Consider the following 106,630-nt stretch of genomic DNA (forward strand, 5'->3'; position numbering starts at 1 on the left):
CAGACTTATCTCCATAGTCTCCAGATATTAATTTATTAATAGGGATTTGAGATTCATGATTCAGCAGTATTTTTTTACCTACGCAGTTTACAAAGAACTGCAGGTTATAAAACTGCAACAATGTGTGAAATCTTCTAGAAAGCCCCAAAACCAGGGATGAGAAGTGTAGTAACAACTGGCAATAGCAACTTCTGTACTATTTTGGACCACTTTGGAAATTTTAAGAAGTATATCCCAAGTAACTGGTCTATAAGGACTAATGTTGAAATGTAAGAAAAGAACACTGAGTAAAGGAAAAGCATTCTGGTGTAATGCTCACATAATTTAAGACTTATTTTAATTACCAATTCAAATATGAATGAAGTGACAATTTAACAAAGAGCTGGCTTCAGAGACAGGAACAACCTAAGAAAGAACTGGCTTCAGAAGAAAGTCAACTTGTATGCCAGCTGAGGAAGAAATCAGCTCTGTTAAAAGCCAACTTCAGGTGATGTTTAAATAAATACCAGACTTCTGCAAATTCCGAGTATGACAACAAGACAATATTACCCTCTTTTTAAAATTTTTTGTTGAGTTTGCAGGAGAGTTTTCATTTGCAATTTATACTTTCTGGTACCACTTTAAAATGCTATTGAATTTCTGAACAAATTCCTTAATTTGCATTTCTCTAGTGTATTATGACCAAAATATTTTTATTAGAAAAAGAGCTATGTAGCTAACTAGCCCATCTACAATACAAAGGTGAGCTGATTATTTTTACTTAAATTTAACGTATGAAAAGCAGCCAGAGACTGGTTGCTTCATGCAAAAATAAAACTCTAGATCAGCTGTAGACCCAGAACCTGCCTATATCTTCTGTTTCAATACTTCAGAGTGAAACATGTTCTTTCTCCCATAGAAGCTTTTCATGGTGCCAGATCACATCCAGTAATGAAATACTTTTAGCGTTGCAACCAAAACCAGTACCTACCCACGACAGTCACAAAATAAATCACCCCCTTCTACTAAGCAAACTACCAATATAAGTGACAACAAAAGCCCCTGAAGATAAAAACAAAACGGTACATGAACAAGTTACTACCAGGTAAGATAAGGATGATCTTGCCATGGAACAAATGTGAGCACAGGACAGCTCACTACACAGTAGCCTACGTGCACCTCTCTTACTCGACAGGTCACCTTGCACTTCTCGTCCACCAAGTTGTTTTATGACACTGGAAAAAAACCCACACTTAATCCCTCCATGATTGCTTTCTCTCTCACTTCCTTATTCCATTTTATTTCACTAGTCTGAGAACAGCTTGAGACAACAATCTGTCCTGGATTTGAAGCAAAATGGAGTCCCTGGATCAAGGCATCTAGACAGCACTGTAATAATAAGTAAAAGAAATCTTATGACCTACAGACAATCTAAATTGATCTTTGTCATTACACTGGAACAGTGAAACTCCCTATGACAACAGCTTCAAAAGGAAGCAGGCTTAAGTCCTTTATCTGTTCCTGTAGAAAGATAGATTGTATTCCTTGAAATCTAGTGTACAAGAGGAAAATTTGTTCTTTAGAATCAACCTTTGAAAAGGAAGTTGTTAATGTTTATAGATATATTGGAAGGCACAGCTGACCTTTTTCAATAACAGATACATAGAGAACAACTCCCATCTAAGGACGGGCATCACGTCCTTATTTCAAAGAGTAGCAGTCATTACACAGTGAAGTCCAAACAGAGCTTTGGGCTTCTTTGGGTTTAAAAAGTGATATTAAGTGTTAATTTGGATGCACACACTATTTTTCAAACCTTTTCAATATACAGTTCCTAAATTGCTTACACCTACCCCTGCACAGCAACACAGGAAACGCTGCTTCAGGCCCAAGCTTAGTTTTCTTGGTTATATCTTGTACCCTTTCATAGGTAACTTCAAATCTCGAGGGGCCCCTAGGTCACATGATCCATACCTGAAATCTTTGATGAGAGAGACACACAGATAGACAGCAACTGCGACTGTAACAATACTGAAAATAAAACAGGAAAATCTAAAGAAACCATATTCTAAAACCTCATTTATACCAACAGCACGGTTTCCATCTCTCAGGGAAGGAACCTCGTCACTCCTGACATGCTCACTGTAGAATCACAGAATGGTTTAGGAGGGAAGGGACCTTAAAGATCATCCAGTTCCAACGCCCCTCCCAGTAGATCATGCTGCTCAAGGCCCCATCCAACCTGGCCTTGAACACTTCCAAGGAGGGGGCAGTGGCCTTCTTGGCCACCTGGGCACACTGCTGGCTCATGTTCAGTTACTGTCAACCAACACCCCCAGGTCTTTCTCCTCCAGGCAGCTTTCTAGACAGACTTCTCCTAGTCTGTAGCACTGCACAGGGTTGTTGTGCTCCAAATGTAGCTCCCGGCATTTGGCCTTGTTAAACCTCATGCCGTTGGTCTCAGCCCAGTGGTCCAGCCTGTTCAGATCCCTTTGCAGAGCCTCCCTACCCTCCAGCAGATCCACACTTCCACCCAGCTTAGTGTCATCCGCAAACTTACTAAGGGTGCACTCAGTGCCTTCATCCAGGTCATTGATAAAGACATTGAACAGGGCTGGACCCAGCACTGAGCCCTAGGGGACACCAGTTGTAACTGACCTCCAGCTGGAGTTAACTCCATTTACTACTATTGTGAGTGTGCACAACAAACAAGAAACTTCAGCAAAATGTGGTAGCATCACTATTGCTGCACTAAAGTAATAATATAACAAACCATATTTACTACATATATTTATTTGTGGCCCATACTGAGAATACAATTACAAATTATGCAGATAATATATACTTAAAGAGAAGATTGTGATTCAAGATACAGAGTATTATTAACAGAAATTTACTTATTTAGAGAAGCAAATGTCATTTAGGCATACTATGAGTTTCTGTTTCTCTGTTCATGAACAGATGTACAATAATTGAAATATTCAGAAGAGGAGTATGCTCTGTTTTTTTGTTTTGTTTTGTTTATTTAAGGGGCTTTCCTTTATGCAGCGTTACACCTGCTAGAAAAGTATTCTTTCATTAGCCTCTAACTTAAGAAATAAGAATAAGAATTATTCAGATGCAGTTCAGAATGGGGCCCAGCTCAGTGAAGCCCCTGCCACACATCAAAACAAAGACAACCTTGTCATCAGTCAAACACATAAACAAACAAAAAGTAGACATGGTGGCAGAACAGAAAGATGAAGGTTACCTCTATCACTACTTATTGCAATTTATAATTTTATAAATGTTTGATGTTATTTAGCAACAATTTAGGAGCGGCTAAGTAAAGAAACATTTGATTCATTTTGTTTGGGATTTTCAAGGCAATGGCAACAAAGGGAGTCAGATGTCTAATAATGGGAAGAGAGAATCTGCTTTCTTTGAAAACCTCCGATTTACCGTGTAGTGCTTTTCTAGCCTTCATAAGAAGAGTATTTTAACTGATTCATATCCCCAGGTTATCTACAAACAAAGGATTTCACAGCTAAGTACAGAATGGGTCAAGATTTCATTTCATACAATGTTCCTAAATATTAACATTTAAATAGTTTTATTCTGCATGCTCAGAAAATAATTCATATAAACATGAAAATGGTGCAATGCTATGGTACAGTCAGGTCCTGGGAGAAGGAAGAAAAAGTTATCCTTCATGACACACTTCACAAAGACAATGGCTTTACAGAACTGTTATTTATGGAGCAGAACACCTAAATCGCTTCCTAACCACCCTTACAGAGGAAGGCTTACTTAGTAACATTTCAATAAAAAGGCAAAAATTTCAGCCTAGGGCTGAAACAACTTTGCTTCCAATGCACAACAGTTTCATTTTACAAAATTTACTACAGGCAGGTATTAACAACATCAAATTCATCTGGGGAATAAGCACCACATTAACCTAATAAATGAAGGAGTGATTTATATGTTAAAGATATAAAAAACCTTGAACTATTTCTCATTGCATTTATAAACAAGCGGTTATGAAACTATGGAGAGGCACTAAAAGAACTACTAAATTTCAGCTTATTACTGTCTATATCTCAGAATGATTATTATATTATTCAGATTTCTTGAAGAGAACATTTAGAAGAATAATATTCTTTCAACTGAAGCACAAACAAAAACTGCAACCTCTCTTCATAGGGGAAAAAAATCAAATTTGGTTCTGTACTGGGATACATTTTTCATGCTTGTGAATTTAATATTCATTATGAAAGGCTTCTTATAATCATAATATTTTATCGACAGTGAGGACTATCTTCACATCTTGCTTGCAAGTCAAGTCAGCGGTAGCTTAGGAATGCTTTAGAATTTAGTGTTTTACTCGAAATTAATTATTCCTTCTTTCAAAGGGGTTAATAATAAGTACAAAAGGCAAACAGTATATACAGCTGCCACTGCCTGCACAGAGACAATAATTCCAACAAGCTCAAAATGAGATTAGAACAGGGAAAAGCATAGTGCACACCTTCGCATTTGTTTCAGTGCACCAATTCAGGCTGGTTTTCTACAAAAGGCAGCACCCCGCTAACATAATATGCTATTCCAAGCGACAGAAGAGCAATGACAATGATGAGGAGCAGCACCCTCCAGAAGCCCAGGTCTTCCACAAACTCTTGCCATGTCGTCCGGAAACTGGAAAGAACTCCTTCACCTTGCTGTAGGTTTGGATTAAGGAGGGAATGGCTTTCCATTGCACTACGAAGGATTAAAGTTAAAAATACATCAGAGCAAAAGAATGCACCTTTAAGTACAACAGTAATCCTGCTAAGAGCAACCAAAACGTTCTAAATTAAAAACTAAGCCCACCTGCAGATTTATAGCATTGCCTCCACTAAATCAAGACAAAGCAGATCAGGAAAAGACTCCTAACTCTAAATGTAACTTAGCTGAAATGATGCTTCATCGACCTGTGTAAAGAGACTGATATTTGTACCCGTACAACTGCACTGAGTTTGCAGGCTTGCTACCTAGGAGCCTTCAAAAGTCAGTGCCTGTAACTCCTCCTAAACAGGGCTTAGTAAAATTGAATGAAGCATAAGCTAAAACCTCAAGGGGCACAGCTCTTGCAAATAAAACAATGAATTATGATTTAAAATTGAACTCTGATGAATGAAATGGAAACTTTAACCAATATCATTTAGACTCTGAACTCTGCAGTCATGTTTACTATTCTCCCTGACATCTTTGTTACAGAGGCCTCTTCTCCAGCGTAAAAACATCACAGAAAACAACAAATTTGGGTAACATGGAGTTCAGAAACTTCCTGATCTTCAAGACAAGTTGGCATTGCTGTGTTTTCTGCCATATGGCACTCAGCAATTGCTGTAATGTTTTAACGTTTCACTGCCGAGCCATCAGGCCCCCTTAGATTGTCAGCCTATAAATTAGGGACTAGAACTCTCACTTTTAAATGGGAAACTAATATAAAACTAGAAGGACACTGGCATCTTGACAATGAATCACCTTTAGAAAAAAGCTAAGCTGTTTCAAATACTGCGTGGCTTCTCATATCATTCTTCCAATTTTGCTCATTTTACTATCGGTTTATAAAAGGAAACTTTATCTGTTGCTGCACGAAAAACCTCACGAATAAGAAAACTTTCTCATAATTCGATTTCACTTCTTTAAAGTTTTAGCCATCTGCACAGTCATATGGCCTCTCACTTGAGTGAAATTACACACAGAGGTTCTTATAGGATAAGACTCTGACAAGCACAGAAGGAAATGGTGAAATCAACTACATACATGATGATGTCAATAGCAGAAGGTAAGTAAAGAAAAAAACAATATTTTCCCTCCCTTCTAATTGCTTTCAGTTACCATATTCCTAGATATCTCTTATAGCAATAATAAAAGAAAACATTTCAGGGAAAACTAATTTCTAAGTCAAAGCTAACTGTAGAAATACTATTGTTCTTGGTGACAATAATAAATTGACAAATGATTGCTATCAGAAGAAGGTCATTCATGAATCCCGCTTCTAAGATTACATGATGGAAAAACTTCACACTATTCACATGGTATTTTTTCTTAGGAAGTACAGCCACTTAAGAACAATTAGCCTAAATTCCCACAGCTTGCTTAAGCATTGCAGCATCATGGGCAGAAGATGCCTATTAAACAGCATGTCTTTTTTTTGTTTTTTAAATATTTATCTTGCTGTAAAGCCATTTTTGCTTGTCCACAGCTGCAGGATTTACTCATCTTCCCTACTTACTATGGTTTCTCAAGCAAAAGAAAGGGTTTAATACAGCCACTGCTGTAGAACAGAACTACTCACTCAGTAAGTACTAACTAGTTAATGCATAACCACAGAGAGGCTAAATAAAAGTGCAATGCAATTTAAGTGAAAAGATCACATGCTTGCTCATTAAATAGAGTACATAGAAAACATTTTTGCTATTTTATATTACAAACCAATTAAAATCTATGTTATTCAAGACGTTTTTTTCTTATTATAAATTAAAGCTGGTTAGGAAAAGGCAAGGCATCCTACAGAAGAGTTTGTGCCACACTGCCCAGACAGATGTTCTCCTCTGTTTCCCACGCAACGTGGAAGTTCACATTTGGACACACTTGTGGGCACAGTCCCAGGTCATGCTGGGTTGTGCAGACAGACAGATCGTCAGTGCTGAGAGATGGACAGAGTGAGCTCTACCTCCTGCCAGCACGGTGCCGCTCCTTACTGGGAGGAGGGCAAAGCAGGAGAAATTTGCCTTGGAAACCTAGTTTTGGCCTCTGCTTCCAGAGCAGCAGCAACTGTATGTAGTAAGAAGCAGAAAAGTTAGAAACTGTTTTTAGAAAGAACAACCATTATTTCTTTGTAGGGTCATCCATAATGTAAGACAGCAAGGCAGGGAGAGGACAAAAGGCATTAATCTAAGTGTCTCTAAAATGTGAAAATAATACTAAGAGGGAGGAGTGAAACTGTGGAGGTCTAAAAAGTCAGCTGCTACAGAGACATTATTTATTTACAAAGCAAACAGCACACAAGCTCACTTTATTTTTGCTGCTGCGGGCATCTGTTATTTGTTGTTTTAAAAATTGTGTATTTCGGACATTTTAAACACGTTCACAAACAAGCTGGGTAGCGCACTGTTTGTGTCTCTGTGCCTCTCCCCAAGGAGAGCTGCGGACTTCCTTGCCAAAGCAAACAATATAACATTTATGAAGGTCAAATAACAGAAAGGAAGCTATGTTCATTAAAGAAACACTGTCAAATAATACAATCCAAATTTAAATGAGACTGAGTTGTTGGTCCATACATTCAAACAAAACCAGCATAAATGTATTTCTGTGGGATAAGCAACTTTCAATAAAATGCAGTTAAGTCAGAAAGGTAATACGTGCAAACCCTTATAATTTTTAACCAAGTAATTTTGAGAATAATATTAAACTGTCTCTTTCAGGGTTTAAACAAGTCTCTCTGATGAGTAGGATCATCTGATGTCTGAGAAAGATCTTCCAATCTGCTCATTGGGATTATTTTGCATGATTTCTGTAGTTTTCTTTGTTTCACCTTTCCTGTTTACTCAATTTAGATAAAAAATTAATCTACAGGGCCTAATCTTCATTTACAGTACAGGCTGTGTACATTCTGACACAAACTGAACAACAACTGTATGACAAAACTCCCTGTCCTTTGTGATATGATGTTCCAGCTGTTACAGTTCATGATCATTATCAGACAATATCAAAAATTACAAATTCGAATACATTCAGTCTATGAGCAAGTATTCCAAACAACACTGACAACCCGATTCCAATATAAATTAAAAGCAAAACAAAACAGCCCTGGAAAGATGTCTTGCATTATTAATCTCAGTCCTATGTTCTGCCATGTTTACTGGCAATACAATGACTTCTGCAAGAGAATCAGCCTCCTTTGAACCTGCAAGGCTTCCTGCCTCTTCTAAATCCTAAGAGATGGCAGTCTTAGAAGCTCGTTGTAAAAACCTACCAATTTTCAATCTAAAATGTATTTGTGGTTTATCTGTATCCTTTGGCTCTTGCACTATGATCACCTTTTTTTCTTAAGTAGTTATTTGATGTCGTTTAAAACCAGTATTTCTTGTCAGCAGCCACATACTTCTCAGCTTTCACTCTGCCAGGCTAAAACAAGCTTTAGCTGCCTCCTTTCGCAAGGAGATGCTTGGTTCCCTTGGGCACTGAAGTAATGCTTCTCCACGCTTCTTAAAGGGTAAATGAAAAATTTTGAATGGGGTTAAAGAGCATTATAAAATGTACTACACAGAGGAAGTTACCGCTGCTTTTGACAATAGCACTGATAATTTTCTGTAAGTGGTGGAAATACCTCATTTTGCATGTTGCAGGACTTCACTCCTTTTTTCAGGACTTCACTGCCTTTCACTCCTGGAACTAATACACCAAGCCTTTTCTCCTATTCTCCTCATTTTCCGCTCATATATATACTTGTTCTCCTGTATATTTTCTCCTTTTCTCCTTGTTTTCCACTTAGGAAAGCTTTAGGTGAATAAAGCTGCTCCTGTGCTACTGAATCACAATTTATTCCTACTTATTTCTTCCCCTTTGTCACCCCAGGTTTTTTGCCTCTGCCACCCCACTCTGGGTTGCCTATATCTCACTTCTTAATATCACTAACATGCTACTGCTTTCTATGCCCATATCATTTATGCAAATTATAAATAAGCACAGTCCCAGAATCAGACCTTTAGGAATTCATTAGTAACTTCCCTCTAATGCAATACTTCCCCTGAAATTGTCAGCAAATTTCCTGAAATCTTCAGTACTCCTTTAATGATTTCTTTAGCCACCATGGAATTCTTATTTTCTCCCTCATCTTTTCCAGGGCCACTAATGACAGAAATGTGATATATGGCACCGTATAAAATCCTTTATTCACGTTCAGATAGATGAGAAGTCTGCTATCCCTTCTTTGGACAGACAATTCATATTATCAAAAGGTTAACCTGTGATACAGACATTTTGCGCTTCACCCCATTTTCCCTTTGGCTTGTGGTAAGTGGTAGGATATTTATTTTGGGGAGTCTATAATGGAAAATGAGTAATTATTTTTAAAAATTTCCACCATAAAATGAAAATGTCAACAGAAAAAGATCTTTTTATCTTATATTTGATTTGTTTAAAGAGATTGTTTTCAAAATTTAAAATTTTATTTTATTTTGGTCTGATGATACCAGGCCAAATTTTACACTATCTGTTTTGAGGAATAAACAATCAAGTCAATCACAAAAATCTAAAAGCCATAAACATTATTTCTTCTAGTAATTATCTTTGTTTTGTAAATACCTTTCGCTTTCAGCAGTTTGCATGGTTTCCAGCTTTGAGTGAGCTCCTCTGTTAAATCCTTTCACCTCTTGTTCCTCTAGAGATTCCAGCAGTCTGATCACATCTTTATTCACACCCCTTCGTTTTGCAAGAATAAGCGGTGTTGCACCTTGGTGATTGCTAAAATAACCCCACAAAAGGACATGAGAAAACAAGAAACTTCTAATACAGAAATTCTCTAACAAGACAAGTCAGCATAAGCTATTATAATTCAGTCAGTCCTCTGAACAATTTCCTGTCAAATCAGACAGTAAGAAATTCCTATCTATACCAGTTACAGCAGGATTGGCTATAGAAGAAAATCAATATACTTAGGTTTGAAATTGTGCAACTATTTTTCCTTTAAATAAAGTAAGAATTCCTAATATTCTAACCTAATTGGAATCTCTGGGTGTTATAACAAAACCCAAAAACCCAGTAGATTTATGTCAATGTTCAAGATTATGTTTAACTTCAAGAATGAATTGCGCAATCTGCTTCCTCATAGTTCCTTCTCCATGAGGGTATTAGGACATCAGGCAAAAATGAAATAAAATACAGATGGTCTCTCTGCTCCTATTAAAATAATACTAAATAGGACCAGAGCTGCCTTCAGACAAGGGATTTTCACCAGAGCTGTTTGAAATGAGGAAAATAACCCCCAATCCACAACCCATAAAGAATCTGGTCTGCCAATAATTAGTTTTGCTGAGTTGAAAACATTAATGAGGGACAGATGAAAAAGAGGCAGGTTAAAAAATTTGAAGGTTTTAAGTTAGTACTGTTGTGAATATGCAGGAAGTTGCACAAACAAAATAATTCAGTTACTGCAATGAAACAGTCAGTTATTTTGCAGCTTGAGAGCTTACATCTGAGCACTGGTATCTGACAGCTGCTGGAAGCCAGAAGGAAAGAATATACAATATTTAAAAGAAGGACTGAGTCACAGACTTTGAGAGAGGGGGAAAACATTGAAAAGAAGCATTGTTAGCAAAGGAGTATGGGAATGAACCAACACACACATATACTGTGTTTTCTTTGTCTTATACAGTGCAACAATTAAAACAATAGAACTGTGGTGCAGAAAATTCTTTTAAAGTAGTCAATGGGATTTTTTCTTTGGTGCCAACCACCCACACCTGGCTGTCTGGACAAACCAGTACAGCAATGTCATCAGAAAGGCAGAATTAGATACAGCAACCCACACCAGCAGCTGCTATTTTTATTTGCTTTGCTTGTTGCACAGAGTAGCAGAAGTGGCCTCTTATTGTTCTCCCGCCTTCTTATTTTGGTTTTTATTAAGTGATATCTTAAAAGAGTTGAATTGCAACAATTACAGCATTTCAGCAAAAGCAGATTTATATACAAGGCTCCGACGACAGAAGACTAATCTATGATAAACCATGTGCAGCAAAGAAGGAAAAAATTTGACTTACCAAATATCAATTTTAAGTCCGTTAGAAACTAGGAACTGGATGGTATCCACATGCCCACACAAGTGAAGGGCTGTGTTACCTTGGTAATCAGTGGCGAGTAGGTCAGCACCAAATTTATGCAAGAGTTGACAGATGTCTACATTTCCTCTGGCTGCAGCAAGGTGAAGGCCAGTTCGGCCTCTGCTGTCACGAATATTTGGGTCAAAACCACTCTCTAACAGTCGTTTGGAATAGTTAAAATCTCCATCAATGCAAGCCTGCAGCAGCGGCACATTTGTCTGGGAAGAGTCATTTACAAAAACGTAGGACATTGTTCTGATTCCCTCGGCAGCAGAGGACAAACCTGCAAGTAAAGAAATGATAGTGAAACCAGGCAAAGTAAACACGACACAGATATTCTGTAGATTGCTCAGGTTCCCAGACAAAAATGCAGACCAGCTTATAAACCAACTCTGAAATCCTCCTGTCGCACATACTAACTTGGCGTGCTGCATTCCCTTCTGGTAATATGGAAAGAGTTGCTTTTAGCCTTCCTTGCACCTCTGGAAACAGCAGCAAAGCTCTGTTATTACAGAAAACTGGTAAGATCAGTGCCACAAATGCAAGACAAGTGATTACCTTTCACCTGGCAAGAGATTACGTGTAGTAGTATTGCAATTAAAAAGCAAAACGCTGTAGATCAGAACTGAAAGGGAAAAGAACCAGCTTTCATAAATTGGGAAACTATAAACAATTCAGTTAACAGATAGAGTGATGCTAACTGCAACTCTTACTTGCTACAAACCAAGCTACTCCAGTGGTATTTCCACCATCTGAATTTGAACTTTGATGCACAAAGTCACTGAAAACTCTTGATGACTATAAATCCGAATTCCTTCATTCTGCAAGAAACATATTTTTCAATACTCTTTGTAGAACATTATTTTTATAGTGCCACAGTTACACAGACTATTGAACAAACAAGTGCAATACAGACCATGGAAAATGGAGTGTATTACGTGGAATTACCCACCTGAAAGTGAAAACTGGAAGCAGGTACAAGGGAGAAAACGGTAAAATCAAGTGCAGAGCTACTGTGGGTTCAACTAGGACCTGATATGGAGAAGCACAAATGTCCTTTCAGTGGCTTAATATTATATAAAGGATTTAGTTCTTTTCTGTATCAGGACCTAAAAGAGAAAAATAAGTGTTGTTGCACCACAGGTTTCCTGATATGGATGATTTCATGAACTATGATTTCAGTTTTGCAGAAGAGTATTTTAAGGACAAGTCAAATGAGGGTATGATGACACTGTGTGTTTACGGGACACAGAAAAGACTGCTCGAAAACAATAAGGAAAAAAAAGAGAAGAAGTATGCAAGAGGATGGTAAAATGTGCATGAGGCAATAGTAAGAGAAATGAAAATATCTAGAGGCCTGGACAGCAAAGCTCTGCCCTGCCTCAGAGAAGAGGCAAAACCAAAAAGAAATCATATAAACCAATAAAAAACCTTAGAAGAAACCTCAAAACAGGCATGACATAGTTCGGTGACAGGAAGGAAAAGCAATTTTCCTAGGTAAGTTTTGAATGGAAACTGAACTGAAACTTCACTTGAAACAGTATATTTCACTTGCCCAGGGTTTGCATTTTGGGCCCAGGGCGTAGCCCAGTTCTGATCAACTGTCTGAACCTTTTATTAAGACTGCTACACGCAGATTTAAATGTTCTCATCTATATAAGGTATCCTGCCACACCAGTGCACTCATGCAGCCGGGAGAATGGAAACATGGCCAGTAGCCAAAGAATTCAATTTAAAACCTCTCCTTTTTTTGAGAGTTTATGGTATCTATTTTTTACAGCTCTTCCTCCATATTTTAGATCAAATTCAAGATCAAAGCATCTACAGAAGTAATTTCAAAATGTTTACACACTGGTCTGATTAACAGCTGCAGCATCTGGGGCTGTTGAGGTTAATAAATCATATTTAAACTTCATCAAACTGTGTTTCCTATCTGGACAAATTCTTCTACATGTATCCGCACTGTAGATTGTACCAGTGCAGGAATGCACAACTCTTTTTTTTCCTTTTTTTCCTTTCTTCCTTGGACGCAGAAGAGAAAGAGTAGGAATAACTTCTGTGTCCTGGTATCTGTATAAGGAATGATTTTAAGCAGAGTACATTCCCCTAGGCTGCAAGTATGTTTTTAAGCACATGATGGTCTATCACTGGCTCAAGCGTCCTTTTCCACAGCCATCTCCAATATCAAAAGGCCAATTCACTGATGTACAGTAAAATACTTCATGCACAACCGGTGTCATTTAGGGGACTAACAGCTTTCCTATAGCCCTATACTAAAAGAAAGGACAATGTACTTACTCCTATTTCCAAAAACTAAGTTACAAAACCTGTTGCAAAGCTAGGATTCCCAGCTGACAGCAATTTCACTTTTCTTGCCCATTTCCCACCCAAATCAGAAATGATGTGAAAATTCTTTTTCAACTCTGCTAGTCCAGTATTTGCTGAGAAAAATTTTGGGTCCCATTTCTGTACAACGTGATTGTGACCTTTACTTTCCTCACTAAATCTTCCCTAAAGCAAGATCATTAATCATTTTAAAACCTCCAATTATCAGCCATAGTAACGTCATATCAACAGCACAAACCCCTACTTGTATTTGATTAAAAGATCATGAATATTTGAGCCTTTAAACCTGTCTAATAAAATGAGACCTAACATGAATCAACAGCAGAACATTATACTGGATGAGATACATACTGTTTGAGAAATAGTATGGCACATTCTGCTATGGCACTGTAAGCTAACGTTTATATTTTCATAGCAGACATGGATGCCTGGTAAAAGGCTTACAGAATTCCCCTGTCACGTCACATACAACTCTGATGAAACATTAGCTAATAATACCAGGAAAAAAACCATCCCTGCCTTATCTTCTCAGGAAAATAAGCACAAACATTCACAATTATAAGAAAGCACAACTGAAAGTAATTCTGATTCAGAATTTATTATCGGTAGAATATTTTAGAATTGATCACTGAAGTGCAGAGGAATGAAGTGAAACCTTAATATTTCACAGTTAGACAGACAAAAACCCCAACAAATCCTTCTTCATGATGCTTGAAGATTGTGGACTAAGCAAATGCATTCACACACACACACAAAAATCTGGACCATCTGGTTTGATTTATCTTTGTGATTAAGAATTCTATTTCACATATGGCTCCCTAACCTATTCTGGAGACAAGCCACACACAAAACTGAACCATACACCAGCTTTATAATGACAGTCCCCGAATTATAAGGTCTTGCCTTAAATTTAACCCAATTCAGCAAAATTTCCTGTCTTAACAAAATGAAGAAGAGAATTACAATGGTTAGCCTAATCAGATACTTTTGAACAGTCTGTGATTACATTTCTGTCCACAATATGTATCAAAAAGCTTATGGCTGTAATGGATATTTAAGGCAGCGGGTTTAGAAACAGAATTTAGAAACAGAATTTTTAGAAACAGAATTAGCCACTCTCCCTAAACCATTTCTGAAAGGTAAATCTGGGAACAACTCTGAGCCTGCCGAAAAGCTGGTACACCTACCAGTAATCACTGAATGTCACAAACACAAACTAGGACAAATGGACCTGCACCAGTAACCAGACACAAAAGTATTGCAAAACGGACATTCTGAACATCTCCATAAATTACTACTACTGCTGGAGTTAAATAAATCTAATTTGGTTCAGTAAATGACTGTTTCTAAAAATGCATCGCTATCTACTGAGAATTTATCTTTTAAATGATACTTTTGTTAAAGGGATAAAAGAAAGCTTTGCTGTTAATAACTTGGTACTTTGATAGAAAATTAGTTTTGTGAAAAAAAGTAAATTCAAAGATGTCCTCCCAAGCAAGAAAGATTCCCATTAGAAAGGCATAATATAGGAATACATCTTCCTTAAATTTATACCACAAGTATATATGGCCTGAGCACAGTGTAGTTTTATTAATAATTTTAGAAATTATGCTGTAAGCCATTTCTTCAATGACACGTGTGCTAGTACAGGGGAAGAAAATTTAAGCAAACTGTTCTGTTTTCAAAATTAATGCTTATATTAAGCGATTCTGTAAGAATAATTTACTTTCATGTACTAGAAGTCATTTGTCTCTCCCTTTACTGCGTACAACGGTAACTCAGTGTCATATGCTGCATAACATGCATACACCTTCAGAACACAGGAGTGATTGTGAATAATTCAAACCATAGAGACAGATGTAAGTTCTGTCACTTCTTAAACTAGTCCTAAACTCGCACTAACTGTGGACAGTTTTATTTTACATTAAATGTATGCCGCTGTCTCTTCTTTCTCAGTAAGTTCAATGGCTAACAAATAGCTTCAGGAGAACAGCTTGATTGTGAGACAGGCTCTCTAATGAGACCTGCCTGTCTTCTATAAATAAAAACACTAATGAGCATGACAAGTTGTAATTATTCACCCAGTCACTGACACATAGGATATAACAGTTCTGCAAAACTACAGTACTTCCAAGAACACCCAGAAAAACTGAAGTAATTGTCCCTTTTTTAAAACAATACATCAGGACAATGGAGCAATATCGGATTGCTCAATACCTGAGGCTTCTCAGTACTAAAACACACTTTGTCATCTAGAAACCAAGCATCAATCAAGCTTCCACTAGAGAAACCACCACCAGCAAGGAATGGAAACTAAAACAAAGCCAAGGAAAAGTAACATCCCCCACCTCTGCCAGCAAAACACACCACCTGTGTTACTTGTAAAATCTACATTGCCAACTCCCTCCTGGCAAACAGCTTCCTCTTTCTGTGACGCGTTTGAGAGTTCTTCAGTGACAGCAGCTCACAGAGCTCTTCCTCTTGTCTTTAAATGAATGAAAAACAGTCCAGTACTTTGCTTAAACTTTAAGTCCATGATCACTGAAGGCAAAGTTTTCTAGTCAAATGGGATCGTTCCCTTAAAAACACTATGTGAACACAAGCTCTCTTTGGAAAGACAAGGTAACATTTTTTTTAAAGGTTTAATTTAATAATTATAAAAACAAAACCAAACCACTTTACTCTGCTTGTGTATCCTGTGAACACTGATCAGATGCTGAAATGTAAACCCAAATACATTATTCCCTTCCCCTTTCTAGGTAGGCTGAGGGAGAAATTCCTTGGTATGTTTTCATGCATACTTGTATTACATGTAAGTTACTGAGAAGTCACTTAAATGAATTAATGTTACATTTAGTAGAAAATCGGCTGCCATTTATGTTTAGGAGAGAACCCCATTATCTACATAAGTTTCACCGACAGCTCTGTATCTTCTATCAAAAAACTTTATCTATGCAGTCCAACCGGAACAGAGTTTTATTGCTCCCCTAATATGGATCTGCTGCTAAAGCAGCATCTCAAATTCAATACAGCAAGATGTCTGGTTTACACATAGCTGCACTTTGCAGCACTTTCCCTGCCTATAGTTATTTTTTCAACAATTCCTGGATTCAAGGTATTCCATCAGACCTACCTCTTCTTTCCTGTTTCTAGCCAGATCCACGGGTAAGTGCTAACTCAAGAACATTATTTCTGTCACTTGTTTTCAGTCATTCCCATTCCCTTTTGCAGAGATGAGACACATAGGTATAGTCTCTTGATGTCAGGACCATGCTGTAAGCAGACACTTCGGGGCACTGCACAGACACAGTGCTCTGCATGTAGAGGCTACAAAGTGCTTTATGAAAAAATCAAAACTACTACCGATCTTTTACGAATCAGCACACAACAGCACTGGGAAAGAGAGAGCTTTGCTCGTCATTGTACAGTATGTCAACATTATGAGATAAAAAATAAAGTTCTCAAATGTCAATCAAGGGTTGCAGAATGCTTCCCCAGATAATACAGTGCATGTATTGTGTATTTATTTACATAAAACAAGGGAACAACGGGAAAGAGACCATTCTTGTAAAGTACTTCTATTGACAAGCTGGTTTACAAAATGTTATCCTTACTAGGCTTAATTTGTAGTTCAGTTACAATACCTGTTTCAGTGCCCTTAACTTCTATCAAATATGCCTTTGAGTATTTTTGAGCCTTGCTTATTTTTCATCTCCTGCAAAATAACCACTTAGGAAGAAAGGCAATTCACAGGTTCCTTCAAATCACCTGTAACTTTACCTCCCCATACCTGGCTCAGGTGAATCACTAAATAACTGCAGCCCTATGCTGGTCATTGTGATTGGTTTGAACACATCTGCTTTTATAGAAAGTTACTAAATCACTTACATAGGTCATAATCACCAACCTCTTCACAAACCTTTATGCAAATTCCTTCTTAGTTTCTGCTGGGAAGATGCAGGGTGCTAACGCATGTTGGTCAAGAAAATACAGAAGGTCATCACATACTGTTTTGTCGTTGGTTTATTTGTTTGTTTTTCAACAGACTAGAGAAAATTCGTTCCACTCCTAATGAAATGTTTGTGTTTAAACGGACTGCAGACCTTGAAGCGGTCATCTGGAAAAGCAGGCAACAGCGATGGAGCAAAGGGAGTGCTCAGCGGCTGTGGCTGGTCCTGCAGCGGTACCTGGAGGAACAGTGCCACCAGCTGGGCTGACAAACCCGGCTGGAAAGGGACTCGGACAGCTTGGTCTAGGTTTTGTTGTGTTCTCAATTTTCCTGAGAAAAAAATAATGGAAGGCCTGAAAGTAAGATTTTATAAAACCTGATAAAAGAGAACTCTGAAATCCAAACTGCTGTTCCCGTGTGGCCCCCTTTAAACACTGGAAGGCTGCTGCAAGATATCCCTAGATCTTGCTCTTCTCTAAGCAAAACAAGCCTAACTATCAGCCCGTCAATTAAATACTTAATCGTATCATACTGGACCACACTGTGACATGGTAAAATGAAATGGTAAAACTACTAAGGTTTTATTTCTAATTTTTATATTAAAAAATATACGTCATTTTTCATGAATAATTACCTCACCATGCTTAGGGTCAAGAAATTTCTCCATGTAGGCAAAGCTGTAGTATTAGAGCCTGCCCAGCCCTGTGTGTTACGGGGCAGAAAGGGTAAATCAGCAGTCTACAGGTTCCTAGGACAACTGGAAAGTCTGAGGAGAACCAGGGAGATCAGCCTTAAGCTTCTGAACTGCAGAGGCTGGAATTGATAAAAAATGTAATGGAAGATGACTGGAAAAACATGAGATGAATTTGAAACTGTATTTAGGGAACCTGAGCGTCAGGTAGCTCAACTGATGTTTACCAATCGCATGAATGGATCCTGCTCAGCCTAGAAACAAAAGACATCATGTGTACAAGGAAAACTTTTGCCTTTAGATAACATATTAACTGCTAAGAGACTTGATAGTGAAAACGAAAGCCGGTGTCCAGGCAATGAACAGCAACACCACACAAGGTGTTTGAAATGAACCACAGATTAACACAGTAGAGTAGCAAGGCCCTTTGGTTTGTTCTTTACCTGTTTCCCAATGATATTTACTATCTAATTGACCTTTCTGACTGCTGCTGAGCATTGTGGTTACATTTTCATGGAACTTTTCATAACTACAACATACCGCTCATTAACGAGAGCCCAGTGTTTCATAAGGGAAGTTAGGATGCTTTCTATGCTATGTGAATCACTCCACCAACACTGAATTCATGTGCCATTACGTTATGTTATATTATCTAGTTGCTCAGTCTTACAGGGCCCTTTTCATAGTTGCAACTCTTCATAGTTGACCTTATCTTTACTACCCGTGCCATTGGCAAACACTTCAGTCACTCATTGCCTTTTCTAGGCTGTTCATGGAAATGCTAACAGTTTAGAATCGAGAACTGAACCCTGCAGAACTAAAATTCTTCCACTGAAGAGGTCAATTATAAGTTCACAGTGACTGCTGTCCTGGATCTGATTGATACAGCTCGCTCAGCGCTCTGCTTTCAACACTGGCAGTCAGAGATCCTTCTTCGGGAGAGCACGTGAGCTTTGCTGTTTTCTGCAGCCCGTCCCTCAAATGCCTCCTAGCAGCCTCTATGGTGACACCGGGGACCTCCCTGACTTCTCCTTTTACCAGCCCCTCAATGGACTTCTTATCCATGAGTTTTATTCCTGAACCTGCTCACACTCTCTGCCTCCACAGCTTCCCATGACCCCTGCTGAAGTCCTTCCCTGTATCCACTTGAAACCACCCTCCCAACAGCCCAGCATTCAACCCATTCTAGTGCTGCAAGAGTGGACAAGCAACTCACACCTCATCCACTGCCTTAATCTCACAGAATCACAGAATCACAGAACAACCAGGTTGGAAGAGACCCACCGGATCATCGAGTCCAACCGTTCTTGATCATGCCCCTGCCATCTCCTCTCTAATGTAAGCAATCCTGGCTTTCCAATCTTTCCTCCTAAGGAAGCTGACCTCCTAGGCCCTTCTGGTAGCCCTTCTCTAACCCACCATGTCTTTCTTCAGATGCAGAGACCAGAACCACAAACATTACCCAGAAGTGGGTGCATCAAGCTGGAGCAGCAATATGGTGCTGTCTTCTCTGCAGCGTTCCTGCAGACAAGTCACCACACTTCCTTGGCTTTCTGGCTGCCACCAGCTTTTTTCTGGCTGAGTTTTTCAGGGAACTTCTTGAGTGGTGTCTGCCAGTTAGAAGTTCAACACCACGTAAACATGATTTAGGATTATTCTACCTGATATCTTGTTACCTTTATGTACACTGAAGCTCTTGTGCCACTTTTCTGACCCCTTCCTTTTTTTGGCAATTTATATTCACCCTCCTTTTAATTTTTCAACTCAACTATTTCTGCATGTAAGAAATCTCCTTTATGCTATAAACACCCAGTCTCCTCAAAAGCCTCCAGTGGTACTTTTTTTTTTTTAATGCTTCAGACAGTATGAATCACATTGCCTGCATCTACCATCCTACTCAGTAAACTTCAGTAAAAGCTGAGAAGGCTTAGACATAGCAAACCTCTAAAAATGTACCAGGCAGAACCAGTCCCTAACACCCTAATTTATAGCAAGAACAGCTTTTGTTCCTCTCTACACATAGAATGTTGAGGTGAAGAACACAGACAAGTGTTCAACACCATCCATGGGAAACCTATACACCACAAGCCTCCTCTGAAACATGCTGCTGCCCTTTCTCTGTCTCCATCCATTATGCTGATCGGACACTGTAAGAGGCCATAGGCATTCTGGGAAACATAACCCCATCAGTTAACAAAAGAAGATTTATTCCTTTAAGTTTATGTTATAAAATTCAGCTGATGTAGCTGCATTACGTGGATGTGAGAAATTTGCTGAGTGACAAAAGTGGTGTGTAAGCAGCTCTCGTCCACTTAGCCAACTGAAATTTTATTGATAGAGTAAAACAAAGCAATACCACTTGGAAAAATGGTGGTGTGGATATATGAACTAAAGACAGAATCTAAGTTCTCTAAACATAGACATGGCTCCAGTAAAGTACTGCACAAGATAAACTCTTCTCCCCATATTTAGTAAGTATTATCTTTAAATAGTAAAGCAAACCACAACAAACCTGAATATTTCTGTATCCGTGCTTTTGACTTAGGGGATGACAGAATCTCAGCAAACACTAACGACTGAAATTTGGTGGAACAGACCCACTCAAAGCACTCAAGACAGGCCTGCCAGAGCCAGCTGCACTAACAGCATGCTATGAATAGTCTGTACAGAAAGTCAAACGCATCCAGGATCACATATTTCACTTAATGTATATAAATCAATGCTCTATGAAGCATTTTATGTGCTTATTAACTGACCCATCTGGAAGCAGAGCATCCACAACTGAGATTATGTAGGAAGCAACCAAGTGACAGCCTGTTCTAAAGAAAAGAGAAACAGCCCTCAAAATTCCAGCAGACCCCAAACCACAGAAGAGCCACTACTATTCACGCCCTGGACAACCAGGTGTCTCAGGTCCTGGGGTGCAGATGAGGCCTTCAAGGCTGCATGTATTCAGAAATTAACTGCACAAAAATATGAGGTAGGGTAATACAGTCACCTTAAGGCACCACTTGGAATCCCTCACTCTCTTGCCGATGAGGCAACTCTAAATGAAGGATGCCAAAACGTGCTGAGAGGAAACCTATCGCTGCATGCAGATCAGAACTGTTTGTACAGTCCCCTCTTGCAGAGGCAAACTAACATGCCTCTGAAGAAGTCAGCAGATGGTCGTACTACACTTCAGTCTTTGACTCATCTCAGCTTACTCTTTAATGCCTTCTCTTCGACTCAAAAAGAGAGCAATTAACTGGTGCTGTTGTTTTCTGATTGTTGCAAATCCTGCTATTCAGACTGCAAACATTACTAAAAATATTTTTTCTAAAAAACATTTAACAAGTTATTATTAATAATCTATTTTATAAACAGACAAAATAAAAACAGGTCTAGATAACACTACGTTAGCCCCCTGCTCCGGCAAGCAAAAGCATTACTTCTACAAACCAGTCACTTATCATTTAAAATGTTTTGGGCTTTTGCTCCTCCTTGACCTTTCAAAGGCTGCTCCTGAACATCAGTGCTCTCTGGTGGCTAGAAATTTTCAAACATCATTAATCTTAAAATCTACGTTAAATTATCCATCACTCTTTAGCTCCATTTATTCCCTTCACAGTGTTTACCTTAATGGTTCAATAGAAAGGCCTTTATACTGCAAAATTAAAAAAGCTGAATAATTACTTCAACACACTCTTAATTTTCCTACCTGTTCTAGGCACATGTTCCTGCATCTGTTCCACTTTATTTTTTCCTGAGAATGATTAACATTATATTAAGTATTCTAGAGTCTTGTTTAGGGATAACAGTAACTTCTTTTTCTGGATCATCATAGGTTGGTACTTGCTTTTTCCACAATTGCGTATCTTGTAACTACCTAACTCGTACTTTGTTTTTCTGTTGCTTTCAACTTACAATAATTTCTTCTGTAAATTGTGTGCTTGCAAATCTGTGACTGCAAGCCCTTGTTCTTTAAATTGTTATTGTACTCATTTCACTCCTGAGTTCTCAGGATCAAACAGTATCCCTCTTCTACAGTGCCAATGCCTCCCAGCTCTTCAACACTACCAAACTGAAACAGTAAAGTTTTCATAGAACCATAGAATAGTCTCAGTTCGTAGGGACTTTAAAGATCATCCAGTTCCAACCCCCCTGCCATGGGGAGGGACGCCTCCCACTACACCCAGTGGATACTGCTCAAGGCCCCATCCAACCTGGCCTTGAACATCTTCAGGGATGGGGCAGCCACAACTTCCCCGGACAACCTGTGCCAGTATCTCAACACTCTGATCATGAAGAAATTCTTCCTTATGTCTAGCCTAAATCTGCCCCTCTCCAGTTTATACCCATTCCCCCCTGTCCTATCACTACAAGCCTTTGTAACAAGCCACCTCACCAGCTTTCTTGTAGCCCCTTCAGGTACTGGAAGTTCACTATAAGGTCTTCTCGGAGCCTTCTCTTCTCCAGGCTGAACAACCCCAACTCTCTCAGCCTGTCTCCATATAGGAGGTGCTCCAGCCCTCTGATCATCCTTGTAGCCCTCCTCTGGACCTGTTCCAACAGCTTCATATCCTTCTTATGTTGAGGATTCCAAAACTGGATACAATACTCAGGTGGGGTTTCACAAGAGAGCAATAGAGGGGCAGACTTCCCTCGCCCTGCTGGCCACGCTTCTTTTGATGCAGCCCAGGATACGGTTAGCCTTCTGGGCTGTGAGTGTGGACTGCCTGCTCATATTGAGCTTCTCGTCAATGAGTACCCCCAAGTCCTTCTGCGCAGGGCTGCTCTCAATCACATCATCCCCCACCCTGTATTGAAACCATGGATTGCCCTGACCTGGGTGCAGGACCTTGCACATGGCCTTGTTGAACCTCATGAGGTTCCCACAGACCCGCTTCTCCAGCCACTCCAGGTCCCTCTGCATGACATCCTGTCCTTCTGGTGTGACAGCTGCACCACTAGATTTGGTGTGATCTGCAAACTTGCTGAGGGTGCACTCGATCTTGCTGCCTATAATGACGGATAAAGATACTAAACAGCACAGGTCCCAGTTTTAATTGTTACTTCAAGATTGCTGGGTTTAATTGTTCTTTAGTCATTATTTATTGAGACTGTTCTCAAGATGCATCTTGAAAGAATCATAGAACAAATTCTTGTGAGAATCGTAGACTGAAAGCACTGCAGATTCTTAGAATTGTAGGATCTTGAAAGACTCATACAACCATAGGATGGTTTGGGACCTTAATTTAATCACCCAGTTCCAGCCCCTCAAGAAGTAACTTTATAACTTTTCATGCTCAGATTTGATGGATCTATAACTACCTGAAAGGAGGTTGTGGAGAGGAGGGTGCTGGCCTCTTCTCCCAAGTGACAGGGGACAGGACGAGAGGGAACGGCCTGAAGCTGTGCCAGGGGAGGGTCAGACTAGATATCAGGAAAAAAAATTTCACAGAAAGGGTCATTGGGCACTGGAACAGGCTGCCCAGGGAAGTGGTGGAGTCACCATCCCTGGGGGTGTTTAAGGGACGGGTGGACGAGGTGCTCTGGGACACGCTTTAGTAGCAGATCGGAACGGTTGCACCCGATGATCCAAGAGGCCTTTTCCAACCTGGAAACCTTATTTCCTTTCCACTATCACTCACCGCGCTCCTCCCTGGTTCCTGCCCCCCCCCCCCCCCCCCCCCCAGCTCGGGGTTGTCCCTATCTATCCTCTCAGCGTAAGCACAACCTCCTACAAAGCAGCGATGGGGGGGGGGGGGTGTCTCTGCCTCTCGCCCCCATCGCCCCCCAAACCCACCCCGCTCCCGCTGCTCCCCCCCCGCCCCGCGGGCAGCGCCTTACACCGCCCCATCCCCCCCGCCCCAAAACCTGCGCCCCGTACCTGGCGCTCGGCGGCGGGCGGCGCGCGGCAGGGCCGGCCGGGAAGGAGCCGGGACGGGGCGGGGAGGCGCGCGCGCCCCCTGCTGGGCGGAGGCTGCACGGCGGGGCGGGGGCGGCGGGAGGAAGGACCCGGGGGGGGAGACACATACACACAGCCCCTGCCCGTAGGGAATGAGTCCAGAGGAGAGCCACGAAGGTGATCAGAGGGCTGCAGCACCTCCCGTGCGAGGCCAGGCTGAGAGAGTCGGTCTTGTTCAGCCTGGAGAAGAAAAGTCTCCAGGGAGAACCTTCCAGTACCTGAAGGGGCTACAGGAGAGCTGGGGAGGGCCTGTGGGCAATGAGTATAAACTGGAGAGGGGCAGATTTAGACTAGACAGAAGGAGGAATTTCTTCACCATGAGGGTGGTGGGCAACCTGTACCAGCGCCTCGCCACTCTCATGGCGAAGAAATTCCTCCTTCTGTCTAGTCTAAATCTGCTCCTCTGCAGTTTATACCCACTCCCCCTAGTCTGTAACTGCAAGCCTTAGTGAACAGGCCCTCCCCAGCTTTCTTGTAGCCCCTTAAAGTATTGGAAGGTCACTATAAGGTCTCCTCGGAGCCTCCTGCACTCACAGCGTTTAGAAAGGAGCTAAGAATGGTTTAAGATTTTATATTAATTGTCTGATAGCCCAGCTTGGTCCATGAGGACCTAAACCACTTTAAACTTGTTGTGTGAAATGAGGCAAAGCAACAGTATGCCTTGACTTGCTTTAATAAACAACTCCATTCTAATTATCAACTGCAGTTTTCTTAGTTCAATTTCATATCAGCAGCAGACAGGGCACCAGCAAGACACAGCTGATGAGCTCAGTGGTTTTATGTTACACTGTCCAAGGCTGCGTTCCTCACAAAAATACATAGGGAGCACTCTCAGTCCATCCTGTTCTGAAGGCAAACAATCGAGGGGGTATTTTACAATATGTTCCAGTCAGAATAACCGCATCAAGTGCAGAGTGCCATGCAACTTAGTCCTTGTTAAAGTGATACCCCAGCGAACCCACTGAACTGCATCCTTCAGTCTCCATCACGGATACAAGTCTGTTCAGAAAGTGTTGACTCCCTTATTATAATTGCAGGTTATTTGTGAATACTGAAGGTCGTGCCTAACCAAAATCTGGTCTCCAGCAGCGACAAGTACAGAGCACATCAAAGAAAGGGGCAGGAAAACCCACCCACCACATCAGTTGATAGATTTGCTTGTAAAGAACAGTTAGTGATTGGTTTTATGCTCTTTCTGAATATATGGCAGCATTACTTTTTCCTGAATTCAGATTCAATTTTGGTTTCCTCTTTCAGAAGTATTTCCTGTGGCCAATCATGCACTGTAATGTATTCATTTTAATTCACTTTACATTATTCTCTTACCATTTATTTATTATCTCATATTCAACAAATTACTTGGAAAAGCAACGTCTGTTAGCCAGTTAGCTCTTCAGGAATTATTAGCTATGAATACTGATTCCGGTATGTGAACTTGGAATTACCTCTTTTATATTAGAGGAATGTATATGTATAGATATATAACATGTCAGATTCTGCAAATGGGTACAACTCTGAACTACATGGAAAAATGAGTGCATAAACATCAGCTACATCAGCAGCTGCAAGTAAATATACAACCTTGGTCTGGCTTTCTGTAAACTTCAAATGTTTCATTCAGAAACATGTGCAATAAGCAAATAAAATTAAACGAGTTGTCATTAAATCCATCAAACTAAAATAAAATTTTTATTCAGACATGTCTCGCCCTCTTCTTCCTCCCCAAATACAAGTTTAGATCCTGTTTCTACGCAAAAAAATTCCCATTATATTTATTAGGAGTCTCCCTAGAGGAGGGAAAGCTCCAGACAGTCCTTTTAGCAGCCTTCCAATAATTGAAGGGGGATACAGGAAAGTTGGAGAGTTTTTTTATCAGGGAGTGCAGTGACAGGACAAGGGGGAATGGTTTTGAGATGAAAGAGGGGAGATTTAGATTAGATATTAGGATGACATTTTTTAGTGTGAAGGTGATGAGGCACTGGCACCGATTGCCTGGAGAAGTCGTGGCTGCCCCGTCCCTGGAGCTGTTCAAGGCCAGGTTGGATGGGGCTTTAAGCAACCTGATCCAGTGGAAGGTGTCCCTCCCTGTGGCAGGGGGGTTGGGACTCGATGACCTTTAAGGTCCCTTCCAACCCAAACCATTCTATGATTCACTGACCAGAAAAACAGAGGCTGAGCTGAACACTACTAGCAAGTAAGACACACCATATTTACATTTTGGAGACAATTTCTCCCTCACTAACCTGCTTTTGTTGGGTGCTGGATTTCTTACTATTTTTCGTGGATTCGGGCATCTTGTTCTTGTAAACAGACTGAAAAATTTGAACTTAGAATAAGCTTAAATGCTTCCCCAAATACTGTAACAAAAGATGCTGAGCAAATCAGCATTCAGATAAACCCAACAGAAAGTGTAGGAAATGAACTGGCCTATTTACCCTTCTATCATAATTCTGTTTTAGTCCAGGCTACCTGAGTTCTGTCAACAGGTGAATATTTAAGTAATGAATGCTCATCTTCAAATTAAAGGTTTACTGTACTTCCATTGTAAATAAACTTAGAATGAAAGAGATCAAATCTTTTCCAAAATTAAAATTGGTCTTCTGTTTTGCATTACTTGCAGTTTAAAGCTATGAAAGAGCCTCACTGCTCACAGTAATCAGCACGGGTCTAGTAGATCACACGTGTTCCTTTCCTTTTTCTCTTCAGAAGTTTTCAGTTAGCAGATATTAGAAGTCTTTAGATATCACAAGGTTAAACAAAGGCATTACTAATGCTGGAAATTATGTTTAAAAATAACAAGTCTCAAAACATATTTTCATCCTTAAAGGCCTACACAAAATAAGCATTATAGCTACAAATCAGATTTTTATTTTATTAATGCTTCTGTTTAAAACCAGAAATTTTCTCGGTGTGAATGTCACAGATCTCAAATTGGCCTAACATTGCAGCAGATGGAGCGAGCAAGTGAAGTGGTGAAAAAATAAAAGCCAGAAATGGATACAACAGGGTAGAGCAGAACACTGAAAGATTATGCCACAGATAACCTTTGTTATATGCTGCAAAATTAGAGGAGAATCAAGGAGAGAGAATGTAAACCAGATTGTTAAAACTATGATGATTAAACCATCTCTAATATTCAGAATATTATTTCAGTAAAACTAAGCAAAGATGTACTTTTTAACCAATTAATTCTGTTCTGAAATGCTGGAGCATGCAAAATCCTTTCCCTCAATGGGACTTCTCTCAGCCCATTTGAAAGAATGATAGAGTAGGGTCTGCCAGGCTTTTAAGTACAAATTCAGATACCAGCATACACACACACACTCACCAGCTCCTGGCCTTCTTTGGCTGCCTTCATCATCTGTTCTGATATCATTTTCTTCAAGCAGCTACTGAGCAAAAAGGCCTGAAGAGGATAAACGAGAGAACATTCTGATTTCTTCTATTAAAAGATGTACTTGACTCTTCCATTCCTCCTCCACTAGAAAATTACACTCCCTAACTACTGAACTGTTACTTCTGTAATTCAGTTTATTTTATTCTGTCCTTTACACCCTTACAGTGCACAAAACTACCTGCAGTTGCTTAAAGCCCAGCCTCAGCAGGACTAACTCTCACAGCACTGTTCAGAGTGAAGAACAAGGATTTTATGGCTGCTTTTTTTGAGGCAAGTTATTCTCTGTTGTTGTCTGTGGCTTCTACCTTAAAGGCTGCTGAATTACACCAAAGGCTAAATAAGGTTAACCAAATGTGGCACTATAAGCATCAAAACCACTTCAACCAATGAAGCAAGCTGGAGTTCGCATGCACTCAGCACTGCTGAAAATCAAAGCCCTGGTGGTTACAAAAATGACCACAGCTCTTTGTAGACCAGCTCACGGTCGTATTCTGCACAGCTAACATGAACACAGTGGTACGCATTCATCCCACCTGTTAGGTATCTGGCAGAGGCACCTCAAAGAGTAGTGGAGTTGTTCTTAGTTCTTTATGCAGTACAATGAGTATATACAACTCCTTGGAATGATACAGCCCAAGGTGAGGTCTGAATTGCACCCTGGAGATGCATCTCACTGCTTACTCTCCAAAAGGAATCATCTCACATAGGGTGCCAAGCACTGAGAGATTGAATCGAAGATAAAATATCCTACAGGATTGGTGATAGAATAGAGAGATATCTCTGACTAAGCTCTAGAACACCTAATCTTTACATTTTCCACAGTGGACTCCTGGATTAAATCCTTGTTTATTCCACAGAGCAGCACATTTCTGGCATTTCTTGGAAGTGTTCAAGGCCAGATTGGATGTGGCCTTGGGCAGCCTGATCTAGTGGGAGGTGTCCCTGCCCATGGCAGAGGGGTTGGAACTGGAAGACCTTTAAGGTCCTTTCCAACTCAAACCATTCTATGATTTAGCTCTTCCTCACACTTCTGAAGAAAGTGGGACACAGATTTTCCAACCAACAAAGCACTACATCAAGTGTAATTCTAATAGATTTTACAACATAATTATTACTGATGTAATTCTAGGGTTTTTTTTGTTCTGCAACAGCAAAGAAACTAGAAATCTTAATCGTTACAGCTTATGAAAGTTGAACGTGACAGAAAATTAACACTTACTAAATAGCTGTGTGAACTGCATCATCACCCCAGATTTCAGAAGTCATGTGTTAGCTATTAGGCATTTAGACTGTACTAATCCTGCCTGCTGCTGGGGAGGGGCTAGGTCTCAGAAGCAAGAGAAGCAGTTTACTTGAATAGCAGGCTTGATAGCTTTTATAGAAGCTTTGTACCTAAACTGAGACTGGTGCCATCATTGGTGCTGCAGTGCCTAGATTATTTTCTAGGTATAACCACAGATGGATGACTTGAATTCCTGGATACCTTTCTCTTTAAAGAGCTGCCCTGAAATAATGGGAGTAATGACACCCTATAAAATCTTATTTAATAATGATTTATAGGTAAAAAAATACTTATTATGTCACGTGATGACACCACATCCCCCATTAACTTGTGTTAAAGTGGTGTGTATTTATATTTGAACAATAGGATTTATTGTGGAAAATGGGAGTTGTTGACCTTCTGTTGGTCTGACCAAATAATGATTTTGGATACTTACTGAGTCCAGTAAATAAATGGCACCTTTCCACACTCCATTCCAGAATTTGTGCTGAGTGCCAGACATTTCTCTGTAACAGAAAATAAAAAAAATAATCCCCTTCCTCTTATACTAGAAACTCAAATGCTTTCCCCCAGATAACTCTATCCCTAGGCTACCCTGCTTGAAAGCGCAGCTGCTGCACTCTGGTAGAGATGGACTCACTGCTTTTGAAGATCCCCCATGGCTGTAAGATTACACTTTACTCTGATCCTTTCCTAAAAGGATGAAGAACTGACCTGTTTTGTGGACAACATTATCCACTGCCAAGTGCCTGAATCATTGTATTCAAATCTGAGTTCCAGAGTGTTGCCTTCACCATCCTTTATAACATCCCAAAAAAACCCCAAAACCAACAAACCCAAACAAGAAATGAACAGAAGAAACAGCTAAAAGCAGCATTCAGGTGTTCAGCCTTAAATCAGAATTAGTCAATCAGGTTAATTTTAGATAGTATATAAACAAAACAGCTGAGGATCTGTACCAGAACACTTCACTTGAGGGAGGGAGCAAGTGGGAGGTAGGAAGGGGGAGTCATTACAAGCATAAAGCTGGCTAAAGCAGTTCTTTAACTCCCACACAGAACTCTCTGCTAACTCTATCTCCAAAAAGAAAGGAAGGGGGCAGGTAAAGTATGATATGGAATACCAGGGAAGGGAGAAAACAGCAGAGAAAGGCTAAGAAGTTTTATTGCTGTAAAGGCTGCCAAGAGAATACATTTGTGGAGAGGTTTGGAGCAGAATGTGGGCAGACGGATGGGATTTAAAACAGACCTCCTCTCCCCCAACAGCCTTACTTCTCATGAAGAGAAAGTGAGTTTGGATACAAAGTCAGTGAAATACTTATAAGAAAAGTAACATGACAACTTCTTAACCTGTTGATTTTAAGGCTCGTCTCTTTGGTTAGGTTAGTAGATAATTTTATGCAGCAGTTAATCTCATCATTACTGACATAGATATCAACTGAGCAGCCTTCTTCTGGATAGGCACAAAAGCAACGATCAAGCTGTACATATCCATAGAACTTTGTTGCTTGAATCAGTTCCAAGAACTGTACCAAAAAGACAGAACTCAAGTGAATTACTGTAAACATGAGTGAAATCTAGTCATCTGGAAAAAAACTCTAAAGGGCTACAAGGGAAATCTTTTGCATTCATAATACTCTTTCTCCTGGGAGGACACAGATTCACCATAATGTCAGTGCTTCATTCGGAGAATAACACTCACAGTCCAGCTTAAATACTTGATTTCTTTTTCTCCACTGGATATGATGGGCTGGATCTTTTGGATACTACCAGAAATGATGATGGGAAGAGATAAAACTAAACAGTAAGAAATACTGAGAACAGCAGTCCCAGCAGTCTGAATTTCAATCCAGTTTCCTAAACTTTTGCAAACATTTGCACCTGAGTTTAGCAAACAGAGAAGAGTAGAATTCACAGTCAAAAATTCCTTGCCAGCCCTTACGATTCAAGTAATCCCATTGGGATATTTTAAAATGCTAGCAGAGATAGGAACCGTCTTTTCTATTAAGTGGCTCAGTATCTGACCAGGAGGTAGGAGACCTGGCTCTCTAGCTCAAACTACTCCACAAAACCATGCTCTGTTTTTAAAGTGGCAAATCCTAGTATCATTGCTTCAAAACCCACTCCTTTGATCTGTTCATATTGTTTTAAAATACTATTTTACCTTCGCTTTGTTGACTTTTTTTTTTGCAGAAATTCAAGTTCCTGCATCTGCCTTTCTGTTGGTTTAATCAAATTCCTCCTAACTTCTTGGATTGCCTTAAAAGAATTTTTAAAAATAGCAAAAAGGCCAGCAAAAATCTATTTGCTTTCACACAAACACTCAGAAGGTTTGTTTTTTTTAAACAAGGCCTTTGATTTTAGGACAACTTCACTCTACACTGTTCTTTCCTCCTGAATTAACAGTTTCCAAAGCTAGTACAACTCGACACACCTAGAGCTCAGAATTCAAATGCTCTTATGTCAGAATGACTACATATAGAGACATACAAATACATACATAGACTTGAAAACAGAATGGATGGATGACTAAATATGTTTTTTGTGCAACACTTTTCCCATGCACAAAACAGCTGAGTTAGAACCTCTAGTACTTGAGTTTGAAGGAAAAAACCCATGATCAACAATAAGTAAAACCAGGAATTAGAAAAGCACAAAAGAAGTGGTGTTAAACAAGAACAATTTACAAATGTTTCAAGAATTTGTATAACAGATTAAATTAACGTGGGAAAGTTAAATTTTAAAATTAAAAAGACTTTTCCGTTTTACCTGCCAAGACCTTTCAATTTTGCCTGCATATAGAGTGAATCTACAAAGCTCTACAGTCCATCAGCAGTGTATCTAGAGAAGGATCCATATACCTTTTCCATGCCAAGGGAAAAAATGACTCAATATGAAGATATGTTTCTAAATGTAGTGGTTTGATTTTTCAGCTAAATATGAAGGGAGCACAACCCAGAAAAATCCCAGTACTTGCCAGATTAAAAAAACCCCCAAAGCCAAACAATTGTGACCTCAGAGCATGTACTTATTCTTTATACATTGCAATGGAAGGGAAATAAACTAAAGTGAAGTTGATCCACTTGGATTTGGGTGGCACCAAACACAGCAATTATGATTTAGGGCTAAAGCTTTCCTCCTCATTTTCTCAAACAGCTCAGGGTTTGTCTCCATAACAGCTGGTAAGACTGGGAGCACCCACTGCCGTGCTGCAGTGCGGGGCTACAAGAGCTAGTCTTGTGCTAGCTAGCTGCGGTGCCAGCTACTGTGGAACTGCAGCAGGATTAGATCAGCACAGCAGCAAAACAAGTTAAATATTCAGTTATCCAAGTGCCATGCTGCAATGTCTATCTTGAGCCATTTTATTGAAGAGCATCTTGGGCCAGTCTGCATGATGGTAAGATAAGAGTGGTGCAGGTTCTGTGGCTGGTACAGCTGTGCTGGTACTCACACTACACCGGTGATACACCTCCTGCAGCAAACAACTCCAGGACTGCCGTTTCTGTGCTTTGAAGCAGTGCTAGATGGAGCAGTATCTACTCTGACAGTCATGGCTTAGAACCATGCGGTGCTTCCATTAGGCTCCTAGGTTCTCCGGTTCGTAAGGGCACATACAGGGAAACCTAGAAAGGTTTGTAGAAGCCAAGCTCTAGCCTACTAGATTTAAACAAGACCAGTTAGAAGCAAACAACAGGCTTCTGTGTACCTTCAAGCCAAGCAAACTTGCTCGCTGCCACCCAAAAGCATGGTCTGTTCTTCCTCTTCTGCTCCCAGCCACATGCTGGGAATGGAATCTGATGCTCGGCTGATGCAGCCAGTTCAGCCCACTAACCCCACAGAAATCTATTCCTTTTTTTTTCTTTTTGAGTGTAGGGAGAAGTAGACCAGGCCACAACCAGAGCAGTGAGGCATTAGACCCGTTCAGCTCCGCTGCCCAACTGCCCCATCAGGGCACTGTTTGACAAGCCAGACTTCTGTCCCTGGGGCTTATCCTTACCCACAAGTCAGTACAACTCTTTGCTGCACAGCAAACAAGACTTGGGGACTGACCCAGGCCAAAAATAGGCCAGCAAAACCAAATGAAAAACAAACAGCAACTTATTTCTAGGCCAGGTTAGCTCGTCAGTCCAGTTCACCATGTCTGCCCACGCAGCTCGACCAGCATAACTGAGGGGGAGCCTGAGGTCTGAGCAAACGAAAGGGGGAGAATGCTCTGCTGCGTAAGACACATCACTTACCAGAAGAAATGTTCAAGCCATGGCCCCAGGTATTTGTTTTATTAATATATAGAAATGAGCACTTTTGATAAAAAGTAACCCATCTCTGCCCCGAGTTGCAGCTCGCAACTCAGAACTCAAACTTTTCTTCTGTATTGTTTGAAGGTAAATTCCCTATTGTGGTCACTGCATTATGCAGGTATAAAAATTAGGAGGCAGGCAGCCACAAAGTACCTCTCTACAGATTCTGAAAGAGAGAGAATAAATAGCAGTAAAGGACACTTCAGAAATACCACAGTGATAAAACTGAAAACAGCAGGGCCACAGAAACCAGTCAATTCCAGTAACAAATTGGCATGGCAGAAAAACAGTTGAGCTGCTGAGGCTTAGAGACTTTGTAACTAAGTTACTCAAGGGATTTCTTTCTCTGTTTATGGAAGTTGTCATGCACCTTGGTAGTTCCTTTTAAGCTCCTTGCTCACCACTTTCTGATCCCAAGCTTACAGTGCAACTCTTTCATGCTCTGAAGACTCATATAAGGAAGTTCAAAGTCTGCCACTTTTTTCACCGCTGGGAAAAGTAAAACCACAGAGACATTTGGTGAAGTCTAGTGAAACAGCCCCGCTACTTTCATCGGTTAGTGGTGGTTAGCAACATGCTTTTAGAGAAGAGAAAGAACTTAATACAAATTCTGGAGTAAAGTGACAGGTTAATTATCTTCCTCACTTCTCTGAGTCTAAATTTACATAGTGCTATCACTTATAGCTTATCTCTTAGACTATGTTCTTATAGAATAGCCTTCTCTCAGCACACGGTTAAGCAGCGTAGATGTTTCTGCTTGTGGATACAAGCTCCCAGGACTGGTGCTTTTCTTGAGTAGAACACCAGACAAAAGCACTGTAATGTACAGCAAGAAAACCCCATCACTCTTCAGAGGTTGCTGCTCTCCTGCACACTTTTAAAAAGTTATGTCTAAAAGCCCAAACCTGGAAATGTTTCATTCTAAGCCAATACCACAATTCAGCAGAACACTTAAGCATGATTTTAAGCATGTGAGTATCTAAATATTTTTTGGCAGTAAATTGTGGGTCACATTTGTACTTGATGTATTTGTGAGGTGTTCTGGTTTCAGCTGCAATTTTCTTCCTAGCAGCTGGTATAGTGCTGTGTTTTGGATTTATGGTGAGAATAATGTTGATAACACACTGATGTTTTAGTTTTTGCTGAGCAGTGCTTGCACTACGTCAAGGCCTTTTCAGCTTCTCATACTGCCCTGACAGTGAGGAAGCTGGGAATGCACAAGAAACCAGGAGGGGGCACAGCCAGGACAGGTGACCCCAAGTGGCAAAAGGGAGACTCCATCCCAATGACATCATGTCAGCATCAAAACTGGGGGAGCCAAGAGTGGCAGGGGGTAGGATCATTGCTCAGGGACAGGCTGGGCATCAGTCGTTTGGTGGTGAGCAATAGTTTTTCGTTTGCATCACTTGTCTTTCTTGGGTTTGAATTATCTCTTTTTGTTATTTTCCTTTTCTTTACAATTTATTATTGTTGATGTTGTTGTTATTATTATATTTCAATTGTTAGACAGTTCTTATCTCAACCCATGAATTTTCTCACTTTTTTCTCTTCTGCTTCTCTCCCCCTTCATGCTCCCTGAGCGAGCGGCTGTGTGGTGCTCAATTGCCAGCTGGGGTTAAATCAGGCAAATATCAAAGGTACGTAATTGATTGAAAAACTTTTCACTTCATTGGTAGTAAAAGAGCATATAAAATGTGTTACATCCAGATACATTTGAGACGTATGAACAGTCAGGGATTCTGTGTACTCTGACAAACCTTTCACAGCCAGAGAGTCTAGCGTAGGGGAATGATAAATGAAAAAGAGACAGACAGTAAAGTTCCTGCCCCACTGAGTAAGCCCGGGTTTACTACCAGACCTTCATCTTGAAAAGGTTCAGGAGAGCAAGAACTTCTTCACGGGAATGAGAGAACTAAGAAGCTAAATGACTAGCCAAGGCCACACAGAGGCTGAAATGCCGAGCTTTACTCCAACCAACAGCAAAGAATATATTCAGTTCTCTGATGCGTCCTGAGTCTGTCCCCATCCAGGCCTGGGTCCTGCCTCATCCACACACCCTTTCGCATGGGAAACAGGACATCAGCAGATCGATGAGGACAGAAGTGCCCCTTAAAATCTTATGACCATAAAGAGACTCACAACCCTGATTTACAGCTTGTTCAGTACCATCATGGTTAAACTTAGGTTTCTATCCACTAAGGAAACTTGTCATGAACTAAAGGAAAGTGAGCCACAGGCGTTGTTTATGAATGTAACAAAAGAGTTTCCTGTCCCATTGCTGAACTCAGCGTGTGATCTGCAAATCCAGAATTGTTTCAGGCAGGTATGGCTGCCTGACTAAATGTCTACCCAGAAGAGTGGGGTTGCTCAGCCTGGAAAAGAGAAGGCTCCGAGGAGACCTTATAGTGACCTTCCAGTACCTGAAGGGGCTACAAGGAATCGGGGGATACTTTTTAAAAAGGCTTGTAGTGATAGGACAAGGGGCAATGGGTATAAACTGGAGAGGGGCAGATTGAGACTAGACATAAGAAAAGAATTTCTTCACCATGAGAGTGGTGAGACACTGGCACAGGTTGCCCAGGGAAGCTGTGGCTGCCCCATCCCTGGAGGGGTTCAAGGCCAGGTTGGATGGGGCCTTGGGCAGCCTGATCTAGTGGGAGGTGTCCCTGCCTATGGCAGGGGAGTTGGAAATTTGAGGTCCCTTCCAACCCAAACCATTCTATGATTCTGCGATTCTAAGATGTACCCAACTGTTCCCATGTGCTAAAGTTGTTGCACGTCTGGTAAACTGGAATGAACTCGAAATTTATATGTGAGAGGCTCACCCCTGCACCACACGATCTGTTGCCATACTTTGTCCTCACTACTGCTATTTCAAGCTGTGTGGGGAGAGGGCTTGGCGGGGGGTTGTAAGACAGGATGGGTCTGTCAGCCTGAGCAGGCTCGTGCAAGCTCTGTTCAAACTCCAGGTTTGGTCACTGCAGCCAACAAAACAATTCCAAGGGAGGGCTAGGTTAAGCACATTGTAAAACTTACCAGAGAGTACACCAGCATCATGATCTTGAAAGAAAAGTAAGCCAAAATGATTTATTAATTCTCTTGACAGCTCCATCTTGCTTGATGTAACCTTTAAAAACAAAGGTCAGAAATTTAGCTGTCCATTAGCACAAATAAGGAAGAAATGTTCAATACCTATTAAATGTCACTTAATTGTTTAAAATTTTCCCTTACATCCCATTTAACTGCCCATTTAAAAGCATTCCCATATTGCAGCATTTGAGTTTGTGGGGAATTTCATAAATCTCAAAGGAACACAAAACTGTAATAAAATAGAGAATGTTGAGTACTCTCCATGCATTTAAGTGTCCTCTAAGACAAGGCATCTTACATGTTATTCCAGATCTTTACTACTAAATCCTCAAATCCTGTTGCACAGCAAGTACTGTGTGCTCTAAGCTAACAACATTACTCAGGAGCAACACAAATATGCATTTTTACAGGATTTGTGTAATTTCCAAGCTGATAGAGTCCTCTTCTTTTTCTAGGAACTACCTACAAGTCCTGCTCCTTCACTGCATGTGCCAGTCTTACTTAGAGGGTTCTACAATTCTGTGTGAAGGACAGACTTGAGCTCTGTTGAGCTTTCATTCTTGACAGTGCATGAAGAGGAAAAATCCTATCCAGCTTGTCATTTGGATTGTTTTTATCTTGCTGGGGCCCCTCTACATCTTTTCTGGAAAAGGGCAGAAGTAGACCCAACAGAAAATACAGAAATTATTTGCAGGACCAGCTGCAACATGGCATAGTTTGATAGGAGTGGTTGGACTCAATGACCCTGTGGGTCTTTTCCAACCTAGTGATTCTGTGATAGTGGGGACAGAAAAATCAGGCAGAGGTAAGCACAGAAACCAGTGAATCAGACTGGGGCAATTGTCTTGTTTGGGTTTATTTCCCGAAAAGTCAAAGCATAAGCTAAAGCAGCCATAACCTAGAAGAGCACAGTGCCATCAGAGCATTCCTAAATTCTGCAGTGACCATCATCTCCTGAGTTTGCTCAGGAATATGGTGTAACAACCATAAGGAAGCTCTCCACCCCTGAGAACACTCCTATCATAGCTCATCTGGCAGATTGTGCAACCTGACAGAGGAGTCACACTTGGGTTAGAGAAGCTGGACTTTCTTTGTCTGAGCATAATGTGGAAGTACCAGTTTTCAGTCTTCTTCCAAATGGTGCCAATCCCGAAACCCCTCCAGCTCTGTGTTACAGCGACAGCATTGTGAATTCACTCTTCTTTACAGGTCAGAAGGATTTTCTCCAGCTATGTCAGCTGGTTTTAAAAACAGACATATTTTTGTGCATGGGAAAAAGTAGACATTAAGCTAAATATAGGTTAGGAAGTTAAAATAAACATTCATGAGATTTCCCTTATACTTGTTAATATCAGAGCTGCTACCGGAGAGGGTGGCAGAGATAAAATCACTTGTCTCACACTGTGTTCAGACCCCAGGTATAATGGGAAGACAGTTGCCAAAGTACAAACACGGAACAGTGAATATTAGCAGCATTCTGTCTGCCTCTGTGCTAGGAAATGCCCATAAATTATTTCAGGAAATTGGCCACAGAGCTTCAACTTGTTATCCTTTAGTAGCATAATACTAAGCATACCAGATGGCATTTTCCAGGAATGTCAACCACAGATCTCTGATTCAGTAGGATTTTGACTTACTTTATTTCTTGGATCAAAGTACAAGCCAGTCTATGTGGCCTGAGCACCGGGATTTTAGGGACTGATGGTGGCCAAGTCTACCTCCACTGCAAAACAACAGTGAAGGTGGTAGCATTCTTACAATGACAAAAGCTTAATAATTCCTAAAAGCCCTATCTCACCTTTAGGACCAGGAAAGAAGAAATGGCATCTGCAGTGTTTCAATTGTCATTGTTTTTTTCAAGTGCCACATGAACATTAAACATCTATAAATGCAATGTACAGAGCAACACACAACACCACTTTCTGGCTTGGAAATTACCTTGACCTACTGCAAACCAAACACTTTTACCAAGCCTAAATTATTAGTACTTTGTAAAGTATATTAGCAAATCCTTTCCTTACTTAAGGTCCCTATGGAAGACTCTTACCTAAAAGTATCTCCTTACTTCTTCCACCCTGTTAGCACATGCTTCCTTCTCCACAAATCAAAATTTCTGTCTCCTCCCTACTCCCAACAATGCCTTCAGCATTTCCCACTCTACTCAAGGCCTCCACAAGTCTCCTGTTGCAGGGTCTAAGGCCAGCTCAGACATACACCTTCCTCTGGAAGAACTGGTCCCAGCATTGCCTCAGGTGGTGTGAACCCCATGGGAGAACAAAGCCAGCAAGCGTTTACCCTGTGTTACCCAAATCATGGTAACTGCACACAGACATTGTGTTCTGCAGCCAGACTAACACACTATTCAGCTTGACAGAGGACACCAATGGTCTATGGCCAGCTGAGAACTACCTGCACAAACTCCGATTGCAAAGGCACAACAGAAATTAAGTTCAGTGTGATAAGAGGAAATTTCAGATTCCCATGACAAAGAAGAGTACCCATCTGGTAGGTGCAGTCTTTGTTATTACTGTTAAGATTAGGAAATGGGAGCAACTGGGGAATAGGCTTCAGCCTTGCTCATAGAATCATAGAATCATGGAATCATAGAATCATAGAATGGTTTGGGTTGGAAAGGACCTTAAAGACCATCCAGTCCCAACCCCTCTGCCATGAGCAGGGACACCTCCTACTAGATCAGGCTGCCCAAGGCCCCATCCAACCTGGCCTTGAACACCTCCAGGGATGGGGCAGCCACAGCTTCCCTGGGCAACCTGTGCCAGTGTCTCACCACTCTCATGGTGAAGAAATTCCTCCTCATGTCTAGTCTAAATCTGCTCCTCTCCAGTTTATAGCCATTGCTCCTTGTCCTATCACTACAAGCTTTTGTAAACAGTCCCTCCTCAGCTTTCTTGTAGCCCCTTCAGGTACTGGAAGGTCACTATAAGGTCTCCTCAGAGCCTTCTCTTTTCCAGGCTGAACAACCCCGACTCTCTCAGACTGTCCTTATATGGGAGGTGCTCCAGCCTCATCTCTGTAGCCCTCCTCTGGACCTGTTCCAACAGTTCCATATCCTTCCTATGCTGAGGATTCCAAAACAGGACACAATACTCCAGATGAGGTCTCACAAGAGAGGAATAGAGGGGCAGAATCACCTCCCTCACCCTGCTGGCCATGTGTCTTCTGATGCAGCCCAGGATATGGTTGGCTTTCCTGGCTGTGAGCACACATTGCTGGCTCATGTTGAGCTTCTTATCAAACAGTACCACGAAGTCCTTCTCTACAGGGCTGCTCTCAATCACATCATCCCTCATCCTGTACTGCAATTGGTGCACATGCACACAGATGAAAATACACAAAATATGCAGAGTGCTGTGCCCCTCCTCTCCTGGATTAAGAAGGGAACCCCAGCTGAAAGTTTCAAACACAAGCCAGCCAGTTATGTAAACAACATTTGGTTGCTACTGGTTTCAAAATGTAACTAGCAGTTGTTTACTGTATGTACTACACCAGCTGTTCCCCACATCCCCGAACCACAGTGCCAGAGCCGTGCCAGCACCACAAAGGCAGCCCCACAACTTCATGGCAAGCATCGGGGCACACAAAAAAAGTGAGGGAGAAGTATGCAGACAAACCACACATACCAGCTGCACGCTCTGTTTTTACAAAAGTACTCTGCCTAAGGCATATGCCAAGACTAGAATGTCATTTCTGACTCCAACGTTCAAGTACTTTCACCCACACTATGATAAACCAAAGGGGGAGTGAACAAAAAATACATCCCGAAAAGGAATAGTGTCTATTTACTGATTCTATCATATATGAAGGAAACTTGACCTTGACAGACAAATGCCATAGAAGCAGAGGGCGTGTAACAATAAGGAGAGACAAATTGTGGACAAATCTAAGAACCAAAAAAGCTCATCTGCGAAATCAGCAATGTCCCCCCTTGCTCCTGGCACAATAATCTCCTCAAAAAACGCATATATTCTTATATGTCTCCAAACAGAGAGTTTTGTCCTTTCCTAACAGAAATTATCTTCATTTTTGCCTACTTCTCACAAATGGAAAATTTCAACACAATTCTAGAAGCCCATTACCTCTAAAATTCTTTCTGCAGTGTCTGATGTCTGGATATCAAGTCTAATATTGCTGCCATCAGCAAGGTAAACATCCAAAATGGCTCTCTGGGTTTGGGTCTGAAATGTATCCTGTTAGGTAGAAACAGAACACTGTTTTATCACTTTCCATACTGCTGGAGCACTTTTGAAGATGCTGTGCTCCATTTCCATATTTACTCCAGTAAAATAAACAATTGAGATTACTGTTTAATAAGCAATAAGTTACTAAAATTACTGTTAAAGCTTGCAGATGGCAAACAAACATATGCAGAAGAGCAAGTGGGAAGATACTGCAGAATTAGAGGAAGATCACTTTGATGTTAAGCTGAGCACAGGTCACTTAGTGTCTCCATGTCTGTAGGAACGAGGCATTCACTGTCCCAGGAAGCAGAAACTCCAAAAAGAGGAGGCAGGTAAACAGCTGCGTGTGAAGTCAAAGCCACAGTCTTGCCAAAAGGAAAAAAATGTACCCCTGTACCTATAAATAAGAAAATCTCTAGTCAGAATAATGAGGATATGGTATCTTAATACACCAGAGCCCCTGCTACTGGAATGCTGCACACAGCGCCAGTGCCCACTGTTCAAAAACATTGTAGAGAGGAGACACATGCAAAGAAGAAACCTGAAAGCATTTAGGTCATTAAAACAGGCCTCACAGCAAGTGACCTCAGAAAACTTTCTGATGTCTAGACATAATAAAAGGGTTATATTGCAGTGAGGAATACTAAAGCACAGAAGCCAGATCCATTGGTGGTGAGAACCACAGTCAGGCTAGAAGTAAAGCACACATTTCTAACAGGGAGGTGGCACAAAGAAACGGTGCATTCTTCACTGTTTTTTTTTTTTTTCGAAGAATGGAGGGGCAGGAAGGTTACAGGTTAGGTTGTTCAATTCTGCTTTCTGAAAGTGTTGGTAAATATTTTATCAATATTTGTTTTGAGCAACTTTTTGTGCCGAGCTGCTTCCCCATGAGCCAGGAGCCCTGCTGTCCTCTAACAACTTCTCCAATGAAATTAGGTTGCTGGGGGAGCAGCCAGAGCACACCTGCTACAAGGACCAACTGATAAAAACTTACAGAGCAGGTCAAGGTGATGCTAAGTGAAAACAGGGGCCTGGAAAGCAGGGTTAACCTACACAAGCTTGTCCCCACTTGGAACGTTTGCCCTGTTAGATATGGCCAGGGTAATATACATGGTTGGTGTGGGGCTGAGTGCAGATATGAATCAGTCATGTTCAACAATGTCAGGCAGCGCCAGTAAAGCCGTGGGCCTTGCACAGCATTCCCACTCCAGGATTTCTGGTCTCTGCACACCCTTCACTCCCCATTTGGCAGCAAAACACAGGAAAAGTACCAAAAAGATCTGAAATTCAGTTTGATTTTTCCTTTGCATCTCCTATTTTAGTCAGTGACACATGCACATCTTTAGCTAGGAGCTTAATACTGCTCTTTTTAAGACAAGCCAAGAAAATGCAGGAAACACTAGCAGACTACCTGGGAGAACAGGTCTATTCTCTTTCTTGATAGAAGATAGATGAGAAGGTGAAAAAAGCTGAAGAGTTTTCAGGAAAAAAATAACAAACTAGTCTAGCAATCTCATTCACCTCTGGTTTCATCTCTTCTCATTCTATTAAAACCAAAAATTTCTATCATAAAACGTGCTCTGGTTTTACCTGCTCAGTAAGTAGCTGTGGTGGCAGCAAAGTGGCTGACTGCTCCCCGGTCATCGCCACCTGCAGCGTGTCCCTCTGCCACCGCTCCCGCATTCACTGGCAGGTCGCTTGTACAGGTGCACGCTAACTTGTTTCAGGTAGCCAAGACGGACAAGTCAAAGCCAGCCCACGCCACTGACAGAAAAGGAGCATGCTAGTTCATCATTGAAATCATGTTTTATTCTTGAGTCATTCATTAATCATCCCTCTTGCAATGTAACACAAATCAGAGCAAGTTTGGGTTAATGTCTGGTTTTAACACTGCACAGCAGTAACGCTGAAACCCCAACTATGTTTTCACTCCTAAGCAATGTGTAGGATGCTAATTGCTGCCTACACATCTTCAACAATGGAGAAGGAAAGAACGGCACAGAGGTGCTTTATAGACAAACTTCGTATCTTTCAATGCTGTTACAGAATTTTTGTGACTCTGACAGGAAACATCTCCTAAGTCATGGTGCACTAAGAAATACTGGCACATGCACAACAAAGCCTGTTTGTGGAGTGAGGTTCTTTAATAGCCAAAATGAATACTTACTTACCTGTCAGTTACACCAATTAAAGGCGCTGTGCACAGCTAATGACAGTGGATGCACTCCTGTCTTTCAGAGTTATTTGATCTCTCTTAGGAGTTTGTTCTCTACCATAATGAAAGAACACATCAAGCGCTATTGCTATTTGTATTATGAAGTAGTGATTCGTGTAAGCACAACTATTATAAGTTTAATTTGTAAACAAAACAAGAAAAAAAGCTGGAGAATTACTGTCTTTGCAAGCAGGGAGCCTAAATATCGTGTATGAAAATCCACTGTACTGTGGAAGAGAAATTTGGGATAATTTTATGCCTTTGGATTGTACTGACATTGCACTAACGTTGAAGGTATAATTCGATGCCTACCTTGAACTCTACAAAACAGCTGACTGCTCTTGGCAGCACAGTCACCACATCCCTTAAAAAGCATACACAGATGTATGTAACTGTAAATCAAGTGAATCTTGCACACACGCCTATCAAGTTACCCTTCTTCATCAAAAATAAAGAAAAACCTAAATATGCAACGTCATTTCTGACAGTACATTAAAAGAAACCCCCAAGATGGGGATACCAAAAGACATCTTTAAACATTGCAAACACACATTTTGATGATTTATTTCCTGATAGAACTTTGTTGGAAAGTCAGTTGGCAGTGTTTGAGGACAAATTGCAGGCATTCCTGATGGATTTAACTTTCCTGAGCAGACCTATTATCGGTCTAATTACGATTCAGAAGTGATTGACTCTTTAGGGGTGTAACAGGCATTGGATTGGAACTAAAGAGAGACTGCTTCTCATAAAAGAAATCTCTAACCAGAAAGGGACTTTTGATTCACTGTTTTCAGCACTCTGAATTTAAGAAAATGTAAATAAACTGTATCCTTTTATTTACAAAGTATATAGGAAAAACCTTCCTAGAATTTGTTAGGAACACTTCTTACTCTGTTTTGTACAACCTTTCTGAACTCCCTTTACAAGCCTCAGTCAAATAGAGTAAATGAAGAGCTCTCAAGTTGCAAAACTGGATTCTTCAAAACCTCCCCTCCCTGCAAGCAAAGTTCCAGCAGCACCAGTAACATCCTGGAAAAATAAAGCAGCAGCATCTCCTTGCAAATGCTGTTGAGTCACACCGCGCCCACTGGCTCCAGCACATTACTGTCTTCATGAGAACCACAGCAGCTCGAGAGGAGTGAAGTGAAGTGAAAGAAAGGGACATATGGCACCTTGTAGTAGTCAGACACAAGCAAGAACTATCCAGGCTCCAAGCAAACAGAGCTACAGTAGGCCAGGACTGAGTAGAAGACAAATATCCTGTTTCTCAGTAGGGCTCATTACTTTTACCTCTACGCCATGCTAACTGAACTCATCATCTGTCTGGCTGAAGTCAGTCTGCATCCAGGTAGCACAGGCAGAGATTCCAAACGTTCAAAAAACTGGGTAAACACACCTAAGAGTCCTTCAGGAATCATGACTGCCTTCTGATTTTACATTTATGACAAAGTGAGCATTATAGCATGTAGTGTATATGCTCATAGAAACTGATGATTATTCTCTTTTCTCCCATCCTCCTACTCCCTCCACTGCCCATCCCAGCCAAAGAAAGATTATGTATATCATGGAACATATTAAAATAGGTTTCAAACTCATCTAGGCTGCAACAACCCAAATAGAAGCCAGATTCTGCCCATCACTACAGCTGCAAAATAAGAGAACGTGACATTTTCACAGCAGTCATCAATACACTTACCAGTCCAAAGCACTGACACTACCAAAAAGCATTTACAGTTGTGAAATCCAGGAATGTGTGTAATCCTTCTATTGAGCTCTCACAAAGAGTCTTCTGGGAACTGTTTAGAGGCAAAAGATTCATCAGATATGCCACAGGATATAAAAACAAAGCAAATAGTTCTTTCAATGAGAGAAACAAGTTTGTACATGGACAAAACAATAGCAATACTATTCCTATTGCCACCCAGGCTTCACAGAGAACACTCTGTCATTGGAACTTACTGCTTTACAAGACAGACCAATATGCTAAGAAAACAAGGAAAAGAAGACAGCAAAGGAAGCCTTGAACTCAGGAGGTAGGAAAACATTTCAACTCTTTCATATAGCAAAGTATTTGGCTGAAAAATTAAAAACTTACCTGCTGTAGCTTTTGGAAAAAAAATATGAAGACATCAGTATCGGCAATATTTGAATTCAAAGTAACTGAAAAACAAGAGGAAGAGGGGCAGAGAGGAAACCAAACTTAGCCAAAAGATGAAAAACAGGGATAGTGTCTAAAAAAAGATGAGTACAACATGACTGTTGGTTTAACAATTAGTGCTACTTTACTCATCCTTTGGTTTCTGCACAGTTGCCTTTACTAGCCTGTTGTTAAATCATTGAAGCCACGAACAGTGCGGGACACGCAGTGTTGCTGTTCTCCCAAAGCAAGGCTACAGTAAGGTTCTTGGCCACATCACTCAAGGCCAGTAACTCTAAAAGGAACCCTTGAATACTAAAGTAAAAAAGAAAATCATTAAGTAACATTTTAAAGACTAATCTTGTGTTTCTGTTTTGTAAGTCTCAGCACAAAGTATCTGAGGCCAGAGGCTACAAAACTCTTAAAGCTCAACCCCTCACACCCTCTCTTTGTGCAGTTGAACTGGCTTTTTTTTTTTTTTCATTCCTTGGCTCATGTGAAAAGTATGAGAGGCATTCTGGGGATCCTGCAGACTGGGTTCATAACACAACACGTTGCACCTGAGATTTAATTTTTCTACAAACCCTTATCTTGGTATAATTCTCACGAGTCTGCTTGGAAACTCTTGAGGGGAAGAGGTTTACACACAGCCTAATCCCATATTACATACCTATCAGCAGTTCCAGGTTACACTTCTACCAATCCAAGTGCCTGTCTTTTCTGCCTCCCTTTTTGCCCACCAGCTAAGGGTTCCTGCACCTGGCCCCGTATCAGCTCTGGCCGTGGTGAAGCAGCGGGGATGTGTGGCTCAGCAAATCGCTCCAGAAGAAGAGAGAACAGCCAGACTCACCAGAAGGACAAGTTGGGTTAGGTTTAGTGTGAAACTGCACCTCTACATTTTATGAAAGCTGCAGAAAGGCGTCTGCTTCAGAAATAAGGAGACATGACACGTTGCTGTTCTAGAGCCAGTATATCAACAGAGAGGACAGGGTTGCAGCCTTAGTCCCAGCATTTCAGGTGCACCCTTGCTCAGCAAAGTGTAGGAGGTAAAGCACCTGGCAGGCACAACTGTAGACACATCCTCAAAGCCCTGTGTACAGAAGCTGATCAGGTCGTTGCAGCCAAGCTTACCATTCGGAAGGTACTGCGCCATCTGAGATCGTATTTCATCTGCCATTGACTTGGCCATTGCCAGGTAAAACTTTAGAGGAAAGCAGGCACAGCACTCTCAAAAAGCTGCCTCAGCTTCGAAACAGCGAAAAGAAAGCTCCGCATCATGAAGAATTATTCATTGTTTCCAAGGAGCTTTCAATGCTCCCTTGTTTTGAAAGCAAGACATGATGCCCTGCGAAGGGCACAGCGATATCCACCCAGCCCCTCCCTGATGGCCCTCAGGGACCACAGTGAAGGGAAAGCCTTTTCCCTGGCAACCACCAGAGGACAGCCCAAGAGAGCAACCTCTTTTGATGGATTTCTCATTTTTCAGAGTTTTACCACTTCTGAATTCCTGCACTGAATCAGAAAAGTAGCACAGTATTAACCTTATCAGCTAGGTCTTACACACCTTGCAGACAAACAAGTTATGATTACAGGTGTCTTCTCTGCCTAATACATTCATACAGTATTTGATCTATATCCATAGAAGGACTTTTTAAAAGCTGATGACTTCTGCCCTTGATTTATGTGACCTCAGAGGCTTTTACTGTTTTGCCCATGAGAGGCAGCATCTTTTATCAGATCATCTAATATTGCCCAAGAAAAAAAAAATGACGAAAACCCCAGAGACTCTCTCAGGAATACACAACCCCTGAAAGTTCAATTTTTCCTCCAGCTATATCAGCTGGCTAGTAAGAGCAAACAAGTCTGGAAGGACTAGAGAACCACAATTACATTATCTTATGATACATGAGATAGTTCCGCTATAGGTTTGAGCAGTATTTTGTCACTTGGAAGTGCAATAATTCTCGGCCACGGGCAAATTATCTCAAAAGCAGGATAAGCTGTTTGCCTTCACAATGTGCACATTACCAAGCACAGCAAAACACAGCGAGTTTGCCTGGAAACATTCCTTCACCTAAATCAAAACAATATGGCATCTGACCGGTAAAATGAGACTCCTGTAGTATGTTGAGACATTGCTACTAATTAGATTTTTCAACTCAGTAATTAGTGCCACCCAATCCCATGAAATATGACATTTTCTCTCTGGCCTCAGCTGCCCAAGTCTTTCACATAACTCGAACAGCTGAAGCTTGAAGAAAAAAAAATGTTTACTACTGCAAGAATCAGCAATACTTTTTTTCCTGCTTGTTGGCTAAAACCAGGAATGAAGCATATTCTCGCAGCTCCACTTTCTCTACATCGGCAAAATACTGCTGGTTTTGAGTTCTTGATTATTAGATATGTGTGAATCACTCTGAGATAGCATAAAAGAGTCAGATCGCACTACACGTTTTGGTTTTATGTAAAGCTCACAGTAACAGAGTGCTTTTTATCTTCTAAGTCCTTCACATACGTGATCTTCCCCCAGGGACTGAAAAATATTATCTCTGCTCTACAGGCAAGCAAACTGAGGAGATACAGTAAAAAAATTGCCAGAAGTCAGAAAGCCGGAGCCACTTTGACAACAAGGAGGTCCTCTCTGCTCCCTCTGCGTTCCGGCCATGCCTCACCTACACAAAGCTGTGCTGCCCATTATCACTGGTTTGCATAAACCAGAACTCTGGCTTACTTAAAAAAATAACAAATTAAAATAACTAATTCACCTCAGTGCCAGCTGCTTGGTAAGCTTCTTGAAATGCAATTGTGTGTCCTCAGGATTTGGGCTACACAGAAAACAAACTTCTCCTGGCTGATAAGACTTCTTCACATCTCAAAGAATTGAAGAAAAATGCCCATGAACTGCATGTGTTTATTTGTGCACAGTGTTGAAACTCCACCAGAATATCAGCCACCGGCATGAAATTTCATGCTAGTAGAACAAAACTAGCCAATCTTTGTTTTCACAAAGCAAACAGTCTAGGCTGCACTTTAAATGCAAATCAACAACAACACTGCAGCTGGTGGTGCCGGGGCCAGCTACCTACTGCTGGGCCAGGCCAATGCTGCCATGAGAGATGGGTCCCCCACCCAAAACCTGGTCTGACTATTTTGGGTTTATCCTGAGGCTTTGGGTTTGCTTCTGCAACCTAAAGCCGCTCCATGGAAGACACACATGAGCCCCAAGCCAGGGTGCCCTGTGCACTGCTGGACCTGCTTCTTGACTGGACCTGCTTGGCCAAACAGGTACTTCCCAGCCAAGCTGCTCGACAAGCTGTCCAAGGGGAGAACTCTCGTCCTTTGGCCTCTTGGTATGTCTGATCAAGCAGCTTCTTTGCAGACACCGTGTGTGGCTCTCGTCAACAACACACGGCAGCGGGTGGGTCTCTCCTGCCTCAGAGACCACAGTCCAGTTTAGATTGGACATCAGAAAAATTTCTGCATGGAAAAGGCTATCAAGCACTGGAACAGGCTGCCCAGGGAGATGGTTGAGTCATCATCCCTGGAGCTGTTTAAAAGATGGGTAGATGAGATGCTTGGGGACATGATTTAGTAGTGGACAGGTACAGTCAGAGTTGATGATCTCTAAGGTCTTTTCCAGCCTAACGATTCCATGATTATATATTCCAGGCTAGTGGAAGAGGTACTTATTCTGTCTCCAAGATTTCCACCTAAAAGAGATAGAGCAGCTTCCCCAAATATGACTATTTAAAGCTCTAGGAGATAATCTCTCCAAAAAGGGGAGTAAAGACACATACCACAGCTGGTGCTGGATTTTTTTCATGTTTCTGCAATAATATATTCCCCTCCTCAACAGGAGACATCACCAGTTTTAAAGTGTAGTTGACCAGAATTAATTATCTCCTGCCTAGTCTAATCCCACAGTTCTGGTTTTTGGTGTCAGGTCCTGCCTATGCCGTCTAGACAAGCTATTTCACCCAGGGCCATGCTCCATCATAGGTGTGCAGATGCCCAAGTCAGACAGAGCACCAGAAACAAAACTGTTAACCTGAAAAAAACAGAGCAGCATTACAACTATAAAGATACTAAGTATGGATTATGTAGGGAATGAACAGGCCTCTGGCCATTTCCTTCTCAGTTATCTGATTAAATATTTAAAAAAACTCAAAACCTAGGAGCCACCATTCTAAGATTAAAAAAGTTTAAACATGTTTCATATGAAAACTAAAACAGGCATATTCAGAAACTGTCCGAGCAATCAAAAGTATGAGACTATTCTGGTACATGACTGGCTACATGAAGTGGGTTTTTTAAAAAAACAGTTTTCTATATTTAATTCCTTTTTATCAAGTGTTTTATTGTGATTAGCAGATTTTTTAGAACTATTTTCCCAACAGCTGTTCATACCAATCACAGATGCTGCTAACAGGCTCGGTAGAGGCTGGCATCATGGCCAGAATCCATCAGTGTTACGTTTCAGTCTTAATCCTACAGAGAACACTTCCTTCTTACTCCCTGCCTTGAAGCAAACCAGCGAATATTCCAACAATTGCAAGAAATAATCTGTTCCTTTCAGTCACACAACACAGGTTCATTATTATGGTATTTCTTTAGAGAGGGACACACTAAGCAGCTGCCAAATTGAAAATCCAAATGCAAACACCACAACATCAGAGGCGGAAATGAGGGATTGCCTAAGTCTTCAGCAACTATTTGGTTGTGAGGAAATCAAGTGACATTTTTAGTGCACAATCCACTTTCCAGGTAATCTCTAGCCCCACTCTAGAAGCTGCTGTCGCATAATCTTTCAAGAGAGCCTTACCTCTCTGCAAGCAGAGCGAATACCCAGAGCTCTGTTGGGGGTGCCGCAGATCGGTGTGCAGTCCCCATGGAACAGAAGTCAGAGGAGAACATGGATACAGTGTAGTGCACTGCCTAGATGTCCTGATATAAATCTAGGGTCAAGGCTTAGATCCTTAAAATGCACATCTGTCTGCCATCAACAGTCCTGCTGAAGCTGTTCACAGCCACTTGCAGAGAATGGCTATGCATGTTTTAGTTCAGCAAGTGCAAACAGCAAGGAATTCTGCCCAACATGTAAGACTGCCCAGGGAAGCTGTAGCTGCCCCATCCCTGGAGGTGTTCAAGGCCAGGCTGGATGGGGCCTTGGGCAGCCTGATCTGGTGGGAGGTGTCCCTGCCCGTGGCAGGGGGGGTTGGAACTAGATGATCTTTAAGGTCCCTTCCAACCCAAAATATTCTATGATTCTATGATTCCATACTTAATTCTATGATTCCCATAATTAATACCTAAATACTCAAGACAGAGGAGGGAATGAAAACTGAATTTCCCACAATTGAATGCTTTAGCTCTTAAAAAGGGGAGAAGGGGGAGAAAGCAGAACCACCTCTGAACCCTGTTACATCCGACACAAAGCCCTGTCTCCCAGAAGATAGTCAATGGAGTAAATCGTCAGACCAAGACAGGTACCTTCTGGCAGTCCAGAGCCAAGTACCTATCTCCACAGGAGGAAAAGAGCTAAAGCTGCACTGCTCTCCTCTGCATTTCTGCCAGCCCTGCCTAAACAACTCTTTCTAAACAAGATCTCTTTTAGGATATAGTTCTTGGTTGTTCACACCTCCCCCTTCATCATTTGCCTTGGGTACTTGGCATAAGGTGGTGAATTCCATTTGGAGACAGAACACTTGGAGGTAAGAAAAAGTAGCTGGGAGTTGTTATACCCACACCTCCTCATTCAACAGTGTTGGAAGCCTCACGTGCTCTGTTAGACTGCTCTCCCTACTACCAACTTGTGAACAGCTCCTTCCTTCAGACTGTCCTTTTGAGAACAACTGCTTTGGGGGTCAGTGAGAAATGGAGTTTGGGAGTGTCAAACAACCAAAGGACTCTCAGAATGTGAAGTGATGGGTGGCAGGAAAATGTGCAAGAGAAAAGGGGCAGGTAAGACACAACATCACAAAGAAAAATGTTGTGTCCTGATTTCACATCGCAAGTTACAAGAGGACCTTGCAGAGGTGCAATAGCCGTGCTTTAGAGATTGCCACCCTGAAGGAGATGAGAGGCACAACTAGTCCAGTGTCACATCCAACAGAGCCCAGAGACAGACCTACTGTCCTGAGTAGCAATCCAGAAATACTGTCAAGTATAATTATGCAGAAATTTGTCCATGGGGAAAGCTTATTTCTAATTCACATCCTGGTCCCATCATAGAATTGTTGCATCTCTGAGGCTTAGTGGACACCACATGTGATCTGGTCAGGAGGGTGAAATTACTGTATCCTGGAGTTTAAGGCTTCTTGTATGTGTGCTTATTTCTACCTTAACTGAGTATTTCAAGAAAAATAAACAGAAAAGTATATAATAATTACAAACGAGCCACCTTATATAAAAATGGAGAAGACAATTAAGGGACAACAGTGTACTTCCAAGCTCCAAGACCCAGTATGGCAGTTAGCAACAGGAGGAATGAAGGAATTAAAAATAAAAATTGGCTAACGAACTGTAAAGCCCAGCAAGAGGCAAACTGTCAGCTACAGAGGATGCAGAGAAGGGAGAGATTTTGCTGAGAGCATGAATTGAAGTTAAAACCTCTTGAGCAAGAAACAATAAGCCTTAAAGAAAAAGCAAGCAAATACTTAAGCTGGTTTATTAGTTCAGATATGTTATCCAAAATGCTCAGTTAGTCAAAGCAAAATATTACTCTTGCAGAGAAAAGAGCTGCAGAGCTAAATGTCATTTATCTTCCTAAGAAAGCCAGAGAAAGGATAGAGGGGATGGGGACAGAGGCAACTCAGACAAGGAACAAAACAAAAGCAGAGACATAAACAGGCAGAATCACCCTGAAACAACCACTTAAATTAGCTGAGACTGAGTATAATTCTCTGATGGCCACTGTTCCTTGAAATACTCCAGGGCTGAGTTCCAGCTGTTTTGGAACTGCTCATGTGGGAAGGGTCACCTGGAGGTATGCGCTTGGACAATCTGGGCCAAAGGATCCAGCCCTTGCTTAACTCCTGCCTTGTCCACAAATCCCTGCAACTGGTCCTGCAGTTTGCCCAGGCTGCTCACAGGAATAAAGACCCCTCAAAGCTGTTGTATCTCTCTCCCAGTGGCCAAGGACAAGAGGCGCTTGGGAGCCCCCAGCTGCTGCTTCTCGGCCAGTGTTTCCCACTGAGACAGTTCATGGTCCCCTTCCGCCACATCCCTTGGCTTCTTCAGGGGCTTTGCCTCAGTCGCTGCCAGAGGTCACCCAGCAAACGCGGGTGCCCCACGAGCAGCAGCACTGGGAGAGGGGGGTGAGGGGTGTCGGGAGGGCCAGGTGCGAGGGATGGAGTGGGACCAGGTGCATCCTCCTGTGGTGGGAGTGTGAAAGAAGGCGCTGAGGATGGCAGAGGGATTGAAACTGCGTGATCTTTGAGGTCCCTTCCAACCCAAACCATTCTATGATCCTAGAGACCATCTGGCAAAAGGGATGCACAGCAGGTTTATGAGAAAAAAAAAAAAAAAGGTCCTTTTTTCACACAGTGCCTCACTGGAGGTCAAACATAGTTAAAATGGCAGGTCCTCTCTGATCTGGGACTTCTGTTTGTTGCTAATTACCAGATGATAAAGGTGAGATACACTTGCTGTACTTCTCAGCTTCCTTTAGCATATTTCAGGTACCCCTGAGGGAAAGCTGCTGCGGGAGCCAGCCCTTCGCCAGCCCTTCTTGTGTGAATCACCCTGGAAGTCCTCGTAGCCTCAAATGAACAGCACTGCAGGAGACGTGAAATAAGTTCATCAATAGGGAAATAATGCAGCTGAAATATCTCCCCTGCAAATCGGGGAAGCACAGGACTCTGGCCTCACCGAAAGGCCAATCATCAGAGGAGGAAAGCTATTTCGGGAAGGCCATGACTCACTAACTGACTTGGGGAAACCCTCTTCCAGTGGAACTAGGTTTGCACATACTTTTCAAGAAACAGGATTAATGGGTATTCTGAGAAAATGGTTAAGAGTAAGTAAAATAACATTGCCTTCATATTTGATGATTTTCCTTCTTCATCTATGCAGCCAAATATAACCAGTCTGATGACTTCTGGAGTGCCCACACAACCACCATCTTACAGAGCCAACTTTGTAGCTCCCAGTACCATGAGGACCCTGTTAGACCTGGAAGATGAGGCACGCACACCTCGAGGAGCTCTGGAAGAGCTTTCCTTCCCTTCCCGAACCAGGCTCCTGTGAGCATCCTCATTCACATTCCAAGCCACTTTGCAAATCTACGTCTCCACTTCGAACCTAGGAGGCAAGGTGGCTGCATGATGAGTTTGGTGGAAGACTGTGAGCTATAGGCAGACAGACCTGGCTTCAGGCCATAAGCAGGAATTTTCTGCTTCTGCTGCCATTCCAGGCTGATGGTCTCTCCTCATCTGCCTGAATCTGGTTGCCCCCTGGAAAACTACAGGAGAAACTGAGCCACCTTTGACAGCAAATTTCCCTAACAGTAGCAAGAGATGGGATTAAGCAAGCATCCACTCATAGATGTGACAATGCAATATGTTTGGGGGCCACTTTTGAGTTCTAATCTCTGTTTTATGTCATCTGCCGACTTCAAACTTAACTCAGACAACCTGTAACCCAAGGTCCCAGTCACTGCAATGTGACACAACCAGTTAGTCTGCCCAGGGCATTGTTTTTGTTTTCTGGACGCTCTGATATCACATGGAACATCTTAAAGTGTGCTCAGAGCTATATAAAAGTACATACCTCTGGTCAGCTATAGCCAGCTGGCTATATGGCTTGATGACGGACTTATCTTTAGCAGGTTAGGTTGGAAGTACGAGACTATTTGTCGTAGATACACTGCTCTCAGTACTTACAGGAACAGGCCCATTACATTGGCCCAGCTTATCATTTCCTTTTTTCCTTAATGATTGCATTCAATCCCAATACAAGTGAGACATCTAAGAGACATTTCTTGAAAGTATTCTTTTCTTTGTTTTTTTTTGTTGCCCAAGTCCTTCAAAGGGAGCTCCAACCACAGCACAACTTGTGGTCTTAGTGTAGCTGAAAACACTTGTTTCAAATTTGTATTCCCTTCAAATGCCACCTCCTAAGGGTTTGTAACCCTGCAAGCTGCAGTTTCATTTGGATACAGCTACTATCCATCATTATTGACCACATCCTGCAGAAGGTAAGAGGGTCTTAAGGGTTTTCTCCGCAGAGGTGGGCTCACAGTCGCCTGAGGAACAGCGGTGAGGCTGCTAGTGTGCCATAAGCTCTGCCTGCCTTGCTGAGGAATCATATCTTGGGGTCTTTTTTGTGTGCTCCTCCTGTCTGGTCAGCTAAGGAAAAACCTGTGAATTGCAGAAGGCAGTGAGTGAGATGCTGACTTGCAGCTCAGAAGACACAGGATCCCAAGTGCAAATTGTCAGCTGGTGGAAGCAGGGTGTGCAGGGATTCCCTGAGTTCCAGATCTTCAAATGAGCCCACGGAGGTCCTAGAATCACGTCCTTCTCTAGCAGCTGAGCTGCTGATCCTCTTTAAGCAGCGTGCAGCCTTTGAAACAACGTCACAAAAGCCTTAAAGCATTTCCTGGCCAGCCTTGTAGCCTTCCTGTGGCTTTTCATTGCAAAGGTGGTGGTGGGCTCCGAGTATCGCTTGCCGTGATGTTGATGAGACAGCAACTGACCTAGCAGGACACAAGGTGTGGTGTTTCTCTCTGTAAGGAAAAGACCAGCTGATCATCGGAAAATGGGAAGGAGGCAAGGGAAAGACGGAAGTTTAATTCAAAGTGCCTACATAATAAGAGGTAATCTGAGAGATGAACTGAGATGTTTTTGAGAGTAGCCTCTGATTCCAGTAACCAAGCCTGTGCTGGATTTACTCAGGAGGCATTTCCGACCTCCAATTACCTCTCAGGAACATCTCTTGTACATGGGAAGCCATGAAGAATTCACTCATAGTTTATACCACTCAGGCAGAGAGTGACGATGCTGCTTGAGTTCAGGGAGAAGCTCCAATGGAAGGATCAGTCCTAGAAATGTATCTTCCTATGCAATTCCAATTAAGATGGCCAGAAACACTTCAGCTATGAAAGCCTAGTGAATTATGGTCCCAATGACAAGACTGTGGCGCACTCTAGCATAGAATCATAGAGTTTGGTGGGGAAAGGACCTTAAAAGCCCATCTAGTTCCAACCCCCGTGCTATGGGCAGGGACACCTCCCACTAGATCAGGCTGCCCAAGACCCCATCCAACCTGGCCTTGAACACCTCCAGGGATGGGGCAGCCACAGCTTCCCTGGGCAACCTGTGCCAGTGCCTCATCACCCTCATGGTGAAGAAATTCTTTCTTATGTCTAGTCTACATCTGCCCTTCTCCAGTTTATACCCATTGCCCCCAATCCTGTCACTACAAGCCTTTGTAAACAGTCCCTCCTCAGCTTCCTTGTAGCCCTTTCAGGTAGTGGAAAGTTGCTATAAGGCCTCCCTGCAGCCCTCTCTTCTTCAGGCTGAACAACTCCAGCTCTCAGCCTGTCCTCGTATGGGAGGCGCTCCAGCCCTTGGATCATCTTTGTAGCCTCCTCTGGACACAGCATTTCAGCTTGGAGCACAGCTCCTGGACCTGTTGAGAAATAAACACACATCCTGGGTGTTTTGGCAGAGGTTTTTGTTTTGTGTTGTTATTTTCTTCCCCAGTTATTCCAGGCAGAAATATGTCTATTATATGCAGAATTCAGAAAACAAATTTGCCAAGAATCCTAAATGGTGAGTGGCTGCCTTTCAGCATCCACTTGTCCATAGCAACCATTAAGCGTGCTCCCGAGAAGGAAATGCATTTAGATGCAAGGACTGAAGATATCATTTCTTCAAGGGCAGACACCCAATTGGTGTAAACCGGCAATGGTAATGGCACTGCCTGACTCAGAAACATCTTGATTTCCACTTCTTTGTCCCTTCCTCACCCAGGACCCAGTGAAATCTGAATTTCATAAAATCATTGAAGTTGGAAAAGACATCTAAAATGAAGTCCAACTGCCAGCCCAACACTACCCTGCCTACTAAATCATGTCCTGAAGCGCCACGCCTACACATTTTTTGAACACCTCCAGGGAAGGAGACTCCACCACTTCTCTGGGCAGCCTGTTCCAATGCTTGATCACTCTTTCAGTAAAGAAATTTTTTCTGATATCCAACCTAAACCTCCCCTGGTGCAACTTGAGGCCTCTCCTTTCATCCTATCACCTGTTATTTGGGAGAAGAGACCAGCACCCACCTCGCTACAACCTCCTTTCAGGTAGTTGTAGAGGGTGATAAGGTCTCCCCTTAGCCTCCTCTTTCCTAGACTTCTGCAGAGCAGTGAAGAGAACACACACAATCCAGATTACCAAACCTGTGATTCAGTTACCCAGAACACCACATTCTGCTGGGGAAAGTGGATCGTGAACACAGTACCATTCATCCATTCATTTCAGGAACCCCCTTTTGGCTGCTGCTAAACTCTGAAGCATTTGCTGTGGTTAGAGTGGAAGATGGGGAAGGACTGAAGGAATAAAACACCAGAGGATCCAGCACAATCAGCTTAGCACTGGGTGGCTGCAGGGTGGTAGAGGATCAGCGTAAGCCTCTGACACACGCTAGAGGGGACGTGTGGCAGCAGGAAGCGACTGCCACTTCAGCTGCCTGTTAAACCACGGGAACAATGCTCTTCTGCTACTGAATACATTGATTTTTCTGTACAGTGCACTGTTTTACAGCAGTACTTTAAAGATACATTGATAGAGGCACTAACTCACACATTGTTCCCTATCTCTCAGATAAAAAGAAGTACAGAAGACTGATTAAATAGGTCTCCGTGGTACACAGCAGGGAATTACTGCGTAATCAAGGGTGGGAAGAAATAAGCCCAACCAGCCCAGGGTTTTGTTTTCTTAAACTGTCACGACTGCCACAACAGCATTGCCTCACTGTTCCCTTCCCTCACAAACGTTTCCTGGTATTTCAGGCTGGTACGGATGCCAGTGCGCACAAACCCACAAAGCTTCTCTGAATCGCCTCCTTTGCAGCATTTACATCTATGTTCAAGAATTATTAACTGTAGTCGTACACTTCAGCAAGACTGCAAGTGAAAGGCTAACCCAGGCTACCTCCACCAGGTCAGGACGGAATGTAAGAACTGTACAAGGTTAACATAATGCTTTTACTATAAAAGTGAGGTACTTTAAATAGGATTAATTTACGCCAAAACACTTGCACATCTCTGGGCTAGGCTTACTTCTCAAATTCACTTAGAAAAAGTCTTAAGATCTCTGTGCAAGAGGAAAAGTAAGGACGCTCTTACAAATGTCTTTTGTGGGACTTCTGAGAACAGACTGAAAGGCTTTAAGATTGCAACCACAGGTCCAGAGAACACTGCCATTTCCCCCCAGGCAACACAGATTGCAGAGAGCTTTCCAGAAAGAACTCACTAACCCCTTCCTGTGATTTCGTAGAAACCAAATCCTCTAAAATACAGCAACTGCAGCCAAATGGATTGCAGCGGCTAAGGGTCATGCCTTCCTCCACAACTAAAAGATCTTAATTTCTTACCCCTATTTCCAGCTTACCAGGCTTTTCTCTCTTCTCTGTAAGACACACACACACGCTATCTTCCATGCTTCCTTTCTCCCCCTACATTATCAATTTTGATTAAGCAGCTTACAGCGCCAATTATGGGCTAAATTGGGTAGCAAAAGCCTCTCACACTCTGCTAGGCTGCAGAAAGTACTCCCTTAAAGGAAAGGGGTAAAGCAAGGCAGCAGCTGTACGATAACCCATGTGTAGATGGACTACTCTTACGCAGTAAAAGTTTGTACTCCATCAAAAGCTTGTTACTCTCTCAATTACGCATTTAATGTTTAGGTTGATTATGCTTTTAACAGTTTTAATCCTGCAAAGCTCTCAACCGCAGTCAATGCCCTGTAGCGAATTAAACAGCTCGTGGGCTAGTTTTGAATTTTCTCCCTTTTGCTGTCATCAGTCATTTGCCTGGAGGCTCCTTCTACTGCCTCACACACAGGCTGACCTGAAGGTCCTATCAACCCAAGTGAAGACGGGGTTGTTTGGTCACATATAGCAGATCAAGCAGCAATTTATCTAAAGAAGGCGCCTCTCTTAAATACTGCTCTTAAAATGACAGTCAAATATAAGGATGAACTGGGAAGGTCACCTTCTGCAGGAAGACGCCGATTCCTGGAGCCAGTAAAACTGCTAGAATTATTTTACCAGTCACAAATTTGATTAAAAACCCACCAAGCTTTGCGTAAGCTCCCTGCATGCAGAGCTCTGTGACACATTACACCTGGAAGTTACTGAAAAGATCTTTGTTGTGAATACTGAGTAATAAGAACAGCATTCAATTTCAGACCACTTTCTCAGGTTTCAAATCTGCTGATTTAAAGCACTCTAAATGTATTATTTTTCAGCAATAATTCAATAGTTACCAAAGAGCTAGCTGAGACTTTCAAAGGTGCCTCTGACAAGAATTTGTTCAGCACTGAGCTAAAATTAAACCCATTGGTCTCTTACAAACAGAAGGAGAAAAAAAAAGCTAAGAGTAGCCATTCCCTTGTCAGAGAACACAGCATTAAAAAAACCCACCTTGGAGGATTAAGTAGTCCTGCGCACAGAAGGGCTCTTGCAGTGTAAAAAAGCATGACCTTTTGGTTACACTGCATTCTGTTTTTAATTCACGACTGCCTGAAGCCTCTCCTTTTTTGTCGCAGGATTGCCTTGTGTTCATACATTCACAGCACAGGAATTTTGCAGCGCTGCCTGTTGCAGCCCATCCTTGTTCATTCAGCTACAATCCACGTCACCGTGCCTCCATCTCAGGGTTCAGGAGCAACCTGAAGACACGGCCGTAGACCTACGTGTGGAGACTTTCCCAGGGAAGTAGTGGAACGTCCATCTCTAGAGCTGTTCAAAAAACATGCAGCACTTTGCAACATGGTTTAGTAGGACTGGTGGTGTTGGGCTGACTCTTGGACCCCCATGATCTTAAGAGGACTTCTCTAACCTTAACAATTCTATAATTCTATGCAGATTGCTCATTCCACAAAGCCCACGAGCACACACACCACATGCAAGTGATCAAAGGGGATCATGTGTTGGTACATTACAAAAGTTCAACACAGGCTTTTGTCGTAACATTTCTCATCGATCATCTTGAAGTAGTGCACTTAGAAGCCTGTTTCTCATTAAATAGCATAAGCTTTAAACATCACACTTAAGGATTTAAAGCCCAGATATGGATCTAGCTACTTTGTTGATTTAACATCTAAGTTTATACAGAATCATTCAACAGTTTGGATTGGAAGAGACCTTTAAGATCACACAGTTCCAATCCCCCTGCCACAGGCAGGGACACCTCCCACTAGATCAGGCTGCCCAAGGCCCCATCCAACCTGGCCTTGAACCCCTCCAGGGATGGGGCAGCCACAGCTTCCCTGGGCAACCTGTGCCAGTGCCTCACCACTCTCATGGTCAAGAAATTCCTCCTTATGTCTAGTCTAAATCTGCTCCTCTTCAGTTTATAGCCATTTCCCCTAGTCCTGTCACTACAAGCCTTTGTAAACAATCCCTCCCCAGCTTTCTTGTAGCCCCTCCAGGTACTGGATATTTTCAGTAGCAAGTGGCTAAAACGCAGGCTGATCTTCTCTAGAAACTACTAACATGTACTGGAGTGAGACTCTAACTTGGTGTTTGGAATGACAACCTATGACAAGTGCATTGTACAAAAGAAGCCATCACAGGTAAGTCAGTGTTTAAGGAATTTTTATTAAACCAAGAATTTTATAATCCAAATTACGTTTCTTTGCTCAGCTATCAATTCCCACTGTCAACTAAAACAGTGGTGATATTCTGAGCTTTTCCACAGTAAAGAATTACAAAATTAAAGAAAGGAATGCTTTAAATTTTTGTACTGTGCTGAAAATTCTTTTCCCCCGGGTTTATAAAACATTAATTTGTATTTTTTATTTTACTATTTTTTTTTTAAATTTTAAATCAATAAGTAATCTAGGACTAGCATTTGCTTTGCTAGCCCCGGCGTTGCTCTGTACATAAGCTTCAAAGTTTCCTTTCCTTTTTTTATTTGTTTTATATTTTGCAATGTTTTTCTCAATATTTAATAGTTTTTCCATGTTTAGATTTTTTTTTTTCTTCGGTGAAGCGAAGTTCTAGATTGTAGTCCCGGACCTTTCTGCAAACAAAGAACAGTGTCGTTAGGTTTTAAAAAATAAAGCAGCAGTTTATGTTTTCTGATAGGTTTTCTGCAACTGCCCTGGGCTTTCACAGGACCAGTCTCACCAGAGCTGTTTACAAGCAGCGTCTTGGAGCTGCCCCCCCATTTTAGAGACAGGGAAGCACAGGAGCCAAAGTCTGTGGCACTTAGTAGCAAGACAAAACTTTCTGTAGAACTACACAGTGCTCTGCATGGCAGGGTCTTGGCCAAGACCTATGCACAGTAACTTGTTACTGTAAATAATGCAACTGCCAGCATACAAAGGTGTATCAAATAACCACACCAGAGGTATTTTCCATTTCTAATTACTAAAACATCATTGAGCATACTGAGTAATGGTCTCAAAGTTTGGGCATCTTAGTTTAGCACAGACAACTTATTCAGCACTCGTTTATCTCCAATATGAAAGTGTCACTAGCAAAAAACAAAACATGGAAAAAGTGTGGAAAAACCATGACTCAAATTCTGCCTCCGAAAGGGAAGTTGCAGAAAAAAAACAACCAAGAAAATAGAAAACTTTAATGTGATCAAATGTTAAAGCAGGCATCTTCAACTGATAGCTATAAATGCGGAAACAAGTTCATAGACGGGAGAACTTAACTGGACTGAATAGAGAACAGGCTGCTCTATCATCCAAGGCTCCACAATATTTTCCCCTTTCAAAATTGTAAAGATCCCAATATTTTGCCCCTTCCTGCCACACAAAATTAAGACACAGATTCCACAGAAGGCCACGACAAAGAAAACCAGTATTTTAGTTGACATTAAAGTTGAATCCACTGAGATGTGAAGTCAAGGTAATATGTAGTTTAGGTTTTAATTACTGTATTATTTGAGATTTTGGCAAGTACCTAAAAATGATAGTGTAAATAAGCTATTTAATTTCTAGTTGAAGTTATCATTTTAAGTTTACTTCACTTCCACAAGTTCCTCTTGAACAGGATGAATTGCAGCACTTGACAGAACTGTCCATTATTGCACACATCCCTGTAACTAACTCCAGGTAAATATGCCGTTAGAGACAATGCTTTAATTCCCACTAAATATGCAAGACAACATCCGCAGCATTGCTAACCAAGAGCTACAGAATTAGACAACAGGCTTGAGCACAACATTTGTTTACAACTGTGACCATCGCTGCTACTTTCTGCGCCCACAAATACGAAGCTTGAAGTGTGATGCTTCCCAAGGTATCAGACTAAGAACTATTGCCCCAGTCAACATGTATAACTACAGTGCTCAGAAAACTTACTTATTAAACACTTGGAACCCCAGTGGGGTTATTAACTGCTTTTTGAGCAGCCTCTTTAGCTTGGTGGGCTTGTAGTACGGCTACAGCTTCATCAACCTGTTAAGTGGGAAAGAAAAAAAATTAACTTCTGTACATTAAAGGTAAAGCAACAATTTAAACAAAATTATACATACGAACAATTCCTGCACTGTTAAAAAGGGTAACATTAAAGTTCCAGTTCATGCTAATGTCACTGCCATCCTCTGCGAGATAATATTCTAACTCCTCACCCTGCTGTTGCACTGCTGCTACTCCACCGCGTCAGCGTAACCACCTCTTAAATCAGTGTAGACTTAGCTGCTGATAAAACCAGTGTAGGGCAAAGCCCACCTACCTTCGAACGAAGAGACTCAGGAGACTCTAGCATGTGGAGGAGTTCAGAGTTGTCAATCTCCAACAACATACCAGTGATCTTACCCGCCAGAGTAGGGTGCATGCTTTGAATGAGAGGAAAGAGACGTTCACCTAGAGAGAGAGAGAGAGAAGTTAATCAGTGACAAATCTCATCTGATAAACAGCCTAGACTTAAGGCAGAAGAGAATCAAACAACTTGTTCTAGTGCTAAAAACATTACTCTGTATTTTAAGGCTGATAAGAGTGCTTTGCCTGTCCTGCTACAAGGCACAGAGAAAGGTATCCTGTACATACCTAACATCTGCTTTTGTTCTTGCGGAGGGGCAGAAGCCAACATGGAAGCAGTCAAGGGTTCCTGACCTTGCACATGGACAGCAGGCTGCAAAATAATTTAACACCACTTCAGAATTAAATTCTAGTTCATAATTAGGTATAGCTTCAAACATGCTGTGTTCCCTAACTCAGCATAAACAATGCCTATATTATAAGAAACATTGAAGAAATTACAAGCAAGTCAGTGTACCCAAATAGTGCTGCTTAGAACTGATGGGTGCTCGAGATTAGTACCAAGCACAAGGAGAATTCAGGCTAAGGTATCAAGCAACTGGAAAATATGAAGTAACACAGGACCACAGCCTGTCCCAGATGAACTTGAAATTTACTTAAAACCCCAAGGCTATAACTCTGCTGCAATAATGCAGAGCCTGAATGCTAGAATAACAAAGACAACACTCAGAAGCGCTCCCTGCCACCATCCTCTGTTAAAAAAACCAGCAAAAACACAGACCAGTTCCTACAGTTCCATACCTGCTGCATAGCAACCTGCGGCTGTGTATTAAGATGCTGCTGAGGATTACGAACACCTGCAGCGTATTTGTACTGTGGTACTGTGCGTACAGCAGGAGTAGCTGCAGTAGCTGCTGCTGCAGGACGTGGACCCATTGTCTGTGTTGATGTATTAGCTGAAAAAAAAGGACACAATTCCATATGTGAATAATTAATTTTTTAAAATTTGCCTAAACTGTGCAAATTATAAAATAAACAAACCAGCCCAAACTGAATACCTAATTTAGGTATGGCATTAAGAGTCATCTTGGTAGTACTGTCAAAAGTCACATCTGAGGCTTCAAAGCTCAAAGTTTACTGGAGTTACATTCCAGTCACGTCACTAATGAATTGCTATTCTTTGATGCGATTGAAAAAACAGCTATGAGAAAACATTTACTTGGGTTGAGTATGAATTTAATTTCATTCTAATCTCAAAGAACACCTGATTTCCTGAGCACATCACATTAACAGTCATCCTAAAAAAAGATACTTTCACGTAGTAGATAGCTAAAAATCACCACTGCCCAATACATTCTGAGAGAATTAAGACTCCACTATAGTCAGCTCTGGTTCACTCAGTGATGTGCGTATTCTGCATACGTGATACTGACTCAGAGTATTCTTACAGAATCTTCTATTATTACAGAATAATAAGAGAAAACCACACCATCTCAGTATTTTTATAGGCAGAAGCTAACATACAGTATTATTAAAATGCACACTAGAAGATACACCTCATGATGGGACCACAGTAAGAGTCTGCTGGGACAATATTTAAAGCAACTACTAGAAGGCGATACTAGCTTACTCATTTGTAAGTGCCAGAAAAGGAGGGAAGTGTTGCCACATGTGATACTGAACTTACAAATGCTTTTGAGAGATCTTTCTGAATCAGCAAAATTAGAAAAGAAGTCTTAATACTTAAAGTTTGCATTAATGAGACTCACCAACACGTTGTGTTGACATGACTCGTGGGACTTGTGAAGAAGCGGGTCTCATGGTACTAAATGGTGGTCTGGGTGCTGCTGGGCGGATAGCACCAGGCATGTTTTGGAATGCTGGGGTTTAGAGAAAATACATCAAGTTACACACTGAAACACTGAACGGTGAGAAGAAAAATACTGCAATGTCGTGAAAATGTATTTAAAAGTGCAAAGGCAAGGCCCATAGAGTTTACCACTATCACTGGAGAGGTAAAGAAGTGACTTACGATGAGGTCTGGCACCCTGAGCAGTCCAGCGAGGACTCGGTCTAGCAAGTTGAGCTATTTGATTAGTGGGATAGTATGCAGCACGGTTCTGAGTCTGTCAAATACAAAACCATTGTGTAACTATCTTTGAAGGGCATGCTGAGCAGTCCACCCTTCTGTTGTCAAATTAGAACACTGAAATTATGGGCACACACTAGTAGTTATATTTACGGTTAAATCTGTTTGCACACCGTACAAAACTTTCAGTTACTCATCTCTACACGTACCTGTGGGATAGCTGCCATGAAGTAACCTGAAGGAGGTGCTGGCTGGTACGGGTTGATAACAGGATTAGGTACTGCTCTTACACTTGCCATTCTCTGCATATACTGGTTGGTGAGATGAGCTTGGCGCTCTTCCTTACGCTGGGCCAGAGCTACATACAATGGTTTAGTAGCCACAATTCTACCATTCATTTCTGTGACAGCTTTGGTGGCTTCTTCTGGTGACGAAAAGCACACAAATCCAAATCCCTTGCTGCGGCCACCTTCCATCATGACCTGTCAGTACAAAATTCAGTTTTAAACTACGAGAATATGGGTTCTATCCCCAGTCAACTTGAACAAGTTTCTTTTTTCAGCTTACATGAAGTGAGACCACAGATGTTTTACGAATTCATTTATACAAGGGAATATAATTACTTAATTAAGAGCCAATTGTTTACTGAATACAGATGAAAATCTAGGTGAAGTAATAATGAGCACATTACTGCACTGAAAATATGTGATTTTTTTCACATCAACATCAGTACACTGTTATTTCCAGAAAGGATCATCCTGTGTTTAGCCTGAGATGTACAACAATAAAAAAGCAGATACCCACATATATAGTCACATTGCTGAGTGCCATCGTCACATCTGTCAGTGAAATAAATCACTCTTCCTTTGTGAAGGATCACTGGTTTTTTCAGACAAAGCACAAGCAAAATATACAAACTTTACCTTTGCACTAGTGATTGTACCAAATGGGGAGAATTCTTTTCGAAGACGTTCATCGTCAATCCCATCATCAAGATTTTTCACATAAAGGTTCACACCCTAAAGAGAAAATCAAGTTATTTTTGAGAGCAAACGGTCCACGTAGACATCACAGAACAAAGTCAGTCCTCTTGAATTAAGACCGAACCTGGTATCTGGTGATCCTGTCCTGCTTCATTTGTTCAAACTTGCGCTTCAGCTCCGTCTGTCTTTCCACCTTTTTCTGAGCCCGGCCAACATAGATTTGTTTCCCATTGAGCTCTTTCCCATTCATCTCATCTACAGCCTTCATTAATACACAAGAGGTTAGCAGTATTTTGTATTTGTGTTTTTCAGGCATACAAAAAATGTAATTAAAATATAAAAAGTTACAGACGCATTTCAGATAAAGAGCCAATCCATCTAAAATATCACTACCTGAAACAAAATACCCTAAGACTTTTCTGCTTAAAGTAAAATGGAAATTGCTAAGCGTGCTTCTGTACTGCTAAGGAAAAGTCACAAAGGATGCAAAAACATTCTTATATGAAGTTGGAAAAAAGATTTAAAATAAACAAGTCACACAATAAAGAACTATTTTTCCAGCCTTATGTTGCTGAAGGTGGAGAAAAGAAAGCAAATTAAGTTGAAAAGCTCCAATTTACACACCTAACAACTGCTTTTAGAAGTAACACTTCAAACTGTAGTGTCTCCCAGATTTTAATTGTATGTTAAGCTACAGCTGCATATATGGCCTTTAATTTTTTTCTAACCTTTCATTAAGGAAATACTTAAAAAATATAAAAATATGAACTTTCTTCCCCTTACACTTTTTGGTTACAACTGTTAAGATGTTAAAACTCTGGCACAGATTTCTTCAATTAATTTAAAACCAGAAGTCACCAATTTATCGCGTCCCTTCATAACCAAAACCATACAAAACATATCTACTGAGATATTAGAATTTTATATTATTTAGAATACTGTACATGTGATTCTGGCTACTGCACGACAAACAATTCATTGATGAACGTATGCAAGACTGAACAATGTCAATGTAAGACAGACAGGATTTGTTCTAATCTCTTGCTTGTACACTTGCAGTACTGACAAATCGCTAAAATGGCTTTTCAAAAGCAAACTTCATTTGTTTCCCTGATTCGTTTTGTGCAGTTTTCTCCTGATGCTGTGTTCCTACTGCCACAAAGCAACCAGCTGACACAGAATTAAATTAAACAGCACACTGCATAGACACGTATGGGCATGTTACAGACACAAATTAAAGGCAGCCTTCCTCCAATGTTACTCTTCAGAGTAAAAGCAACATCATAGGCTCTATGACTATTTTCTTACAGCTGTGCCAAATATGCTTCATAAAACTAATAGCTTTCCTGCTGACTCTGCAGCACTGAAGTTCAAAAACACAATCCTTTCTACCTTGCACAAATGTCTTGTGCAACCCAACTGGATCAAATGATTCATCTGGGTTGTGCAGATATATAATAATTTACTATGTCTGTATGTGGCCCAGCACAAGGGAGTCCAAATCCCTGGAGGTCTTTAAGACCAACTACAACAGCTTATTAAATTATTCGAGATTCCCCATTACTACACTAGTTCCAGCTGTCTCAGAGTATCTTAACTTAATAGGCTCCTCAAATCAACTGGCATTTGCTCGTAAGAAAACATTCTATACAACAGACACTATGCTAAGTCACACAAGAAGCAGACACCTGTTTTTGCAGTGTCCTTTACCCTTAACAAAGTCACAGGATTTCACATCACTCAATAAAACATTATTTGTGTTTCAGTTACTGAATTCCTAAAATAAAGTCCAAAAGCCTACTTTTTGGGCATCTTCATGTCTTTCAAAACTAACGAAGCCAAAGCCTTTGGATTTTCCACTCTCATCAGTCATAACTTTCACACTCAGGGCAGGACCTAAAAAGAGAATAAAATACTTAACGCTTTGTTTACAGAGTATTCACTGCACATTCTGAAGATCCCGTTTAGAAGTTTTAATATTTCGTTTGTTTCACTTGCATTACAAAAGCCCTTTTCATCAATAACAGTATCCAGTAAACATCACACATTAACATGAAACTGCTGATCTGCTGTGATGCTGCAATTTTAATCTACCATGCTGAACTTCTTTTCTACTGTATTTTAAACAAAATAGGGGTAGGAAGTTCACTTCAAAGTGAATGAAATACTTTTTTGCATTAAATATTACAACATTTTAAAAGCATTAATGCTTCCATCCTGTGAAACAGGTACATAAAGCTGAAGGGGAGACCTTTCTGTTAGGTATGTGCTTGTCCATTTATCCCAGAGAAAGGCAGCTCAGTTCAGCAGTTCCAGACCTCTGAAAAATTGTAGTTCTGCCTCAATTAAGGCAAATAATCACAGCTAAATTCACTACCATTTGAACCACATAGTTCAATACTGGAAAGGAACTTCCTGTGAATGCAATTTAGGGCTGCTATAGAGTATCCTATATACAAGGTTCCATCTTGCTTTACACTGTATCTGCTGGACAACAGCAAATACATGAAGGAAAGAAAATACAAAAAACAGGCTGAAAATAGATACGCTCTATAAAACAGGGTAAGAATCTGTCACTGAAGTAAGGAGTTTGCCATTTTATATTTCAATGGTGACACATCACATCCCTTACTAGATCACGACCATGTGCCTGCCGCAATTTTGCCCCATGCACTACTAAGGATCAAGACAGAACCAAATAGCTTCCCAATGGAAAAGTTCCTTATAGTTTCCTATTAGGTCAACCACCACAATGCAACTGAATAATGAAAGCAGAGACACTCTGAGTAAATAGGGTACAGGTCTGCAGGTCAATGAAAGCAATAGCAAACTCATTTGTCGTGTATCTCGTAGGGAATTCATAACATCAGTTTGTACTAAAATACCTCAGAAAATACCTCTATTTGAAACTTAAAGAAAATTGCAAAGCCCATTCAAAACACTATTTATACACATTTTCAGATTATTGGAAACAATTCTGATGGCAGGATTATACTGGCTATTTAGAATTCTGCAGTGGATACTGCTGCACTTGGAATCTTAAATTGGAATTAAGTCCTAACAGTTCAGTGCCTCCCTTTTTTTAACATGAGGCAGCTAGCTGATTCCTTGTATTATAAAGGCACCGTACAGATAAGATACCAGAAGTAAGATGAAGTTCACTTGTGTATATATAAACTTAAAAGTTTAAGACATTACCAAACTTGCCAAAGAGTTCCTTAAGTCTCTCATCATCCATGTCTTCTCCAAAATTCTTGATGTAAACATTAGTGAATTCCTTTGCCCTGGCTCCAAGCTCTGCCTCACGTTCCTTGCGGGATTTAAACCTTCCAACAAATCTAGTTGCAGGAGAACAGAATAGTGCAGATTAAAACATGTCTTTCAAGGCTTCAAAATTTACTTTGATTAAGAATAAAATATGAAGGCAGAGTATTTGACTCATTGTTCATTATAGGCATGAAATTCTTTAAATAAAATATTTACTCAGTCAGAAAAACAATTTCACTGACCTTTGCTATGTAAGTGTGCTCATCACCATTAGTAGCACAAAATTGCTCTCAAGCCACTGGTGAGACTATTCCCTTCTAAAGGGATTTTGCCAACAGGAGCTGGACAATGGGAGAGAACTATGTAAAGCAGCTAAACAGAAGTTCTGGATACCAGCGTAATCCTTCTGCCATACTGAAAACTTGGCAGCTGTAAAGCAGTTACCATTCTCCAATCCAGCTTGTAAGCGAGGGATATTTAACCAACCTCCCCCACTTACACACCTTTCCAGCCTATATCAAAGCAAGACTTTTGTTTGGGGTATTTTTCTCTGGTTTGTTTTTTTTCTAAACAAGTATGGATAACAAAATAGTTCAACTCTCTCCTTAGTCAAATACCATTGTGAATTGCCTGGGAACATTTAAGGTCAGCACACACTGTCAGAGATGGAACAGAAGCTAAACACAACACACTGTGACCTAAGGAACTGCTCTAGCACAGGCCAACACTGATCTTGGAGCATAGTAGACTTTTGCTCTCGAATTTTATTGCCCTAACTTTATAGATCCAAACCTGACAAATCCAATAAAGAAGCACACAGTAACTCACCATTCTCAGGAACTTTAACAACTTCACCTAATTTATATTAATCAAGGATGGCAAGAATCTTAGTGCATTATGTTCAGCAGATCTAGGTAGTGAGGAAAGTACTTTAATTCACTTTTAAAAGTCTAGTCTGAATAGAAATTCAAAGCAAAATTAACTCCCGTGATGTATTTTACTGAAGTTTATGTAAACTATGTGCTTTTATGACTATATGCTGACCTTTAAAAACTCATTTAAAAGGTTGTATGAAGATGGAATCTCAGTAAAAACATCCAGAGTGTGCCAGTCAAGCACAGGACAAGCAGGAAGTTTCAAAACGTATGTTCTCCCTGTATGCGGTTTGATCCACCCACCTCTACATGCCAAAATAATTCCCAACTGTAAGCTGATGATTTCTGCTATCGTTTTTCCAAACCCTCTCAAGCATTTACAGAGCTGTTCTGCATCTGTACCAAATAAAACAATGATTCCTTAAGGCATAGCTGTGAGGCACACCTGGCCCCTCCTCCCACTCGGGCCCAGGTATCACTAACCAAGGAGCCAAATACCCTTTTTTCCCTGCAGCACAGAACAGTTGTAGTGTTTAAATGTTTAAGTTTTACATTTTACTCCTATTTCCTAGAAATTCCCTTTAACAGACATCCACATAAAATCATTAGTGTAATATGACCACTATTCAGGACGGAGTAACCCTACAGCTTGAAGTTTCACCAAAAAAAATGAATAATCTACTACACATCTCAACTCTTAAAAACGAACCATTATTCAGAGCACCTAATGGATTGTATTTTATCGCAGACTGGTAATACCAAAAAAACCAGAGAAGTTCAAGTCCTTATTATAGCATTGGCTTGTAAGACAACTAATACAACATTTTTCCCCTCTGCAGCCCATTATTAGCATTTTCTGACCTTATTCGGTCTTTAGAATAGGCAGGAGATAAAATTAATACAACTTCTAAAATTCAAAATCCTCTTTAAAATTAGAACCGTTTAGAACATTTAAGTATTTGTCCACTGCAAAACAGATTTCAGTCTGTTGACCCCCAGCTATGTCTTTATGTACTTACACTTTGCGGTCATTAAGCAGCATACCGTTCATTTTTTCAATAGCTCTTTCTGCAGCTTCTTGTGTCTCAAAGTGTACAAAGCCATAACCCTTGGATCCATTTTCATCACATACCACCTATTAAAGAAAGGCCTTGTAATACACATGGAATATTTCCAGTGTGAATTCAGGGGCAGTACTGCATCAAACCGTTGAATGCAACAACAATATCCCACTAACCTTACAAGACAGGATGTTTCCAAAAGCAGAAAATGTATCATACAAAGCTTTGTTATCAATTGATTTGTCCAAGTTTTTGATGAAGATGTTTCCTACACCGCTTTTGCGTAGAGATGGATCGCGCTGAGACCACATGATGCGCACTGGTTTTCCTTTGATGACATCGAAGTTCATGGTATCCAAAGCTCGTTCGGCTAGAAAAACATAATGTAATTAATAGGAAATGCTAAAGTAATCTCAACAAGCACACAAGCAGCAATTCAAGTACAATTCCTTACAAAATTTTAATTATTTTTAGCCCAGAACCTCCACCAAGGCACAAATCCAAGCCTCAAGTGTAAGTAAACTCCATTGTTTTATGCAAGTAAAAAATGGCCAAAACTCCTCAGCAAAAGCTGCACTTCAGAGACAGGAAGGTGCACAGGTCAGTTGAACAAGCAGTAGAAATCCCAGCTGCCTGAAGGATGAGGCTCCACTATGAAAACGTAGTATGGTGACAGGAGAAAAGGTATCAAGTGATGGCAATTATGACCTACTCCACAGGAGAAGTTTTAGCATTTGTAAAAATCAGCTGGCCACACCCACATCCTGTGGATGTGTGCAGTACCAGTGGTATGCTTTCCGGGTACAGCTTGTGCCTAAATGAAACCTTTTGGAAATGTTAACGTGTTAACTTTAAATCACCAATACCTCTAAAGTAACGAAATCTTCTTGTTAGGTGTATTTGAAGCCTGGGTTCAGGCAGCTGTTCCACACAGCTCTTTAGTGACAATAGAGATCTGTGATGGACTTCCAAGCAAGGGACAGTTCAAATAGATTTAAAACTAGAACTAATACTGAAAATCTGAAATTATATATTCACATACTAAAAACTTTTGATGAAATGCATACAGGCTCAACAGAGGAATAAGCATTGAAACAGCAAAATGAAGTAATTATAACCCCATTTTGTTACTCCAATGAAGCATCAGTTTTCATGCGTCCCTTCAAAACATTAAGATCTGTCTGTGATATTTCAAGACAACAAGGTATTTAAGCAAGAAAAGGCAAGAGCTCTCATGTATGGCTAAGATATTTTACAACCTCCTACATTAGCTCCTTTCTGATGTTGTTCCAGCACATCTGGAAGAACACTGAAAAAAGTCCCCAAAAATCGGTATCGGTGCTGATGTGTCACCCTTTGGTTCTAACTCAGTTCACTGCACTGTGTGTATAGCGAAGTACCTGTTGTTAACATGACAAATTGATTTAAAAAGTCACCATGTCAGTTAACTGCTTGTCTTTGGAGGACCAAGGGCCAATCACTTAGCGAAAAACCACATTTTATGTTTTTATTCTTTAAGGGCTGCTTTTATCTTTAGCTATGTTGTTGACTATCATGGCCAAAGAAAATTTGCGATCGGGTTCTGTTTAGCCTGCACACCATTTTTTTGTGTTCCTTCTTGACATATTTTCAGATTACAAGTGAATTTGAAGATCATATTCTCTAAAAGACATCTGTAGATGTTTGTCTTGTTAACGTCTAACAGCAATTTTCTTGTAAAAGTCATCTATTGATACACTTGCCACATTCACGTGGCAATAGCAGGCCAACTTTTAAGATTTAAGGTGAAGTCACAAAAAAAAAAGCACTGCCAGTCTTTTAAAGTTGACAGAGCTTTCACAAACTTTTAATATAAACTAAACAGGAGAGAAAAAGAAACGGCACTTAAGAGCTTTGCATTATTTAAAAAAAAAGGAAAGAAGTAAAAAGAAAAAAAAAGGAAAAGAACTGAGGGTCTCAGACTTGCCACAACAGAAAATCTAGCCCTTCAAGTGTTGCTGTGGAAGTCATTAGAGTTATTACTGCCAGCACCAGCAAAAGCGCCAGCAACAAACAGTTCATTATTTCCAGAAGTAGTAACAGGGCTTCCTTTACTAGAAGAGAGGCTTTTCTAATTCACACTAATTGCTTCTAGAACAATCGTGACACTTCTCAAAAATGGGTGTTCCTGGACACACTTCCCAAATATCTGACTCAAAGTGGGTCTGTGCTAGCCCTCACAAACTCCACTGCTCTGAACTAATAATGCATATCTTGGACCCATGTAGTTTCTCCAAGACAAGGACAGTATGGACACTCTCAACAGCTCTCACCTCTTCTGTGGAGCAGCAATACAAGAGATTTAAAGATTTCTGCTTAACCAGCACGGTGTTGTCATTCCCCAATTGATCTGAAAACACTACTAGAATGCATGTGCAACCATGCACGAGCTGCTCATTAAAATTCACAACCAGAAAAACTGGCTTCTTTCCTTGCATTTCAGCCATAAAAGGCTGTGTGCTAGTTTGCAGGAAGCAGTTCCATCCAGCAGTTAACTTGTTACCAATGGACACACCTACCCAGGCTGTACTTGTGCTGATTCTGCTGGAGCTTTTATTGAATGAGTCACCAGTTCCCATTTTAGTCCTGAGCAACTGGACAGTCCAGTAACAATTTCAAAATCACATGGAATGTACACCTCATGCTAAACTGCGCTAAAATGTACGTAGCAATAGTTATAGAATGAGAAACCTCTGGAAACAGCCATTCAAAAACTCTGTAGGGAGAAGCGCAGTTTCAGATCTCTAAAAAATATTTCTAGTTAGTTGATTAAGCAAGATTGCAAAACTGGGTTTTACTCTCAACTATGACTCAAATTCGGAAAAGTCACAACTATGAAACACGTGCATACCTCACAAATGTGTCATCGGGTCTCATTAGTTTTCAGAAGAGCTTTGAGAGCCCTCATTTACAGACACATGGTAGTGTCAAACGCACCTTCAAAGATGCTTCCAAAACCCGAGGTAGTTGTTACTGTTTAATAAGCACAACCTGAGACACAGCTCAGAATTAGGCTAAACCAAGGAAAAGTAGCTTGCTTGGAACTAAAATGAAACCAGCGGTACTGTAAGAATGACCACTCATTCTCAGAGCTCCTGCTTCAAGGTTCAAAATGGACAGAATGATCTGTGGAAAAGATCACCAGGAAATGCTTTCTAGATACTTGCCAAGAACATCAAATTCTAAAAATGCTGCACAAGTATAATCACACAATAAATCTAAGCATATTTTAACCAAGTAATTCCACATCTGTGCCAGGTTCAAGTTTGATACAGAGGAAAAGTACTTTTAGCTGAACTGGACTAGGTGTAGAATAAAACGTGTGCTTACCAAGGTCTGAAGCATTTAACACAACCTGGAGTAGCCACATTTCTAGACAAGGCATGTTCTCACATTCTGAATACAAGCGCTGCTCAGGTCAGAAAGTTGTATTTGTTCCCATATTTGACAAATTACAAGCAAGTCACAAAACGTAGGGTCGAACAGGTTGCTCAACTAATGAAACGATGAGGGCGGCCCTTACAGAATTCTGTCATTACTGGGGAGGAGAGGCATTCAAATCACCTTCACCTGAACTGCGCTAAACCTCTACTTTTCCTTAAGAGTAAACTGCACCTTAAGTTTTTTATCGAATGAAGGCAAAGTATGTTAGAACAACCATTCAAATCTTCTCTTCCCGAACAAGGGCTGAAAAAATTAAAAGCTCTCTGAAGCAGGAGCTGATAGCAGGTAGAATATCTGCCCATTAAAAAGATGAGACAGTAACTTTTACTACTTACATACAGATACCATCGGTACACCAAAGTCTGATCTGATAATGTCTACGTTCTAAAGCTGATTTTGAAAGCTAGTTAATCTAATTACTTCAAAAGTTTGGAATTCAAATCTCTCGCTTTCATGCGGTCGAAAAAAATGAAATCATTACAACAGAAAGCTGTTTACTCAACTGTACTCGGAATGAAACATATTCTACCTGGCCAAATAATTTTAACTGGACTCAAAAACACTTAGAACCGGTCCCATCTGGATCTTGGTCTGAACAGTTCAAGACCCGAACAGCCCAAGATCCGAACGGCCCGGAGGGATCTTGGTCCCAAGGACTCGGGATCCGGAGCGGCTCGGAGGGATCTTGGTCCCGAGGACCCGGGATCCGGAGCGGCTCGGAGGGATCTTGGTCCCGAGGACCCGGGACCCGAAGCGGCCCGGAGGGGGCCCGGGACCCGAGCGGCCCCGTCGCGGAGCCGCTGCCGCCTCGCCCCAAGGCGGCCCCGGCGCGCGGCCCCTCCCCCCGCCACGAGGCGAACATGGCGGCGCTCACCGTCCGCGGGCTGCTGGAAGTTGACGTAGGCGTAGCCGAGCGAGCGGCGGGTGATCATGTCCCGGCAGACGCGGATGGACAGGATGGGCCCGGCGGGGCTGAACTTCTCGTAGAGCATGGCCTCGGTCACGTCGGGGTGCAGATCCCCCACGTAGAGGGACGCCATGGGGTAGCTGGGCGCGCTGGGGTTCATCGTGCGGCCGTCGCCCGGCGCGGTGGCGGCTCAGCGGGGCCGGGCCTGGCGGGGCTCGGGGCTGCTCGGCGGCACTCGGGCTCCCTCGGTGCCGCTCGGTCTCGCTGCTCGCGGTCGCTCGGGGGCTGCTCGGCGGGTCTCGGCGTCTCCACTCGGCTGCGCCGGGTCCGGGTTCTTCGCTTCACCGGGTTATTTTATATCAAACCGGCCGTTTGCAGAAGGTTCTCGGTGGAAGAAAGGGAGGATTAAATTTTTGTAATTTTTTTAAAAAGGGGTTTTTTTTAGGCTTTTTTTTTTTTGCTTTTTTTATGTTTTTTAGTAATAAAAGGTGCGGCGGGGCCGGGCCGGCGTGTCCGGGTGTCCGGAGCACACGCACTGCGCACACAGCTCCGACGGCGGCCGGGGGACAAGGGGGAGGCCGCCGCCCCGGCCGCGCTGTATATATACCCGCCCCGCCCCCCCGCGCGCCCCCCGCCCTCCTCCGCGCCGCGCGCCACGCACCGGCCGCGCGCACCGCGCAGGCGCCGCCGCGCGAGACCTGAAAGGGAGAAGGAGGGGGAGGCGCGCCCAGCGCCGCCGCCCGGCCGGGAGGGGTAGGGGTAAAGGATGGGAGGGCGCTGATGCGCATGCGCAGCGGGAGGGGCAGCGGGACGGGGGGGCTGTTGCGCAAGGGCAGTGGCCGCGGGGACAAGGGTGCGGGATGGGGGAGGGCTGTTGCGCATGAGCAAAGGGAGGGGCCGCGGCAGCCGGGGGCTGTTGCGCATGCGCAGTGTGCGCGGGGATGGGCGGGGCCGCTGCGCATGCGCATAGGGGGGCGGTGGGGGGGATGTTGCGTATGCGCAGTGGCACGAGGGTGGGGTAAGGGATGGGCAAGGTGGCTGTTGCGCACGCGCAGTGGCCGCGAGCGTAGCGATGAGGGAAGGGCGGGGGGGGCTGTTGCGCATGCGTATTGTCCGGGCGGGAGGGCGCTTGCGCTTCTGCGCGAGAGCGCGTGTGCGCTGGAGTGGGGAGGGGGCGCGTGCGCGCTGAGCGGGTCAACGGCTGGCGGGCGGTTAAGCTGCCTGCGCGTGCGCGCTGGGGCGGGGCGGCGGGTGGGGAAAGTCCCGTGCCGGAGCGTGTGCGCGCGCGCGGGGCTCCCGGGGCGGGGTCGGTGCGAGGAGGGGTCCCTGCGATAGGCGGTGGAACGCTGTTGGTTTTACCTAAAGGAGGGTTCGGTTTCATCTAAGGGTTGTTGGAAAGTTGGAGGGAATGTCCCTCTGATGGCGTGTTTCCTTTCAGGTAGTGTTTCCCCAGGCACTGTCTGTCATCGAGTCCAGCCGTTCCTACCTGCCACTAAACCGTGTCACCGAGCGCCCCGTCTACCCGTCTTTTAAACACCTCCAGAGATGGTGATTCCACCAACTCCCTGGGCAGCTGTTCCAGTGCCTGAGGACCCTTGCTGTGAAAAAGTTTTTCTTGATGTCCAGTCTGACTCTTCCCTGGTGCAGCTTGAGGCCGGTCTCCCTTGTCCTGTCCCCGTCACTTGGGAGAAGAGGCCAGCTCCCTCCTCTCCACAACCTCCTTTCGGGTAGTTGTAGAGAGCAATAAGGTCTCCCCTCAGCCTCCTCAAGGCTAAACAACTCCAGCTCTCTCAGCCGCTCCTAATAAGGCCTGTTCTCCAGCCCCTTCACCAGCTTCGTTGTTCTTCTCCAGACACGCTCCAGATGTCCTCACTTTGTATTCAGTGTGGTCTGTGCTGAACAGGTGTCTCCTCTGTGATCACCTGTTTGCAGCCTTTCTCCATCTCAAATGCGAGGTCAAGCAGAGCTCGCCCCAAAGCTCCAAACCAATGAGAGTTTTGACTGTTGTGAAGTTCAAAATAACAATAAAATCAGTCCTTGGAAAGTAAGAGAATGCGCGTAAGATTTCTGAGAAAATTTCTACATATAAAGTGGGAAATACATTCTGTAACCTCATCTTGTTGCACACAATTGACGGAGATCACTCTGATACAATTCATGGAATATTTCAAAGTGGAATATTTTGATTTAAGCTGAAGTACAGTGATGCCATGAAAAGGCCAAACTCAATAATCAATGCCAATTTGATTATTAAGCAGGTATTGCTTTAATACATAATACGACGCTAGACACACAGGGAATCATTTTTTGCTGGTTAAACATACATATTCATATAGATTTTGAGAAACACTGGTTATATATTCAGGAGATATAGGTTAAACATGCATAGAACTCGTTATCCTATTTCATCACCCACTCTTGAATGTACATCACAGTTCCTTTGTGTCTTCAGAATCTGCTGATGCTCTTTGTCTTATCTCCTTCCTCACTGTGTCCTCTTGGTGAGCTCAGGTCTGTCGTTTGTTACTGCTGGGGGACTGTCCCTGTTTCAACTAGTAAACGAGCTAAACTCCCGTTACAGTCACATTCTTTCTTACTGCACGCTGGGCAAGACTTGATTCTTATTATGCTGAATGATTTATTCCTTCTTTCATCAGTTAAGTTTCGTCTAAGCAGTCGTGGGTTTTGAAAATTAGATAGCATGTCCCTCTGATAGTGTGCTTTCTTTGAAATGGTGTTTTCCAGGCATTATTCCTTGAAGATGATAATGCCTTGTGTTCAGGATGCTGTGTGCTGAACAGGTGTCTCTTCTTCTGTAAACACCTCTTTTTGGAGTTTTCATCGTTCTTAAAGCCAAGGTCAAGCAGAGAGCTGGAGGCAGCTCCAAACTAGCAAGAGTTTTGACTGTTGGAAAGTTTCATAACATTAAAATTAGTCCTTAGAAAATAATAGAATATGCATAAGGTTTCTGGGAAAAATTATACATATGCATGTTAGTGGGAAATATATGCTGTAACCAGCCTTTGTCTTGTTGCACGTGATCAGTGGAGATCACTACTGCGTGTTGCCCAGCCTGATAAAGGATGTGCACTTTCTAAAACTCCAAACCAAGTCTTACAGAGTTGATTTGCCAGCATTTTCAGTATCACGTTGGTGCCTGCCATGCTCCCAGTGCCGTGCCTCTGCCGGGGGGTGTGTGCTCTGGCCTGGGGACCACGGCTGCACTGCTAAACATCAGTGAGGGCTTTTTGCTGCTGAGCTCTGTTGGAAGTTTGTTGGTTTATCTGACCAAGGTCGGCATGGGTGTTGGGTCATGCCACTAGTCGGAAGCTTTGCGAGCATCGGTGGTGGCTCATAAGGAGCCCAGCGATGCCTTCAGCAGCCCCCCGAGTTGTGCAACCCAGAACTGCTCCTTTTTGGGATTGAGAACTTTGTTCAAGAAGCAGCAAAAGACTGGAGGAACTCCTGAAGTTGCATCTCCGGGAGGAAGATTCTCAATAGGCTGGCAAAGTTGGTTTTAGGGAAACAGCATTTGGGTTCCACTCTGGTTGTTCCTCAAGCTTAATGTGTTTGGTTGCTGTGTTTTGTGTTAAAATATTAAAGTTTGGGTTGTACGTTGAATCGCATCAGGCATTAGTTGACCATCTTTGTGTAGTTTTCATGTGTGTGTAGGGCATCTGCTGTTACTCTGCGCAGTTCGGGGGACAGTGATAGAAGGCAATAATGTCCCATTTGAAGGCTATCAATTGAGTATTGTGACTTGTGTCATACGAAGAGTTTTTCAGAGAGAAGAAACAATCCTCTGGCTGGTATTTTTAACTAGCTCCTCCAGTCCTTAAAAATATGAGGCCTTTCACAAAAAACAGAAAAACATTTTCCTTTTAGAGTTCTGAGGTTTTTTATTACCAACTAATTAAATATGTTTCACATTCTGACAAATGGAATAGAATGAAAAGTGCTTCATTCCTGCTAAAGAAATTACTACGAATGTAAGGCAAGGAGGTAGATCTTAGATTTTATAGTCTTGGAGACAACAGCTGTTTCATGTAGTTTTTCTTTTGTGTGTGTGTTTTAACATTATTTCAACAGAAAGACAAAGAATTGTTTGCATTTCATATCTTGTTTTTTCTTTCACCGGTGTTTGTCATGTCCAGTTTAGATAGAGCTGTAGGAAAGAGCACTTTCGGAATTTTACTGTCACGTGTGAAGGATTCCACTTGCATTCAGCTGCTGCTACAGGTTTAGTGCCTCTTGTTGGAGGTCACCAAGCCCACAGCAGAACTGGCATCTCCCCATGTGTTTGATGGTGAAGTACTATACCTTCACCCCCTCCTCACACCAGTGTTTTCAACTGAAGTACTAACTTTTGCATTTGAAGCCACTGGCAAATGGACGTGCCCCTTTCTGCCTGCACCGTGATAGCAATGATTGCTTCTGTCAGATGAGTAAAGCAAACAGCCAGAGTTAAGAGCATCTTATAGTGAGGGATTGATGTGTGTGTTCAAATTTAAACTGTGATTTTTACAGGAAAAAAACCTTAAAATCTCTAGTTTAAATACTGGTTCATAATGCACTCCCTAGGATGTACTATGTACTGTTCCTGTTTCTGCTCTCTTCCTTCCTCACACGGTTCTGTTCTTCAGCACATCTCCTTTTCACACTGTCATTTTTTATGCTGCTGTTTCAGACTTCTCTGTCATTGGCACTGGGGCACATTCTTACATGTTTCTTCTTGCTTAGGCATGTTCTTGCTCTTTCGTGTGAGTTAGGTCACTCTGTCAAGGACTCCTGGATGATGGTGAAAAGGAGCCCAGAGCATGGTAGGGCATTTCTTCTCTCTGGCCCAATTTTCAGGAAAGAGCAAGTTTTGTTCAGGAGATAGGGACATTTTGGTGATCTTGCTTCTTAACAACGTATGACTGTACAGTTTTTTAACACTAAATGCTATTAGGGTGGTATACTTGCACTCTTAACCTTAGATGGTGTCGCAAATGAGTTTTTTAGATAAAATCTGTGTTTAAATATAAGTGCAACTTAACATAGTTTGGCAATCACTCTGTTATTTACTATATGGAGAAACCATGCAGAGCGAAAATTGGGTTGTATGTGTTTATAGTTAAAGGATTATGTGTGCATGCCTGATCCTGTATGTCACTTGTCTAAGATTTCAGAAGCTCCTCATGTTCATATCCAATCACTTTCTTTCTGTCCAGGCAACCAACATTTGCTCTGAATCCAAGGTTTCACAAAGCAGACTCTCTGGCATCAGATTTTATAAAACAAATAATTGAATAGAGCAGTACAGCAGCATGGTTGGCTCTGGAGAGAGGGGCCAACATGAACAAAGAAATCCCTGGGTAACTATACCCTTACAGACTGTTTACCTACCCCTCATGCAGTGATTTGTTCCAGTAGTAACATTTGAGTCTGGGATCTCCCTGTTCTTTATTGGATTCCTTTGCTGTCTTTCAGACAGGTTGTTATCTCATATAGATGCAGCTGGTGTTTATGGTCTGTACCCTTGAAGCCTCTGTATCTTCTGATTTATTTTGGCCCTGGCATCCCTGTTTTGACTAAACAGGTATACATTTAAGGCAAGTTTAGGTGGAAATTTACAGCTTGTGGCCTAATAACTTCAGCAAGTCTGGCTACTCATGCCAAGAAAGCTAATCAAAGAGCATGCTAAATCACACAATATTATAACTCTTAAGTGATTCATTCTGTTTAAATTCTTCCTTATTTAAGGTAAACAATTAATCCCTGCTAAAGAGGAGCATTGCTTGTCGTGCAGTCCAGCTGCCATCCAGGAAGGATTCAAATGGAGCTTGCCAGCGACCTGTTGTTGGTAAAAGATCTCATTACCATGAAGAGCACCCTTGAGACGCATCCCAGCATTGGGCTCTTGGCCATGCAGCCACACTGCCTGGCAGGGAAAACTCGAAGAAGGCTCGCTTGGGCTGGCCTATTTATGGGATAAAAGTGGCTGGCTCACAATCACACAGGAGAGGTATGCAGGAGGCTCCTCATTCCTGCAGCTTATTGGTGTTGACTGTGTCTGCTGCTTGTGGATTTCCTGGAGGAGTTCTTGGCCCGGCTATGGTGCAGGCTTTTATCTCTTCTAGAGCCTGAGCCAAACTGCTGCTGGTTTGGTTAAAGCAGGTGGGAGTCGCACGCATCTGTTGCAGATGGATATCAAGAAAAACTAAAATTATTGTTCAAAAGCAGTGGAGTTTTCTAATTAAACATGTCTAGTGTTTCTTCTTCTGACAAAATAATATGCTTCTTAGGTCTTTCTCAGAGATTGCACTCATTTTGCTTTGACTTGAAGGAATGATGTAACAGTAAAAGTTTTGCTGTCTTACTGCCCCCACAGCTTCATACTGTCGCGTAGTGCTAAACTGGAAATTGAGATACCCTTTATAAAAGAAACCCCTCACAGGTAGGTATCGTTAGCTGATGGTGCCCAAAGCCATGAACTTGTCCTCCTCTTCCTATGACAAACAAATTAAACTTATTTTTCAAGGTGTGACCTCAGTGTTTTAAGCAACAAGAAAAGTTGATTTTGTGATTAAGGCACAAAATTTTCATTAAGCTTTAGATTCTGATGCTGGCAAATTCTGCTAGTCATTGAGGATTCATCTTACAAAGAACTTACATGCTTGCATGCTTGGTTCTGCCAGCAGTCCACAGCCACAGGTGTGGTTCAGGGTCAGAAAGGGATCCTGACAGGAGAACCATTGTTGAGTGTTACCTGATACTCACATCTGGCTCTCTCCAAGATCCATTTTAGATCTGGTGCTCTCAACTTCTATATGGTGGCTTGTAAAAGTTGCTGTAGCACATTCGCTCCATCAGCTGGGCTTATTGCCCTGACCCAGTGTATGGCCTGTCATTGCAGGTGTTACACATACATGGCTTGGCCTAGAAGTTGGTCATGTTAACAGAAACTGCTTTTTTTTGAACACCCAGGCTTGAGGTTTAGCTGTAAGATGTAACTCAGTTGTTTCCTTTGTCAGTTTCAGAGAATCTAAGCCAAACAGGAATTGAATGAGGGGTTGTAATCTTCTAAATCTAAGTCTTTGAAGTATTTTGCAATCCAGGTAAGGTGATTTACCTGGTGGACATGTTGCCGCCTTTCAGCTAAATGCTAGTAGAACTACCTAATAGGAAAAAGAGCAAATTTTACACCATGTTTTTCACTCATAGGACTTGATTAATGTTTTAGGCTATGTGGATGCATGTTTTCTAAGCCTGGCCTTTCGTGCCAATGGTGTTCTGATTTGTGAATGCAATTATTTTTTATTCTAAGCTATCATGGCAATAGGGAAGCTATTGAAATATGCTCAAACTTCAATAAATTTCCTCTTTGTTGCCTAGGCATTAATGACTTTTTGATACATGATGGATTGCACTAAGCCATTGGAGATGATGCAAATCCAGGAAGCATTTTTAAATTATATCTGAAAAGTGCTAATATTACAGATATTTTTTTTTTAAAATTAACAAAGCTGATACTTGATTTAAAAAAAGAAAGTTTTATTGTTCGGAGTACACATGCTGTGTTTCTAAGTTCAGAAACTGCATGATCTTTTTCACATCTCAGCGTTTTCCTGTTCTTTTTAGCTACAGAGCAATGCCATGTGCTGAAAGTGCATTAAGAGAGCTCAAGCCTTGATGGTCTGTGTAAAGAGATAAGGAAGACCATGTACCTTTTGAAGGGGAGTGCCAGTTTCTTTAAACTGAGTGCCTGGCTGATAAAGCTGTTTGCTTTTAGTAGCCTACTTAGTCCAGATAGGCTTTTCAGGCTAGATAATCTTTTGAGCAGAGCCAATCCCAAATTCTGAATAATTTTTTTTTAATAAAAAATAGAGCAAAGGGGGAAAAAAACATACATCAAGATCTTAGTGCTCTTTATTTTGAATCTTCCTGAGTGTGGGCAAAAGCAGTTTTGCTTTCTTGTTTTGGAGGCTATTTGATAAGCATCCTTCTCTCATACAAAGAATTGTACGTCTGTTTCCTTTACTGAATTTGTGGAGGAGAAGTCATTTTGGCAACAAACAGGAAAAGAATTGTCAGGCAGTTATGTAATGGAAAAGCTAATAGTTCATTAGTTTATAATGTGCCTGAAGCAAACAAAGCAACAAGTTTGTGTGGTGGGATTGTTTTCTGTGATGCAAAGTGCACCTGGGGGAATGGGAAGGTGCAGAGCAGAGCGTGGTCAGGAATACTGGAGCATTTTCCCCCTCCTGTCTCTGCAAGCATATACTCTTGTCTACCCCTCTGTGCCCTAAGAACTGGTTAAGTATTAAGCCTTGGGTGGTACAATCAGCGTTGGAAAGATGGGTGGGCAAAAGAGGAGGTCCTGGCTCAGGGTCTGGGACCGAGCACAGAGCTGCTCCGGGAAGGCTTTGTTTGGAGGAGAAGGACAGTGCAGTGCAGGAGCAGGGGGAGTCCATGCTTGGCTGTCACCAGCCGCTCTGCAGGACAGATTCAGCTGCTCCGATCTCCTGCTGGTTCTAATCTCTCTGCCCTTCTTCCTTCCCTGAGAGAGAGCTTTGCACTGCTCCATCCCTGTCCCCAGTACAGCCACCTCAGCCCCATCCGTCTTCTTCTGCCTTTTACTACCTAGGATCAGAATTGCTTAGCTCTGAGGTTTGCTCCCTTCATCAGTAGCTACAGTATTTCTTCCTTAAGAGTAAAAAGTATTTGGATCAAAAACATTGGAGTATCATGCTGTGGTTTCTGAGTGTTCTTGAAGTGCTCAGTGTTGTATACTTGGGGAAACAGAGTTATTGCTGTATTTTCACACAAACACCTAGACTATGACAGACTGTAGACTGTTAAAGGTGTAGAACTGTGTGTGTGTGTGTGTGTGTGTGTGTGTGTGTGTGTAGAGACAGGAAGGAAGCATGGTTACTGGCCTAGTCCATTCTCCCCCCAGGTAAGAACAGTGTATCATCCTGCCCAAGATATTTCAAGATTTTTCTCTGAAACCCTCCAGGGATGGCAATTCAGTATTCTCTAAGGTGGTCTATTCTTTAACTTGGAATTTTTCCTAATGTCTGACTCAAGTTCCCATTTTTCCTGTTCCTCCTCATTCTAGCCCTAGTAGAAGTACAGAACATTCTTCCCTTCTCCTTCCATTCCCCCATTCCCATTCCTTGACGAAGCCATGTCTCTCTTGCAGGGTGTGCTTTAGAAAGTGTTTGAACTGGTCTTGTGCTGCTGGCTCCATGAGCTGTTTAGACTGGAGTGAGCTCTGGCACGAACAGGTAATCTGTTTTGGATGGGCATTGCTAAATTGGCATGTATACGTGACAGTGGTTCTTGTGCCAGCATGTGCCATCTGCCACTCCCTGTTCCAGGGCAAGTTGCTGTTGCTCTGCCACATGCGCACCATGTGCCTGATGGGGTGCCAGTCCTTTTATGCTGAGGGGATTTTGTGTGTATGTTCCCTTAGCAAGAGGCTGATGGTATTAGCATAAGAGTGTGTTGCCTGGCTTGGCTCAGCTCTCACTCCTCACCTTGGTCCATGCCGGTTGGCTCCACAGTGCTGCACGCACCTCAGGACCTCACAGATCCACTTTCCAAGCTCCTCTCTCCCACTGCCAGCACAATTTCTGTGCCTCACCCACATTTGGAGGGTAACTTCAAACTCTCGCATAAGCTGCAGGTGGGTCTGGGCAAACGCCTTCTGGAGGAATCAGAAACGAGACCTGAGACTGGACAGAAGGAGACCTGCCCAGAGAGAAGGTGCAAACAGGATCGAAAGGCTCTATGTTTGAAGAAAGCTGGTGACGCTGAGGATAAAAGAGGTGGAGAGCAAGAAGGAATAGATGACCAAACCTCCAGAGCAGCTGTATGAAGTGCCATGAAACTGTGGTCTGGACACATGATGGCAGAACATGCATAAATAAAGCCTGCTAGTGTGAATTTAAACCATCATGATTGTTTGGATCCACCACGAGGAGTTTAGATCAGCAAGTGCTTCATGTCACATACTGCTTTTAAGTTAATTTTAGGATATTATAACTCAATTTATTGATACTATCAAACTGTGGCCCTCTCTTGAGAAAGGAGCCAGACAGCCTGCCCATAGCATGATATGGGCTTTCTGGCCAAAGCTGGCCTATTCCCCACTGATGCCACCATGGAGTTTTTCACTCAGTTGAAAGGGATCATACTGGCAGTTAATAACTGCCTTATAATAATGCTCTTACCCTTAAGAGATGGAAAGTAGGATACTGCTATTGTTATATATCATAATAACTGTTCAGTTCAGGTGCATTTTATGGTGTCTATGGCTTCCATTGCTTTCTGGGTTGCAGCTGGGACCCAACACGGCCAAACCTAGTGTTTTCAGGGACTGGGAGCATGGCCCTGCCCTGCCATCCTTTAGAGGGCACTGACTGACCATTTGTGGTTCCACCAGCAGCTGAACACACCCAGTGACTTGGTGCCACTGAGACAAGGACCATTCCTCTTTCCTGCTCCTTTCCTCCCTTGTCCTCTTGGCTCTCTCCCTTTCTCCAGCCCATGGAGTCCTGACCACATCCCTCTTAAGGATTGGTCAATTATAGAGTTGGGTTGGTTGGTTTTGGTTATTTTTTTCAGTTTGTTTTTTTTTTTTTTTTTGCAATGAGCTACCTTTGATGTTTTAGTGACATAGATTAGCTTGAAGAGTCACAGCTGACACAAGATAAGCACCAGGGTACACGACCCAGGGACAAAAGGAGACTGTTCCAGTGCTGATAAAATGTTAATAAGCCTTATAGCCTCCTGTGAAACTATGTCCCTTGCAGCACAATTCAGGAGACATAATTAACAGTAATAGCTTGGTCACTCTGTTTTACCCCTCAGAGGGGGAGAGTGGAAGGGAAGGAGTGATGAAAGGGCTGACTGTTGGTAAAAGTACTGAGGAGAGAGATGATGTGTCAAGAGGGGCTTCAGCAGGCCCTGGGGCTAGGAAATGATCTGATGGGAAGAGGATTTCAATGACCCCTGAGGAGGGTGAGCAGACCCTCTTTCAGTGCAAGGGAGATTTGGCCAAGAGCCATACGGAGAGCTGAGCTGAAAATGGAGCAGAACCTCTCCTATGCACTGGGATGCCCACAGAGGTGATCCTTAGACCCTCAACAGATTCCCCTCCCGCTGAGGGGCACTCTCCTTGCCCTAGTACAGGAGTCAAACCAGTCCAGTCACCTGCTGCCCCGAAGTACAGGGTAACGCACAAATTAGCTAATGACATAACTGTACAAATTTCCAACCCTTCCTAGGGAAGACAATAATTCACTGCCTTGCCTTGACACTGGGGAGCTGGAGCAAACAGGCTGTTATTTTCATGCATGTGTTGAACTAAGACTGCTTGAGTCCTGAAGAGCAGAGCAAAAGTGCTGGCTGCTGGAGCCCCTGGCAGATGATGTGTGTGGGTGGCTTAGAGGAATCTGAACATATTGGCGCTTTTCTGCTTTCTAGAAACATTCACCCTGCTCTGAGCATCCGTATCTAGTCTAGTGGTGGTCTAGTGTCCATCCACACCTTCCATGTGCCTGCCCAGCTTGTGGCCATTTTAGTCACGATGGCGTTTTGTTCCCACTCCCCCTCACACAGGAGTACGTTGATGAATGCTGGGAGAGGGCTTCCTCCCTCAAGCTTCTGTGTTAGGTGAATGTACATGGAATCATAGAATCACAGAATCATAGAATCACAGAATCATAGAATCACCAGGTTGGAAAAGACCCACTGGATCATGGAGTCTGACGCAGGTGATAAGTGACAAGTGGTGTCCCTCAGGGATCTGAATTGGGACCAGTGCTGTCTCGTATCTTCATCAGTGATATAGACAGTGAGATTGAGTGCATCCTTAGCAAATTTGCAGATGACACCAAGCCAAGTGGTGCAGTTGTCACACCAGAGGGGCCTGGACAGGCTGGAGAAGTGGCCTGTACGAATCTCATGAGGTTCAACAAGGCCAAGTCGAGGTTCTACACCTGGGTTGGGACAATCTGTGGTTTCAATGCAGGGTGGGGGATGATGTGATTGAGAGCAGCCCTGCAGAGAAGGTCTTGGGGTATTCATTGATGAGAAGCTTGACCTGAGCAGGCAATGTGCGCTTGCAGCCCAGAAGACCAACCATATCCTGGGCTGAAATGAAAAAGAGAGTGGTCAGCAGGTCAAGGGAGGTGAGTCTGCCCCTTTACTCTGCTCTTGTGAGACCCCACCTGGAGTACTGTGTTCAGTTCTGGAATCCTCAACATAAGAAGGATATGGAACTGTTGGAACATGTCCGGAGGAGGGCTATGAAGATGGTCAGAGGGCTGGAGCACCTCTGCTATGAGAACAGGCTGAAAGAGTTGCGATTGTTCAACCTGGAGAAAAGAAGGCTCCTAGGAGACCTTATAGTGACCTTCTAGTACCTGAAGGGGCTACAAGAAAGCTGGGGAGGGACTTTTTACAAGGGCATGGAGTGATAGGACGAGGGGGAATGGCTATGAATTGGAGGGGGAAGATTTAGACTAGACATTATGAAGAAATTCTTCACAATGATGGTGGTGAGACACTGGCACAGGTTGCCCAGGGAAGCTGTGGACACCGCTTCTCTGGAAGTGTTCAAGGCCGGGTTGGGTGGAGCCTTGAGCAGCCTGGTCCAGTGGGAGGTGACCCTGCCCATGGCAGGGGGATAGGATTAGATTATCTTTAAGCTCCCTTCCTACCCAAACCGTTCCATGATGCTATGATGCTATGATTCTATGATTCTATGATTCTATGATTCTATGATTCTATGGCTTGACCCAGAGAAGTCAGCGATACCAGTTTCATTTAGCCTTGGCCAGGACTGGGTGCCCCTGCGTGTGATGTGCAGCACAAGCTCTGCTCCACGCTGTGCTGAGGTCTGCGAGGAGAAGGGGAGGGCAAAGCACAACATCAGGGCTGCATATAACACATGCAAAATAGGACTGGAAGAGAGGGAGCAAGGAGAGGATTGCATCTAGCCCAGCACAGCAGGCTTAGCTCAAAGCAAGGGCTTTTGAAACAGCTGTGATGCTCTCTTTGCTTGGCCTGCATGGTGTGGGGAGCATCCGCAGCTACTCTGAGGCAAACTCTTCTGACTTGGTCCCTGCAGCCTTTCTCCACCCTACATCTGCACTTGCTCTGTCTGTACAAGTGACAGAGCACCTGGATAAGCACAGGATGCTACCTGTCAGCCTTTGAGGTTGTGGCAAAGGTCTATGCACAAGTGACACTCCAATGTGGTGGCTTCAAATGACAGGTGAACCATTAAATGGCCAGTGATTCTTAAGTGCAGTCGCACGAGTGCAGTTAAATTCAAAAAGAGAGGAAAATTAAATAGAAACAGCTAGTAAAAATGTCATTGCAATAACAATCCAAATAAATATCATATGAACATAGGAAAAGGAACTGTCTTTTTACGCGCTGCAAGCTGCCACTTTTTGAAAGCATCAGGAAGCAAGCTGTTGAGCGGTGGAACAGATAAAACTGGGCTCCCAGCCTCCTGTGAGCTGCCCAGCTCACTACATCTTGCTGCCAGTGATGGCACTGCTGGGCCAGAGGCAAATGGTGGCATGGCCACCTCAGCTGTCCCCGCGTGCTCAGGGGTGGCTGGTGTGTGTGCAGAGTAGCATGTATGTCATCTGCCATCAAACTAAGCTCCTACCAAGTAAGCTTAGCCTCACTTTCCATGGACAGGGTCACCAATAGGAGACATGCTCAGCCACCAATTGTCAGTACATTTATAGAAACTGTAGTACATTTTGAGTCATCCTGGCTAAATTTGATCCAGGTTACCTGGGTATACGGGGAAAAAGCAGGCAGACAGGCCTCAGGGTTATGCAAGTCTCTTGCATTTATGAAATGCAGACTAAAAATGAATCCAGAGCTCAGAGAAGTGACAAAAGGCTGTGGCTGTTGCAGGGTGCCAGAGACTGAGCCACACACATCAACCCTGCAGCACAAAGGCACGCAGCACCTTTGCCAAATGTGACACGGAACTGGGCACGCAGTACTGGAGGGGATGTCCAGCCAGCACGGGGACGGCTGCACCAGTGCGGATTGTCACCTAATGGGAACCTACTGCTGCCATCGTCACCATCTCTCGGCCTGGGCTGTGCCTCTTGGCAAGGTGTGACAGTATTCCACGCGTCAGACGCCCCAGTGCTGAGGGCAGTGATGCTCGGGTACTTCCAAGGACCTGAGTGTGAAAGTCTTTGGGAACACGCACTTTGATTTGGTACTGGAAGCAACATTCCAGTACCTGAAAGGAGCCTACAAGAAAGCTGGAGAGGGACTATTCATAAAAGCTTGTGGTGAAAGGACAAGAGGGAATGGATATAAGCTGGAGAAGGGCAGATTGAGACTAGACATTAGGAAGAATTTCTTCACCATGAGAGTGGTGAGGCACTGGCACAGGTTGCCCAGGGAAGCTGTGGCTGCCCCATCCCTGGAGGTGTTCAAGGCCAGGTTGGATGGGGCCTTGGGCAGCCTAGGCTGGTGGGATGTCCCTGCCCATGGCGGGGGCATTGGAACTAGACGATCTTTAAGGTCCTTTCCAACCCTAATATTCCATGATTCTATGATTCTGTGATTCTATGATTTGGATAGGCAGAAATGCAAAGGCAAACAGCAGCACTTTCACGGTCACAAGAATCTGGCTTACACATGGATATAGACTGGTTTCTACTAGGGATCTTTTTTGTGCCGGGTATTTTTTTCCATAAGAACAAGCCTGTTTCATCCCACTGCACTTCCCAGCTCTGCTGCTGGTGTTTTCATGCTCTTTGCCCACGGTGCATGCTGCATGGGCATGAATGAGCAGGTATCAGCATGGCGCGCTGGCAGACTCCCAAAGGATCTGCAGTAACATTGAGCGCAGCCGACCAAAATCACCTTCCATATCATGTTAGCAAAGTACAAAGCCCAAGAGCGTTGATGCTACCTGGTAGCTGAACAGGGAGGACTGAGTGAGCTCTAACTCCTCTGTGTCTTTTCAGACAGCACTTCCCCGCGGGGCTGATGCTGGGTTTTGTTCAGCAGTCCCTCTGCTCCCTAGTGCTGCAGCTGGCTTTGCATGGCAGCAGCACAGACTCCCCGGAGAGAAAAGGAGGAGAACAACCACATCCGTTTTCTGCAACAGTGCTGCTGTGTCCAGATTACTGATCTTCAAAACCAAGTTATTGCTGGCTTAGTTGTTTTCCATAAAAACAGTTCCCCTCCCCATCTACATAAGACTTGTCTGAGCAGTTCAGATTTAACACGGCTCAGTTTCTCCACGGGGTATGTTGGCAGATTATAATCCAAAACCTCCCCAAATCCAGCTGAAATTTCAGTTGTCACAAAAATCCCCTCAGAAACTAAAGAGAACAGCTCTACTTCCACAGCTACCTTTGGGCTGTGGGAATGTGGAGCTGAAAAACAGGGCTGGCTTCCTGGGGTGCTTCATTCTCACCTTCTAAATAATCCTGTCAATTTTCAAAGTGAAAACAATCTTGTATTCTGTTCCAAGAGGGTCAAGCCCAGTAAGGCGCAAGTGTCCCAGCACAGATTACACAGGAAGTTCTGCTGCTAATTAGTTTGGGTTTTCCTTATTTTCTCTATAATTACACGTTTGCCCCACCTTCACTTCTTTGTGACAGATGAGGCCTTGTGCCATTGTAGCCAAACAGTGGCTATTTGGGGCTGGAGCACCTTGACTAAAGGCCACCTCTTCTGCATTTTGTTATCTTGGGAAGGGATTTACCTGTCGCCCATCTCAGCACTTCAATTTTCCTGCCTATCCCCTTTCTACCTTTGTTCTTCTTGCAGGCCCCCTGTGGAAGCCAAGATTTACCTACTAATTTCATAGCCAGGATTTACCCACTAATTCCCGCTGCTGGGGAGCAAACGGGGGCCCTGGCATGTATCGCTGGATTTATCAGGAAGGAGGGTTGTATGGTGAGAAGCTGCAGAAGGCAGGAATACACAACCGGTTGTGCAACTCCCTTCCCTGAAGGAAAGAATTTCATGTTACCCTAAACAGGGCAAGTCAGAGCAGCCACGCACCCTGCGCTACTTCCATGCTGCCATCCCCTGGCTGCACCACGGGAGAGAAAACACTGTGGAAGGAGATTTTCTAAAGTTACTGAGTCCTTCTTTGCTAAGGCAACAGGCTGCAGGCAGGCCACCGTCTTAGGCCACGTCTGAGCACCTCTAGGCAACCTGCAGGAATTCCCTGACACCAGCCAGAGGGCCACCGGGAGAGATGGGACAGTGGGGAGCAGAGCATCCATGGGTGAAAATCACCTGACGCATCTGCAGATCGTTTCTCTTCATTGCCCCTTTTTCCCCTTTGCAAGATGGTCAGAAGAAAAGCCCCACCCGAGAGTTTCCTGTTCTCTTAGTTAAATTTTTCTTTTTTTTTTTTTTTAATTTCATTACTGAATTGTCTCTCACTCAGATTCCTGCCAGACCCCCTGGCTGTTCACTTGTGCTGTTCACAACCCCCCAGTAGCTGCCCCACTCTCTGCTGTATTTGGTCTGGCTGCGACAGAGATAATTTTCCCCACAGCAGCCTCATGGTGTGGTGCTTTGTGTTGGTACCTAGAAAGGTGTTGATAACCCACCAGTGCTGGGTTGCTGCTGAGCAGTGCTCCAAGCACCAAGGCTGCCTCTCCAACACTCCCCCTCACCAGCAGACTGGGGATGGGCAAAATCCTGGGAGGGGGTCACAGCCAGGACAGCTGGCCCAGCCTGACCAGAGGGATATTCCATATCATATGAAATCTGCTCAACAATAAAGGCTAAGAGAAAGGATGAGGAGGCAGGACATTTGCTATTATGATGTTTGTCTTCTGGAGAAACTGCTACATGTGCTGAAGTCTTGTGTCCTGGGAAGTGTCTGGGTATTGCCTGCTGATGGGAAGTGTAGAATAAATCTTTGGTTTTCATTTGTTTCCACACAGGTCTTTGCTTTTGTTTTTATTAAATTGCCTTTATCTCACTTTCTGCCCCCCTGTCCTGCTGAGGAGGTGAGTGATAGAGTGGTTTGGTGGGCACCTGTTGTCCAGCCGAAGTCAACCAGCCAGGTTTGCACAGAGGTTTGTGGCGAGAACTTGGTTGCAGAATGTGAACCACCAGCACTCAAGAGCCTGACGTGGCTTCCCATGCCCCAGCTCTCCACCTGCAAGCAGCTACCAGGCCAGTGGTTTTAACCCACAGCCTGTTTTTCAAATGGTTTCTGTTCTTGTGGAGGTCCTGTGTGATTTCTTTCTCAAGTTGAGGAAAATGAAAAAACAAAAGCTGAGGAAATCAGCTTTGAAGACAAAATGGGAGCAGAGGAGTCTGAGCTTGATCTTATATTTGCTGCAGAACATCCCACGTTCCATCAAGGAGCTGGAGCACACGCTCCCTCCTCGCACCCGTCACCAAATGGAGAGTGCCATGTGTCCGCACCAAGCATGAAGGTGTTGCAACTAATGTGTCAGCGAGGGCATCTGTCAGAAATAAGCTGTACCAGTATTTTGAGGCCAGTTACCCTTCCCTTTCTGGAGTGTCAGCCAGCCAGTCAGCACTGTGACGGCCAGACTCCGCTGCAAGTGGGTGGGACACTGTTGGAGCCCTCTGCCACATATGCCCATGGCTGTAGTGGCTTGGAGGATGTGTGTTCAGCATTTTTTACTTGATCAACAAGAGAAATTCATTATGCCCTGTGTGAATGACCTTCACATAGGTGGTGGGCAGGGAAGTTTGCCTTGATTTTGGAGCCAGGAGTGAGTATCTTGGCAAATTCAGATCTTAGGCTAGGGACACAGAATTTGAAGTAATCAATCGAATCAAGTTAGCAAGTTTATATCCCTCTGCTGCACTTGGCCTGACCCTGAACAAGATAACACGTTTCAGATCACCAAAGCTCCGAAGTTACTGTCCGTGAGCCGAACCATCAGTTGGGACTGATCTGCTGCACATGACGCCAGTGAATTGTGTTGGTCTTAAACCCAAAAGAAAGTGTGAGACTGCTGCAACCAGTTTGGAATGACTGACTGGTTCTGGGGTTCCATGTCCCTCCTGTATTGCGAAGGTCTTGCAATTAAGTGATCCTATAAATTCCTGTCTCCAACATCTCTGAAAAAGCATGCAAGCAAAGGGATGGTGCACAGGCTGTTCCCTTCATCATAAACATAGTTACACTCTTAATGAAGCTTTCCCAATAGGGATGAGTAAATGATACTGCCCCCCATTCCCAGCTTTGGTATGAGAGCCAGCCCAGAGAGGCTTTCCTGGCTCTCCTCCCACCTTTCTTTAGTCCAATATTGTAGTAATGGCACAAAGCCTTTCTCCCTGCTATGAAGAGGATTATCATAGCCAACACTGCATTATACAACCACCAGTTAAAAACAATTACCTTCTCCATCTCCCGGCTCTTCCCCATGTGCTTTCAGCTAGTTGCACCAAGAAAATCTGTGTTCCTGAACGAAAGAACCTTGTTCGCCGCTGCTGTTTCAACTCGGATCGAGTGTCTTTGCTACACCTCCCTGCTGCATCCCCCACGAGCCCTGGGCTCAGAGCCTGCCCTGCCGGAGCGTGGGGTCAGAGAGCTGACAGGGATTTTCTGTCTAGCTGCTCTCCCTGCCCTCGTACGTCACTGTGAGCAGGATCCAGAAAGAGGTGGCCAGAGGCAGCGGTGCCAAGATGCAACTCCCAGGAATTACCACTGCTGCTATTTATAGTTTCTGCTGTCTGTGCCATGCTGATGAGATAATACCATAGCTGTTCACTTGGCAAACTGTATTTTTTTTTACTACTGATATCTCCTGCTTTGTCATTGTCTCCTTGCTTCAATAGGAAGCTTTTTTTTTTTTTTTTTTTCTCCCCATGAAATGCCTCACTAATTCCTGTAAATAAGAAGGGTGAGGCATGTACTGGAAAACCTTCAAATGTTTGCAGTGGAAACTAGTGTTGTAAACCAGAGTTGTACGACCATGTGGACCATGACTCACCACTGCTCCAAAGAACCATGTCCAGCTATGGCAGTATTCATAGGGTCATAGAATAGTTTGGGTTGGAATGGACCTTAAAGATCATCCAGTTCCAACCCCCCTGCCGTGGGCAGGGACACCTCCCACTAGATCAGGCTGCCCAAGGCCCCATCTAACCATCATCACTTGATGTCTCCTCCTTCATGAGTTGCTGGTGGCCTGATCCAGATGGTGCTGGCCCCTTGTGCTGACTTCTGCAAGAATGTTTATGTGTGTTATATGGGGCACATTGTCACTTTGCTGGGCTGAGGCTGGAGCACTTGCTGCACTGTGTGACAGAGCCTGCTAGGTGCACTTGTCTAGCCATTAGTTTCTCTGCCAGCAACAAGAATCAAAACGTTTCTCTAAAATCCAGTAACAAACCAGAAGGGAACAAGAGCCTGTCTGCATGAGCCTGCCTGGAGAGCTGAATGGAGAATTATAGCCCTATGACACCATTTACAGAAGGTTAACTCAAGAGCTTTATAGCTAATTCACACTCCCTGCAGTTTCATAAGCTTTGCTGCAACAATATGTTCTTGCAGGTGGTCTATGTCCTAACCAGTGCTTTGGATTCAAAAATCTTAAGAACAGAGATGGAAAGAGAGGAGAAAATGGATATTCAGAAGGGGACCATACACTGAGGACAAGGAGAGAGGGCACCCCTTCCAAAATATGAGGTCACTGGAAACATGCTTATGTTCATGCAGGGTCTGTTGCTGAGCCTGAAGCTGTTCCAATCCCATGCTCTGCCCAAAATCACTGCCTTCTGTTTTGAAAAGCAGGAGTATGAATTATAGCTGGGCTTGAACCAGAAGCCGGGATCTTGAAAATCCCATGTTTCTGGAAACGTCTGATTCATGTCCAGAATGTGCTGGTCTCCGCTTCACTACATTTCAGGACTGAACACGTGAGGATAGGCTCAGCTCCTCCCAAAGTTCAAGCTGTGTGGATTTGGAGATCTCTCTCATTTCACCTCTACAATGACTCCTTTATCTTTAATCTAACCCATGTTTCTTTGAGAAGCTGAATTCAAACTGCTGGTTGCAAGTCTACATCCCGAGATGTCCTTTCTCCTGACAGCTGCGGAATCCTCCCTGCAGACCTGGGCAGCTCGTTCCCCTTTTATAGCACAGGCTGGAAACTCACATTTGGGGTGTGCGACTTAAAAGGAAGTTTAAGAAAGTTGTTTCTCACAACTTTTTGTCCAGTGATGTCTCATACCACATAGGTGACCGTAGCATCTGGAATGGCTTACATTATGTGAAAAAGCTGATTGCTTCTTCCTTGAGCTCCCCTTTATGCTCCACTTTTAGACAGGTAATTGCCGTCCCCATTCTGTGAGCAATGAATCAGTGGCACACAGAGCTCCGGTCACAGCCTTTACCACTTCTCTGACTTCCTCCCTGCTGCTTCACACCCTTCAGAGGTTTTAAAATGAAAGGAAGAGATAGCGGGACTGGGAAGGTTGTCCAGACCCACTGGTCTCCTTTTGCTGGCCCCATCTGGTCGTGTCCTGCAACCCTCGTGGGCAAGGTAGGGTGCTGCTGCACAATTTAATTCACTTTTTTTTCCTGGCAGCACTGCTCCTCTGCTCAGAGGGGATGAGGTCTCTTGGAGTCCTGCCATCCCCTTTCTTGCAGCCCAGGGCAGGGAGTGCTCTTCTTTCTGAATTCAAATGTGCAAAAAAGATGGCATTTAAGGACAGCCTCACCTCTAAACCATGCTGTGGGCCACCGCTGTGGGCAAGTGGGCCATCATGTTCACATCCTTCATCCTGTTACCGGCATGCAACCAGTGACTGAATAACCCACAGTCAATTTTTAGCTTTCCCAGCACATGAGCTCCTTTTTCAGCAAGATGACGTGGCCCCTGGGAGTCTAAGGCACTGATGAAGCAGCCCTCTGGCTGGATTTCCCCTTCTGCCACTGACAAAAACCACTTCTTCCTTCCTCAGCAGCAGGTGGGTGCCTCTGGCTGCCTCCCTGCCCTACTTCCCGAGGCAGCTGGGCATCTACCATCCTCCCCAATGCTCTTTAGCACCTGGTAGAAACACTAGGTCCCCACATCACTTTTATGCCCCTGATCCCTCACACTCTACAGGGGAAGGACGATGGAAAATGCTGTCTTGGGTGGTATGTGCTAAACACACTGAGAGGTCTTGGTGCAGCATGAGGTTGGGGAAAGCTCTAGGCTCTCAGTGGCACGTGGGCACTGTCACTGTCAGTCCTGCTCTGGGCAGAGGTGTCAGAGTAATCGGTAGGCTGGTGGCCACCTTCTGTCTCACTTGAATGATGATTTCTTGTTACGCTGAGGAGCATCACTGGCTGCATTTGAAAGAATGCTAGCAGCTTTCTGAAAGCAAATACGTTACATGTGCTCTATTGAGACAGAGTGATGTTGCCTCTCTCTGAGCAAGGGGTGAGCCCTAGTCAATCAATTAGCACTGATTAACCAGGAGGAAGAGAAAAGCTGGCTCAGGTAACATAAACCTGCTTCAGAGTGCTTCAGGTCACAGCGCTCCTCAACCATAGTCTCAAGTGGATGGGGTAAATCTGTTCCCAGCTGCTTTTAAGTAGGAAATAATTGAGAGCATTGGCTCTGGACAGGGATTTCTCTGGGGGAGAAAGGGATGGGGAGCAGGGCTGGGGGGACAGGGCTGGGCAGTGGGACATGGTTGGTGAGGCACAGTCACCCCACGGGGAGCTAACTTGCAGAGCTGCCTTTGGGACATACCTTATCTCAGTGCTCTCTGGTTCATTTGCATTTTACTGCTTTAATTCCTCATTTCCTGGTTTTCAGCAACTGGACCTGCGTGGTAGCGAAGGCAGCCCCAGGTTTGCTTGGTTGTTTTCAATGTGGCAATGCAAACCCCAGAGGTGCTGGGCTGCAGTGCAAAATGCTGGGACCCAGCTCCTGGAAATCCACATTGCCTCTGCAGGTCTAACCCCATCTGTTGAGAGGCATCAGATCTGCTTTGCGATAGATGAAGGGCTGGAGACGCAGTTTTATTTATCAGGGAGCTCTGGTATGTTCTGTCTGGTTGAAATCTATGGTGTTGCTGGTGGGAAGCGCTCTCTGCGTGGGTCAATGTGACCCATGCACACTCCTGAAGAGGCTCACTAAGGAATATGGGCAAATCCACGGTCTGCCCAAACTGAGCAGCCTCGAAGAGCCCAGTGGTCACCCTTTTTTTTTAATTCCAGGGCTGGAGTCTTTAACACAATACTTTGTCACTTCATTAGTAGTGGGAGCAAGACTTAGAGTTACTCAGTGAGACCTTTATGACCTCCTACATCCAGCAGAAGCCACTTTGGCAGAGGCAGCCTGAGATGGCCAGTGAGGCTCCCCAAGCACACCAGGGGCAAGACTGCTTGGAGAGAGCTGAGAAGAACACCACAGCGTGCTTCCTGCAGTATTATAAGCATGAAGAGATACCAGGCTATGATTATCTTCCATGAGGATGTGAGCAGATGAAACATGGTGTACTTTACGGTTCTTATGTTAAAACTGCAGTGCACGAGCTGCCTAGGTGGCCAAGGATCGAGTGTCAGCAGCAGCCTGCTGGTCAGAGTGCAGCAGGCCTCCAGGTTTGAAGGATGCTCAAGGGCACGTTCCTCTTGTTCCTCAGATCTGCATGGCTTTTGGAGATGTTTATGTGGAGATGAACTTCTCACCTTCAGTTTTCAATAGGAGAGTTTGCCCTGAGCTTCCCTGGGAGTGTTGTGGAGAGGTGCGGTTGGGGACTGAAAGCAGTCCTTGCAGTGCTGCGTGTGCCTCTATCGGCCTAATTAAACCCTAATAATTAGGATTGCCATTCTCTTTATTTTTAATTATGAGGTAGCACTCTATTTTAGAGGGGAAAAGTAACCCTGTAATTACCTTGTATGATTACTTAGTTATTAGCCAGTCTCTGATGCTGTGGACACCCAGGAGAGCCCTGGGCAGGCAGTCATGGGGTTGTGTGACCCCTGGCAAATCTGTCCTGTCCTCTTACCCAGACCCTGCAGGGAGAAGGACAGCACGCAGCTCCAGGCATGAGTGGATGGACCCTGGCAGTGAGGCACAGCTGTCCAGGAGCTTCTGGCTCATCTTCTGTGGGCTGCCGAGGCCTCACCATCCCACATCCCTGGTGCACCCAGCCCGGCTGCCTTCTCCCCGGCACAGGCACTGGTCGGGTCTGCCAGCTCTGAGTGCCAACCGTGGCAGCCTGGTGCCATAGGGTGCACAGCAATATGCAAACTGCTCAGCAGCATCAGCCAAGGAGCTAGTGTGTTCTAAACAAATTATTTAAGAAAGGAAGAACGGAGGAGTGCAGAAGGCTGCTGTGAGCAGCCCTGTGCTACTCAGCCCTCTGGCCCCAGACCATGGGTTCGTTCTTCCCTGGAAGCAGGAGGTGGCTTTGCCTCTGCCCAGGTGGGTCACAGCCTTGCTTACCTCGCTCGGATCTGAAAGGTCAGAGAGGTTATGTGGCCACTGCAGGAAGAGCCAAACTCACTAGGCACAAGGGAGGAGAGTGTTGCATCGGTGCAGGGAGCAGCTTAGAATCATAGAATCATAGAATCACCAGGTTGGAAAAGTCCCACCAGATCATGGAATCCAACCATTCCTATCAATCACTAAGCCATGTCCCTCAGCACCTCATCCCTTAAACACCTCCTGGGATGGTGACTCAAACACCTCCCTGGGCAGCCTGAAAAATTTTTTCCTAATGTCCAGCCTAAACCTCCCCTGGCGAAGCTTGAGGCCATTCCCTCTTGTCCTGTCCCCTGTCACTTGGGAGAAGAGGCCAGCTCCCTCTTCTCCACAACCTCCTTTCAGGTAGTTGTAGAGAGCAATGGGGTCTCCCCTCAGCCTCCTCTTCTCCAGGCTAAACAACCCCAGCTCTCTCAGCTGTTCCTCATAAGACCTGTTCTCTAGCCCCCTCACCAGCTTTGTTGCTCTTCTCTGGACTCGCTCCAGAGCCTCAACATCCTTCTTGTGGTGAGGGGCCCAGAACTGAACACAGTATTCAAGGAGCGGTCTCACCAGTGCCGAGTACAGAGAGAGAATAACCTCCCTGGACCTGCTGGTCACGCCGTTTCTGATACAAACCAAGATGCCATTGGCCTTCTTGGCCACCTGGGCACACTGCTGGCTCATGTTCAGTCGGCTGTCAACCAACACCCCCAGGTCCTTCTTCTCCTTCCTAACCCTTCTGGTGGTGAATCTCCGAGCTTGGATGATCCAGGGGTTATCTCGGGTATGTGAGTGTCCCTGGGCCACCAACAGCAGACCTGACGTCCCCATGCAGGAATGGAAACCCTGCTGGTTCAGCAGGTGGAAAGGCTGAGCAGCAAAGCTGGATCCCCTCTCAGCAGCTGTGATTTAGCAGCAAATTCTAAGTGAGAAATAACAAAGAAATGCTTGCAAAATAAAAACGTTTTTCATGTGAATAGAAATGTTTATAATCATCTGGATTTTTTTTCATGTAGGTAAGGCTCAGAAAATGTATTTTGTCAAAGCGACATGCAGCGAGCTCTAGCAGTTGTACCCATTTCAGGATAAAAGGAATGGAAGCTGCTCGCTCGATGAACCTGAAAGCTTTCTTAGAATTACAAAAGGAATAAATGATCTTAATCATATTAACTCCTGGGTGGTCGCCTGAATCTTTGTGAGTGGTATTCATTACATCCCAAGCAGTGTAGTTTTAAGCCTGCTCAGAAGACAACTTCAGATGATCTCACAATCTCTTGTTTTAGCAGTATAAGGTATTGCCAACATTCAAAAAGCACTTTAGATTTTATTTCATAGAATCATAGAATCACCAGGTTGGAAGAGACCTACCAGATCATCGAGTCCATCACATCTAAGCATGCCCAGTGCAGCTCACCTCAGCCCAGGATGACAACTGCTGTGGTGCTGACATCTCCCAGCAGCCTCCCCAGGCCTCTGCCACAGCCCCAGTGTGGTTAGCATCCCCCCACCAGTGTCTTGGAGAGGGTCTGGTGGCTGACAGCGGCTGAGGAGAGGAGAAAGTCTGCAGGAGACGGGTCACTCGCAGCAAAGAGCTGGCCAGGAGCTGGTTGCAACTGCGCTCCTTAAAGCAGTTTTGCCCAAAGACACAGTGGCTTAGCATGGCATCTTGCAAGCAGCTGCAATCAGGACATCAGTGGATGAAGCTGCTATGTCATAGAATCATAGAGTAGTTTGGGTTGGAAGGGACCTTAAAGATGATCTAGTTCCATCCCACTAGATCAGGCTGCCCAAGGCCTCATCCAACCTTGTCCTATCACTACAAGCCTTTTAACAGTCCCTCCCCAGCTTTCTTGTAGCCCCTTTCAGGTACCGGAAGGTCACTCTAAGGTCTCCTAGGAGCCTTTTCTTCTCCAGACTGAACAACCCCAACTCTCTCAGCCTGTCCTTGTATGGGAGGTGCTCCAGCCCTTTGATCATCCTTGTAGCCTCCTCTGGACTAGATCTCGTTTACAAAGAATGAAAAGCAATGCCTAGATTGTACCTTCCTTGCCTTTTGGTCTCAGGTGGGCGAGGCCACTACATTTTGCCGTACTTACACTGGCTCAGCAGTTCTTGCCAGCCTTATTGATTCAGGAAATCAAAGTTCTTCGCCAAAGACTTCCTCAAATGCAAAATGAATGAGACTTTTCTGTTTTTTGTTTTTTTTTTAATCTTACTGCACATGTACTTCAAGAATTTTGGAATATTAAGAACCCCCAGAGACTACTTTCTTGTCTACAGGTACCATGGTTTGTCTGGACAGGTGCCGATGCTTGCAGGCAGCTGCAGGTGACACCACAAGCTTTGTGGAGTGATCAGTGCAAACAGGAATGATCCCATATTGTTTCTGGAAAAGGTGCTGGAGTCTGGCTCTGCACTGGGGTTGTGGTGGGCGAAGCGGTCTAAGAAAAAAACATCATGGGGCAATGGAAACCAAACTGACTCCCCACTCCCCCTTGCTCTGTCCCCTCTCCTCCAAATGAGCTGCTAGGAGACGGCAAATGCTAGAAATTGCAAAATTCGATTTATTCACCCTGGATCTTGATAATGGGTGATGGAGAGTTCCTCCAGTGAAAATCCACTGGGAAATGCTGAGCCCAGCACTTAGGGTCTAAACTTGGTCTGATACAACTTACCAGCGTCTCCCTACCAACCTCCCCTGGTTTCTATCTCCAGCTCATCATGGTTACAGCAGTGTGCGACTTAAACCCATAATCTTGCTGCAACTGTTAAGAAATCTCATCAGCACATCATTCGCCATCAAGTAACAAGACAACACAAGGATTAGAAACTCACTGATGAAAGCACTTCATATGTATTGTCTACAAACGGAAAGTTCACTTTCCTCTTTCCTCAGGAGGGAAAAAAAGACAAAGAAATGTGCTTTTTTACTGCCTAAGCCAGTTTCTTTTTAGGTACAGAAAAAAATGTAAACATTTCTAGGCTCAGTGACAATTTATATCTTACACAGAAGCAGAGCCTGTGGAGGGCAGGATTCCTCACTGCATGACCTCTCATGCAGAATCAGCCTGGCTCAGGTATGCTTATGAAAAACACACCTTTGCTCCACGGGATGGAAAAGCTGGGTATTGCACACAGCTCTTGTAAGTCTGCAGGCTCAAGCTTGGTGTACAGGCTGTGGTTTCCTGAGAGGCTGTAATCCTGCACTCTCCTGGTGTTGACACTGGCATCTTTGTGCACTTGCTATCAGGGACCCCATCCAGCTGAAAACCAAAAATTAGTTTTCAGCTGCCTCAGTTTTCTGATTGCAAAAGCACCCAAAGAGTTGCTTAGGGTAGCGCCGGCCTCCTGGGAAAGAAGCATGGCAGATCTGTAAATCTCTCTCTCCAGTGTAAACTACAACTTTTGCCACGATGCTTTTTCGTTGCAACACGTACTTTCTGCCTTGCTGAGCTTCCAATCTGCTTTCTCTGAAAGGCAGCAGCAAGACTTCAGCTGATTTCAGAAATGGCCAATTCCCCGCTGGGCTCGAGGTGCAGCAGAGCAGCAACGACAAGCCTCCAAAACCGGAGAGAGACCCATTTCGAGAGGCGGCTGCAAGTGAGGACACAGCTCTTGTGCCTCACTTCGCAGTGAGGATGAGGTGGGTGTCCTGAAGTGCACCACTCTGTGCAGACAGCATCAACGTGATGAACTAATGACAAGACAAGCTGGCCCAGGTCTCATTTTCAGGCTTATTGAATGCTTTTTCTGCTCGAGTACTTACTCTTGGTAACTTTGCATGTGATTTTGCTTTAGTGTTCTCCTTCACATGTATTGCGGGTTGAAACATCAATGGTGGATTATCTGCACAGCTCCTCTGTTTATTCAGAGATTATGATTTTAGCAAGAAATAGCTTTTTGAGGCCCTGGGGTGCCTGCAGGCTGCCCTGGGGTGGCTGCCCTGCTCCAACACCTTCCTGCCCCAGCCGCATAAACACAGAAGCAAGACAAACCTGGAAGGTATCGCAGGAGCTGCCTGCTGCCTTCCCTGCTGCTCAGCAGCTTTATAACTGATGGAACCAATTATAAAAGCAATGGAGCTAGGAGTGGGGTTCCCCAGGGCTCAGTGCTGGGTCCAGCCCTGTTCAATGTCTTCATCAATGATCTGGATGAAGGCATCGAGTGCACCCTTAGCAAGTTTGCGGACGACACTAAGCTGGGTGGAAGTGTCGATCTGCTGGAGGGTCGGGAGGCTCTGCAAAGGGATCTGAACAGGCTGGACCGCTGGGCAGAGTCCAATGGCATGAAGTTTAACAAGGCCAAATGCCGGGTCCTGCACTTGGGGCACAACAACCCTATGCAGTGCTACAGACTAGGAGACGTCTGTCTAGAAAGCTGCCTGGAGGAGAGGGACCTGGGGGTGTTGGTTGACAGCGACTGAACATGAGCCAGCAGTGTGCCCAGGTGGCCAAGAAGGCCAATGGCATCTTGGCTTGTATCAGAAATGGTGTGACCAGCAGGTCCAGGGAGGTTATCCTCCCTCTGTACTCGGCACTGGTGAGACCGCTCCTCGAATACTGTGTTCAGTTCTGGGCCCCTCACCACAAGAAGGATGTTGAGGCTCTGGAGAGAGTCCAGAGAAGAGCAACAAAGCTGGTGAAAGGGCTGGAGAACAGGCCTTATGAGGAGCGGCTGAGAGAGCTGGGGTTGTTTAGCCTGGAGAAGAGGAGGCTGAGGGGTGACCTCATTGCTCTCTACAACTACCTGAAAGGAGGTTGTAGAGAGGAGGGTGCTGGCCTCTTCTCCCAAGTGACAGGGGACAGGACAAGAGGGAATGGCCTCAAGCTCCGCCAGGGGAGGTTTAGGCTAGACGTTAGGAAAAAATTCTTTACAGAAAGGGTCATTGGGCACTGGAACAGGCTGCCCAGGGAGGTGGTTGAGTCACCTTCCCTGGAGGTGTTTAAGGCACGGGTGGACGAGGTGCTGAGGGATATGGTTTAGTGTTTGGTAGGAACGGTTGGACTCGGTGATCCGGTGGGTCTCTTCCAACCTGGTTATTCTGTGATTCTATGATTCTGTGAATCTCCCTGCTCCTCAAATTGTCATCCCCAGCCACTTAGAGTGCCCTTTCAGGGAGCTGCTCACGCACACAGGCTCAGGAGCACTGCTAGAACCACCTGCTCCTGTGTACACACACTTCTAAACAGCCTGACGTTGATGTGAGGGGAAAGGGCAGAGAACAGGGCTGCACGCGTGAAACAGGGTGAGCACGAGCCAGGACATGGAGGCTCCTCTGAGTTCAGCCATCAGAAACTGGAGCTCGATTGCCCAGGAGAGAGGAGCATCTCCAAGAGATCTGGTTCACCCTATGTTTGTTACAGAGAGGGTTACTCACCCTTGTAAAGGCTCCCTTTATTTTCTGCTGGCTTTAGAGGGGGCCACAGGGATTACCGCCACCCTGTACGTTGAAGCTTGCTCCTGGAAGCAGGAGGTGAGCAGGTGGAGGAGCCACTCCTGTTCTGCCTCCTCCATCTAGAGCACCAAGTCCAAGCATTGGATGCTTTACAGTTCAGCACCTTGCCCTCTTTTATGGCTTGGAATACTGTCCAGGGGTCTTCGTGCTCAAAAATGCTCCATTAAGCTGGATGGGGTGTTGGATTTGGGGAGCCTGACATCTTTCTCTTACCATGTGACCTGGCTCACCAGATGCTTGCTGTCATGAGAAACAACGCTGTCCTACAAGCTAGGCAAAAAAAAAAATGATTACGGGTATCTCTAGGCAGGAAACAAACATGTTGCTGCTCTGCTAAGACAGCGCAAGTTCATGATTTACTACAGAAAATGGAGTTTCAGTGTCAATTGCCAACAGCACTTACTTGCAGGCACCAAGGCCTTCATACCTTGGTCACTGGAAAATTCTCTGCTGGGGTTCTAAAGCAGATGGAGCTGCTTTGTAAGAGAGGCTGTCACGGACAGAGATGTGAGCTCCAGCATTGCACCAGCCGCTGAAGGAGTCCTGCAGATGCACTGAACAACAGCTGAGAGCGTAAGCCCCCTCACAGGGCATGTGTTTTGTATGACCCAGACCAGCATTTGCCACCTTTACCAACTGCACAAACATCTCCAAAGAGAATTCCCTCTTCCCTCTGGTAATTATGAGAGTGAACAAACTCTTAGGGCTCCTTCCTCAGCTACAGAATAGCCAGGCTTCTACACACTATCCTTAGGCTCTTCGTCAGAGAAGCAGCTGAAGGTGGGTGTCACATACTCTGAGCAGTAGCTTTTAAATAACTACAGAAATACTTGGTTTTTCATCAACAACATAAGCAGCATTTTCATTTTTTGAAAGGTGGGTTTTACTTCTTGCTGTTACACGCCACTGAAATTGCATTGGAGTTATCTGATATCTTCTCAATCTGTTCTTTTTTAATTGAGCTTTATCTTCAGCTGCATATGGTCTCAGCACAAGGAGTTTAAGTCTATGACACAACTGAAACCTCAGTACATGCTACACGAAAGAAAAGACATAATTAAAGAGGATCTAATACCAGAAAATACAGTATTACAGTCCATTCTGTAGGTTTAACAGCTAAAAGAAAAACCTATCACCAGAGTGTAAGAGACATTTCTTGAATCAAGAAAGGTAATCTGGCTTGTCCCTCCTGGACACCTTATTTCATTTTGAAAGATGTTTAATTGATTCTTCAGTTTTTTCCGGGAACCTTATTAGGGCAAGCGTGATGTAGCTTTTGCTAAGTATGTGGTGTGAAGTCTGCTCCAAATTCAGTTTACACTTCCTCTGATATATACGTGATTTTCTATAAGGTTCAAATTACATCTTGAAGTTTCTTGTTTGAATAATAAATATTTTAATTAAACATCTCAAATAAAAGATCTCTCATATGAATTTAAGTCAAATCTGGCAGCCCTGCAGACTGAAATCCATTCTTTAGCCAGGGAATAGGAGCAGGAGCAAGACAGGCAGACACCTTGAATTTCTCTCCCAATGTCTCAGCTGTGACCTTTAGGCAGCTTTTGGGGACACAGGAGAGTTTAGGCTTCTTCATTATCCTTCTCAGAAAATGTAGTTTTCTATTATCATACCTCAAAACCTAGAAAGCAGCAATGACGGACAGTGTGATCGGAGCAGAGAAAGAGCTGACCTGTTTGGTTCGCCTTTGATGGGTGAACTCGGTCATCACCACCGATCACTGGACACCCGCAGTGAATCCATGAGGTTCCTTGAAGTTTATCACTCCCACTGCCTTCTCAAGCAGAGGAGGAGCTGACTGGCAGGTGTTGGAGGTCAGTCACACCATCTTCCCAGGTTCAAGCCTACTGAATTTGCAGGGAATCATTTTGGAATAATGCATCACTGATGATGATGGTGGCCATAAACAAACACATGCTCTCCCGATGGCTCAGAAGGGGCTCTCCATTTCACTGCTTGTCATTCATACCTCAGCCTCAGATGGGATTTTCATGTTCCAAAGTTTTAATGACCATAATGTGTTGACCGACTAATCTGCAAAAAGACTCAGATGTCCATGTATCAGCCTGTGGGGAGATCTTCATGGCTTCAAATCTGAAGCTCATTTGTTCATAGTTTCAAAGAAGCAAATCACAGATGGGGATGCAGCCCGTTGCTATTGATCAGCAGCAGTTGCTGAACACACTTATAGCTTGGTCCAGATGCCCACAGAGACAGGAAAGCAGCACAGCTTGAAAATCAGGTGTGGCACAGGACACAGACATGGAGCTCTCCCACTTCTTTGGGAAGAAGATTATTCCTCTTCATTTTGCCACAAAATACCATGCATACAGTATGACCAGAAGAAAGTGAATGATTCAGCAATTGGCTATCTTGTTTCATCCATTTGAGAGGGGAAAAAGAAAAATTTCAAAACTCTGAGACAGAAAATCAGGTTTTTTTAGCCTGAGTGAAGTTTCTTAAGAAAACTTCTTGGCTGAAACCAGCTCAGCATCTTCTTTTTCACTTCCCTTTGTTGTCAATCCCAAGGTATTAGTAGGATAAAGGAGAAGGTGACTCATGAATCACCAGGGCTCTTCAGCAGCATGAGGCACAACCCATTGAGGCTACAAACTCATCACACCCATGACTGTGTTCACTGAAAGCCACCCTCCTCCCCCACACATACACTTTCTGCCATCACCAGATGTGCACCTAGGCATCGATTTTAGCCTTTCACTTGACTTTCAGGTGGTATCCCTAATTAGGTCCATTTTGACCAGAAGGCATTTTGGATCCATCCTTCACATTTCCATGGGTTTGGAACATGAGGTACTACCAAAATATTTAACTTCTTTTGAGACTGTTTCCCCATTACTACTATGGTTTATCCCACCAGACTGTCCACCGCAGCCCAACCATCAGAGCTATTTCCTTCCCCTCCGTGAAAATCCATCAGTCCCTTCACTTTCTGCTAGCCTAATTCCACACCTCCTTCCCAATCTGCTTAACATCACTGGGAAGCCCCTGGGCTTCCTCAGGCAGTTTGTCTCTGGACAGCAGGAGCTGTGGAAGGCAGGGAATTGCCACGGCTGAGCAGCCAGGACACGGGCGGGTGGGAGGCAGGCATAGAATCATAGAATCACCAGGTTGGAAGAGACCCACCAGATCATCGAGTCCAACCATTCCTATCAATCACTAAACCATGCCCCTTAGCACCTCGTCCACCCGTCCCTTAAACACCCCCAGGGAAGGTGACTCAACCACCTCCCTGGGCAGCCTGTTCCAGTGCCCAACGACCCTTTCCGTGAAAATTTTTTTCCTAATGTCCAGTCTAAACCTCCCCTGGTGGAGCTTGAGGCCATTCCCTCTCATCCTGTCCCCTGTCACCTGGGAGAAGAGGCCAGCTCCCTCCTCTCTACAGCCTCCTTTCAGGTAGTTGTAGAGAGCAATGAGGTCTCCCCTCAGCCTCCGCTTCTCCAGGCTAAACACCCCCAGCTCTCTCAGCCGCTCCTCGTAAGGCCTGTTCTCCAGGCCTGAGCAGGTGGCTTCTTGCGTGATGGGAGGTGGGGATTGTCCTTGCCTTGTACACACAGCGACTGGGAACGTCAAGTCTGTTTGATTTTATTCCACGAGCGTGTTCTAAACCTTGGGGTTTGTATATATGGCAGATTCAAGAGCAGGAAGGAATTATTTGTGGTGTGTGTAGTGTGACTCTAACAGTCACTGA

The 106,630-nt window shown here is 43.3% G+C and overlaps 3 protein-coding genes across 4 annotated transcripts; all 3 read right to left on the reverse strand.

The window, feature by feature from the left end:
• Positions 1-2,754: 2,754 nt before the first annotated feature.
• On the reverse strand, positions 2,755-23,705 carry ANKRD46 (ankyrin repeat domain 46). Its single transcript, XM_069854429.1, has 5 exons — positions 23,685-23,705; positions 11,779-11,935; positions 10,767-11,109; positions 9,313-9,471; positions 2,755-4,716 (listed from the first exon to the last, which is right to left on the reverse strand). The coding sequence occupies exons 3-5, from the start codon at positions 11,075-11,077 to the stop codon at positions 4,500-4,502; spliced, it is 687 nt and encodes a 228-aa protein (XP_069710530.1). The 5' UTR covers positions 11,078-11,109; positions 11,779-11,935; positions 23,685-23,705; the 3' UTR covers positions 2,755-4,499.
• SNX31 (sorting nexin 31) lies at positions 22,425-45,654 on the reverse strand. The gene is given in 16 exon segments (XM_069853181.1): positions 22,425-22,813; positions 25,344-25,437; positions 26,006-26,056; positions 27,085-27,168; positions 29,156-29,250; positions 29,762-29,966; positions 30,605-30,625; positions 30,628-30,699; positions 31,233-31,255; positions 31,258-31,301; positions 33,140-33,227; positions 35,775-35,865; positions 39,926-40,036; positions 44,338-44,402; positions 45,511-45,594; positions 45,597-45,654. Coding segments are annotated over 16 exon segments (1,575 nt in total).
• A 13,527-nt stretch (positions 45,655-59,181) lies between these two features.
• On the reverse strand, positions 59,182-74,542 carry PABPC1 (poly(A) binding protein cytoplasmic 1). Of its 2 annotated transcripts, XM_069854434.1 has the most exons (15): positions 73,951-74,540; positions 69,770-69,963; positions 69,552-69,667; positions 67,589-67,728; positions 66,192-66,286; positions 64,515-64,652; positions 64,331-64,426; positions 63,617-63,889; positions 63,351-63,444; positions 63,088-63,198; positions 62,120-62,274; positions 61,607-61,691; positions 61,293-61,423; positions 60,920-61,015; positions 59,182-59,625 (listed from the first exon to the last, which is right to left on the reverse strand). In XM_069854434.1, exons 1-14 carry the CDS (start codon positions 74,141-74,143, stop codon positions 60,923-60,925), a joined length of 1,914 nt encoding a protein of 637 aa, XP_069710535.1. In that variant the 5' UTR covers positions 74,144-74,540; the 3' UTR covers positions 59,182-59,625; positions 60,920-60,922. The 2 variants fall into 2 exon arrangements, with proteins under 2 accessions (XP_069710535.1, XP_069710536.1); XM_069854435.1 differs by lacking the exon at positions 64,515-64,652 and having other exon boundaries at positions 73,951-74,542.
• Positions 74,543-106,630: the final 32,088 nt, after the last annotated feature.

The sequence above is a fragment of the Phaenicophaeus curvirostris genome, chromosome 3 (assembly GCF_032191515.1).
Source record: "Phaenicophaeus curvirostris isolate KB17595 chromosome 3, BPBGC_Pcur_1.0, whole genome shotgun sequence".
NCBI classification, from domain to species: domain Eukaryota; kingdom Metazoa; phylum Chordata; class Aves; order Cuculiformes; family Cuculidae; genus Phaenicophaeus; species Phaenicophaeus curvirostris.

Bases quoted from the DNA above. Each gene is read 5' to 3' on its own strand.
- ANKRD46 (XM_069854429.1), bottom strand. From the start codon at position 11,077: ATGTCCTACGTTTTTGTAAATGACTCTTCCCAGACAAATGTGCCGCTG. The intron at 9,472-10,766 runs GTAAGTCAAATT...GGGTTATTTTAG, and splicing joins GGACTTAAAATTGATATTTG to CAATCACCAAGGTGCAACAC. The intron at 4,717-9,312 runs GTATTTACAAAA...AATCCTTCGTAG, and splicing joins CAAACTGCTGAAAGCGAAAG to TGCAATGGAAAGCCATTCCC.
- PABPC1 (XM_069854434.1), bottom strand. From the start codon at position 74,143: ATGAACCCCAGCGCGCCCAGCTACCCCATGGCGTCCCTCTACGTGGGG. The intron at 64,427-64,514 runs GTTCGGTCTTAA...TTTTCTCTTTAG, and splicing joins ACAGGATCACCAGATACCAG to GGTGTGAACCTTTATGTGAA. The intron at 61,692-62,119 runs GTATGGAACTGT...ATTATTTTGCAG, and splicing joins CGCAGGTTGCTATGCAGCAG to CCTGCTGTCCATGTGCAAGG.